Raw genomic sequence first — 144,179 nt, 5'->3', positions numbered from 1 at the left:
AGGTACCATTTGTAGTCACGTTGTAGTGACGGTGTAGTCGCGTTGTAGTGATGGTGTCAGGTTGTTGTGGCGTTGTTGACGCGTTTTAGTTGTGGTGTTGTCGAGTACTGACGGTGTTGTCGTGATGGGTTGTCGTGTTGTTGTGGCTTTGTAGTGAAGGTGTAGTCGCGTTGTAGTCGCGCTGTTGTGGCATTGTAGTCGCATTGTAGTGACAATGTTGTCACATTGTAGTGACGTAATCGCGTTGTAGCATTTTTGTGACAGTGTAGTCATGTTTTAGTGACAGTGTAGTGATGATGTTGTCGCGTTGTAGTGATTTTGTAGTCGCGTTGTTGTGGTAGTGTAGTCATGTTGTTGTGATGGTGTAGTTGCATCATTAGTCACGTTGTTTTGGCATTGTAGTCAAGTTGTTGTGACGGTGTAGTCACGTCGTTGTCGCGTTGTGACGGTGTAGTCGCGTCGTTGACGTGTTGTAGTGATGTTGTAGTCGTGCTGTTGTGGCGTTGTAGTCGCATTGTAGTGACAATGTTGTCACATTGCAGTGACGTAATCACATTGTAGCATTTTAGTGACAGTGTAGTGATGATGTTGTCGCGTTGTAGTGATTTTGTAGTCGCGTTGTTGTGGCATTGTAGTGACGTTGTTGTGATGGTGTTGTTGCGTCATTAGTCGCGTTGTTTTTGCTTTGTAGTCAAGTTGTTGTGACCGTGTAGTCACGTTGTTGTCGCGTTGTGATGGTGTAGTCGCGTCGTTGACACATTGTAGTGATGTTGTAGTCGCGTTGTTGTGGCGTTGTAGTCAAGTTGTTGTGACGGTGTAGTTGCGCCGTTGTCGCGTTGTTGTCGACGTAGTCGCGTTGTAGTCGTGTTGTCGTGGTGTAGTCTCGCCGTTATCGTGTTGTAGTGGGGGGTAGTGACGGTGTAGTGGCGTTGGAGTGGCGGCGTAGTTGCGTTGTCGCTTTGTAGTCGCGTTGTTGTGATGGCGTAATCATGTTGTTGTCGTGTTGTAGTGACCGTGTAGTCGCGTTGTAGTGATGGTGTCGTCCATGTTGTAGTGGCGGTGCAGTCCGCATTGCAGTGACGGTGTTGTCGGGTTGTAGTGACTGTGTTGTCGCGGTATAGTGACGGTGTAGTCGCATTGTTGTCACATTGTAGTCGTTTTGTTGTCATGTTGTTGTCACGTTGTGATATTGTAGTCATGTTGTAATGATGTAGCCAATTAGCAATTTAGCATTTACTGATTTAGCTAGTTATATTTTCCACTACTAACAAATTTCAGTTGAGATTCCATGATAATTTTGAGTTAAATATATGAATTAGCTTACTCAAATTAGGAACAATTTACATGTATGAGTACAAAATAAAAATCTGACAGTTCTGCTTACTTAAAGCTTTGTAAGGTAATAACACATTACCCCCATTTTTGAAGATTTTTCCAACTTATTCGGGTTTACAGTGAACCAAAGAAACTCAAAAGCCTTTGGGTCAGCACTATAGCAAAGCCTCCAAAGAGACGCTTTTAGTGACGGTCACATCTGAATGCGCTGAACAAACTCCCCCGAGAGCCCCGAGTCCCTCTGATGTACTATAGATCACACAGAGATGGACACAGAGTGCTCCAAACACAAAGACATGCATTATCATCATTCATAATTCATCTGCTCATACATATTTACAGTAATAAATGGACGGCCAACAAATGCACTTTATAAGATAAATTAATTCTGCTGATTAATTAATGTTGTGGTAGGAGGCTAGTTTCAGTCAAACTGCATTTTTACATTTTCTGAAGAAAATTTGTGTTGCATATGCAACATCCACCGCCGTAATGCGTAGGTGTTTGCTAATGTTTTAAAAGCATATCTGATTTAAACTGTATGTATAAAAATGGCATTCAAGTTAACTGTCACAGTTATGTACTGTTTTTTTTGTGTGTTTTGCTTCACATAAGTTCTGTCTTCTGTATTGGTTTAGCCATTTGTGTTGGTTTCTTCCAGTTCCTGTTTGTCCTTATTTGGTTATGTTTCTGTTCTAATTAGCTCATTATTTGTTAACTTCCATCAACAACAACAACTAACAACTAACTTAGCCATTCATCCCACGATCCTTTTGTTCCCAATAAATACGAGCAAAATGTGTTGCAATGAGTGCACAGAGTGAAGTTTAACTGGTTCCTCTAGGTCCGTCCTGAAGCACATAGACATCGTGCTCAGGATCAAAGCTCTGTAACTCTCGTTTGTAGCATAATTGCAAACAGGCCTGATAATTAAGTTAATCGCCGCTCTGCATTGCCGTATTCACCTCACTTGAACTCAATTGCTAACAGGATAATGTACAACCTCAGGCCGACATTGATGAAAATAAGAAACAAATGCTGCGCTTGTGAAAATCCATCATTTGTCTCCTGTCTTCACTCATCTGTTGGCCTTGAGTTCCTCCCCAGCTACATCTCATGCAGTTACACTGCTATTCTCCAGCAGAAACGGAGACATCTGCTTGTTCAGGGGGTCTGAAGGATTTTGACATGATGGATAGAGCAAAAGAAAGAGGAAATGTATGTCCTGCTAATGCTAGCAGCTGTTGGACACATGCAGTAGATGCTCATATGCCTCATCAAAATGGACTTTCTTTTTGTTTTTTCTTCTTGAATATCCCATTTAACTCTAAGAAAGCAAAACAAGCGGTGCACACTGTTATATGTAGGCTTTACAAGAGCATTTAACCATTTTAATGAGTTTTCCAGAGGTGTTCAGTCTCACAGCAGAATGAATGAAGTGTGAGTGACCATCACGTTTCCATATGATGTGTCCTCATCCGCGTGACTGCACCTTCCCCGTCTTCCAAACGTGGCCAAACCACAGTTTTCAACAACATATTGAAGTTCAACAGCCATGCTTTGCGCATGGACTTTCTTTTAGAGTACACGAATAAGTTTAATGGATAAAAGATGCCGCATCAAAGCGGAGGCATTTGGGAAACGCTTCCAAACCGTGTCTTCGAGGCTCAACGCTCATTTGTTTGCACGTTAATGTGATATGTGAAAAAATTAGTGCATTACCTTTTATTGCTCCGCTCTCGGTTTAATATGCACCAGCTGCTTTGTATGAAATTCTTATTAAGAGAAACAGGATTAATGATAATCTTTATCTGTGCGCCGCCAGGGATTTTCAATAGTATCTCTCTGCTAAACAAAACAGACAGATTATGAGAGCTCAGACGGAGATGTGTTATGAGACACGACAAAGTGGCTCTGACTACTGTCTGTTTTCATCTCGGGCTTGATGCAGATGTGTTTTTGAAGAGCTCTTCATCGCCCTTGACCTTTGACCCTCTCAGAATCAGCCTTCGTGTTCAGCTGGTCATTTCATTGATAAAGAAAAATAAGTCTGTTTTAACATCTCGGACCTAATGGCTGAATTTCCTGCTTTGTGTTATTGGGAATAGTCAGTGTGCATTTTAATATTTATTCTGCTTTTTATGTGTAATTTTATATGTATATTTAACTCATTATGCATAGACTGTTTTAAAAATGAGTCAATAGTTAATAATCGTTTACATATAGAGAGAGAGAGAGAATTCTAAGTATGAACTGATGGGTTAAACTGACTCACAGAAATGAATTAAATGAGTTAAAATTTCCATTCTAGTGCATATTTAATTAGCCAAAAAATGTATAGATTAAATAGATTAATTTATATTATTTATATATTTAAAATAGCTATGAATAATATAATACAATAACAATATGATAATATTATTAATTATAAAAAAATTAAATTACTCGTATGTAATTTATAGATTTAACAAATTAATATAAATTAATATAATTTAATTTATAAAATAAAAATAAACAACTAAATTATACGGATAGATCAATTTAATTTTTAAAATATTATAATATTTGTTTTTCTTATTTATTTATTTATTTATACATATTCATACATTTTATATTATTCATTTTCACATGAATTATTCAGTATGAGTTTTGAAATGATTAATTGAATCGGATGGTTTGAACAGAATCACTGAAATGAATTAAATGAGTCTAAATTCCCATTATAGCACGTTTGATTACAAAAAAAAAGATAGACTAGATTAAATAGATTATTTTATATTATTTATATTTATAAAATATGTATAAATAATACAGTACAATAACAATATAATAATATTATTAATAATACAATAATTATATTATTTATAAAATTAAAAATAAACTAAATTATACAGATAAATGGATAGACAGATAAAATATTTAATAAATTTATATTTATTAATTTATTCATTTTAATTAGTTTTTTGAGTGATAACATGCATGAATTGTTCTAAGTTTTGAAATGATTCACTGAATCAGATGGTTTGAACTGAATCATGGAAATGAATTAAATTAGTCAAAATTCCTGTGCTAATGCATATTTGATTAGACATAGATTAGATTAAACAAATTATTTTATATTAATTACATTTATAAAATAGTTATGAATAATATAATACAATAACAATATAATAATATTATTAATTATAAAAAATTAAATAGATTAATATGTAATATATAGATTTAACAAATTATCTATAGACAAATTGTTTTGAATTAATTATATTTATGATTTAGCTAAAACAAATAGAACACAATAATAACAAAAAATTATATTATTTATAAAATAATTAAAAATAACAACTAAATTATACAGATAAATACATGGATAGATTTTTCTTATTTATTTATTTAATTCATTTTCATCTGTTTTTTTGAGTGATAACACGCATGAATTGTTCAGTATTGAAATGTTTTGAAATGATTCATTGAATCGGATGGTTTGAACTGAATCACGCAAATGAATTAAATGAATCAAAATTCTTATAGCGCATATTTGATTAGACAGAAAACAGTGCAAGATGAAGTAAAAACACTGTAATGCATTTCTTCAATTTTCCCAAAGGACAATTGCTTAATTAATGCAAAATCATAAATCCACAGCTTAACTCTCACCTATCAGCTTAATGACCTGAGGCTGGTGAACATCCACGTGCACACATGTGCACATTTTGCGAGGGCCATTAGATGCCATGCACCATAAGCAAAAAGATGATGGCATATCATTACCCACAATACCTTTTCTAACCCTCATCCGAGAGAGGAGCGAGCCGGGGGAGATGGATGCTCCGTCGAATGGGTCCTGACAGGACGGGGCAGGACTGATTTGGTATGCAGAGGGTCTCTCACCTTGAGGGGCAAGGTATTTGCTCTTGGAGTCGGCGTTAAGAGCGGGATGAACGTACGGCATCTCCAAACAGCAGACAGGTGCTGCGTGCTCATGAATTTAACACCACGCCACCTGAGAAAGCCTATCATATCATTTCCTCCTGCGGTAATTAGTGTGGAATGTTAGTTTTTCCAACACGAATTAGCAGTCAGTGTTGATTTGTGTTATGACAGGACAGGAAGTGGCTCGTCTTCATAATAATACGTAGCAGAGATTGGAATGAGGCGGATGATTATACACGCAACTTTATTGGCTGTGACCTTTTAACCTTCATAATAAAAATGGCCTCCGGTGGTAGAGCTCGAAATTAACTGATAATGCTCATAATGAACCAAAAGCACAACAAAATTATAGAGGAAAGCTTTATCTAAATGGGCCAATTTGACAGAAGGACATACTAAAATACTCAAAGTCACTACTGAATTTAAAAAGTAAGTCCACAGCAATGGAAATTTTGTACAGAAACAATACATTTTTATTGACAAACAACTAGCATGACCAGTATAGTCTGACTGACCAAAAATTACTCCTTTAATGATTTGGTTAAACAGATTTAAATGAATAATAATAAATAATATCTTTATAAATCTTTAAATGAATTGTTCAGAAAAAGCCTTGGATGGATTAAAAAAAAACCTCACAAATCTTTTAGTAAATCAGTCAAAAGGCCTCACAAAACTTATAACAAGTTGATCAAAAAAAAACTTTAAACAAATTCATCAAAAAGATTTACATATATTTTATCAGTCTAAAAGATTTACAAGTCGTCTAATGAATCTGTCAAAGACTCACAAATCTTATAATGAATTTATCAAAAAATATAAAAAATATTTCTATGAATTGGTCAGAAGGACCAATAAGATGTGTTTATGAGTTGATCTAAAAGATTCACAAATCTTATAATGAATTTATTAAAAAAGATTCATCAATCTTTTAATGAATCTGTCAAAAAGATTCACAAATCTTCTAATGAATCTGTCAAAAAGTTTCACAAATCTTGTAATGAATTTATTAAAAAGATTCATTGATCTTTTAATGCATCTGTCAAAAAGATTCACAAATCTTATGAATTTATTAAAAAGATTTATAGACCTTTTAATGAATCTGTCAAAAAGATTCACAAATCTTATAAAGAATTTATTAAAAAGATTCATGGATCTTTTAATGAATCTGTCAAAAAGATTCACAAATCTTCTGATGAATCGGGAAGATTCGCAAATTTTCTAATGAATCTGTCAAAAAGATTCACAACTCCTATAATGAATTTGTCAAAAAGATTCACAAATCTTATAATTAATTTATTAAAAAGATTCATAGACCTTTTAATGAATCTGTCAAAAAGATTCACAAATCTTCTGATGAATTGGTCAAGAAGATTCACAAATCTTCTAATGAATCTGTCAAAAATATTCACAAATCCTATAATGAATCTGTCAAAAAGATTCAAAAATCTTATAATGAATTTAAATTCAAATCTTACAACAAACTGATCTAAAAGACTCAGATCTTTTAATGAATCTGTTAAAAGCTTCACAAATCTTATACTGAATCAGTCAAAAAGACTCACATGAGTTCAGTGAAGTATAATGAACAAATTTTCTTTTGAATCAGTCTAAAAGATTCACAGATCCTATAATGAATTCTTTGAAATGGCTCATAAATTATTTAATGAATCATTCAAAAAGCTTTTAATGAACTGGTCAAAAAGGCATTAATGAAAAGATTCACAAATTGTATAATGAATCGTTCAAGAAGACTCACATAATGTATTCATTGAAAAGACCCACATATCTCTTAATAAATCAAAGTGCATCAAAAATCATTTAATGAATCAGTCAGAATTAAATTACAAATCTTTAAATGAATTGGTCAAAAAGACTCACAAATGTGTTAATTAATCAGTCCAAAATTATTTTGAATCTTCAATTAAATTGCTCAACAGATTCACAAATCTTATAATGAATCTGCCAAAAATACAGATTTTTCCATGAATCTGTCAAAAAGATTCACAAATCTTATTTTGAATCAGCCTAAAAGACTCACAAATCCTCAAAGGCTCATAGATCTTTTAATGAATCATTCACAAAGCTTTACAAATCTTCTACTGAATCGATCAAAAGGATTCACAAAACCTATAATGAACTGATCAAAAAGATTTAATGAACTGCTTTTAAGGAACTCGTTAAAAAGGCTCAAGAAATGTATTAATGAACAGATTCACATGTATAAAGAATCGTACAAGAAGACTCTTATAACAAATTGATCAAAAAGACTCACATAATGAATTCACTGAAAAGACACAGTCAAAAAGCTTCACAAATCAGTCAGAATTAATCACAACTCTATAAATGAATCAGAATGAATTACAAATGTGTTAATGAATCTTCACTTAAACTGGTCAAAACGATTCAAAAATCTATGAATGAATCAGTCAGAAAGACTCAAATCTTCTATTGATCTGATTCAACAGAATACTTGTGACTCTTTTTGACCATTCTGTTGGCGTAGAACCAGAATCATTAAGTGGAATTGGAACAAGAATCATTTAATTCCTAACGATTCTCATCCGTAAGCACTAGTCTAGCATCCTAAACCTCTGAGCCGTGGGCTACCGTCGGCGTGGCGTATCTAAATGAGAATGCGCTCATGTATATTACATGAGGTTTGTCGTCTTCAAATAGAGCCCTGCAGACAGGCTTTACTAGGTGTTGTTCGGCCGCACCCCTGGTGTCTCTAATCTCTGTGATTAAAGTTGACTTAGATCATCGCCTTCGGCCCTGCATGGCTGCCGCGCATAATCATCTGTTTTCATCTTTTTGCGACAGGCATGGCATGACCATCGAGAGGATTCTTCAGGGCTCCTGGCCGGTCTCAGTCAGCGGGGAGCGCTGGCTTTCTTGTGTACCAGATGCATTAGCATAGCTGTGGCTCTCGGCTCTCATACCGAGCAACAGTGGCGAGACACGGTTTGAACCGGCTTCCTTTTAACTGGAAGTGTGAATTGGAAATGCATTGGATTACAGGACGCTGAACTGGACAACAAAAGTTTTGCATCAAAGCAAATAATTACACCATTCATTTGAACTAATTAGGCCTATTTATTCCCTGAAAGTTTAATATAGTCAAAAGAGACATAGAAAATAAATTAAATTGAATTCAGTTCTAAACGCCATACAATCCCGGTTATAAAACCCATCCGTCACGCCGCTATAGGATTCGCTCTTCAGCATCTCAAGCGATGCTTCATCTCCTGCCTCTTAGAGAGATGTGAAGTAAAATCAAACAGTGATTCTAGAGGAAGTACACACAGCCAGCAGTGTTTTGATACGTGTCAGCGTGTCGACCTGAAGCACAGCTGGTGGTGAAGCACACGGTGAGATTGCGGCTCTGGGCTAAAAATAGAAAGGAGCTTTTCATTTCTACATGCACTACATATGTGCAGTTTCCCATGGTGAGATGGAGAATGAGGTCAGAAGTGAAATAATGCAGACACCAACTTTAAAAGGAATCAAGACTTAACATCTCAAACACACTGACAATCAAGTCTCAATGGAGACTGACACTGTATTCATATGGCAACCATCGTTTTTAAAGGAACAGTTCACCCAAAAATGATGATTTGCTGTTAGTATATTCACCCTCAGGCTTTTCTTCAGTAGAACAGCAAAGAAGATTTTTAGCTGAAACTGTGCTCCTTGGTGATTCATAAAATGCAAGTCAATGGCTACAGGCACTTTAAGAGCCAAAAAAGCAACACGTAATTAATACCTGAGGCTCCTGAAGATATAGAGATGTCTTATAAAGCGAAACGATCAGTCTGTGCAAGAAACTCAACATTATTTACAACATTATTAGTTGCAATCCAGAGCCTAAGGCAAAAGTTCAGCAGTGATGTCCGGTTCATGAATTAATCATTTTTGTGAACTGATTCTTTTTAGAGAATTATTTGAATCAGTTCACCAGATTTGAACGGAACCATGGATGTAAAGTGACTTTTTTTCTTTAGCGGAACAGTAAAGAATATATTTAGCTCAAACCATGGTCCTTGGTGATTCATACACTGCAAGTCAATGGCTACCGGCACTTTGAGAGTCAATAAAGCACACACAGGAAACACAAAATTAATCCGCATGTCTTCTGATGATACACTGAGATCTTGCAAGAAACTGAACATTATTTGCATCATTATTATCAGTCTGTGCAAGAAACTGAACATTACAACCCAGAGCCTCAGCCAAAATAGTCTGGAGTTGTGTCCGTTTCACAAATGAATCACTATTTTGAACCGATTCATTTTAGAGAACTAACTGAATCAGTTCACCAGATTCAAACTTATCCATGGATGTAAGTGACTTTTTTCTTTGGTGGAACAGTGAAGAAAATATTTAGTTCAAACTGTGGTCCTAGGTGATTTATACAATGCAAGTCAATGGCTACCGGCACTTTAAGAGTCAAAAAAGCACATACAGGCAACACAAAATTAATACCCGTGGCTCCTGACGATATATTAAGGTCTTATGAAGTGAAACGATCAGTTTGTGCAAGAAACTGAACATTATTTGCATCATTATTACCTGTAATCCAGAGCCTCAAACAAATGGTCCGGAGTGATGAACAAATCATTCTTTTGAACCAATTGTTTTTAGAGAACTAGTTCATCAGATCTGAACTGATTGCACCAATGAGCTGACAGGTATTTTCTTGATTCTTAAAGTGACGGTAGCCATTGACTTGCATTTTATGAATCACTTGCATTTTTTTGCATTGACTTGCATTTTATGAAGCATTTTATGATTAATGAATCAGGAGCATGGTTTCAGCTAAAAATATTTCTTACTGTTCTACTAAAGAAAACAAAAATCATTTACATCATGGATGACCTGAAGGTGCATAAATTATAAGCAAATCTTTATTTTTAGGCTGAACTGTCTCTTTAAGATTCTGAGCACTTCAGCCAATTTAAAACTTTAGATGTCAGTGTTTTCTCCTCATCAGTCAGCCTGATCCTGGATTGCTAAAGCTCAGATGGCCAATATAAGCAGCTTAAATGGCTTTCTCACTTGAGCTCCACAAACAAAATGCTGGATGCTGATTGGCTCCTCTCTGTCTAAGTGGGCGGGGCTTGTATCTATCAAAGAGAGGAGTGTCAGGGGAAATTCTTTCAATGCTCATCACCTTAAACGCCAGCAATATACTCTCATTTAGGGAAGAAAATGAAGTCATCACCGTGTTTCTCCTTGACTTTGTGTGTCTGTGTATGTTTTTTCTTTCTTTCTCGGGGGCAGGATAGCACTTTCACAGACTTCACGGATGCGATGCAGTTGCCAAGGCAACGTCGCCAGGCAGCCGAGTGTGAGAGAAAGTGAAGAAGACTGACTTTACTCTTACACTGAAACACTTATATTCTTATGAGGGTTATTTGAAGACGTCGCTTCGCTTCATCTGCTCAAAGTATTCAATGAACCCTCTGTGTGGAGAGACTAGATTTTAAATTTTTATTTTGGTGGTTGCTAAAGTGTTCTGAGTGGCTGTTAACTTTTAACAAGTTTCTGCGCAGTTGCTAGGATATTCAGGAAAGTTTACTGTACATTTAAATAAGGTTGCTAGGGTGTTCTGGGTGGTTTGTAGCATGTTGCTATGCTGTTGCTAAACTGTTTTTGGGTTTTAGTGGGTTGCTAGGGTGTTCTGGATGGTTTTTAGTGTGTTGCTATGCTGTTGCTAGGGTGTTCTAGTTTTTAGTGTGTTGCTATGCTGTTGCTAAACTGTTCTTGGTTTTTAGTGGGTTGCTATGCGGTTGCTAGGTTGTTCTGGGTGGTCTTGCAGTGTGTTGCTATGCTGTTGCTAGGGTGTTCTGTTTTTTACTGTGTTGCTATGCTGTTGCTAGGGTGTTCTGGTTTTTAGTGTGTTGCTATGCTGTTGCTAAGCTGCTCTTGGTTTTTAGTGTGTTGCTACGTGGTTGCTAGGATATTATGGGTGGTCTGTACAGTGTTGCTATGCAGTTTTTAAGGTGGCATGTTGCTATACTGTTACTAGGATGTTGTGGGAAATTTTTGGTCTGTTGCTATGTGGTTGCTAAGGTGTTCTAGTTGTTTTTAGGGTGTTGCTATGTCGTTGCTAGGATGTTCCGGGTGATATGTAGGGTGTTTCATGCAATTCCAAGGTGTTTTAAGTGTTTTTTGTGGTGTTGGTATGCGGTCACTATGGAGTTCTGGGTGGTTTTAGTTTTTAGTGTGTTGCTATGCTGTTGCTAAGCTGTTCTTGGTTTTTAGTGTGTTTCTATGTGGTTGCTAGGGTGTTCTGGGTGGTTTTGGTTTTTAGTGTGTTGCTATGCTGTTGCTAAGCTGTACTTGGTTTTTAGGGTGTTGCTATGCGGTTGCTATGGTGTTCTGGGTCATTTTTTGGTGTGTTGCTATGTGGTTGCTAGGATGTTCTGGGTGATCTGTTGGGTGTTTTATGCAATTATAAGGAGTTTTAAGTGTTTTTTAATGTGTTGCTATCCGGTTGCTAGGGTATTCTGTATGGTTTTGGTTTTAAGTGTTGCTATGCTGTTGCTAAGCTGTTGTTCTTGGTTTTTAGTTTGTTACCATGCGGTTGCTAGGGTGTTCTAGGTGATTTGTAGGGTGTTTTATGCAATTTTAAGGTATTTTAAGTGTTTTTTAATGTGTTGCTATGCAGTTGCTAGGGTACTCTGTGTGGTTTTGGTTTTAAGTGTTGCTATGCTGTTGCTAAGCTGTTGTTTTTGGTTTTTAGTTTGTTTTAGTTTGTTTGTAGTTGCTAGGGTGTTCTGGTTGGTTTTGGCTTTTAGTAGCTGTGTCTCATTTCGAAGGATGCGCCCTCCGGAGGTCGTATCCTTTGGAGGTCGCATCCTCTGTAGGATGCGTATGCGGAGTGTCCTCAAGCCTAGAAATAAATGAGATGGCCTTCGTAGGACGGACGGAAAAGGAAAAAGAAAGTATCACGTTGCTATGACAACACACTAACAGTCTACACTGGACTCCACAATGTTTGTCACGCTGCGGCCGCCTAGTTGCTCTCTAACACTAAATAAATAAAGGCAAATTATTTCTAAACTTGGAAAGTAATTTGAAAAGAAAGTGTTTTTTACTTGTTTTATTTTATTGCATATTTGAGGAGCTGCAGCATAAGTACAACTGACATCTGTTCCAGAAAAAAAGGAGAAGAAAAAAGGAGGACAGAAATGTATTAGTTTTACTTTTTATATTTTTACATCTGCCAGCATCGCGATTTATTTTTAAAGTACGAGGACGCAAAGAATTTTGGGTTATCTGTAGCAGCGAAGGATGCATGTATCCTCCGAATTCCTGTGAAAGAAGGACGCGAAGGTCGCATTTGGAGTGTCCTACTTGCTTTTCTGAAATGAGACAGCCTCTATGACGTATGTAGCCTTCGAATGCAGCCTCCGGAGGGTGCATCCTTCGTAATGAGACACAGCTAGTGTGTTGCTGTGCTGTTGCTAAGCTGTTCTTGGTTTTTATTGTGTTGCTACATTGTTGCTAGGGTATTCTGGGTGGTCTGTAGTTTGTTGCTATGCAGTTTTTAAGGTGTTCTAAGTGTTTTTAATGTGTTGCCATGTGGTTGCTAAGTTGTTCTGGTTGGTTTTCAATGTGTTGCTATATGGTTGCTAGGGTATTGTGCGAGATTTTTAACGTGTTGCTAAGTGTTAAGTTATTCTGGTTGGTTTTAGTGTGTTGCTACGGTGTTCTGGGTGGTATGTAGGATCTTGCTATGCATTTAAGGTGTTCTAAGTGCTTTTAGTGCATTGCTATGTGGTTGCTAGGGTGTTGTGGGTGGTTTTGGTTTTATAGTGTGTTGCTATGTGGTTGCTAGGTTGTTGTGGGAGGTTTTTAGTCAGTTGCTATGTGGTTGCTAAGATGTTCTAAGTGTTTCGGTTTTAAATGTGCTTCTTTGTGATTGCTAATCTGTTCTACTTGGTTTTTAGTGTGTTACTATGTGTTTGTTAAATAGCTCTGGTTGGTTTTTAGTGTGTTGCTAAGTTGATCGGATGGTTTAGGTTTTTCTGGTTGGGTTTTAGTGAGTTGCTATGCGGCTGCTAGGGTGTTCTCCACCTGTTTTAAAGTACACAAGTCTGATGCATAGAAAAGTTCTACAACCTACCAGGTTACAAACCAGACTTAGCATTAGAGGTTTGTTCAAATCACTACCCTAAGTATGAGCCCAAGTAATAGTGTTGCTTGCCTTAGCAAACAAAGCTAACCACAACCTGTCTTTTGTTCTTAGGATGGTGCCACTGCAGTGCCATGTGAATTACACACTAGCAGCAGTTAATTGCAGTGTAGCGTCTGATTCCATCAATGGCTTTTGGAAACATTGGTATTAATGTTCAGTCCACGTTTGACATCCTGCGCTAGGCACTCAAAATGACAGGTCGCGAGCGAGTCGACTCCCAACGTGTAATCAGCTGCGCATCTCCGCAGAGCTTCGTAGCGTCTCTTCACATTAGCTCGCAGCGGCGAGCGTCTCAAGAGCCAATTGGAAAAGTGTCAAGAGTCAACATTCATATCACAGCCTTTGCTCTCTGAGGGAAAATACACTCAGTGGAGAGCGTCACAAGGCTTCATTGAGTCTGAGTTGGCGCTAGCACCAGATCTGCCATGAGCTTTAGCACTCTACTTACGGCTAATCTGTTCCTGGCTGTGACTTTTTCCTGGAAGCAGGTGAAATTGCACACTGGCTGAGAACGAGGCACTATGGGAGTTTTTCACACAACTTTGTTCACAATAGTTGGCTTCTCCAGTCGTCTGCCAATAAATTAACAAGTATATGGTAAACTTGGCACACTTTCTAGCCATTATATAAAGGGAATGCCAAGAATACCCTTCACTAAGCTCTGCCTCCCTTGGTTAAAGCTGAGACAAGCTACATAGAACATCCTATAAATCTTAAGAATGTCCATAAACAGCAAGATATTGAGTAAAATGTTGTTCTTATGTGAGTTGAATGTATATAAAGCATTTTATTTGCCATTTTTCCATCACATTTGGCGAATTGGTCGCTAATTCGATACAATCTTATTTGTACGGTTTCGTATGATCAGCTTACGCCCCACTTAATGTTAGGTTTAGGAATGGACCTTCTTGCTTATGTTTATTGAATCATTCATTCAACTGATTCATTTAAAAGTGCCAATTCATTCAGCAACAAAACTAGTGAGTGGCTATCTAAATGAGTGAGTCGCTGAATTATTCACTTAACTGATTTGTTCAAAAATGCTATGTATATACATAAATATTGAAGTAGTTTGAGAGCATAAAGAGACTCAATTCATTTGCAGCACTTAATGGGAGGGGGCAGTTCTTTTGGCGCAATTTGCTTGTTTCAGCTCTCTGATTGGTGGAAATTCTTTTGCAGAATCATGGGTAATGTAGTTTTTCACCAGGAACCCCAATGCTGAACTATTTAAACTGTAAGTTCAAATGATGAGGGTTGATGAGAGATATCATATAGAGGAAATGAATGGGATTTTTAACTTACAGAACCCTACTGTTGGATTCTATTAAAAAGAGAAAACAGTTGCTACGGTTTGATTGGTCCTTAATGATTTTAGGGTGTTAGCTAGTGACTCCAGGTCAGCTGCAGACAGCTAAGCACAAGGATGCATGTTTTTTGGCTTCAATGAGATGCGGTGCTGCCAAGCATATGTTCAACACCAGCGGCCTCACACTTGAAACACAGGCACACGCTGGCACGCATCAGACTGGAAGAGTTGGCAACATCAACAAACAGCTAGCAGCAATTGTTATTCAAGGAGTTTCCAAGGAAACACACTGGCAACGTCTTTCCTTTGTCGGCATCTGGAGATGCGAAACCTGCCCGTGGCTGTCATTAGCAGCATCTGAAGAGATTTCTCTGCAGGTTTTCATTTACACACCTTGTATGAAAATGATTTTTCCACTCTTTCTGCTAGTATATAGCATGTGACAGTGGAAATGTAGAGATTTCGCTATAGAGCGGTAGATATATTTGGTCACACCTCAGTAAAACACTAATCATAGTCTTCTGCTCAGCTACACCGACGTCTCAGCATCTCGGTTCTATGCTACGGCAGTGATATGAGGCGACATGTTTGTTTTTTTATCCTTGTCTCCCTCTGTAAGTGTGCTGACTCTGAATGCTATACTTTTTTTAGTGCAGGATGTTCTGCTCCAGTTCCCAGAACAAATCAAAAGCTCTTTGTGAATGTAGGAGGTTGTAGCTGAATATATACTTCTCTTGAGTCCCTTGTATATGGTTTTTAAGAGTCTATTATTTTAATGCTGAACATTTTTTTGCTGAAAAAGTCAAAAAATGGAAACCGAAATGAAAGTGGACTACAGACTGCCTGGTTTCTTGTTCTTCTTCTATAAGGCAAATATTTGTGGACTGGACCAGAGCTTCACTGTATATTTGACTCTCAGAAAAGCAAAGACCCTAAAATATGAACGAAATGCATGACACAAGCAAAGCTGGATTGAAATATCGAAGCCACAATCCAATAAACTGCATGCTGGAAAGCTGCTGTCATGCACAAATTAAATAAATAGGGCTCACGAACATATATAGACTAATTATATTTCATTTTAAATATGTAGATGATATTATTGTACATATATAGCCTACAAATTAAAAATATTTACTTAGCAACAAAACAAGTGGCAATCTCTATGAGTGGATCATTGAATCATTGATTAACTTGATTCATTCAAAAGCGCTGATTTATTTAGCAATGAAACTAGTGACTATCATTGTGAATGGGTCATTGAATCATTCATTCAATTGATTTGTTTAAAGTTACTGATTCATTTAACAAAAAAAAAAAAGAGGCTTCATCTTTCTGCCTGGGTCATTGAATAATTCATTCAAGTGATTCATTTAAATGCGCTGATTCATTTACCAACAATCTTTCAGAGTGGATCATTTAATCATTCATTCAGTTTATTCATTCAAAAGCGCTTATTCATTTAACAACAAAACCAGTAATTATCTTTATGAGTGAGTCACTGAATCATTCATTCAGTTGATTTGTTGAAAGGCACTGATTCATTTAGCAACAAAACAAGTAGCTTTATTTTTCTGACTGGGTCATTGAATCATTCATTCAGTTGATTTGTTCAAAAACACTTTATGAGCCTGTCACTGAATCATTCATTCAAACTGATTCATTCAAAAACACTGATTCATTCAGCAATGAAACAATTGACTATTTTTATGAAAGGGGCACTGAATCATTCATTCAGTTGATTCATTCAAAAGTGCCGATTCATTTACCAACAATATAAGCGATTATCTTTATGAGTGGATCATTGAATCATTCATTCAGCTGATTCATGCAAAAGCACTGATTCCTTTTGCAACAAAGCAAATGACTATCTTTATGAGAGAATCATTGAATAATTTATTCAGTTGATTTGTTCAAATGCGCTAATTCATTTAGCAACAAAACAAGTAGCTTTATTTTTCTGACTTGGTCATTGAATCATTCAAAAACACTTTATGAGCCTGTCACAGAATCATTCATTCAAAAACGCAGATTCATTTAGCAATGAAACAAGTGACTATTTTTATAAATGGGTCATTGAATCATCCACTCAATTGATTTGTTCAAAAACGAGTCCTTATGAAGTAAGTGATTATCTTTATGAGTGAGTCAATTGATCAACTGATTTGTTCAAAACACTGAATCATTCAGCATAGAATCACTGTGTGTTGCCTGGTGTGGCAGCGATTCTCCTGTGACTCCGTTTGGAACATTTTTTTGTTTGAGGCAGTAATGCAAAACAAAAATGCAAATCGCAACATGCAACCTATGAGCAAAACCTGAATCTTGCTGTAAGTCTATATAAGACTGGAGTCATCTCTGTGAACTGACTGATTTAATTTGCATCAAAAAACGTGAAAATCAAGGCAAACGCAACAGAAAATGGTCCAGCCATTTAGCCATACTAGCGCAATGTGAAGACTTGGACAAGGATTTTGTACTAGAGGTCAAAGTTGAACAACACTGGTATCTTGGGACACTGAAGACCTTTCCAGGTCTAATCGAAATGTCAGTAACTTCATCCTTTGCCAACTCAACCCTTTCTTAGCCTTTCGCTGTACCCTTGCCATCTGCATTGATTTTCACTGCATTTTATTTTTGTCTTTCACAGCCCATCTGTAACCCCACCCACGACTCATCCTGCAAACAAATCATACGGAAAAATACGAAATTATATTCTGCATAAAAAAGAAGGTCATCAAGAATTTATTGCCTTTAAAAAAAAATATTTTTATGATAATTAAGCCCATTTATTACTTTAATGTGCTAAATGATGCAATTTACAATTTAAATGATATTAAATAGTTTTAAATGAGAATTAGAGTGCTTATTTATACTTTGAAAAAAAAAGTCATAAAATAGGCTGCATTTGCAAAATTTAATCATCTTTTGATTTAGAGTTGAAATGTGACTTGGACAGGTTTTTTAAAATTCCTAATGCATTCATTTATTGATTTTTTCTCTACCTCTCTCTCTAAAGGACAGGCTCTCTTAGCCAAACTATTCCCTATTTCTTTCCTTTTAATGCTTCATTCTCTATATTCAGTCCTGAGGCGGAGGCGAACAGTCCATTGAGTTTCATCACTGTAAATGGCACCTGAAGTATTTATCTGCTCTCACTCTTAGTGCTGCATTGAGCACCTTTTACATGGATATGGAGCCTGACCTGGCAGAGATGTGCTGGAAAAACCCATCCATATCCGTATGTGCTGCAACACTAGTCTCATGTAATGCTGTGCTGGTCATTTCATTTTTAGTAGAATAAATGCATCCTTTTCGGGTTTTTTTGCATGTTGCCTTGTTCTCAGGAGTATGAGTGCAAGCAGTGTCGACACAGATTGTGAATAGAACAACAGAGACGCCACAAAAGGACGTTCTTGACTTGTAATTAAACCCGAAATTACAAATGCAGCTGCAAAAGAACAGTCACATGAGGTTGATTGCCAATTAGCAGAACCTGTCAGCTTGAAAGAATATCTTGACAATTAGCGCAGTGATATGTGCATTTACAAAGCAAACATTAGACAAATAACAACGCACTGAAGACAGACTGTGACACCGCAGGTGCATCGGTCTCACAACTGCAAAATTATTTGTTAATTATGCATAGACGTCTTCGTGAAATCATGCTAGTTATGTGTAACAAAATGTAAATGCATTGCTATAAGCGTAACCTAAGGGTCCACCATCTGGTTGCAAAAAACATTTTTCACGATTGATGGCTATTCAATCCTATTGTACTTTTTAAGGCTTGTATGTACACACACGTGTATACATGTATATGCAAACACACACACACACACGTGTGTATAAGCCTCAAAAAGTACAATTGGATTAAATCAGCACCACTGAAGCTGAACTCAAACTCAACAGAAACTGTACACCATAAAAGTTTTTTTTTTTTTTCTTTTTGTACAAAAAAGCAGCACCTGGGCCACAAAGTGAAGTAACATGGCCAACTGATGCATATTTCCTACATCTGGTGTGGTTTACATTTTAGGACATGAAAAGAATGCAAAGAGTACAAGTATTTGAACTGATGGCAGCAGTAAAGAGTTAAATAACTCCCATATAAAACAACAAAAACGTTTTTTTTTAACATTACCGTTCAAAAATGTGTGATTTTTACTGTGACTTTATCTCACAATTCTTACTTTTTTCTCACAATTCTGAGTTTATATCTCATAATACAGATGTTTAGTTTGTTGTATTTTTGAAATTTGCAATTCTGAGAAGAAAATGTGAAATATAAAAAAATTAAGAGTTGTGATATAAAAAGATTTTTTTTTTTTTTTATTCTGTGCAGAAAAAAGAAATTGTAAAATTGTGTGAAAAAACCTCCAAACTCAGAAAAAAAGGCAGATTTTTGTTTTATTTAACCTCAGAATTATAAGAAAAAATTTCAGAATTGACAGATTTACACTTGAAATTATGAGAAAAAGTCAGAATTATGAGATTTAAACTCGGAAATATTAAAAAAAGTCAGAATTGTGAGATTTAAACTCGGAATTATGAGTAAAAAGTCGGAATTGTGAGATTTAAACTCGGAATTATGAGTAAAAAGTCGGAATTGTGAGATTTAAACTCTGAATTATGAGAAAAAAGTCAGGATTGTGAGATTTAAACTCGGAATTATGAGAAATAAAAGTCTGAATTATATTATAACTCTAAATTATTAGAAAAAAAGTCAGAATTATGAGTTTTAAGATCAGAATTATGAGAAAAAAGTCAAAATTATGAGTAAAAAGTGAGTATTGTGAGATTTAAACTCGGAATTCTAAGAAAAAAGTCGGAATTGTGAGATTTAAACTCGGAATTGTGAGTAACAAGTGAGTATTGTGAGATTTAAACTTGGAATTATTAGGGGAAAAGTCAGATTTGCAAGATTCTTCGATGCATTGAAAGTTCAAAAGAACAGCATTCATTTCATATAGAAAGTAATGCTTTTGTAACATTAATTTTTATAAAATTCTATTAAAACAAATCTTACTGAACATATAGTCTATATATATATGCATTAACTGTTATGCACACAAGGACAAAATCCAACTATGGCGCCTGACAATTGGTTTGCAAAGATTACAGATTTCAACCTCCTTCATTTCTATAAGAACAGGAGTCTTTTCTGCATGAGGAATGGTGCAATATCCCACCGCAGAAATTTCACAACCGCTCTGACAGGATTTCATGAAAAACCGAAGCCGTTCTAAAGGCAAAACCCGCTTTATATTCAGCACGATAAGCATATGAAGGCTGAACGGAGTTCTTTATCATAAGGCGCTCTATCATAACCTCCTGTAACGTTATTGTCAAGTGCTGTCGAGGGATAGAGGAACACAATAAAGGCGTACGAGGCTTTGAGCTGCTAAAGCCGCGGCGTTCGAATCCCCAGCCGAATGCACCGCAATGTCGCCTGACTTGTTGCTGGTTATTTACCCTCTTAGAAATGAAAACAGTCCGGAGAGATTCGAATCAAGCTGGAATGGAGGAAAGCGGTGCATATGAGCTGTCAGTCAGGCGTCGAGCGGCTCTGGACGGGCCTCGTCGCTTCACGCTGAGGCGAATGCTAATGGACCGCACACATGTTCGTGTTTTCCTCAGCGGGCTGCTCTTAAAGACAAACTCGCAGCGAGAACATTAGACGCCTGACAGAAACAGACAGCTTTCCTGCAATTACATTTTCACTATTGCTTTGTGCACTTCATGTTTCTCCTCTCTCACATTTATTTCTCTGCTTGTGTTCGTAATAGCATGCTGCCGTACTGCTTTTGCTATTTCTGCAGTGTGTAGTATGTACGCTATGAATAGTATGTGAATATACTGTACGTCAAAATGTGCCGTGCAAAGTCAAAAAACAGATTATGGGAACACGTTATCCATGAAAATATTTTTTTTTACTTTTACTAGCAATTTCTGAGCATTACTGTATCATAATGTTAATTTAGTATCATTGACATATTATAATAGCTTTTAGTATTATTTTGAATTAGTTTTTATAACATTTGTTACAATTTTTTTAGTTTGTTTTAGTTCATTTTAGTTTAGTAATTTTATTGCATTATGTTTAATCTTTTTTTTTCCAATACAGGACATCATATCATTATTTATTTATTTATTTATTTATTCAGTTTAATTTATTTAAACTAGAAAATGAGAAAAGGTTCTCATGGCAACTAGCAGAAATAAAATTAGTTTTTTATTTTATTTTATTTTATTTTATTTTATTTTATTTCAGTTAATATTTTATTTCAGTTAATGTTTTATTTTATTTAAAGTATCTTTTTGAATGGTTTAAGATATAGTTAACTATACCAACCCACTGTTCACAGAATGTGCATATTTTGGATGTATGTATAGAAATAACTTAACTATAATAGTTTTTATTAATATTTTGAATTAGTTTGCAATTTTAGATTTTACTTCTTTTTTTTTTTAGTTAAAGTTTTAGTATTTTTACAGTTTTTGTTCATCATTTTCATAATTCATAATTTTTATGTATTTATTTATGTATAGAAATAACTTAAGTATAATAGTTTTTATTATTATTTTAAATTAGTTTGCATTTTTAGTTTTTACTACTACTTTTTTCATAATTTTTTTCCAATACAGGATATCTATATAATGTTTATTTATTTAATTTAATAAACTTTTTATTACTTTTATTTATTTATTTAAGCTAAATGAAAAGAAATAAAAGAAATAATCTCATGGCAACTAGCTTTTAATTATTAATTTATTAATAACTAATTAATAACTATAATAATTAGTTTTTTTATTTGTTTTTATTTTTATATTCTGTTTTTATTTTAATTTAATTTATAAATATAATAAATATACTATTTAATTTATATTAATTTATATTAAAATGTAAGTCATTTTGTTGTCTGGTTTTGTCATTTCTATTTGTTTTATTTATTTATTTATTTATTTATTTTTACAGATTCAAGTGAATTTATAGTGTAGATACATTTTTATTTTTCAAATTGTATTTATTTTGGCACATCAAGTTAAACTAAATGCAAATGAGAAATGTTGCCTTGACCACTAGCTGAAATAAAATACTTTTTTTTTTTTTTTTAATATTTAATTTTATTTCTGGATTTTTTTTTAAATGGTTTTAGCTTTAGTAACTATAATAACCCTGCTGTTCACATAACACGAATATGCTATATCTATATAATTATATATGTGCTTGGAAATTACTCCAGATGTACAGTATATAATGTGTACTGTATCCCATTATGCAATACATACTTGACGTGTTTTTGTCACCTCATTTGACAGGGCTGCTAAAAAGTAAGACATTTGTACACAAAATTGGATGCAAAATAACCACATTTATTTCCAAGTTGATCATTTAAAGTAAATACACGATGAGAAGCGCATTCTGCCATTTGAAACATTTAAAAACTGTAGCTTATATCATTCAGTGGACATGGAAGGTCAGGTTGAGCTCACTGCATTGTGGGATACAGCAAAAGTAGTAAACATCCATCTGTGAATCTGACAGTCCATCCATCGTCATGTCTCTTTCATGTTTGCTCATAAAACACACGCACATTTCTGTCGGATGGATGTAGGACATTTCCTCTGACAGCGCTGCCCTTTTCTGAGCAGTTTTCTGCGGTTCAGGTAATGCCGTCATACAGGTCAGGACTACAGGAACCACGACGCACTCTGCCGTCGGCTAACGAGGAACAACCACCGTCACCGTGATCATCGTCAGATGTTTGTCAGAGACGACAAGCCTCATGTTCCCAAATCAGCCCTCAGGATGGAAGAGCAGGACATTTCATCTTATTACAGCAAATGAAAGCAGACTAAATTGTCTTTTCCTTTTGGCAGCAAAAATATAGAAAACAAAACTTTGTAAATAACTATAAAAATATTAATTTGACTATTAGCTGACAATTTTAATCCAACTCGTACGGTTCTTCAATGGTTCTGTATAGCAAAAAGCTTTTTTTTTTTTTACTTGACTACATAAAAATAAATAATTAAATTTGAAGAAATTAATAATTAATTGTTAATGCTAAATTAATATAACAGTAATTGCAATTGTCTCTAACAATAAAAATGCAAATCTCTAATATTTCATTATATTTAATATAATTTTTTTTTTTGCATAAATAGTATATTTTGCATAAATAATATTGAATGCTTAATGTATATATTTAGCATTTAAACAGTAACATCTTAAAAATAAATTTAGTGTCTACAAAAATGCAGTTGTCTCTAATAATAAAAATGCAAATCTAAGTTTTAATTTGGCATAAATTGTATATATGCAAATATTTTATTTTAAGTTTTTAAATGGTATATTTTGCATAAATAATAAAGTAATTTAAATGTAATAAATATTCAATATTCAATTAAATATTCAATTATTCAATTACTATTAAAATATACTTATATACTTAAATCTCTATATGTAAAGATATAAATTTTGGCAATTTAAGAATTTTATATATATGTATATATATATATATATATTTGCATTTTTTTAAATCTTTAATTTTAAATTGCATTTAATTCAGCACTAAATGTCTTGACTTTTGGAAGTATGATCAAATAATCAATCAATTAAATAAAAGAATTTAAATGAATTTTAAATTAATGGAAAATTAAATTCCAACATTCTATTATTCTAAATTATTTAATATTCTATAGTAGTATTCTAAATCATTTTTCTAAATTAACTAAATGAATTAATATATAATGTATAAAATTATATAATAATAAAATTAATTATTATTAATTAATATATTAAAATAATCAAATGATTTTTAAATAATTTTCCACATAAATAAATAAATATAAATAATTTTATACTAGTATAATAAATATAATTTGCCCTCTCAACAACTGTTGTTTAACAGTTCAAAGTTGTAAATAAAACAACGATTATTGGAGTGTTTTTTTTTATGTTTTACAAGAAAATATTATTTTATTTTTTCAGAATTTCTTTATTTTTTCGACTTTCTTTTTCTGAGCATTTTTGTGAAAACTGTTTCTACAATTATTTATCTATGTATGTAGTGTGTACTAAATCATTTTTTCACTAGTTTATTAATATTTTTTAAAATAATAATTTCAATAATATTTATTAGATGCATTCCTAAGTGTCTGGTAATACAGAAAGCTTGAAAAGAAGCAGTTTACAGCCAAAGCATATTTGTACAGAATACAAAATATTGATTTTACTGACTGAAAGTCTGCGTATGTGTTGCCAGTCGTTGAGTTTACAGTTTGCAATTTCTCTTTCCTCCAGCTAAAGAGCTCAACCTTCAGCCGTCTCGATACCGAAAGACAGAAGGTAGAGGAGGAGCGGCGATTGACTTGACGCTGATTTCATTTCAGGGTTAATGGGCCCAAAACCGTGTCTGTCTCAGATCAGAGAGTGTAAAGCAGCCAGACTAAATCTGACCTGACAGCGTTCTCCTCTGTACTGTCATTCAGTTCGGAGCGGCTAACCACGTCTGCTTCTGCCTTAAGACAAAGGAGTCTGCTGGGTAAAGCAGACGGGCCCACCTACATCCATGAAATGACACCGTCAAACTTCACCCGGACAGCTCACATGTTTATTATGTGCTACCGGTTGTAGATTAACTAATGCTGATGTTCAGTCCTGTAGCTCGAACAGTAGAGTACTGTAATAGCAACGCCAGGGTTAATGGGTTCAATTCCCAGCATGGACTGATAAGCTGTATTGAATAACAAATGCAAATGTAAATCTCACACTCACACATACTTGCCAAGATACGGCATCAAATCAACAGCATATTCTGCACTTTTGTAGCATTTTTGTAGCATTGTACACTTACAATGTCAGGCAAGGTTTATTGTAGCAATTTGTTTTTTCACTTTAATATTTTCCATTGGCTGTTTCTCATCCTTAAGATGCTCTTATTCCAATGGCTACTACCCAAGATTCAAAAATACATTTAGAATAACTAAAAATAAAACAATATGGCATTTTTCTTTTTGGCAGTGAAAATACAAGAAAAAGAAGAAGAAGAGCTATAGAAGAAGAACTATAAAATTAGCTGACAATTTTAATCCAACTCTTATAACCTAGAACTGCACAGCTACTGCACAGAAATACCCTAGCAACATCCTAGTAACCACCCAACTCATATAGTAACTATATAACAACACCATGACAACCACCCACCGATAACCTGGAACAACCAGATGCAGTTGTGGGTGGTAGTTTCAGGTTGTTACCCTTGCCATTCATTGCGGTTGTTGGTATATTGTGGGTGGTTGTCGGGGTGTTATATAGTTGCTAAGGTGAGTTGGGTGGTTGCTAGGGTGTTTCTATTCAGTTGCTGTGCATTTGTGAGTGGTTGTTCCAGGTTGCTTCCCTTGCCATTTCTTGCGGTTGCTAGTAAATTGTGGGTGGTTGTCAGGGTGTTGTTATATAGCTGCTAAGGTGAGTTGGGTGGTTGCTAGGGTGTTGCTATACAGTTGCTGTGCAGTTGTGGGTGGTTGTTTCAGGTTGTTGCCCTTGCCATTTCTTGTGGTTGCTGGTGTATTATGGGTGGTTGTCAGGGTGTTGTTATATAGTTGCTAAGGTGAATTGGGTGGTTGCTAGGGTCTTGCTATGTAAGTTGCTAGGGTGTTGCTATGCAGTTGTGGGTGATTGTTTCAGGTTGTTGTCATTGTCATTCCTTGCAGTTGCTAATGTTTTGTGGGTGGTTGTCAGGGTGTTGTTATATAGTTGCTAAGGTGAGTTGGGTGGTTGCTAGGGTGTTTCTATTCAGTTGCTGTGCATTTGTGAGTCGTTGTTCCAGGTTGCTTCCCTTGCCATTCCTTGCAGTTGCTAGTAAATTATGGGTGGTTGTCAGGGTGTTGTTATATTGTTGCTAAGGTGAGTTGGGTGGTTGCTAGAGCATTGTTATACAGTTGCTGTGCAGTTGTGGGTGGTTGTTTCAGGTTGTTGCCCTTGCCATTTCTTGTGGTTGCTGGTGTATTATGGGTGGTTGTCAGGGTGTTGTTATATAGTTGCTAAGGTGAATTGGGTGGTTGCTAGGGTCTTGCTATGTAAGTTGCTAGGGTGTTGCTATGCAGTTGTGGGTAATTGTTTCAGGTTGTTGTCATTGTCATTCCTTGCGGTTGCTAATGTTTTGTGAGTGGTTGTTAGGGTGTTGTTATTTTGTTGTTAAGGTGAGTTGAGTGGTTGCTAGGGCATTGTTATACAGTTGCTGTGCAGTTGTGGGTGGTTGTTTCAGGTTGTTGCCCTTGCCATTTCTTGTGGTTGCTGGTGTATTATGGGTGGTTGTCAGGGTGTTGTTATATAGTTGCTAAGGTGAATTGGGTGGTTGCTAGGGTGTTGCTATGCCGTTGCTGCGCAGTTGCGGGTGACTCTTTCAAGTTGTTGCCATTCCTTGCGGTTGCTAGTGTATTGTGAGTGGTTGTCAGAGTGTTGTTATATAGTTGCTAGGTGAGTTGAGTGGTTGCTAGGGTGTTGCTATGTAAGAAAATCCTCTTAATAGTTTAAGCATGTTGCTACAGTGTTCTAGGTGGTTTCCAAGATCTTGTTACACAGTTGCTATGCGGCTGTGAGTGGTTGCTAAGGCATTTCAAAGCGGTTGTTAGAATGTTCTAGGTGGATGCCATGGAATTCCACTGCAGCCAGTGTGTTGTGGGTGGTTTTTACATGGTTGCTAAGGTAAGTGGGTGGTTGCTAGGTGATTGCCATGGCATTCCTTTGTAGTTTCTAGTGTGATCTGGATGGCTTCTGTACGTTTGCATGCAAATATATGTGATAATGCATGTATGCCATAAAACACTGGTTTACCTGGTATCATTTAGTTCAATGATACAGCTAAACCAGAGATACAGGACATGAAAAACACAAATCTATTTTTTTCATTTGAGACAATCGAACTCCACCAGTCTGCACCAAAACGAGCTTCCCTGTGTGAACTGTGAACAGAATGCACAATGACACTGCAGTGCCTTTACTGAGATTAAGAACTTTCCGTTATGATTTGAAGGGGGAAAATGGAAAGAACCGAGACAGAGCAGGACACAGGACAATTAGCGAGGGATTAATGAAACGGGTCCTACAGCACACTGAAACTCAAGCCTGTTTGGTGGAATTCTGTGAGTCATATAACCTTTAGGCGAGTGAAGGATGGTCAAAAATAGATACGGGCATGTAGAGTACGATGCATACTGAGCAGTCTGATGTGTGTCCTCCATATACAGTAGAAGCAACATCTGACTGCCCTTCTGATAATGAAACGCCCACTTAAAGGGACAGTTCATCTATTGTTATGTCATCATTTACTCTTCCATTCCCATTTACTCTGAAAAGCACCATTAAAGCATTATAAAATTAGTTATCAGTAAATAATGGCTTGAATATCATCCTGTGCTTCACACAAAGAGATAGTGGTGACAGAATATTGATTCCATGCTGAACTTTTGCTTCAAACCTCTGTTAGATGAGAAGGAACTTTGTGCACTTTGGACTGATTGCAGGCTCTTTAATGTTGCATGAAATGCACTCGCTCAAAAGGCTTCCACCTGGAAGATGCGCTGCCATCAGACTGTGCCAAAGTCTTCACTCTGGAGTAGTTTTTGAGATCGACCTTCGGTGAATTGACTGGCATCGACAAGCTGACTGTTAGTAGATGTGCCAACGGGCTGTGACAGCTCTGTATAAATCAACCAATAACACCGAATCGCATGCACCTCAGGTAACTACTGACATTGGAAAAGAATATGAGTGTACTATTTTTGCAATATGCAGTATTGGTGTGCAAAAGTTCTGTGTGCATCAAAATTACGGATTGACTACTACACTGCAATAGTAAATGTGAAAAAAAGTTTAGAATTTTAGGAGTTTTAGAATGTTGGAATTTAAATATTTAAACTAAATTTTAAATGTTTAAAGTAAATTTAAATTTGTTATTTGAATGATTTGATTATTTGATCAGACTGCCAAAAGTAAAGACATTTTGTATAAATTAATTAATTAACTTAAAATTAATTAAAATATTCATTAGATTTATTTAGAATATTTAGAATTTTTTTCAGTTAAATGTAAATTTCTATTCTGAGTGACTATTTGATCAGACTGCAAATAATGAAGACATTTTATGCTAAATTACATGCAACTTAAAATTAGAGATTATTTTTTGTGCAATGCCATATTTATTTCTGAGTTGTTACTATCTGATTTAAACAGTCAATATTGTGTTTTAAATAAATTTAAAACAAATAAAAATGTACATTTTTAAATTCCAAAATTCTAATTATTCTAAACAATTCTGCTTACATGTAATTTGATTTTGTTTTGACTGAGGTGTGATATGAAGGTTTTCAGCCTCCTTAGCCTTTCATTTATGATTATAAATATAATGGTTTAATTCTTCTTGATTCAGAGCTATAAACCTGTACTGTATCAGAACAGGATTTAATATAAAGGAGTGTCAGAAACATGTATGCATGAAAATTATGGATAGACTAGTACACTGCAATAGTAAATATTAAAAAAAAGTTTAGAATTTTAGGAGTTACAAGCTTTAGAATGTTGGAATTTAAATATTTAAATTAAATTGTAAACATTTAAAGTAAATTAAAATGTCTTATTTTAATATTTTGATTATTATAAATTAATAAATCAGCTTAAAATTAATTAGAATATTCATTAGTTTTATTTAGATTTTTTTTTTTTTTTGCTAAATTTAAAGCAACTCAAAATGACAGATAAAAGTTTAAAAATGCAACCCCAAAAAAACCTTACTATTTTAAAATAAATGCTGTTCTTTTGAACCTTTTAATGATCAAAAAATCTTGACAAAAAAGTAGCACAGGTTCCAAAAAAATATTAAGCAGCAGAGCTGTTTTCAGCATTGATAATGAAGTTGTTTCATTCCAGCCGTGTTCCAGATTTTCTGTCACTCAGGAGAGATTACTACAGACCTGTGGCCTTTTCCTGCAGGGATGGACTGAATAGGTGTGATATTGTCACACTTTTGCAGTTCAGAGTTATTAGTCTCATCCTGTAAAGCCAAAGGTTTCAAAAGAAGATCCACAGACCCCTAGGGGCCCACGAAAGTACTGCAGGGAGACTGTGGACTGATAAAACTTATTATTTTTAAGATTATTAAAAAAAATAATAATAATATATTTTTTTAATAATTTAAAATTCAAAATAATAAAAAAAATAACATAATATATATTTTAGAAAAGCTATTATTTTATTATTTTGATTCATATTAAATTTTAAAATTCTAATTTTAGTATATAAATTATAATACAGTTACTTTGTTTTATATCTGGACTTCTGGGTTCGTCATGTTGAGGAATCTCAGGCCGAGGTTGACAACCGCTGCTGTTAAGGAACACTGGCGTTGTTAAACCGTGCCGTATTGTCGGGATGCAAATTGGCCGTGAGGCTGCGAACGCAGGAGGGATTGTGTGTTAATTGAATGTGTAATCCATTTGCTGCTTCAGACTGCAGAAATAAAGCTATCTGGCACAACTCCTGCCTCTCAGAGAGACAGATTACAGCCGAGACTCAGGGAGAAAAGGTCGACTGTCAGAGGAGCAGCAGACGCCGGAGAGCAGAGAGAGAGAAAGTGAAGCTGAAAAGAAAACTGTTCCCATATTCTTACAATAATCAATTTAGTATAGCATAATATGCTTGGAATGACACGGTGCATTATATACACAATGCCCATGTTACAACTTTATATAAAACAGCTCTGAATCAGTATGCTGACTGACTGGTACTAAAAATATAAAAGAAGATCTATAAGCCATATATGTGACCCTGGACCACAAAACCAGTCTTAAGTCGCTGGGGTATATTTGTAGCAATAGTCAAAAATACATTGCATGGGTCAAAATTATACATTTTTCTTTTATGCCAAAAATCTTTAGGATATTAATTAAAGATCATGTTCCATGAAGATATTTTGTAAATTTTCTACTGTAAATATATCAAAACTTAATTTTTGTTTAGTAATATGCATTGCTAAAAATTTATTTGGACAACTTTAAGGCGATTTTCTCAGTAGTTAGAATTTTTTTGCAACCTCAGATTCCAGATTTTGTGTCTCGATATATGAATATTGTCGTATCCTAACAAACCATACATCAATAAAAAGCTTATTTATTCAGATTTTAGATGATGTATAGATCTCAATTTAAAAAAAAAATGGCCCTTATGACTGGTTTTGTGGTCCAGGGTCACATATGGCATATATGTGCAATAAATTAATAAATATGGTGTCTGCAAAAAAAAACAACAACATTATAATCTCTAATATTTCATTTTAAGTTGCATTATATTTAGCAGAAATTGCAGAAATAATTACTCAAAATAAGAAACGAAAATATTTAAAATAATTATTTAAATTATTGTAAAAAAAATTGTAAAAAGACATTTAAATACTTTAATTCCAACATTTAATTCAAACACCCTTGCACTTTATATATATATGTATATATATATATATATATATATATAAATTATTATTATTTTTTGATCACACTTTTAATTTCACAAGTGTGCTCAAATAATCACTAAAATCTGAAATTTAATTAATTTAAAATGAAAAAAAAAATTGAATGTTTAAATTCCAACATTCTAAATATTGTAACATTCTCTCAATTTCACACACACACACACACACACACACGTTTGTTTTTGGGGACTTTCCATAGACTTCCATAGTTTTTATACTGACCAAACAATATTTTGTATCCCCTAACCCAACCCTAACCCTAAACCTACCCCTTACAGAAAACCTGTTTGCATTGTTACATTTTCAGATAAACATAATTTACTATTTTTAATCATTTTTTTCCCTGGCCTGCGGTCTACACATAAGTATACACACCAACACACACACACACACATGCATACATATATAAATTTGTTATAGAAAATTTGTTCACTTACAGTATCAGGACAGGATTTAATATGAAGGAAACACACTTAAATGGTTCCAGAGACTGATTTACATAAAGCACATGCTGCTTTTGATGTCTTATTCTGCCATCTAGTGTCTCTGGAAAGACTTTCAAATGCTTGTAGAAAAGTGAAACACGCCACATATAAACAGAGCCACACAGATTCAGCCGGACACGTCAGTCACGGACGAAAGCGTTCATTGTGATAAAATATAGATGAATGTCTCTCCCTGAAGTCGTCCATGAAGGATTTCCGCAGCCTGTGGTGTATACTGCGTGTGTGGCCTTGGTCCTGTGTGTTTCCACAGAAGGCCTTTCAGATGTGTGTGGGGATAAATAGTTTTGTGTTCGTGAATTATTCAGCTAAGGTTCGACGAGGCATAGAAATGACTTTCACCCTACTGTATTCAGCATTGTCTGCTATTGAGGGTGATATATATACACTACACACACACACACACACACACACACACACATACACAGACTAAAGCAACAGTCTTTTACCATATGTGACCCTGGACCACACGGGTATATTTGTAGCTAACAATACATTGTTTGGGTCAAAATGATCGATTTTTCTTTTGTGCCAAAAATCATTAGGATATTAAATAAAGATCATGTTCCATCAAGATATTTTGTAAATTTCCTAACGTAAATATATCAAAACTTAATTTTCGTTTAGTAATATGCATTGCTAAGAACTTCACTTGGACAACTTTAAAGGCGATTTTCTCAATAATTTGATTTTTTTTGCACCCACAGATTACAGATTTTCAAATAGTTGTATCTCACCAAATATTGTTTTAACAAACCACACATCAATGGAAAGTTTATTTATTCAGCTTTCAGATGATGTATAAATCTCAGTTTTAAAAAAAATTGACCCTTATGACTGGTTTTGTGGTCCAGGGTCACATATAAGCACTTTTAACTATCATCATCAATTTTCAGTATTATATATGCCTGTTAATAGTCATATCTGCACAAAAAAAAAGTTAAAATTTATATTTTATTTATTGTGTTATTATACCAGTGTTATTTTAGTATTATTGAGATGCTATTATAGTTTTTATTAATAATTTGCATTAATTTTTTTTTTTAATATTGATAATTTTTAAGATCAATTTTAATTGTACCTAAAGTTCCAGTAATTTTGTTGTGTGTTCTTGTTATTTTCAGTAGATTATAGTTTTTTATAATTTTTTATTGAAATATTAGTTAAAATAATACGTGTGTGTGTGCTTCAATTTTTTTTTTATTATTTGTCCAATAAGACACATTTTCTAAATGCAGTTTAACTAGATGTCTATTAAGTATGTAATGGATAGTTTTTTTTATTTATTTAAATTGTAGTTCAAATGAGAAAAAGCTGAAATAATAGCTAAAATAACTACATTTTTGTTTTAAAAAAATGTTTATTTAAATTTTATTTCCATTAATGTTCTTTTTATGTATATATGCTTCATTTTTTTATATATATATATATATATATATATATATATAACAACACTATCTGTCTATCAAGTATGTAATAGATATTTATTTATTTTTATTTTATTTTAGTTAAAGCGAGATAAAAAGCTATTTTTTAAACAAATGTTTATTTAAGTTTTATTTCCATTAATGTTCATTTTATGTATATATGCTTCCATTTTTTTATTTTAATATATATAGGCATTTTCAAAACCCATATTTAAATGAAATTTAACTAGATGTCTGCAATGGATGTATATAAGTATGTATTTCATACACTGTCAACATAGATGACCTGAAATCTAACATACATGACCTAACAGCCATGCAATTTTGTATTTCACCATTGCATACAACTTTAATAAAAGTGTAGTTCTACAGCTGACCGCTTGATGTCGCTGTTGTCTAGACAAGCATCTTTATAACCACGTTACATAAACGGTTTTCACACACATCTGTCCACTATAAACTATTAATGAAGAGTACTTTCGAAAATTACACTGCTTAATTAAAAACTGTTGTTGTAATTTACATAAAATGCTCTTTTAATAAACTTAACAAGAAGTTCTATTGATTGCTACACTGTGTATAGTAACCAATCCCAACAGTGCCAATAGTGCAAACCCGGTTACATTACTACAAGTGCCAATAGGTCTGTAAATCTTCAGTATTTGGACAGAGGTATATGTAAAAGGTCTATCAGCTCATGATGAGGTAAAGCATTTATGACTGAGGCGGTTTGTTACACAGTAAACCTGCTGCTCCTCCTATGAACGCTTCAATCATATCAACACACACAGACGTCTCACGCTGATTACTAGTTACAACCTGGAGAGCTTCAAGTCATTTTAGGACAGTATCCAGAACTTCTGAGACACTGAAGAAGATTCAAAGAGGGCGCAATGCGATTAGTCGATGTGGAGTTAGAGGAACACGTGGACACGTCGTCCCAGGACAGCAGGACGTCCACAAACAGCCCAAAATATCTGTCACACTCTATTGAGGAAATATTGAAAAAACCTGCATGTTCGAGCGTCCCATCTGAGAGAACGGACAAGAAACTTAAAACATCTGAATGCACACAGAGCAAGATAAAGACGGACGCTCCCACAAGCAGTCCATACACAGGTGTGTCCTTATTATTTGTCTCTTTTAAGTTTGTTTAATAGGATTTATAGTTTGTGTATTGATCGGGTTAAGAAAAATATATGATTTCTTTTCTTGTTTCTTGTGCTATTATATTGAATGCATTTCTGACGCTACAGCTCGTCGGTCCGGTCGCAGACGGGTACGGACCACGTTCACTGTGAGCCAGCTGGAAGAGCTAGAAAGAGTTTTTCAGGAAACACACTATCCTGACGTTCACACCAGAGACCAGCTCGCCTGTCGAACGCAGCTGTCTGAGGGAAGAGTACAGGTACTGAACTATACGTGTGCTAAAAACACAATACTTTAAGTATGAACTGACACTGAACATGAATTTAAATCACCTATTAGCTTTTTGGATTTGTGACATGATTAATGAATTTATTATATATATATCATTTATGTAATCCTGGACCACAAAACCAGTCTTAAGTAGCACGGGTATATTTGTAGCAAAAGCCAAAAATACACTGTATGGGTCAAAATAATCAATTTTTCTTTTATGCCAAAAATCATTAGGACATTAAAGGTCATGTTCCTTGAAGATATTTTGTACATTTCCTACCGTAAATATATCAAAACTTAATTTTTGATTAGTAATGCGGATTGCTTAGGACTTCATTTGGACAACTTTATGGCGATTTTCTCTATATTTTGATTTTTTTGCACCCTCAGATTCCAGATTTTCAAATTAATTTAAAAGAATTTACCCTTGCGACTGGTTTTGTGGTCCAGTGTCACATATATCACTATATATATCAAAATCAGAGCTGGGTGGTAAGTGATTACATGTAATCCGCATTACATAATCAGATTTTAAAAAAAAATAAATACTTGTAATTAGATTAAACTATATATAATAATATATTATATATAATAATATATAAGTATATTTACTGATTACGTGATTAGATATTATTTATATTAAAATGTAAATATATATTACATAAATTTTAAAATAAATATTTGAATAATAAATTTTGAATTTGCATGTTCAAATAGAATTTTTTTGTGTTTTATGTTGCATTTTTATGATTTAATTAATCTTTTAATTAGTCTTTCTTTAAACTCATGCAGTACTGAAATTCCTTTGCAAACCCCAGTTTGGGGAACCTTAATGTTGTTAATTACAAATAATTTAATATATTTTCTTTTTTTTTTTTTTTTTTTTTTTGTATTTTTATGTCAATATGGTAAAAGATTATCCTATTTAAGGCAATGTGATAAATGAGTTTGGTAAAAAGTAATCAAAAAGTAGTCTGTTTAGATGACCTAAAATGTGTAATGTAATGGATTACGTCAGTAAATACAATTTTTCTCATTTGTAATTTGGAATCAGTAACAAACTATAATTTGTAAATAATCTACCCAGCTCTGATCATAATATATTTTTTAATTTGTAAATGTTTTAATATATTAATTTTATATATATATATATATATATGGTAGTAACTGATTACATATAATCTGGATTACATAATCAGATTCCAAAATAATTAAGTACTTAGTAATCAAGTAATTAGATTAAAGTACATTTTAAAGTACTCGTAATCAGACCACAGTTACTTTTTTACTGATTACATTATATTATATAAATTTTAAAATAAATATCTGGAAAATTATTTTTGTGTGTGTGTGTGTGTGTGTGTTTTAGTGTTTTATTTTGATTGATGTTATTCTAAAATGATTTATTTTTTAATTTAATTTAATGTTACATTTTTAGGATTTAATTAATTATTAGCTTTTCTCACTGCAGTACTGCAGTTCCTTTACAAATCCCAGTTTGGGAAACCTCAATGCACTTAATGTTGTAAATTACAAAGAAGTGACTATATTTTCTTACTCTTTATATTTTTATATAAATATGGTACAAGATTATCCAATTAAATCAATGTAATATATGAGTTAGGTCAAAAGTAATCCAAAAGTAATTAAAAAGTAGTACACATTTTAGACTGTTTAGATGGATTACGTCACTAAATACAGTTTTTCTCATGTAATTTGAAATCAGTAACAGACTACAATTTGTAAGTAATCTACCCAGCTCTGATCATAATAATATATCTTTTTATATTTTAATTCATTTTATATTTATGTAGTTAAACACTGCATATAAAATGTATCTAATTCGTATATACTTTGAGAGATAATGATGAATACTGTACTTAATATTGACTATTTAAAATAATATATAATATTTATATAATATACATCTTGTTTCTGATATATATAATATTATAATATATTAGAATATTATATATCATATATTTTTGTGTAATATATATATTGGCAATAGCCAAAAATACATATTGATTTTTGTTTTATGCCAAAAATCATTAGGATATTAAGTAAAAATCATGTTCCATGAAAATATTTTGTAAATTTCCTACCGTAAATATATCAAAACATAATTTTTTGCATTGCTAAGAACTTCATTTGGACAACTTTCAAGCTGATTTTCTCAATATTTAGATTTTTTTGCACCTTTTTTTCCTGTTTATTTATTTATAAAGTTTGCAAATGTTTTATATAATATTTTTGTCTCGTTTGTTTAGATCTGGTTCCAGAACCGCAGGGCGAAGTGGAGGCGCAGTGAAGCCAAAGCAGCACACAGACCGCTGACAGATGCAAAACACACTAACCACCTCCTGACACCTGTCCTCTACGTTCCGGTAAATACTTTCACTCCCCTCCATCACAATCACTCCATCTTGTGCTGAAACCTTGAGCCGAATGACTGTGCTAATGCTCCCAAAACACGGTAAAGAAAAAGCACAAGTTATAATCTAATCTAATGTAATATAATATAATCAATATTTAATATTTGTACATTTATACCCACCCTACATATGTACATCATAACAGCACGGATCTATTTCTACTTCCGTTTCATCGCAAAATGATTTAGCAAGTGGCTGAAATGTAAATGTCCTGTTTCTGATTGGCTGTTTTCAATTCCAGTACCTGAGTTTTCATCAGAAGCTCTTGCTGCCGGAGTCGTTCTGTCCTCCGATTGGTCGTCCTGAACATGCCACTCTTCAGCACCATTCATACTTCTGACCTTGTTGGTTTCGGGCTACTACAAAAGAGACATTTTCAGTTTCAGTGCAATGAAGATCAAGGATCTATTCTGGAATAAAAAGACATGTCATGTCTTTTGTAATATTAAGTGTTAACTTTTCTGCACTGGTGTATATAAACATGACTGTGTCGTGTGTTTTTGTATTTAAAAGCCTTTTTTATTTTAAAACAGAAATGATACGTGAAGTGATGAACGTGTGGCAAGCTGTAAATCAATTTCCTTATCTAATCACAATAAAACCCTGATAAAACCACTAAGTGAATAAAATCATTTGTGACACGGCACTCACCGACCGAACTGATGGATTCCCAGAATCCACTTGATGACATATCATTTCCAGTCTGTATTTGCATCTTGAGAAAAGAGCAAGAGAAAATCCAGGCTCACACAGATCTATTTTCTGACAAACATGACATCTGCAATTCAGTTTCACATCTAAATCTGTGAAATCGTGGCTTATGCGTGTGTTTAGGGTTAATTAAACAACCTAAATATGTATTTAACTAATCGTATTCTATTAAGCCGTATCGTGATGTTATCAACTCCTTCAAGAAATGAACTTGTAAACTTGAATGAATGAATATGGTGCCATAAATGAATTTTGTTGTCGAAATTTCTAATTATCACTGAATTGGTTTACTGGCTCTTAAGTCATAAAGTTCAGCCTTATCTTAATTTGACTGAGTTCACAGGCGGGTCAGGACGGTTAAAGAGGGCAAACGCAAGGGTGACTGCATGTTGAATACTGAAGGAAAACAAATGACAGATAACAGCAAAAATCAAACCCTGGCCTGATATTGCACTTTAATTTAATTTAACACTGTTTTAAAAGAATATCACTTGGATTCTAAGCTAATTTGTATTGTGTATATCAACTCTTTTTTTTAAAACATAAATCCAAAACGTCACAGAACAGTGAACTTGGGCACAAACATGCCTCATAAAATGCTAAAATAAACAAAACTTGTTATTGGACTTTGGCATGGATGTCATTTGTGTGTCATCATTTATGACACGTTGATTCAAAGTGACTTTGCACTAAAAGGTGAACACAAAATCTGAGCTGGAATATTTTCTTACAGTTTACACATGTATTTTATAGGCCTACATTGTGTGGGAGTTTCTGGGAGTTTGATTGTAAAGATGACTTTTATCAGTAAATCAACACTTCTTTGAACTAGCATACTGATCTAACCATACTAGGTAGAAAGAGGAGAGAATTTAGCAAAAGGTTCTGCTAAAAAATGATTCATTGATTCTTTTACCTCATTTCGTAAATTACACGATGGCATAGATGAGTTTTAAATAGTTTTAATAGGGGTATTTATTGACTTTTAATGAGTGTCAGTTAATTTTCAGCAATGATCCAGCACATTCAAGTCCACGGTCCACGTGCTTCAAAAGAGTCGATTCGTGAACGGATCAAACGATTTATTAAAAAGATTTCTTATATATTAGAATCTCCTAACGTACTTTTTGGAGAATTGAAATATTACTTACAATTTAAAATTTAGTTTGCAGAAAAATGACGTTATGTTGCTTCTTGCTTCAGTGAGTCAGTTGTTGATTCAAAATATTCAGTACGATTCGTGAACGAATCATCTGATCGTTCATGGTTGTTTGCACCGGATCAAACAATTTATTAAAAAGACTTCTAATACATTCGTATTTTATTTTGAGAATCTCCAGAGTACCTTTTTAAGAATTGAAAAATTACTTACAATTTAAAATTTTGTTTGCAGAAACTGATGTTATGTTGCTTCTTGTTTCAGTGAGTCAGTTGTCAGTCAGTTTTTGATTCAAAAGATTCAGTACGAATCGTGAACGAATCATCTAATCGTTACTGGTTCTTTGAACTGGATCGAACTATTTATCAAAAATATTTCTCATACACTGGTATTTTGTTTTAAGAATCTTCTAAAGTATTTTTTAAGAATGGAAAAATTACTTAAAATGTAGTTTGCAGAAACTGATGTTATGTTCCTTCTTGCTTCAGTGAGTCAGTTGTTGATTCAAAAGATTCAGCACGATTCAAAAGATTCGCAAGCGAATCATCTAATCGTTCATACTGTTTTTTCGAACCGGATCAAACAATTTATTAAAAATATTTCTCATACACTGGTATTTTATTTTAAGAATCTTCCAAAGTATTTTTTTAAGAATCGAAAAATTACTTACAGTTTTAAATTTAGTTTGCAGAAACTGATGTTATGCTGCTTCTTGCTTCAGTGAATCAGTTGTTGTCAGTCAGTTGTTGATTCTAAAGATTCAGTACGATTCGTAAACGAATCATCTAATCGTTACTGGTTCTTTGAACCGGATCGAACTATTTATTAAAAAGATTTCTCATATATTATTATTTTATTTTGAGAATCCCCTAAAGTATTTTTTAAGAATGGAAAAATATTACTTAATTACTTAAAATGTAGTTTGCAGAAACTGATGTTCCTTCAGTGAGTCAGTTGTTGATTCAAAAGATTCAGCACGATTCGCAAGCGAATCATCTAATCGTTCATAGTGTTTTTTGGAACCGGATCAAACAATTTATTAAAAAGATTTCTCATATATTAGTATTTTATTTCGAGAATCTCCTAAAGTACTTTTTTTAAGAACTGCTCACAATTTAAAATTTAGTTTTAAGAAATGTTTCTCATTAGATGTTGGATAAATCTAGCATTTATATTTGATTTAATTATTATAAACAATATGGAAAAAAATATCTAAAAGTAAAAAGCACAGCAAATTATGCAACTATTTAATATGTACAATATATTTTTTATTGTTTATTCAATTTTCTGGGATTTCAAAACAATCATTGAAAGATCCGACTCGAAAGAATGATTCATTTGCGAATCGGAAATCAAATTTGGCGGGAAATGGCGGAAGTTCGCAAAACAGCTGTTTAACCAGAGACTGACTTATTATTAAAGCGGCTTTAGTTCAACTCTATTTTTGTTAATGTGTAATAAAATCCTCACGTTAACGAGGGGAAAAAATAGTCACAATAATAGCCCTAGAAATACTGATTCGTGTGCTTCGTGTTGTGGCGCGTTCACGACTCTTCTCTGCACCTTCACACACTCGTGTTTGTTTTACTGCTGTGGCCTTGCCTTGACATCATTACTCTTCCAAATGTTCAACTTTTCACCTTCGTGTTTATCTGTGTTTACAGCCTCTAAGCAATGAAGTTAAGTCTTATTATCTCGCTCTTATCAGCGCAACCCTTCTGACTACGGCAGAAAATCCGGTTTTTAATTGGTCAATAGATGGGGATTAATCAATATTTGCTGACTCATATGCAAATGTTGGATCAGGGATTTCTGTGGAACGAAAAACGCGAACATAGTGAACAGTGACGTAAGTAGACCTAAATACGACAAGGATATACATGAATGTGAATAATATAACTAATATGCAGTCTTGTATTGCAATATTATCAATATTAGTAGACTTCTGCCCTCTTGTGGTATTTTTAGCGAATTGCTCCTCAAACAGACTGAAATATGTATTGTTTACATCAAACCAAAAAACCTATTGTTGATTGTAACTGTATAACGTAATTTTTTAATCTTAACTTTAAAGTTCACATCAGTTAATATGACAAATGAAGTCAGAAATAATGACTAAATAGCAAACAAAGGCTGAACTCATGAATATTAATGACGCAATGTGGCGTCTAGTGGAAGCGCAGCTTATGAATATTAATTACGTTGCGTGACTGGGCGCTCCCGGAAGGTTACTAAGCAACGTCGGCCGGACTCGATTCATATGCAGGAGCACGGGGCTGCAGCAAGATGCGCTGACGTCACAGCAGGAGGAGAGCCGAAGTGAGTTGGGCCACTTTTCTCCATCCTAGTGATGATGGCGTCCCGACACCCATGATCAAGCAGAAAAAGAAGAGGAAGAAAGAAAGAAAGAGAGAAAGGATCGCGATGATTTCATCTTCGGATTTCAATTCATTCGTCTTTTGTTGTTAATATGTCCGGATCATTGACTTTGTATTGGAGGTTCGGGTGAGGTGTAGGTGCCTCCATCCATCCGTTCATCTATCCGTCCATCCAGCGCAGTGGAGGGGACGGGCCGGGCCGATGGCTGCTGGGGGAGGTGGAGGTGGATGCGGGGAGTCGGTGGATCATTACCGGGCGGAGGTGGAGCGGCTGACCCGCGAACTCGCGGAGGCGAACCGGGAGAAGGTCCGGGCGGCGGAGTGCGGGCTGGCGGTGCTGGAGGAGAACCAGACCCTCAAACAGCAGTATGCGGAGCTCGAGGCCGAGCAGGAGACCCTCAGACAGGAGCTGGAGCAACTGCAGGAGGTACAGGTCATTCTCCTCTTATTATCTTCTTTTGAAACAATAGGCCTATTGTGGGTTTATGCTATAGAGAATAACAAAGCAGAAAACAACTGAACAACAAAGTAGAATAGAGTGCTGCCAAAAATCTAGTCGTGTCATGCTGTTGTGGGATAGAATATTATGTTATGTTGTTATGTAATGAAAAAGAATAGAAAACAATACAATATTAATAAATATGGTAATGTCATGTTGTGTTATGTTATGTTAGGTGATATTATGGAATAGAGCATTGCCAACCAATGTTATAATATGTTGTGTTATGTTATGGAAAAGAATAGAAAACAATAGAATAGAATATCTAAAAAAAAAAAAACATCTGGTTAAGTTATTATTGAATAGAGTAGAACAAAATAGAACAGGGATGACATGCAGAAAATAATAGAAATTATAGACATGAATAGAATAGAATAGAATATTGCCAAAATATGGTTATTGAATAGAATAGAACAAAATAGAACAGGGATGACATGCAGAAAATAATAGAAATTATAGACATGAATAGAATAGAATAGAATAGAATAGAATAGAATAGAATAGAATATTGTCAAAAATATTGTTATTATTGAATAGAGTATAACAAAACAGAACAGGAATGATATACAGAAAATAACAAAATGAATAGAATAGAATAGAATAGAATAGAATAGAATGTTGTCAAAAATATGGTTGTTATTACTGAATAGAGTAGAACAAAATAGAACAGGGATGACATACAGAAAGAATAGATATGTACAGAATAGAATAGAATATTGCCAAAAATATGGTTATTGAACAGAATAGAACAAAATAGAACAGGGATGACATACAGAAAATAATAGAAATTATAGACATGAATAGAATAGAATAGAATATTGTCAAAAATATTGTTATTATTGAATAGAGTAGAACAAAACAGAACAGGAATGATATACAGAAAATAACAAAATGAATAGAATAGAATAGAATAGAATGTTGTCAAAAATATGGTTGTTATTACTGAATAGAGTAGAACAAAATAGAACAGGGATGACATACAGAAAATAATAAAAAGTTTAGATATGAATAGAACTGAATAGAACGGAATAGAATATCGTCAGAAATATTGTTATTATTGAATAGAGTAGAACAAAATAGAACAGGGATGACATATAGAAAATAACAGAAAGGATAGATATGGACAGAACAGAATAGAATAGAATATTGTCAAAAATATGGTTATTGAGTAGAGTAGAACAAAATAGAACAGGGATAACGTACAGAAAATAACAGAAAGTATAGACATGAATAGAATAGAATATTTTCAAAAAATATTGCTATTATTGAATAGAGTATAACAAAACAGAACAGGAATGATATGCAGAAAATAATAAAATTCATAGAATAGAATAGAATATTGTCAGAAATATGGTTATTAATAAACAGAGTTGAACAAAATAAAACAGGGATAACATACAGAAAATAATAGAAAGTATAGAATAGAATAGAATATTGCCAAAAATATGGTTATTAATGAATAGAGTAGAACAAAAATAGAACAGGGATGACATACAGAAAATAATAGAAAGTATAGATACAAATAAAATAGAATAGAACAGAATGGAATATTGTCAAAAAATATGGTGGTTATTGAATAGAGTAGAATAAAACAGAAGAGAGGTTACATTCAGAAAATGATGGAAAAGTGAATAGAAAATAATAGAACAGAATAGAATATAACTGATTGTAGTAAAAAATGGCATTCACAAAAATATAAACTACATTATAACTACATTAGTAAAATAAACTCTACTTGTAATTGATACATAAGCAAAATAAACATGCAAAAGCAAAGCAAGTATAACATCCTGTAAATATATAGAAATATTTTAAGATTTGAAACAGTGGCACATGCAATAACCCACTGCTTGCCAAATCCATCTTAAGATTTTAAGACCGTGCTACTGAAACAGCATTCGTGGTGTACTGGAGAGTGTAACAGCAGAAATAAAGCAGCCGGTGCCAGTAATTTTGTTTTAATAGCCTTGTGCAACATTAAGTATCATACAGAAAAGGCGGTAACGTCTGCAGTGGAGTCTGTGCCCTGGCCTGAATGATGTATGCTGTTTTGTGTCTGATTCTGCCTCATGAACTCAAGCCTATTTGTTTGCAACATTTGTTTACTTGTTTGCAACATTATTTAGTTCTAATTATCCACTTTTCCTGAAATCCTCAGCAGCTATTTTAAAAGATATGAGTAAGCAAGAATAGTTTTGCTGCATGTTTGCGTTACAGAAGAGTCGCAGAGTAAATGATGTTCTTGAATGATAAGTTTCATTGCATCCTCGTCTATATTCCCACAGCCTGAGTTTATTCATAGCTTCATTAGTAGAGCCGGCGTACTCTTGCTGACTGCAGTGGACTGCGCTGAAGGTTAGCACAGGGCGACGGCTGCCAGCAAACAAGCTAACGGATAATAAGATTGACAGTCACATAGAAACACGCCTGCTTTAGGAGTCCTTCCTATGCACTTGAAGACAAAGACTGTCATTGAAACCCACCCCAAAATCCAAAGCGAACCAGCTGAACCAGTTGATTTACGTCTGGCTTGATTTATGATTATATTTTAAAGAATCATATTATAATCTTAGCTTTTCTTGTGTTGGAGGTGATCTAGATGAAAATGAGAATATTTGATTGAAAATGAGAATAGTAGGCTTTGCTAATATGCACAGTGCATCTTTAATTGCTGCTTTGGTTCTCCATTAAATCTCAATGAACTGTATTGATTGTTGACTAACAGACCAGAGCTCTGTGCTAGAAACTGACCACAAATTTGTCATTTAGTGACATTCTCTTTGGTGTCATCTGTACGATAATGTGAGGACTGGAATGAAAGCCATTGATATTGCATGATACCGCACATCATAATCATAAAAATAACTATTAGGTAAAATATTGCATTTTTATTCCGGCCAAACTACATTTTACTGGTTCTTTTTGGTGTGCTTTGAAATTTAGAATCAGTATCTCTGTCTTTATCCACTGTATTGGATGGAATGTTTTTGTTCTAGAACTGCTTTATCTGCAAACAGATATGTGTGCTTGAAGGTGTGTTTGAAGGTATCTCAGAAGCTAGTCTGTCTGCGATGCCTTAAAATATTTTTTAATTGTCATTATTGAATAATACTGACATCATTTCTTTTAACATGCATTCTAAAATAAAATAGAACATAATAGATTATTGTCAAAAAAATATGGTTATTATTGAACAGAGTAGAAAAAAAGGACAAGGAAAACATACAGAAAATAAAAGAAAGCATAGAATAGAATAGAACATTGTCAAAATATGGTTATTATTGAATCAAGTAGAACCAAACCGAACAGGGATGACATGCAGAAAATAATAGAAAGAATAGAATAGAATAGAACAGAACAGAATAGAATAGAATAGAACAGAATAGAATAGAATAGAATATTGTTGAAAATATGGCTATTCTTAAATAAAGTAGAACCAAATAGAACAGGGAAAATTATAAAAAGTATATATACAAATTAGAAAAGAATAGAATATTGTCAAAAACATGGTTATTAAATAGAGTAGAACAAAATAGAACAGCGATAACATACAGAAAATAATAGAAATGATAGACATGAATAGTATAGAATAGAAAATGGTCAAAAAATATATTATTGAATAGAGTATAACAAAACAGAACAGGAATGGTATACAGAAAATAATAAAATGTATAGAATAGGATAGAATAGAATAGAATAGAATAGAATGTGGTCAAAAATATGGTTATTACTGAATAGAGTAGAACAAAATAGAACATGGATGACATACAGAAAATAATAGAAAGTTTAGACATGAATAGAATAGAATAGAATAGAATAGAATAGAATAGAATAGAATATTGTCAAAATATGGTTGTTATTACTGAATAGAGTAGAACAAAATAGAACAGGGATGACATACAGAAAATAATAGAAAGTTTAGACACAAATAGAGTAGAATAGAATAGAATAGAATAGAATATTTTCAAAATATGGTTGTTGTTGAATAGAGGAGAACAAAAAAGAACAGAGATGACATACAGAAAATAATAGAAAGTATCAATAGGAATAGAATAGAATAGAATAATAGAATAGAATAGAATATTGTCAAAACTATGGTTATTATTAAATAGAGGCGAACAAAATAGAACAGGGATGACATACAGAAAATAATAGAAAGTATAGAATAGAATAGAATAGAATAGAACAGAATAGAATAGAATAGAATGTTGTCAAAAATATGGTTATTACTGAATAGAGTAGAACAAAATAGAACATGGATGACACAGAAAATAATAGAAAGTTTAGACACAAATAGAGTAGAATAGAATAGAATAGAATAGAATAGAATAGAATAGAATAGAATATTTTCAAAATATGGTTGTTGTTGAATAGAGGAGAACAAAAAAGAACAGAGATGACATACAGAAAATAATAGAAAGTATCAATACGAATAGAATAGAATAGAATAGAATAATATAGAAGAATAGAATAGAATAGAATATTGTCAAAACTATGGTTATTATTATTATTAAATAGAGGAGAACAAAATAGAACAGGGATGACATACAGAAAATAATAGAAGGTATAGAATAGAATAGAATAGAATAGAATAGAATAGAACAGAATATAACAGAATATTGTCAAAAATATGGTTATTATTAAATAGAGGAGAACAAAATAGAACAGGGATGACATACAGAAAATAATAGAAAGTATCGATACGAATAGAATAGAATAGAATAATATAGAATAATAGAATAGAATATTGTCAAAACTATGGTTATTATTAAATAGAGGAGAACAAAATAGAACAGGGATGACATACAGAAAATAATAGAAAGTATAGAATAGAATAGAATGGAATAGAATAATAGAATAGAATAGAATAGAATAGAATAGAACAGAATATTGTCAAAATATGGTTATTATTAAATAGAGGAGAACAAAATAGAACAGGGATGACATACAGAAAATAATAGAAAGTATAGATACGAATAGAATGGAATAGAATAATAGAATAGAATAGAATAGAATAGAATAGAATAGAATAGAACAGAATATTGTCAAAAATATGGTTATTATTAAATAGAGGAGAACAAAATAGAACAGGAATGACATACTTGATGACATCATTGAAGAATGACATAATTTCTTGTAATATGCATTTTATTGGTAATATTCTGTATTTCCCGGTGTCTGCAATAGTAATGGTAATCTGAGACATACCAGATGAAGAAGGCATCTGCTGATATATTATTCATAAATGTCTATTTCTGACATTTAAAACTCCCCATTGGCCTGCTAAGATTGGCTGCTACTTTAACCTGATACTAGAAAAGAGCAATAATATGCTTAAAAAAAAACAAAAAAAACATTTTTTTTTCTTTTTGCAAAAACATGTTTCCCAGAGTCTTTTGTGTTTCCTTGGCGAACCCACAAACCCGTGAGCTCAGAAGCTTCCAGGAGCCTCATGTGACCTCCCCAAGAATTCCCATTACAAACGGCCATTCATACTCCTGTTAGTGCACAATTGAAGCATTTCCCTTCATAGTGAGCAGGAGTTCATTCAAAAGCTGCTTTATGGTTGTTTACTTGGATTCCACTGAGCGCATGAATCATTCAGAGCGAATCTCCCAATCACGTTTCCCACAGTCTTTCATAATGAACAAGAAGAGCTGACAGTTCATTGGCCGACGCTGGTTTACCTCCATTTGCAATATTGGCAGAATATATCAGTGTCTGTTGTGGCTTGTAAGCTGCCAATCAAAGCGTAACGTCAACAGTTGTTCCTTTAATATCACAAATACAAGCAAAGCACACTCAGATGTCATCTCGTCTGGTGTAACATCTCTGATATACAGCCAATCCTCAGTATTACTTGTGAGAGTGTTTTTACTCCGACTGAGAGTCTTCTGAAGGCTTTAAGGATTGAGTCTGTCTCTGAACGATAACGCCTAGGGATATTTGAGGCTGTGCCTTTTTCTACTGGAAAAAAGGAGAGTTTTTCAGCAAATCTGAGAAATAGTGGGTTCTTGTGATCCTCTTGTGCATTTGGAGGAGTATATAATTAGTTTGATTGCTGTGATGGCTTATTATTATGGCCAGTTATACATTAACTGTAAAATGTTTACTTCATCGCTGTTAATAAGATGTTAGGACCCATAGAAATGCATTTTTGCATTTTTGAAGTGGTTTCCAGATGAGAAATATGCTCAATTTCTGACTGGGGTTGGTGTTTCCGGCGGTGCATCGTGTGGCTGGTAATGAAAAATGCAGAGGTGCATTAGCTGCAGCAGTTCAGGGCTAAAAGCATCAGACGGCGGAGCAGCTTGTGTCATATGCAAATATGCTTTAATGCAGCTCAGTGTGTGCAGATTTTCCTTGTGTGGATGAGGTTTCAGAATATGCATCCAAAATAACCTGGGCAAACCATGATGGCTATGTAGGTTTGAAGTGATGAAACAATAGATATACTGTTGAGAATGAAGATAAAAGGCACCTTGTGACCTTTAAAACAAAGACTTGCGCTTTATCTTTTGAAATAATCCAATGACGGAACTTTTTTGAGTTCATGCCAAGTTCCTGAAGCGCTCGGGCCGGAGCTTGGAGACATTGAGTTTTGAATTATGGATAGGACAGATCCAGGCACTTAGGGGGAGACATGTGAACGTCAGGTTGTATAATACACACAGAGAAACATTCGCTGCATAATTCACGTGATCAGTTATGTCATGCACTTGGCTTCGTTAAAACACCCAGGTCAGATTTAACAAAAAAAATAAAAATAAATAAAATAATATAAATAAATTAATTAATAGAAAAAAAGCTTAATGAATGTGCATTAAAAATTAAGCCTGTTTTAGGGCCATTAATATTATTTTCATGAGCATTAATCACATTTAAACTTTTTAGACATAGTCCAGTCATTTTACATTTAATTTGTTTGGTAAATTCCCTATATTTTCACAGGTGTCATTACTATGATGCAATGTAAAAAAAAATACTAATAAATAAAATAAAAATAAATAAATAATAATAATAATAAACAAAAAAGTATTAAAAAAATAAAAATATATTATTTAAATATTATAGCTGTACTTTATATAATCACATTTAAGCTCTCCATTTTGTATTTTTTTATGCAAAAAATATAAACAATATATTTAAATTCTATATCTTTATTACAAATTAAATATATCTGTAATAGATATTCAGTGTACATTTCTTATAATTGTTTTTTTTACTTGTCAAATACTGTATAAAAATATGCTTCATTTTCTTGTATCAATATATTTGCTTTGTTTTGTTTAATTTTTTTTTTTTGATGAATTATTCCCTAACGTGGCATGTTTTGTTATGCATAACTGCGTATTTTATTGGCTCTATCAGATTCAGATATGATATATTAACCGTTGTTGATCATATCCAGAAATTTGATATATATACCAGTGACTCTCAAGCACACTTTCACAAACTCAGACAGGGGCAAAGCTGTCATTAGCTGATTAATGATGATTATTTGATATTATGCAACACAAAAACACCATGTCAGACACGGAGGCGTTGTTTTCACCAGCTCTGTCTCTCACAAACACTGTACAACATTCCTCTAACAGACACGTATCTCCTCATGTTCCTGTTGCGGCATCGTCTGATCTGATTCCTGTACAGAAATAAACTGACTTTGAGCTGCTTTGGCGCTGTGTTGCTGCAGAGCGGGTCACATATAAAGGTTCACTGCGGCCCGCGGGCCTTCGTATCGATCCGTGTGTCTGTGTGGAGCTCTCTCCAGAAAATTATAAGGCTCAGCTTACCGCCTACCTCTCACAGCGCCAGCAGACATCTGAAAAACCCACTGACAGACACAGACACAGACACAGACAGACGGACAGATAGATAGATAGATAGATAGATAGATAGATAGATGGGAAGTGTGTTGTGGGAGTGAGATCTGTCTGAGGGGAGTGAATGTGAAGAGAGAAAGAGCCAGACAGACAGACAGACAGATTGAGCACTGCTGTGCTTTAGCTTTGTCTTTGTGAAGAAAGAGAATCTCCTGGGTGATTTTCACAGTCTGTCTTTGTGTGTTTTTGTGTTTGGTTCTTATGCAGTCAGTCGGACACATTTGTTCACTTCGCGAAACATTCTTTTGGAATGTCTGGAAATGTCATCAAACAAAAATTAGAGGGAATATGATGACATCATACTTAAGAACAAACATTTAAATTTATTTAAATGTAACTATGATTCATCATTGTTACATTTGAATTATAGATCTGTTGAAGTTCACTTGATACAATTCATTAATTTGGTATGTCTGGAAACGTCAGAGATTAGAAACAAATATGATAAGGATTTAAATATAATGAATATACAAACTACATATCCAAGTGTATTTATATAAATATTTATATTTAGGTTCTGTAGGAGTTCTTTGTCACATATCTGCTTCATTGTCACATACTTGTCTATTAACCACTAGGTGAATGTTTATTTTATCCTAATTTGGTGTAGTACCAAGGTGAAGCACAATGATTACGCAGGGCTAAATCTCTCCAGTCTGCTTCCTGTCATGTGATATACAATGTTGTTTGAATCTGATAGTCCCTATAAGTGTGTAATAGTGCTGTCAAATGATTACTTGCAATTCATCACATCCAAAATTAACGTTTTTGTTTGCGTAATATATATGTGTGCACTGTGTATTTATCATGTATATATAAATACACACACATACAATATATAGTTTGAAATTTTTTACATGTATTTACATGTATATATTTATATTCATATAATTTATATTACATATAAATATATTTAATATATAAACACAACATATTTTTCTTAAATATATACATTCATGTGTGTTTTTATATATACATAATAAATATACACATATTATGTAAACAAAAATGTTTATTTTGGATGCGATTATCACGATTAATCGTTTGACAGCATTAGTGTGTAATGCAAAGTGATATTTTAGTTTTAATATTTTGAATTAGCTTATATTTTTATGTTTTCAGTTTTATATTTGTGTGTTTGCCATTTTATGTTTCTATTTTGCTTCAACTTTTAATATTTACAGTATAGTAATCTAATATTTATATGTTTATCTTTGTTTCATTTAGGGCTATTATAACACTTATTTTCATAATCAAGTAATCTGTCAATTATTCTGACGATTAATTGAATAATTATATATATATATATATATATATATATAAATAAAAATTTTTTAAGGAAACAACAACCTTTAAAATGACTTTTTAATACATATAAACAGCAATGAGGCAATAATATTTGGTTCAAATAAAGTACCAAAAGCAAGTAATCTGGTTTTATTGAACAAAACTACATAATGTATTATAAACAGCAGAACTACCGTACATTACGCATTATAACAAATGCCTGCAGAGGGCGATTGTTTTTACACTTTATGGCGCGATCTAATCCTTGTTTAATATTGACTAAACAACATTTAATTAAAATATCCACTCAGTCTTTAATATTTGGCCATTTATTTATGACAGAAATGCTACAGCCACTGTCATTACTTGAATATGAAGACATCAAAATGTAAACTCACAGTGAGTGTTAGAGCTTTTATTTTGAAATCGCGATGAACAGTTAGCATATTGACAAGCTGTGGCATATGTTTGTACATGATTTACCTTACAAATCTGATGAAATGGCACTCGTTGCGTGCCCAGATGAACATTATAACAAACCCGATGTCACAACAATATGCAGAGATGGATTTTGAGATTAAATAACAACTGTTTGTGTGGAGTAACGTTAGCATTTACTGTGAATGGAGCCGCTCTGAGACGCACGTAAGTTACGTAACCTACACGCATTCACGCATGTTTGTGAATTCACAATAGTATTATGCTTTATTATGATTTTCTAAATGGGTTTAATATATCATGCAGCCTTAGAAATATCTAATAATGCCTAAAAATGCGCCACTTCCAGTATTTTGCCGGTTGCTCGACATGCCCGAATTGAATTGGAATCGTGACTGCTTTCATTACTTTCAAATTAATTATTTAAGTTAATACTACGGTGCTGATTAGTGCTTTCGATGCTTTAATATTAACTAAATATTATTGCACATGCAATGTTAAATATTATCCACAAACTGTTGTTGGCAGAAGAGAATCTTACAACAGAATATGTAAACAATAACTGGATGACATTCAATTTTTTTTCTAAGGAAAAAAAAAACATGCTGTGATGTAATGCATGTTATTATCTAACAAATGCTTTTGGTTTCTGGTCTCGGCCCAGCTAAAATGTTCAACCTTTCAACCCTCAACAATCAACAACCATCTATCTAATTTGTGCTTATTCCAAATCACAAGGCCTCAATCAAGTTGCAATCAAGTTACTGATTTGTGGAATAAATAAAGCGTGATAAGAGTCCTGTGATAAAGGCCCAGTGCGTCACTGATTATATCACAGGGAAGAGTCACACCATGTTACTGAAATATAGCCTCACGAGACACCTGAGGACGTCTTAAGGCATGCCTGCTCGGCATAATCTATATTTTGTCTTTTCTGTCCTTGTCTCAATCACATATGGTGAGGCTTCCCATAATTCACTGCTGCAAAGCATTTAACATCACATCTGTGCAGTTCAAGTCATTTCTAACTAGGTTTTAACTAACTAGGGCAGTTGCTACATTGTCACAGACAGGTACTAGTTAGGGTTAGGGTTTCTTAAATATAACTTTCTGGTAACACTTTACAAATAGATTCATTTGTTAACATTAGTTAACTACATTACTTAACATGAACTTACAATGAACAACAATTTATCTTTTTCTTTTATTATTTCAGTTCATTTATTTTTATATTTTATAATATTGTATTTTTTTTTTTTTTACATTTTTATTAGTTTTTTAATGAAAGTTTTAAACTTTTAGGTATTTTATTTATTTATTTTATTAGTTTGTTTATTTACATTTTGTTTAATTTTCATTTATTTATTTTTAGTTATTTTAGTACTTTGACTTAAATGAAAATAAGATAGCTTAAGACCAGCTTAATTTTTGATTATACATTTAGTTTTAGTTATTTTCATGAATTAATTATTATTTATTTATTAGTTAATTTGGTTTAGTTTAATTTTCGTTTATTTATTTAATTTTAGTTATTTTAGTATTTCGACTTACATGAAAGTGAGATAGCTGAACTATTTTAAAATTTTTATTAGTTTTTTTTAAATTCAAGTTTTAGTCAGTTTACTTTTTGTTTAGTTATTTAGTTTTAGTTATTTTAGTGCTTCGACTTAAATGAAAATGAGTTTTTCAATTAAAGTTTTTGTCAGCTTCATTTTCATTGATTTATTTAGTTCTAGTTATTTTATTTATTTATATTTATACTTATATTTATTTATGCATTTATTTAGTTTTAGTTTAATTTTCATTTATTTATTTAGTTTTAGTTATTTTAGTACTTAGACTTAAATGAAAAATTAGATATTAATATTTATTTATTTCTTCATTTAGTTTTAGTTTAATTTTCTTTTCTTTTTTTTTTTATTTTAGTACTTTATTTTCGAAATATTTTATTTTATTTTGTTTTATCTTATGCCAGTTAATGTTTATTTCAAATAATGACATTTTTTAAAATATTTTTATTATTATTTAATGATAATGACCATGATCTATTAGCATGAATTAATGCATTGTTATCTCACATGAATGAACAATTATATTTTCTTATTATTATTTAATTTGTTGCTATTAAACATTAATAAGTAAAGTATAAAAAGATAAATAATATATTACTCATTGGTAATTAATGTTAGATAATGCAATAGTAAATGAGACCATATTATAAAGTGTCCCAGATTTTATAATATGTTCGATGTTTTCATAACTACATTATGTTAAGCAAGTTTTACCCCATTTTATTTTATTTATTTTAAATAACTAGCTTAATTTAACATCCTTTGCCATGTCCTGGACTCAACACCTCAGTAAATTGTCCAGTAGTAAGAGGTCTACATGTAATGATTGTTTTCAAAGGAAAATTTGGTCCCAAAGGTTAGATTTTTATTAAAATGATTTGCGCAATAGTAATAGTGAGTTCACTAAATGCTCCAAGAGTTCAACCACAACTCTCAACCACAAATCTCACCCGAGTGTAAAAACCACCGAGTTTTCCCAGCACAGCAGGCCTGACTGACCATGAGGGAGAGTTTGATTAAATTTCCAGCTAATGGAAAACCCCAGTGGCGTCTGTTCGAAAGGCCCCGTCGCTCTCCATCCATGCGGGGAGAACACACGTCCCTCCGAGCGCATAATAAGACTCATTGGGCTCTCTCTCCATTACGCCGACTGACCGTGACGTTAAATGGACATTCAGCAAATACAACGGTCGTTCTGCCTCCTGTCGTGCTATTGAACGCTGTTATCAGTTCTGTCCCATGATGCACTGCTCCGTAAGTCTGTTATTTCTCCTGTCATCCCTCATACCTGGAGCGTTGAGCTCCTGTACGCCTCCTAATTGATTTTTCACACTATGAGCTTCTGCTTCTCTCGGCTGAGCGCTGCATTGATTTTCTCAGTGTCTTATGTGAGATCACCGCTGTCGTTTATTCCTCTCACGCCTTCAGGATCATGGGCAATATTGCCTGAACTTCACCTCACATCACGAGGCCACCGAATCGGTGACTCTTGCAGTTCACATCTTCACTTTTGAACTAAACTATAAACTAAACTTTAGCTAAAACTAAAATTAAAAAACTATAAATGTTGTTAATTGTTAACTGAAATAAAATAAAATAATTTGAGTTAGAGCTGATTAATACTAAATGCAACTAAAATTAAAAACATAAATATTTTTGTTGCTTGAAATAAAAGAAACATTAAGTAAAATCATAAAAAAAAACTAAATAATTTTAACTATTTGCCAAGGCAGCATTTCTTATTTTAATTTAGTTTAACTTGGAGTATTAAAATAACAATAACTAAAACTAAAATAAAAAATAATGGGAAAAATAACATAAAGTGACAAAAATATTACTAAATTATTAAATAACTAAAATTAAAATTAAAACTTAAAAAAATAAAATAAAAACTGAATCAAAATATTAATAAAACCTATAATAGTACTTGTAAAAAAAAATATATATATATAATTAAAAAATGACAGAAGCCCATTACAAATTACTAAAATTTGAATTAAAATGAAAACTGAAAGTTTAAAAATTAACGCAAATTCACAATATAAATATATAATAAATATATTAAATATTAAAAATATAAAAATATAAAAATATAAATATTTTTGTTACTTGAAATAAAATAAACATTAATTGAAATCAAATAAAATACGAATAACATTTTTATTATTATTTCAACTATTTGCCAAGGCAACATTAATAAAATAAAATTTAAATTAAATAAATAAAATTAAAAATTAAAGCGAATTCAAAAAATAAAAATATAATAAATATATAAAATATAAAAGATAAATATATACATATTTTTGTTACTTGAAATAAAATAAACATTAATTAAAATTTTATATTAATTAATTTTTTACATTAATTAATGTTTATATATATATATATATAAACTCTACTACTTGTCTACTAAGTGACCAACAAACAAAATAATTACAAAATTATTAATTAACTTTAACTGAAATTAAAATGAAAACTGAAAAAAATAATATAATTATTATAATAATTTTTAATAAACCCTGTAATAGTACTATATATATATATATATATATATATATATAAATGACAAGCACATTACAAAATTACTAAATATAAAAATATACTAAATATAAAAGTATATAACAATATAAAATACTAAAATGACATTGATTAAACATAGACAATGCTAGTATTTCTGCTTTCAGATCACAAGTTTAATAGACTTTTAAGAAGGTACATTTTTAAATTTGAAAGACAATATTTAAATGTTTTAAATAAAAAAAAAGACAATATTTAATAAAATAATGAAGTTTTTCAAACTTGTTTGTCAATTAATATTCCACTTTTAGATTGAAAATTGTTGCCATTGCATTCCTTCCCATTATTTTACAACTGAAAAACTCCTTATTACAAGGATTTCTAGGAAATGTTAGCTAGGAAATGCACTGTAATTTGGGATGCACTGATTCTGATCTCACATACTATATACTATGTTTAAGGTACAAACTGTGATGCATCCTGCATGTTTCCTCCATGTATTTAATGCACAAACCTACTGCTTAATTTACAATTCATTCCTCTCTGTCATCCTCAGGCTTTCAGCCAGGCGTACACCACCCAAAGGAAGGTGGCTGAAGACGGGGAGACCAACGAGGAGACGCTGTTGCAGGAGTCGGCCACTAAGGAAGCGTACTACATGGGTCGCCTGCTGGAGCAGCAGGCCGAGCTGAAGAGCAGCAGATCGCATGCGTCCTGCACGGAGGCCGAGAACGAGAGACTCGGCAGCATCCTACAGGAGCTGAGAGAGGTCAGAAACTCTGCAGAAATCGATTATAGGCTTAAAAGCGTGACCGGTTTTGACAGCTCTGCCCTTTTTTCTCTGTGTCTCTCAGAGTAATGAGATGTTGGAGTTGCAGAGAAGCCGCATGAGAGAGGAGATCAGGGAGTATAAATTCAGAGAGGCCAGATTACTGCAAGACTACACCGAACTGGAGGAGGAGAACATCTCGCTGCAGAAACTGGTGTCCACGCTCAAGCAGAACCAGGTAAACACGCTTACAATTACGCTATTCACACCGACATGCTTCTGGTAAGCAATCTAGCACAGTTCTGCGCATTTCGACTAAAGAAAAGGAGGGAAAAAATGTCTTTGCACTGGCCTTTCTGGTTTCAGACCAAAAAAACAATAACGTAAGTTGAGAATGTGGTCACCAAACATAAAATTAGTTGATATAAAACTAGCTAGATTTTATTTTATGCAATGATGCAATGCAACAAAATGTTACTACTTCTAACAACTTAATTTTCCCTATCCATCTCAAATAAATTATATTTTTATATTGTTATATGATAAAGTATTATTATTAAATTTATAAACATCACGTGAATCGATAACCATAAATCTTATATATATTTGTGCATAAACTTTATGTATATATTTGTTTGAATTGATATTTAAATAACTTTTGACCATTTGTTTACTACAGTATAATTACTATAATAATTATTATATTATAATTTTATTTATTTTCATATACATTTAGAAACTTATATTTATAAGTATTAATATATGTTATTTTAGAACTTCTGTCCAATGATTTTATATTTTATTTATTTTTATATAAATACATAAACTTATAAGTATTTATATATTGTTTATTTTTTTTTTTTTTATATATTATACTTATTTTTATCTTTTGACAAACTGATTATTATATATTTTATTTATTTTTATATAAATGTATAAACTTATATTTATAAGTATTTATATATTGTTTATTTTAGGTTTTTTTTTTTTATTTTTAGATTATATTATACTTATTTTTAAATTGATATTTAAATAATTTCTGACCAATTAATTACCATGAATTTTATTCATTTCATAAACATTTATAAACTTATATTTATAAGTATTTATATATAGTTTATTTTTAGATATTTTTATTTTTAGATTATATTATACTTATTTTAAATCGATATATAAATAACATCTAAGCAAATGATTATTACATATTTTATTTATTTGTAAATGTATAAACTTATAAACTTATAAATATATATATATTTATTTTTTTTTTTTAGATTGTAGTGACCAATTGATTACTAGGCATTTTATTTATTTTATATAAATGTATGAACTTATATTTATAAGCGTTACATTTTTTGTTTTACATTATATTTTTATTTAAAATGATATTTAAATGTCTTCTGACCAATTAATTACTATAAACTTAATTTATTCTTATACTTACATTTTTTTATTGTTATATTATACTTATGTTTAAATTTATATTTAAATAATTTCTGACCACAATAAATTCACTATATTACTTAAAATGTTACAATATATTCTCAAACTAGGTGCAAAACAAAGATCTTTATGCATATTTGTTTGTGGCAGGTTATGTAGAAACAGTCTCAGATATTTCCAGAAATGACTCTCCGTTCTTTCAGGTGGAATATGAAGGCTTGAAGCACGAAATCAAAGTTCTGGAGGAGGAAACAGCCTTGCTCAACAGCCAATTAGAAGATGCGCTGCGCCTGAAGGACATCTCTGAGAGCCAGTTAGAAGAGGCTTTGGATTCTCTGAAAAGCGAGCGAGAACAAAAGTATGCGTTGCGTAAAGAATTAGCACATCATCTGACCGTGTGCGACGGGGGTTTCAGCTCAGGCTGTGCCCATCTGATCGCCCTGACCTCAGCGCCACCTAGTGGTAGCGCCACCCCGACGGCCGCCACATCGCCCAGCAGCGAGGACGGTAGCAAATGCAACGGGCATCTGCTTCAGGGCGCGACGGGTTCAGTTCTAAGCCGACTGAACGGAGACTTCAGGCCAGGATTGAGAAAGAGTGAAATCTTGACCCCTGACCTCTTTAGTGAGCTCAATGGACCGGAAATCCTGAAACTGAGACAACAGCTTCAGCAGGTCAGTGTGAAGGGGCGGGGCTTATGGTATGTTTGACCACACCCATATAATGAATATTTAAACAGCATACACGTATATAAACATATCTATCAGCATGCATTCATTTTTATACAGCATTAGTTGTTTTTTCTTGTAATTTCCCATATTTCAAAGCTTTTTAAACTCATCTTTAATGCTCAAGATCCTAAATAGTAGAATAGAAACGACTGCTGCATTGGTTTAGGCGTTGTTCTGTTTACAACGGGATGCTGCAGTGTCGTGGGATGAAATATGAGACCACCATACACGCTAATGGGCCATGCTACTGGCTTATTTATATCCTTCCTGACACAAGAGATCACTGTTTCTAGTGCAAGTTCATTTGAGTCATATGCATATGAACTATGCATCCATGTTAAGCATTAAATATGCATTAACGGTGCAAAATGCTGCTTGTAAATTCATTTTAGTAGAAACATATGAGACAGAGCTAATTAAATCAAGCCGATCTCTATTAAGTCTCCATAGCAATAAAATACTCCTTTACATGCGTTGGATTAGGACAAGGCATTACTAGCGAAACCATTCGGCTATTTGGAGTGCAAGAAAACATCCAAAATGCACATATATATTTTAGTTACAGTGCATAGCCAGAAATCTATATGCAATGTATATTGAGAGGGAGTGATAAAAAGAGAAATCCAGTATTAATGTGCTGTGATTAATCAACTGAGGAAAGTATGATGATACAGTTGAAGCCAAAAGTTTACGTGCACCTTGCAGAATCTGCAAAATGTTAATTATTTCACCAAAATAAGAGGGATTATAGAATATGCAAATTATTTTTTATTTAGTACTGACCTGAAAATAATATTTCGCATAAAATATGTTTACATATAGTCCACAAGAGAAAATAATAGTTGATTCGTAATACTGTGTTGTTACCTGAATGATCCACAGCTGTGTTTTTTTGTTTAGTGATAGTTGTTCATGAGTCCCTTGTTTGTCCTGAACAGTTAAACTGCCTGCTGTTCTTCAGAAAAATCCTTCAGGTCCCACAAATTCTTTGGTTTTTCAGCATTTCTGTATTTTGAACCCTTTCCCACAATGACTGTGTGATTATAAGATTCATCTTTTCACACTGAGGACAACTGAGGGACTCATATGCAATTATTACAGAAGGTTCAAACACTCACTGATGCTTCAGAATGAAACACAATGCATTAAGAGCCGGGGATGAAAACTTTTGGAATTTGAATATCAGGGTCAATTTCACTTATTTTGTCTTCTGGGAAGCATGTAAGTATCTTCTGTAGCTTCTAAAGGGCAGTACTAAATGAAAAAATATGATCTTTAGGCAAATAAGAAAAATGTACACATCTTCATTCTGTTCAAAAGTTTTCACCCCCCGGCTCTTAATGCGTCGTGTTTCCTTCTGAAGCATCAGTGAGCGTTTGAGCCTTCTGTAATAGTTGCATATGAGTCCCTCAGTTGTCCTCCATGTGAAAAGATGCACCTCAAAGGGTACAAAAACGCAAAAATGCTGAAAAAACAAAGAATTTGTGGGACCTTAAGGATTTTTCTGAAGAACAGCAGGCAGTTCAACTGTTCAGGAACAACTAATCACTAAACAAAAAAACACAGCTGTGGATTATTCTGATAACAACACAGTGTTAAAAATCATGTGTATGTAAACTTTTGAACGCGGTCATTCAACTACTATTTTCTCTTATTGACTATATGTAAATGTCTTTTATGTGGAATATCTTATTCAAGTCAGTACTAAATAAAAAATAACATGCATTTTGTATGATTCCTCTTATTTTGGTAAAAAATTAACATTTTGCAGATTCTGCAAGGTGTATGTGAACTTTGGTTAACCAGCATCATCAGCTAGATTTCAGCCAGCATGTGAACTTGTTGGCTTGTTTATGTGCCGCAGGTGGAACGTGAAAAAGCGTCTTTGCTCAACAGCTTGCAGGAATCACAAGCTTTGCTCCGTCACACACAGGGGGCGCTGACGGAGCAGCACGACAAGAACATTCGCTTGGGCGAACGCTTCCGAAAACTTCGCCGCCAGCGCAGCAGCAAGGAAAACAAGGAGGAAGAGGAGGACGAAGAAGAGGAGGCAACATGCATCCCTGGTGTCCAGGAGGGCCCGAGTCTGGAATTGCTGCAATGTAAATACAGGGTGGCTGTGACGGAGGTCGTCGGACTGAAGGCGGAGCTTAAGGAGGTGAAGGATAGATATAATGAGTGCGTGGAGGCAAGAGTGCGGGCGGAGGAGCAGGGCAAGGTGCAGATGCAAGGGCTGGAGACGCAAGTGGCGCAACTGGAGCGCAGCTGCAGGGAAAGCCGAGAGAAGGCGGTGAATCTGGAGCGCCAGCTGCGGGCAGCCAATAACACGGCTTTGGAGACGCAGGGAATCCTGGGAAATGCTCAAGACGAGCTGGCGACATTTAGTGAGGAGTTAGCGCAACTTTACCACCACGTCTGCCTGTGCAACAATGAGACACCCAACCGCGTTACGCTGGACTATTACCGGCAGGGCCGGACCCCGACGCGCATGCCCAAGGGGCAGGACGACCACCGCGTGCTGTTGACCCCACGGCTCGCACGCCGCTTAGCGGCGATTAACGCCGCGACATCCGCCGAGTCCCGCAGCCCGTCGGACTCACCATCCAAAGAACCTCTCACTGCTGAGCAGAGCCCGGTCCGTACGCCGCTGGGTTCGCCTGTTGTTAGTGCCTCTTCATCGTCGTCCTCGTCATCCCCAGCACCCGAGTCGGCCACGTGCTCCGACCTCCGCCGCGAACCCACCAACATCCACCACCTCAACGCCATTATCCGCGACCAGATCAAGCACTTGCAGAAAGCGGTGGACCGCTCACTCCAGCTGTCCCGCCAGAGAGCGGCCGCCAGTGAACTCGCCCCGCTGATGGACAAGGACAAGGAGGCCTGCATGGAGGAGATTCTCAAGCTCAAGTCTCTCCTGAGCACAAAGAGGGAGCAGATCGCAACCTTGCGCCTTGTGCTCAAAGCCAACAAGCAGGTAGGCTAATCAGCTCAATTTATTACCCAGCATCCTATTGATTGGCATGAGGCCTGAGAGAATTGAACTGTGGGAGTCTTTACATTGACTGAGACTCACTGACTTCTCATTAATGTTACTCTGTAGATACGTTTCTTGGTAAAACTGTTACGTTTCCACATCTTTCACCTACAGTAGCCTTGAGTAGTAAGATTATCAACCTAAAGGCATAGTTTACCCAAAAATGAAAATTCTGTCATTAATTACTCACCCTCATGTCGTTCCAAACCCATAAGACCTTAGTTCATCTTAGAAACACCCGTTAAGATATTTTTGATCAATCAGAGAGCGGACCATCCATAGACATCAAGGGTCCTACCACATTCAAGTTCCAGAAAGGTCAGAACATTGTTAAAGGAGAAGTCCACTTCCAGAACAAAAATTGACAGATAATAGACTCACCCCTTGTCATCCAAGATGTTCATGTCCTTCTTTCTTCAGCTGTGAAAAATTATGTTTTTTGAGGGAAACATTTCAGCATTTTTCTCCATAAAATGGACTGATATGGTGCCCCGAGTTTGAACTTCCAAAATGCGGTTTAAATGCGGCTTCAAACGATCCCAAATGTGGTTGTAAACGATCCCAGCTGAGGAAAAAGGGTCTTATCTAGCGAAACGATCAGTTATTTTCATTAAAAAAATACAATTTAAATACTTTTTAATCTCAAATGCTAATCTTATGTTGCTCTTCGTGAATTCTGTATATTATGGTTCAAGACAGTTAGGGTATGTTGAAAAACTCCAATCGTATTTTCTCCCTCAACTTAAAAAAAATCATTTTAAAAGCACCCTACATCACTGCAGATGTACCGACCCAGTCTTTGCAAAGTGAACATGCAAAGAAGATCAAACACTCTTAACGAAAAAGGTAAAACATCGATACAGGATGATTTTGAAGTTGAGGGAGAACGTGAGATGGGAGTTTGTCGACATACCCTAACTGTCACAAACCAGAAAGTCCAGTCCAGGCAGAGTGAGACAAGACAAGCGTTTGACATTAAAAAGTATATAAATTGTATTATTTTTATTAAAATAACTGATCGTTTCGCTAGATAAGACTCTTCTTTCTCGGCTGGGATCGGTCATGAATGCATTGAACCTGCAGTTATAAATGCATAAATAATGTTTTGATATTTTAGACATAAAATGGTCAATACTGATATTTAAAATTACGTAAATAATAAAAAAGATACTTTAAATGTGTAATTAAAACCGCCAGTAGGTGTCAGTAAGTCACAGTTAATAAGTGAGTCATTGCGACTGAACCAAATCATTTTAACGGAATCATTCAGTAACAAAACACCATGATGTTGCTCAGTGACGCAAAACAGTGCTGTGGCTGTGTTGGCGAAATAAAGCAAAAACAGTGTCTAAAACGTAAGTCACTTAATTCTTGTCTATTGAACTGTTGTGATCGACCGATATTGATTTTTTTTTTTATAACCGATACCGATAATTTGCATAACTATGTCCCCGATAACCGATATGCAGAACCGATATTTATTTACTGTCATAAAGTAAATCAGTGACTAAGTGAAGTAAGTCCATACTTCACTTTGGTTGTTCCTCCTTTCAGTCATCTTAAAAAGTGTTGAAAATTAGCAGTCTTTCATGTTAAATTTAAACTTCATATTACTAATTACAGCAAAGCAAGAAAGTAGGCTATGCTTTACCTTTGCACGCCGTTGTTGTTGGGTCTCCCCTCAGGCGCGCTTCTCAAAACACCCACAAGATGGCGGCGTTTATCGGTGAACCCGATATTACAAAACCGATAACCAATTATGGTAAAATGCTTAAATATCGGGAAAAAATATCGGGAAATCGATATATCGGTCGATCTCTAGTAAAAAATAAATATCACATTTGTAATGATCGCAATTTTTTGAAGGAAACTATATGAAGTGAAATAAATCTATACATTTTATGTCCACATGTCTTGAATTTGGGCATATTCTGACGTCTCATTAATGTTGCTCTGTAACTTCAGTGTTACGTTTTCGCATGATTTGCTATCTTTTCCTTACAGTAGTCTTGCATACAAAGATTTTTTACTCAGCGTAAAGTCTAATCCATTTTGCTACTTATTCTAGTCAAGAAATGTCCTCTTGGACAAATATAGACCGTCTGATTGGACTGTTAAATGACCTTTTTTTTTTTACACCTCTGTACCACAAATGATCTGTGTCTCCCTAAAAGGTCAACCATTTTGTGGTTTGATTAATTCATGACATGCAATGTTGCTTTTTAAGTCTACTTACTTTGTGAACACAAGTGCTTTAAACCAAACTGAGTAACTAATCTGGCAAATATTGGCAAATCTAGCATTTAGTTCTTTCTAAAAGCTCCGGTACCTTGTAAACATGGCATTTGAGGCGGTGCAGTGCACCTCGACAGAGGCGTTTGATATATAGGCAGTAAAATGAAACGCTGATGAAAAGGGACTGTTCTATCCGACACATGATTTCTTTCTCCTTGTTGGCCACTGTGTGATACAAAGCATGTTGTATGACCCTTCCAGGCCAGAGATGATTAATGGACGTTACAATTTATAGATCCCACACCTGAGGGAAATTGCTGTGCTCTGTGGGCCGCAAAGTAATTACTACATCCATTATTATGTGCAAACACACACAAGAGGAGTTCTTAGTTACTGCAACGACAACAGTTCATTGAAAGAAGTCAGATTCAAGAATTGGGCCTTTAAACAGCAATTATTTGGTAAATATGTCCCATATATCAAAATGCATGATATTGTGCAGGTCTGCTATTATAATCCATGTGTAACAGTGGTTTTGAGTTAGAAAAATCTAATTGAATTCTGTTCAGAAAACACCTTAATTGGTTGCAATGAGTCAGTGGTTTCTTATATGCTCTGTATTACATCAGCAGTGCTTAATTAACTTATTGTTGGCAGAACTAGTTGTTTATTGGACGTAATGTTGGTTGTAATGCTCACAGACGGCTGAGGTGGCTCTGGCCAATCTGAAGAGTAAATACGAGAACGAGAAGACCATGGTGACGGAGACCATGATGAAGCTGAGGAACGAGCTAAAGGCCTTGAAAGAGGATGCGGCCACCTTCTCTTCACTAAGAGCCATGTTTGCCACACGGTGAGAGTCAATCATTATTTCATTAATGATTAATAAATCATTATTTTAGGAGAAAGTGTACAGTACAAAGTGCAAAAATAGCATTTTGTTGCACTACGCAGCTACTCGTTGAAAAAAGTTGCTTGTTACGGGAAAAGCTGTAGTGTTTTTCAGTTATCAAGCTGCTGAAATTGTATTTAAGTTAGTTCTCCAACATTGCTTTACAACGTTAACTGGTGCAGGATGCTGACAGCATCATATACGAGCTTGGAGACTGCAGCAGACGCAATATCTGACAAGATGAGCATTTTTTTTCATCTGTGATTTGGTTTATTTTTGCTGTTGAGAGCAAAACCAGGTGGACAGATGACTGAATAATGAGTCAACCTGAGTTTTCACAGCACACAATAGTTTATGCTTACTAATTAGAGATGCATAATGTGGAAAAATCTAAAATATATATATGTATATTGTATATAATAATATTTTTTACAACTAAATAAAAATATTTAACAAAATAAGAAAAATTAAAAAAAAAAAAAAAAAATCACTACTACTAAATAAAAATTTAATCAAGAAAAATCCCTACTGTAATATTTCACTTTACAATAAAAAAACAAGTATTATAGAAAAAAAAAATATTATTTTTATTTTACAGTACAACAGTTCAAATGTTAAACCATGTGAAAACTCTTATTTTAGCTGAAAACTACATGGAAATATCTTTTTTTTAATATACATCAATATGATGTATATTATTATATTAATAATAACAACAACAACAACTATTAAATAAAAATATCAAACATAATAAATATTCCTACTGTAATATGTCACTGTAAAACTGCCAACAATTATTTTAAAATAAATAAAGTAATATTGTTTCCTGTAAAATATATTTTTTATTTAGAAAAATAATTTTGTAGTACAACTGTATATTTTAATTTTTTGTCAGTATAATAATGTAATAATAATACTTCTTACTAAATAAACAAAATAAAGATATTTAACAACAGAGGAAAAATCCTACTGACACTGTAAAATAACAAAATTATTACTACTACTAATTAAAAATTTAAACAAGAAATATTCTTATTGTAATATTTCACTGTACAATAAAAAAATAATAATTATAAAGATATTTTTATTTTACAGTACACCAGTTCAAATGTTAAACAATGTGAAAGTGTTTTTTTTAGCTGAAAACCACATGGAAAAATATTTTTATTGTTATTATTATTATTATTATTTTTATTATTATTACTTGGACCTTTTTGTTATACAACAATATGACTATAAAATAATATTAATAACAACAACAACAACTATTCAATAAAAATATCAAACATAAGAAACAATTATTATTTCTTCTAATAAATGAAGTAATATTTCACTGTAAAATAAAAATAAAAAATATTTTAGAAAAAAATTCTATTATTATTATTATATTTTTTACTAAATAAACCAAATAAAAATATATTATAAATAAGCTTTCCACTGATGTATGGTTTGCTAGGACAGGACAATATTTGGTTGAGATGCAGCTATTTTAAAAATCGTGGAATCTGGGGGTGCAAAAAAATCTAAATATTGAGAAAATCACCTTTAAAGTTGTCCATATGAAGTTCTTAGCAATGCATATTAAGTTTTGATATATTTAGAGTAGGAAATTTACAAAAATATCTTCATGATCTTTACTTAATATCCTAATGATTTATGGCATAAAAGAAAAATCAATCATTTTAACCCATACAGTGTATTTTTGGCTATTGCTACAAATATACCCGTGCTACTTAAGACTAGTTTTGTGGTCCAGGGTCACATTTCTCCTTTCTCTCCGATCAGGTGTGATGAGTATGTGTCTCAGCTGGACGAGATGCAGAGACAACTCGCTGCGGCGGAGGACGAGAAAAAGACCCTCAACTCTCTCCTCCGCATGGCCATCCAGCAAAAACTCGCCCTCACGCAGAAACTAGAAGACCTGGAGTTTGACCAAGAGCAGTCACACCGGACCCGCGTGGGAAAACCGTCCCGGCTGAGGAGCAGCACGCCCAAAGTAAGTGGAACGCCAATCCCGCCCCTCCCCGACACCCCTTTGACAATTACCGAGGTCCTTACGGCGGCAGCCGCCATCACCTCGCCCACAACACCCACCTTTACACCCATCCAGCCGTCCGCCCCCAACAGCCCGCCCTCTTTGGAGGCCCCGTCATCTCCCGCATCATCCTCATCGTCCTCCTGGACGCCCCCAACCACCCCCTACCGCCATTGGACGATGGGCGTCCGGGCATATGTCGTCGAACCGCACACTTACGCCAACCTACCTACTCATACCTCCATCCTGGCCCGTCGCTATGCAAGCGAGTCGCACTACTCCCCAGGCTCCGCCCCTTCCTCGCCCTACCGCTCGCCCCTATTGGCCAGTCGCCGCTCCCTGTGGAGCTCAATCCAGTCCCGCCCCCTTCCCAGCCACTTTCTGCGCTCTACGTCCCGCTACATGCCCCCTTCGTCCAACTACAGCCCTTTGTATCCCAGAAACTACGGCTCCCAGCATCCCCGCTATTGACGGGTGCCGCAGAGAGGAGGACACACACTGGTTTCTGTGCTTGAATGTTTGGGTTTTCGTTTTTTACTCAGGGATTTAATGGAGCACAAGTGGCCCGGCCTTCTTCAAAAGAGACTGTTGATCAGTTCTCAGGACACTGTGTTCTCTGTCCCGATCTCTGAGCGCACGTGGACTGTTCGAGTACACAAATGAGGGGACTTTAAGACAGATTCAACAGGATGTTAACGTTTGTCGGATTTGTTGGTGTGTTTCAGGGTGAATGTGTGATTCTGTCAATTAAGAGAGTCAATTAAGATTTTATGTAAAATGCCGATTGCAGTATCTGAGAAAGATGGCTATGTTTGGAATAGCATACTAGTGTAGTAAATAATGCACATTGCTGTTGTTTTCTGATAGTTTAGTCATCCTCAGGCCATCTAACATGTAGATGAGTTTGTTTCTTCATCAGATTTGAAGAAATGTAGCATCACTTGCTCAGCAATGGATCCTCTTCAGTGAATGGGTGCCGTCAGAATGAAAGGCCAAACGGCTGATAAAAACATCACAATAATCCACAACTAATCAATACCACTCCAGTCCATCAATTATGTTTATATGAAACAAATCCATCACTGAGATGTTTTAACTTTAAACTGTTGCTTCTGGCCATAATACGAGTCCACAATCTATAATAATGCTTCCTAATCGTATTTTGGTCAGAAGCAAAAGTTTGAAGTGAAAACATCTCAATGATGGATTTGTTTCTTACAACAGGATTCATACAGATACTGTAAAATAAAATTCCAGGACTTTCAAGGACTTTTCAAGCACTACTTTTTTATATTCAAGGACTTCAATCAAAGATCTCACTTATGGTTTTATGTTTTTTAGTGTTTAAGAAAAAAAACTTTCAAAAAAAAGATTTGTGAAACCACTCAGTCCTGATCTGAATCAAATGATTTGCCATTCGCACTCCTAGGTTCCAATCTAAATCAAATGATTCATGATCCACACTCTGACGTCCCAATCTGAATCAAATGATTTGTGATTCGCGCTCATAGGTTCCAGTCTAAATCAAATGATTCACGGTCCATGCTCCGAAGTCCTGATCTAAATCAAATGATTCACAAACCATGATTTCGCAGTTCTCTGAGTGTGGTTCGCGGAATGATTCAAGAACCCGCTCTGAAGTTCCGATCTAAATTAAAAGATTTGTGATTCGCAACTTGAGGTTCTGATCTAAATCAACTGATTCGCAATACGGAAAGTTTTGTCAAAGTCAAATGATTTGTTAATCCACTCCGAAGTCCCGATCTGAATCAAATGATTCGTGATTCATGCTCCTAGGTTCCAATCCAAAGCAAAAGATTTGCGAGCATGCTCTAAAGTTCTGATCACAATCAAATGATTCATGATCCATGCACCGAAGTCGTGAATAATAATTCACAAACCATAATTTCAGACCAGGACTCGGAACACGGTTCATGAATCGCGAATCTCTGAAGTTTCGTGATACGCGACTTGAGGTTCCGATCTAAATCAGTTGATTTGTGATACGCAAAGTTTAGATCTAAGTCAAATGATTCACGAACCTCTCTGGAGTCCTGATATGAATCAAATGATTTGCGCACCTAGGTTTCAATCTAAAGCAAAAGATTTGCGAACCCGCTCCAAAAAATTTTTTTGAAATAAATCTAACTAAATGATTCATGATCCACGCTCCAAAGTCCAAATCTAAATAATGATTTGCGAACCATCATTTCAGACCAGGAGCGAATCGCGAATCAATCAGTTTGTGGAATGATTCATCAATGATTCAATTATGAAATGAATCAAATGATTCATGATATGCAAAGTTCTGATCTAAGTCAAATGATTTGTAAACTCACTCCGAAGTCCCAATCTGAATCAAATAATTTGTGATACTAGATTTGAAGCCCGATCTTAATCAAATGATTCAAGAAAAACAATCTGATTAGAGTGCTTCGAAACAATAAATCATGTTGCAAAGCAGTGTTTTTTAAAAGCTTTTAAAATCATTACAAGCAATGGCAAATTTAAAAAAATAAATAGCTCTTTTAATTTGATCTGGTTTGTGCTTGTGAAATGAAAAGAAGTCACGAGTTTGAATCAGTTGAAGCGGTTCCAGCATAAATGACTCACTCAAATGATTTGGCTCATCTGTTCCTCTTTTTGCATCTTTAGCCATGTTTACACAACACTGTCAGTACTACTACTGGTTTAGCTCGATAGTTTTATGACTTTATGATTAACTGAAATAGGCAAAAAAAAAGAAAAAACATTCACTGCAGAGGATCCATTATTGAGCAGTGTAATGCTGGATTTCTCCAAATCTGATGAAGTCACCTACATCTTGGACGGCCTGAGGGTGAGAAAATTGTCAGCAAATGGTCAGCAAATTTTAATTTTGGGGTCAACTATTCCTTTTAATCTTATGAAAGCTGGCAAATGTAGCAGGCCATCTGTGTTTTCTGTTACATACTGTGTACAGTGTGCATACTGCAGTGTGCTGTTCCAAACATAGCCATAGTCACAGTGCCATCCAGTGGATAAACAGTATAACAGAAAAGGGCGCAGCCCATGTAATGGTGAATGTGCAAAAATTGTTGAGTCACGTTTATAGAAATACAAGACACCATTTTAATTTGCAGTAAAGATCAGAATGGATCATTAATGTTTCGAGAGCTTACAGAAATGCGATAGTGACGCTGCACTGAATGTATGTTAATGATGAAATGATGCAAACGACTAAATTCTCAGGGAATATCATTCATTGTCAGCTGTCTGGAGGTGGCCAATAACATTGCAACATTTTTTTTACAGCACATATGATCTGCAGTGCTCACGTCCTGTCCAGTCAGTGTTCATTTTTTTCTCATTTTATCAGTTGCATTGATGTTTTCGTTTGTTTTTACCCCTACACATTCACGTTTTGGCAAAACACCATACTACAAAACTCACAGCCAAATAACAAGCTGCCAAATAGCGCAGGAAGTGTCAAAACGCACTTAGAGAGGGACGTGCATGGGCCCAAACATCTGTTAAACGTCTTTTCTGTCCAAATATCGCTGTGTTTCATGAGAGGTGCCTGTGTCTTCCCGTTAAACGTCTTGTGTGCTGCACCACTGGCTTTCTAGAGCCATATCAGAGCCACACGAACACATCACACAGCTCTTGAAGCATTTGACAGGTATCAATCCCTCAACCCAAGCCTGCCATGATTTCCCCGCATGCCGTTTTTTAACTGCTGGTTTTTGCTAAATACATTTTCAAATATTTATTTTTTAAAAAAAATGGGTCTTTCTGCAATTGCTAAGATTTTTCCTATATAAAACAAAATAGTTTTAATAGTATTTAATTCTAGTGTAAAAATATAAGTCATTATATGTAATAAATAAAAAATATAATATTTACACTATATTTTATATATTTTTACACTAGAACTTTATATATGTGTGTGTGGTTTTTTTTTTCATTAATTTTTTTATTTCAATTTTAGTTATTGTTATTTTAATATTTTACTTAATGTTTATTTTATTTTAAGTAACAAAAATCATTGTTATTTTTTGTTTCATTTTTTAATTATATAAATTTTTTTGCTATTTTTGATTTTTTTTCTTGAGTATCAGTAAATTATGAGTAAAAAAATGAAAAAATAAGTTAAATAATTCTAATGGAAATGTCATATATATAAACATTATAAATAGTTATAATAAAAAAGTTCTTTATATTTTTTTTTATTTTAATTCATGTTTATTTTATTTCAAGTAACTAAAATATTTGTTTTTAATTTTGTTTCATTGTTTTTATTAATTAGCTCTAATAACTTGTATATGAATTTGTTTTTACTATTTTGGATTTGTTTCTTGAGTTTCAAATTATGAGTTTAAAATAATGAAAAAATAAATAATTGAAATAATTCTAATGGAAAGTTACCGCTATTGTAGAAAGACCCCATTCTGATCCCAATTCAGTGTTTAATTCATTATTGCTCTCACAGGCCTCAGTATTGCATGAAATTGAGTGTAAATTTTAGTTTAGCGCTCTGTTTGTGACTTGTAGATCTAATATTACAACTATAAGTAGGTGGTGAGCTTTAAAAATATAAAAAAGCATCTTTGTTCTATTCTTGCTGGATTTCCTGCACTGAAGTCAAATCTGGGACTGATCGATTGTTTTGGTTCATACAGAGGGCTTTATGTAATTATCTGCGATCAGATGAAGCAATTTTAGGGCTGTTGTTTTCAAATCAGGACAGAAACCATGTGAGACCTCCTCTCTGTTGCACCCGCGCACCGGAGGCCAGAAGCACACAAACACGTTTGCACATGATCATCACCGCTCCAAAATCTAAAAAGCCAGTGTCTCGCCATCTCATTCAGACCCACGTCCAATTTGAGGGAACCTGTCAAATGCTTCTTGCTTCCTGCATCGCTTTCTCTTTGCTTTTCTCTCATTCATGACGTGTTGCGCTCCGACCGTCTGCACTAGCTGGAGTCGTAGATGAATGTGTTTTCTACTGTGTGTTACTGTAAACAGCCACTTTGTGCAAATGCAAAACACTTTTTGAGGGCAGACTGTTATTCATGTCCCTGTCTGCTGTCATATGCATGTGTATACAGTACACGGCCTGCAGGAAAACACTGTATGTGTCTGTTGTGAACTGGACCGTAATGTTGTATATTCTTCATATATACTGTAAATAACAGGTATAAATGCACTGATTGAGTCTGCGTCCTCATTATATCAGGAGATGGAAAATGGAATTGTTTTTATATCAATGGTAAAAGCATCAAGCAACAGTAAATCTTAATATTTTAAAGGAACCTTCTAGAAAATGCACCCACATGAGGAGTGTTTTGGAACATGGTAGCTGGTTTCTAGCTGGTTCATGCTGGTCCAAACTGGTTTAGGTGGTTGACATGTAAGAATACCAGCTCACTGGGAGCTGACAGGACTGGCAAAAAACCAGGATAGAAACCGGTTTGACATTAATGGTGCTAAAGCCAGTATGTTGCAATAGTGAGGTAAGTAAAAGCTGTGTCCCAATTCGCATATTTTGTGTCTTGAATTATAATACTAGAAAAACAACTAGATGAGTAAGGTTTAAGAACTTTGAATCGGCTTGAGAAAACCTAGGCTGTTGTAAAAGTATGAAAGTTGATGTTGCTATCATGATTTAGCACATTGCTTACATGATTTAACATGTTGTTAGCATGTTTTAGCATGATTAGCTTGTTGCTTGCATTTTTATAGGCTGATTACAATGTTGTTAGCATGTTGCTAGCATGATTAGCATGTTTCTTACATCTTTCTAGCATGATTAACATGTTACTAACATGTTTCTAACATTATTAGCTTGTTACTAGCTTTTTTGCTAGCATGTTGCTAGCATGATTAGCATGTTTCTAACATGTTTCTAGCATGATTAACATGTTACTAACATGTTTCTAACATTATTAGCTTGTTACTAGCTTTTTTGCTAGCATGTTGTTAGCATGATTAGCATATTGCTAGCATGATTAGCCAGTTACTAACATGATTAGCAAGTCATTAGCATGTTTCTAGCATGATTAGCAAGTTACTAGCGTATTGCTAGCATGTTTCTAACATGCTTAACAAGTTAGTAGCATGTTACTAGCATAATTGGCAAGTTACTAGCAGTTGTTACCAGGATTACCAAGTCACTAGCATGTTTCTAGCATAATTAGCATGTTAATAGCATGCTGCTAGCATTATAGCATATTACTAGCATGCAATTAACATCATGCTCTTATGTTTCTAACCTTAGCCTGATTAGCCAGTTACTAGCATGTTGCTAATATGATTAACATGTTTTGTTAGCAAGTTAGCATATATTACAGTTGTTAGCATTATTGCAGTAATTACTAGCAGTTGTTAGCTAATTATGCTCGTAACGTGTTAACTTGCAAGCATGTTACTAGCATGATTAGCAAGTTACCAGCAGTTGTTAGCATAAATAGCAAGTTACTAGCATGTTGCTAGCATGTTACTAGTATGATCAGCATGTTATTAGCATGCTTTTAGTATGATTAGCATTTTAATGTCATGTTGCTAACATGATTAGCAAGTTACTAGAATGCTGCTAGTGTGTTTCTCACATAATTAGCATGTTATTAGCATGTTTCTAGCATAATTAGCATGTTATTAGCTTGTTGTTAGCATGATTAGCATGTTATTGTCATGTTGCTAACATGACTAGCAAGTTATTAGCATGTTGCTAGCAAGTTATTATGTTACTAGCATGATTATCAAGTTACTACCAATTGTTAACAAAATTAGCAAGTTACTAGCATGTTGCTAGTGTGTTTCTAGAATAATTAGCATGTTGCTCGCATGATCAGCAAGTTACTAGCAGTTGTTAGCATAAATAGCAAGTTACTAGCATGTTGCTAGCATGTTACTAGTATGATTAGCATTTTAATGTCATGTTGCTAACATGATTAGCACGTTATTAGCATGTTGTTAGCAAGTTAGCATGTTACTAGGAGTTGTTAGCAATTTAGCAAGTTACTAGCATGTTGCTAGTGTGTTTCTAGAATAATTAGCTTGTTATTAGCATGTTGTTAGCATGATTAGCATGTCAATAGCATGTTGGTAACATGATTAGCAAGTTACTACCATGTTGCTAGCATGATTAACATATTTAAACCAGCTAAAACCAGCCTAGGCTGGTTGTCTAGTCTTAGCTGGTTTAAGCTGAAAATAGCTGGTTTAACTTTGGCTGGTCTTTTAGCAGGTCTCCCAGCCTGACCAGCTAAAAAGTGGCCAAAACCACTTTAAACCAGCCTGGGAGACCGAAAGCAGCCATTCAGCTTAGGCTGGTTTTAACTGTTTTTGTCAGTATGGAGTTGTTAGACTTTGCTATAGCAATAAATGTCTTCGATGCACCATAGCTCTCTTTGTATAAAAGTTTTCACCCCCTCAATGATGCTGAAGTGCCGATGCTGAAAATTCAGCTTTGCATCACATGAATAAATTACTTTTGAATCTATATGAAAATAGAAAACAGTTTTAATAAATTACAATAATATTTTGCTATTTTACTGTATTTTTAATAAAATTAATGCAGCCTTGGTTACTATAAAATACTTACATATACACTTTTTTGTGTAGTAATGCATTTAGATGATAATGCTTACACATAAACGCAAACAACAAGAGTTTGCAGCGTCCAGGTAAAATGATACACCCCAGTACTAGTATATTGTCTTTTTACATACTCAAAAGTAGGCACAAATTGGGACACAGCCTGTTTATTGTCTGTGCTGCTCTTGTTCCGCTGCTCTCTTCTGCCCTCTAGCTGTGGGAGAACTAATCTGTCAGTCTCTTCTAGATAGTCAGCAGCCTCCTCCTGCCTCAGTGCCACAGCGCCACCAAGAACTAAACACAATGGACCCTGTTAACCTACAGGTAACCAAGTATGGAGTTGCTTTTTGTTCAGTATAACCTATTTTTAAAGACATTAATATGTTTCTTCAGCAAGGATGAATTAAATTGAGCAAAAGACTATTTGCAAACTATCTGATACTTTACTAGCTGTATCTGTATCTTTTCTCCTTTTATCTCAGTTTGTTTTTCAGCAGGTTAATCCAGCAGCAGATGGACAGTAATGGCGATTCTCCAGGATTCAACAACAGCAAAAGGAGTCTGATTACTTTTCCCTCTTAACTGCCCAGGTCTCTGTACCCTGAAGCTTTTCCCCCTTGATTCCTGCCTCCCCTAGCTTAGATCTGAGGCCTGCTTGGAGCTTAAACACCACAGGAGTGCCTCACGCCCGCGACCTTACACACCGTGAACGTGTTCACTGGCCGCTGTGAGATAGAGACACACTACGTTGACGGCAGAGAGACACAAACCAAAGTATAACACAGGTCCTGAATGCCTACCCGATCACATGATGCTCTGACATCATGGTCATGTGATCACTTGTACATTTGTATCCTTGTCCAGCAGCTTTTTGCCTATGACACTTTTGTACACGCTTACTTGAAAGTGTTCATGTTTCACAGTTTTGTCAGCTGAATGTGATGATGGACAATCACTGACGGATGTTAGAGAATGTGGACGCTTGAATATTAAGGGAATGAGGACGGAGAAGTTTTTAATGAATATTAAACCGTGCAAATACTGATGCTAGCACTGTTACGATGGAATAATCAAAATGCTCCAATAGTTAATGGTAAATTATGATGTTAAATTAAAACTTTAAAGACCAAATACGAATGTTCTAGGTTAAAAACAAGTAAAGATCTATAGACAACATCATGCTGACACTTACTATAGAAAATAACTTAAACTACTGTATGTGTGTGTATATATATATATATATATATAAAATAAATATGAAGCTAAAGGGTTATTCAAAAATTATAAATAATAATTTTAATAATAATAGTTTTAAGATTTAAAACGTATTTAAAAGTAATATTTTGAAATATTTAGCATTAAAATAGAGATAATAATTATAATTATATTACAAAATCACACACACTGGACCTTGATTAACTTTAAAGTTAATTGTGTTCTATAAAATTTACACAAAAATATGAACTGATCTAATAAAATTTTACATAAAAGTAAATATCATGTAACAATAAATATACTTGATTATAGTATTTAATTTTAGTGTAAAATGTAGTATTTTTTAAATGAAATTTTGTAGTATTTAAAATAATTAGAATTATATCTTTATTTTAAAGTTAAATATTTTAAAATATTAAGTTTAAATGAGTTAAGTTAAAAATATTAAAACATGTAAAAGAAAGTAAAAATTAAAAGTGAATATTTATTATTTTTTAATGACTATTTAGCATTTATATATATAGCGTTTATATATATAAATGTACTTAAAATGTATTTAAAAGTAATATTTTTTCAATTTTTATTTTTAAAATAGAGGTAAATAGTGTTCTATAAAATTGACACAAAAATATGAACTGATCTAATAAAATTTTACATTAATAATTAATTAATTAAACGTTAAATTAATATATATCAATTAACAATAATTATACTTTATTGTAGTATTTAATTTTAGTTTAAAATTAAGAATTCTTTAAAATGTGATATTGTAGTATTTATAATAATTATAATTATGATCTCTATTTTACAGCTAAATATTTAAAAATATTACTTTTAAATACATTTTTTATTTAAAAATTAAAAAGTAAAAACTTTGAATAACTCTTTAATATTTTTATTTAATTTTGTCATTTAATTTAATTGAAACATTTTATTGCAACTTATTTGAATAATGATTTTTATTGTCATTGAATAATTTTTATTTGAATAATTATGTATATATATATATATATATATGTATATATATTTTTTATTTTTTTTAATTAATTTTAATTTTGTATTTTACTTTGATTTTAACCTCATTACTATAAATGCAATTTCTGGTTGTTTTTACAAACTGAAGGATGAGTTGAAATTATTCTCTGTAATAATCAACAGCATATTACATGTGTTGCCTAATAGCGTTAAACTAGTATTTAAACTAGAACATTCAGGCTAAACTTACCAAAGCCTTTAAAATCCTGAAACTGAGTTACTGAAAACTGGACTTGGAAGATGCAGTAAGCTTATGTATCCTATTTTAAGCCTTACTCTTCAAAAACATATTCATTCAATGCCATAAACTACCTCTGTGTACATTCGTTTCAGATTATCACGGTTCGTCGGATGGGAATGTTGCATGCGTGATTTTGTTCTCGAGATACCGTCACTGTTTAATTGTCTCTTTCTATTTGCACTGCTGTTGAAGTGTGTAATCATAGTCTTCTGCAACCCAGCGGCCATTTGAGCTGCAAGCACAAACACAAACACACAAACACACACATCCAGAGCATTCCAGCACTGTCAGACTGACTGTTAACCAAGACTAATGCTGCAGATGGATCACTAAAATGTCTTAACCTGCTGTTTCACTCACACTGGATCTCCAGACGGATTGTCCAAAGATCTGGACAATCCCATCATGCACTCAGACAGTCAAACTTCCAACCTTATGAAGCCATTTAAAAGTATTAACCATGCAGCGTATTGTTTTTATTTTTATTTCTATGCATTTTTGACCCTATGTATGACACAGTAGTCTCAATCTCATATATTTACCTAACTAAATAATAATAATAATAAAAAATAAAATACAAACAAAAACCAACATTTATAATCAACTACGTAGCTGATTAGAGTCTTCCTGGCAAATAGCAATACAGCTTTACTGCACTTCACTATTACATCACTGTAACATTTTCCTGTTTAATGAATATATAAATAAATGGATTTATTATAACTCTAGAAGGTGCTGTATTACAAATGTTCGTGTAAATAAATAACAGAAAAGCCAAATATATGTTGTAGGATCTCCTGTTATTTTTAGGCAGGTCTTATATTGTGAATGTATTCATTAATCTGATGCTTCAATGAAGAGCTGTAAACAGGAACAACCTCAGGTGAGTAGTAATGGGAAGTCTGTTCATTTCCGCGAATCGGTTCTTTCAGACGATTCATTTCAGTGAACCGATTCATGATCGCTTTCGCTTACTCTCTGTGTAGGTACTTATTTTGAGTAATTAATTAGTGACCGTTAAAAAGTATGTTTAATAATACTGCAAACGTGTGAATATGAATGTGTTTTAAATGTACATTCGTGATGTTTTCATAGTCATGTGACCTACCTGCGTCAGTTGCGTCGCTTCACTGTCATTGGCTGCGTCAGTAAACAACAACGGTCACTGATGTGTATGTTTCTTATAATCAAATAGTGTTAAAAAAACTTATTCATCTAGTTGAGACACTGAGTCAAAATTATGGAAAACATTAAGTCGAAAATTAGCGATTAGCTTAATGTTTTCAATTAGCTCAATGGCTTGTTTACATTGTGTGAGCCAGTGTTGCCAAGTCCGCGGTTTTCCCGCGGAATTAGGCTACTTTAATACTGTTGCCGCGGATCAATATTTATCCCCTGGAATGCTAATTTTACTAATTAATTTGAAACCCCGCCAAAAACGTGTAGTTTATCCCAAGGGCGTCGCTAGGGCTAATCATTCGGGGCTCGAGCCCCGAAAGTTTTTTGTATGGCCAAATTAAAACTTGGTCATTAAACTTAAATGAAGGCATAAATACATTAGCCACTTCATGAGCATTTCACTGTTTTTACTATTTGAGTAAAACAAGCGTCAAATATATACACAGAAATGTAAAGGTATTCACGGCAAGTCGGCAACCCGTCAAAATAAAAGTTCGGTTTAACTTTATTCATCATTCAGTATAATGTACGTGCCTATTACTACTACTACTATTAATTAATAAAAATGAATAATTTTTTTTCACACAATATTTCTTCCATGTTTTACATTTTAATAGTAAATCCCCTTTATATGCCAAAAATAAAATATAATTTTCATTAAAAGATCAATTAAATCTATATTTTATACCTTCATCTGATAACCAGAAAAATACACAATACAGAATTCCATAAGGCTATTGTAAAAATAAATAAAAGCTGTTTTTCATGCATTCAATTAAACAGACATGCTGAAACATATTTGGTAACAATAAAACGTAAAGTCAGAAAAAATAAAACATTTCACAGGGTCCTAAACATGTAATTTTCTTAACTTTTGATAAATTGATGGTAAATTGTATAAGATTCATGGTTTTAATTAATTACACATGATTAATTACATTTTGATTAATAAAATTAAATTTAATCATTAAAAAGAAGACCAGAAAAATGAAAACAGAAAACAGAATTTGAAAAAAACAAAAATTTTTGTTTAGGGCCCTATTTTTGCATGCAACTAATTATTTGTTAAAGTTATAATACATTTTCAAATGTATTATTTTATTTGTCTAAAATATTTTTGTAATGTTATAATTCTGTTATAATACTTTGATATGTTTGCTATTTGCAGTAATTACTATTTACTATTGTTAATAGTGTGACAAGGTCTGTAACCCCCGGTTTAATGTCCCCGGACCCACCTAGAAGGATCCAGGTTCAACCACTTGTGTCTAACAAAATCTTATGTGAGCATGATGTGAGCTCCCACCAACTACCACTAGCCCCTGATGTTTTGGCAGTAGCCCCGGATGTTTTAAAATCCTGGAAACGTCCCTGGTTTATCCCCCCCTCCTAACATGATTGGGCTAGTTTTGAGTACCAGCTGGGCGTGTTAACTGTGAAAATCTGGCAACCCTGTATGTAACGTACCTGTCCATGTAGTTTTTTTTTTTTAATGAAACATTTAGTTGTTTCTGGCCGCCTGTTCAGTAATTATGGTAAATATAGTAAATGGTAATTTAATTAATCTATCCACCTTTTCTCTTTAAGGCGGAAGTAAGCCTATGGTGAAACTTCCGGTTCATAACGAAAAGAATAACAATGCGCAGTAGACAGTGAAACTGTTTGTACTACAAACCGGTGTGCTCATAATTAAGATATTACATTCAAATGATACGGTTTGTAATATCAAGCAGCAAAATGAGCGCGCGGATGAGACCGGAAGCCAGATCCGTAAAATTTACAAATGGCCGCGCCCGCTCTTACGGAAAGAAAAAGGTAAACAAAAGGTAATTTTGCATACGGGCAGTCTTTAGCCGCTACTTTCCTTCAGATATTTGAAGGGTGGAGTCGTGCAAACACAACACCAGACGTTAAACAACTCAACGCAAGAGTGATAATTAACGTTACGCGTCTGAATCTTGAGGATCTGCTGAGATGTTTGAGAAGTTGAGGAGGAGCGTAAGGAGCGCCTATGATCTGGAGGAGTTCAGACGAACCGCCTTCAGGAGAAGATCTGGATCCAGTGGAGAGAAGAAGAAGGTCAGACGGGGGTCAGTTCCTGGTGAGACATCTTTACTGTCGTTCTTTGTATCACATGTATGGGGTTATTGTGGGTTCACAAGGCCTGTGGTTTGGCATTTCCTTCACTGTGAGTTCGTGTGAGTGTGAGTATTGTCTATGAAGACGAGTCAGAAATCAGCGTGATTAAATGTCAGTTTCCTGGTTTTGCTTTAGGTTTTCCATCAGCAAATCTGTTTATCTGCCATTTTTATGAACATGTTTAGCCTTTTTAAAAATATCTATTATGTTACGAGACCCTGGCCCACAAAACCAGGGCTATTTTTTAAAACTGAGATTTATACATTATCTGAAAGATGAATAAATAAGCTTTCCATTGATGTATGGTTTGTTAGGACAACATTTGTCTGCGATAGAGCTATTTGAAAATAGTTGGAAAATCTGAGGGTGCAAAAAAAATAAATATATCTAAATATTGAGAAAATCACCTTTAAAGTCGTCCAAATGAAGTTCTTAGTAATGCATATTATTAATCAATAAATGATTGAATTTTTGATATATTTATAGTAGGAAATTTGCAAAATATCTTCATTGAACATGAGCTTTTCTTAATATGAAAGAATATGAAAGTATATTAAAAATAAGCTTACTTTATTTGAGCGAATTGCCAAGGAAACGTTTATCGTTTTCCTTTAGCTTGTACTAAAATAGCCAAAACTGAAAAAGAAAGAAAGAAAAAAAACTGTATAGACAATAAATAAAATAAAATAAAATAAAAAATATATATATAAAAATTAAAAAAATACAAAAACACAAAAAATTCTAAAACAAACAAAAATTTAACAGCTTAAAATAAAAATATAAAAAATAATAAAAACTAATTAAATCTATAAATAAAAACCTTAGTTGTATCTCAATTCAACTAAAATAGCACTGATGTAATGTTGTACACACATTTAATCTGTCTGTGTATTCATTTATGTATTTATTTACTTACCGTATGTAAACGCGGTGATCCAGTAATAACAGAAATAAAATAAAAGTAATGAAAGTAAAGTTCATTGGATGAAAAATGTCGGAATATTTTTTTCTAGCTTTCAGTGCAAAATCTGCAAATTCATCAAATGAAGACGAATCAGAAATCATTGTGATTAAATGTCATCTTCCTGTTGTTGTTAATTTTTTTTTTTTTTTTTTTTTTTTAATTTCCCATCAGCAAAAACACATTTTTGTTACCAGCAATAAAATTTAAATTATAAATATATATTATATATAAATATTTATAAATAAATAACATATAAAGTTAAAAAAAAAAAACTTGATGCACTAAAATAACTAAAACTGAAATAAAAATGTATATTGAAATATTTTTAAAAATAGACAAATTGATAAAAATGAAAAAAAAAAAAAATGTTTTAATAAGAACTATAGGCTAACAGTATCACAGTGATACTGTTTGTTTGTTTATTTATTTACTTTACATTTTATTTATTTGTTTGTAGTCCAGGACTTTTAATATAAAAAAGGACTACAAAATGCATGTAAATTCATTTGATGTAGGAGTATTTTCTAGCTTTCAGTCTGCAGATTCATCAGGGATTTAATGTTTACGTTATTTCTGTCTGGATTAGCTAATTTAGAGAATGTTGTGACAGTTTGTCTAAATTTTGCTGCTAAAAGCAAGATGGGCCTACATTAGTTTATTTGGTGTCTGCTTCTTGATAATATCAGTACGGTTTTCTACCAGCAGAGGCCAGTATAAACACACTTGTATACAGTTATATTGGACTCCTCTACAAGCAAAACAACAGCTCTTGTAGTCCTGACAGCAGTTTTATTATTTGACACATTATCCCATAAAACAACACGTGATTTCTGAAGATAATTGAACGGGTAGTTCAAATACAGCAGAATCTCAAATGACATGTCAATATGAGGAACTAACCCGTCTGCTTCACACTTTATCATCTCCGGAAATCTTATTTCATAACAACAAATGCTTGAAAAATCAAAGTCTATATAGTGCAGTGATAGATGTAGTTATAAATTATAGTTCAGTTAGTAAAGCTGATCAAAATGACTATTGAGAGACTCCAAATGACAGCAGTTTCTTGCACAATAAATGTCACAAACAAGCATTCATGCAGAAAAAAGGGAAATGCAGTGAGCAGATAGAGCAGGGAATGCAGTGGTTGGAGGCGTCATGTGCACTGTCAGTTTACATGATTTAGGAGAGCAGTGTTTGACCGGAGATCAGGTCAGTTTGCGTGCAGTTGTTTATATGTTTGTCATTTGTCATGTTTATGCTTTTCAGTTCAAGAATTTCATCTGCAAATGCTTTTTACTTCAGAATCGCTAAATTCCAGCCTCAGCCCAATCAGAGGTACAAGTACTTACATAGAAACCTTGACGTAGTAGCCGGAAAGAAATGCTCATTTTAAAGAAATACGTCAGATGGATTTAGAGGCTTTTGCATCTGAACTCTTCATATAGATATATATGCATATATATTTATTATTCTATAGGGTTATGGTTACATTTTACATTTGTAGAATATTCATTTACTTATTTAAAATACAGTTAATATTTCTATTGTAATTTAACTGAATTTTTTTAATCTTATTTTTTATTTATCTATTTATTCATTTATTTAAAAGAATTATTTAATTTTTATATTTTTATAATATTTATATTTTTTATAGTTTATATTTATTGATTTTTTTTTATGTCTTATTTTTATTTATTTTATTTATTATTTTATTAAAAATAATTAATATTTATTTTTTATATTTTTAAAAATATTTTGTATAATATTTATCATTTTTATATTATTTTATATTTATAGATTATGTCTTATTTTTTATTTATTTTATTTATTCATTTATTTAAAATTATTAATATTTAATTTTAGTAATTTTAGTAATTTCTTATTTTTTTTTTTTATTTTATTTTTTTTTTTTATGCTTGTAAAAATGTCATTTGGTGTGTGATTTAAAAATCTTAGTCATGAAAATTATATTCATTTCCTATGTTTGCTCATCTCCGAAAAGCAAAAACCTATGTAATTTGATATTTTTATTTGTTTTGTATTTGTAAGCGCTAGTCATGTGCTTTCTTAGTTTCTCATGACACTGAGAGCTTGTGGACGCAGCACTTCTCCTTATGAGGGTCTGTCATTAAAAGCGTCACAGTGAGTGATTCTTTGTCATGGATTCAGTTTGTGAGGAACTGAGAAAATAGACTGAGGAAGCTCAGGCTCACTAGCTTATTTCTTAAGGGATTGTCAACCACAGTCAAATGTGCCTTCTTTGTTTCTGCATGCTTTGCTTTTTATTTACTAAGTGTCAATTGGAATACACCGCTAATGATAAAATAGTAAGACCTTAGATAGCATCTTTTCAGAAAAAGGGACGACTTGGAGAAGTTATCAAAGTCTTGACAACAACAACAACAACAACAAAACATTTTCTTAAATTATTTTCCAGGAAAGACAATAAAGTTGATTTAATGCACACTGGTCTTAGAGAGGGGCATGTTGTCACACTATATGTGAATTCTGTTGTTTATTGCAGTGTTGTTATTGTTAACTAAAACTAATTAAAATAAATTACAAATATTATATGAACATTTCAATTTAATAAACTGAAATAAAGCTAAATATAAATATAAAAAAATCCCCAAAAACAACTAAAAAGGACAAAAAACATGTAAAATTTAATTAAAACTTTAATAATAGTTTTTAGTCATTAAAATAAAATGAAATGTACATATTAGATATCAAAATTTTACTTAACCTGAAATATAACTTAAAGCGAAATAGTTATTTAATTCCGCTTTTTATTTCAGCATTTTTAATGTTAATGAAAAAAAGTTTTTGTAACGAATTAACATAAATAAATAAATAATATAAAAAAAAAATATATATATATATATATATATAAAACAAAAAATAATATATATATATACATACATACATGCTTTCATTTTAGGGATAAGGTTTGTTTGTTGATTTATTTTTATTTAAAATATAATTATTTATTTTTATACATAGGGTTATGATTATATTTTATATTTATAGAAGCTTTCAAAAACGTATTTGGTTATTTATTTATTTAAAATCTAATTCTAAAATCTAATCTAATTCTAATCTAAATTTTATTTTTTTTATAGGGTTAGGTTTATATTTCACATTTTATTTTATAGTGTTTATATCTTATTTTATTTTATTTTTTTTTGTTTATGCTTTTCAGTTAATTAATTTCACCTACAAATGCTTATATATAAAATTAATATTTGTTTTCGATGTATATACATATATTTGTTTATTTAAAATATAATTATATTAATATTTAAGTAAAAAAATATTTGTATAATATTTTATATTTATTGTTTTTATGTCTTATTTTTTATTTGTTTATTAAAATAATTAATGTTTATTTTTATTTATTATTTTTAGAATATTTATATTTTTACAATACAATTTAAACTTAATACTTAAATACTTAATATAAAACTTAATAATTACATTTAAATTTAAAATGTTTTTTTTTTTTAAATAAAAGCTCATTTAAAATATAAATGATAACTAAAACATATTTATACTAGATATGACATATCTAGATATGACAAGTTACTAGCATATTTTACAGACTATATGTATTTCTTTTATTTGAAAATGTAAAACAACATTTTATGACACAATAAAGAAAATCAAAACAATCATTACTCGTAGTAATCATGATTTTTTTTTTTTGAGAAAAAAAAAAATCTGCAGCAGTGTGTTTTTATAAATCTGTAACCGCACAGTGTTGTTGAAGAGGATGTGTGTTCAAGTTCACAATAGAGGAAGCAGCGATTTTCACTAAATGCATCCTTCAGATGTCGCTTTTAGTTCAAAATTCGAAATGTTACATTTTTAAAATAATTTCAAAATTTTAAACCGTACTCCACACATCTCATTACATAAAATGAAACCTAACAGACTGTGCTTAAAAACATCCTGAATCACTCGATCAACTTAACTGGTTTGGCTTTGCAGAAGTGTGTGTTGTGTGAACTTCTGTTCTTTCTGTGTTTGTGGACAGGTGATGTTACGGACGACAGTTTACTGAATAACAGGAGCTCAGTGTTGAGAAGGTCAGCGGTTTACACCATCTCCCCAATGCCTCCTCCGCCGGGTACGTCAGCATCCAAAACACACTTTACTGTAGGCAGGAGTGAGACTTTCTTCACTTTAACCAGTTACAAACAACCTACAAACCGCATATTTAAAACCACTCCGAACACCTGGGTATAATAGCGGGCGTTTTCTCATTACAGTGTATAAGTCTTCAAATTCAAAGGTCTTGGAGGTTTTCTGAACAAAATCTAAAGTAGTGTGGTTTGGTTTGACTGTAAAGCAGCTGTAGGAGCACAGGAAGTGATGTTTGAGATAATGTAGGTTGTTTAACATGAGCTCAGTGCCGTGGGCTTTACCCACAAACTCAACCTCCTGTTAAAAAAAATAAAAAAATACTAGTATGTCTGTAGTTATAAGTGAAATGGCACCGGATGACAGTGGTGTGACATGCTTTACATTTAAAACTGTTTTAAAGAACACTTTCAACATTTAATCATGTCTAAATACAATCATTTTTATTGACAGACAGCATGAAAGATTCATGTTTTTAAAACTTACAAATGTAAGAATCAATTAAAATGTGTAAAAGTCTAAAAAAATTCATTAAGAATCACAAACAATAAATAAATGTAAATAATACAAATAATTACAATTTAATTAAAATATTTTTTTAAAATAAATATTTAAAAATTATTTCAGTATTATCATGTATAGCTAATCACAACAATAAATAAATAAATGTAAAAATCAAATGAAATGTCTAAACGTTTATTAAAATGTACGTATACAAGGTTTTATGTAGATTTCACACCATATTTAACAAAAGAACTAAAATGAGAAAAATATAGAAAGAAGGGAAAATATTAAAATAGTTTAAATTATTAAATTTAAAATTATTTTAAAAAATTAAATGATTGATTTTAGAATTATTTATTTTAAAATGATTACAAATGAGCAAATTATTTAAATTATTAAACATCTAAACATTTTATTTTTTTAATTCTATGTATTGTACTGAAAAAATACCAATTAAAAAAAATAATTACCATTTAATTAAAATAAAATGAATTAAGAAAGAATCACAACAATAAATAAATGTAAAAATCCAATGAAATGTCTAATAGTTTATTAAAATGTATGTATACGAGGTTTTATGTAGGTTTCACACCATATTTAACAAACAATCTACAGTAAAATGAGAAAAAGATAGATATAAAGAAGGGAAAATATGAAAATTATGTAATTATTTAAATGGTTAAATTTAAAATTATTAAAAAAAAACAAATGATTGATTTTAGAAGTGTTATTTATTTTTTTAAAAATTTAAAAATTAGCAAATTATTTAAATTATTAAAGGTTTTTTTTTTTTTTAAAAAAAAAGGTTTTTTTGAGTAATTCTATGTATTGTACTGAAAAAACACCATAAAAAGTTTTATGTAGGTTTATGTAGGTTTCACACCATATTTAACAAACGATGTACAGTAAAATGAGAAAAAGATAGATATAAAGAAGGGAAAATATGAAAATGATTAAATTATTAAAATAGTTAAAAATTAAACATTATTGTTAACATTTTAATTATTGACTTTACAATTATTATTAATTTTAAAATAATTAAAAACGAGTACATTATTTAAATTATTAAACATTATTCAAAATAAGTCAATAAAATGAAGGAAAATGATTTATTTATTTCTTATATTATATTTTATTAAAATGATTAAATTTATAATTTTAAAAATGATCACATTTAAATATGTGGGTTTGATTACTGTTTAAAAAAAGTATCATTGAAAATAATAATAACACATTATTTAAAAAAATCTTTTTAAAAATTGTAAAATAATAAAATTATTGATTTTAAAATACTTTGAGTTACTGCACTACACTGCCCCCTGCTGTTTGTATTGAGAAGAAAACATACTTCCTACTCACAGATGATCACCAATAAAACATTATGAAGCATCTTTTGTGTCTTTATTTTCCACTATAGTTCTTCCGAAACCTAAATTCCAGTGTCCAGTGAAGATTCCGGCTGGAAACATCATGGACGAGGAGCAGATGATGACAAATACAACCCGAGGAAGAACAACGGTGATCTCAAAATGCCACAGAAACACCGACAGAAGGTGTGTGCGGATTTACAATATTAGACAGTTACACAATACACAATAAACAACAGTGAAGTCATCAGTATGCATGTATGTATTAGGTATGCATTACCAATCTTAATCTTCTGTATTTATTTATTTTTTCAAGTAATTTCTTATATATGGGTATTTAAAAACCACCATTAAAAAATTTAATTAACAAAAATTAATAAATAATTAACATTTAGTTAAAAAAATAAATCAATAAAAATATTACAATTACGTAAATTTATTAACAATTATAAAGTATTATGTATTTTATTATATTACTTAAATGATCGATTTTACAATTATTATTTATTTTAAAATTATTACAAATTTGTAAACTTGCCACATGTCCTATGTGAGCGGTAAGCAGTCAGATCCGCAGTTTACTCTTTTAAGACAATAAAATGGATGAAAATGTACTTTTTATTTATTTTACTTTATTTTTGGAGTAATTACTTGTATGTATTGTATTGAAAAAACACACTTTAAAAAATAAATAAAATTATTAAAAAAAAAAGTAATTAACATTTAATTTAAATAAAAATTATTAAATCAAATGAATGGTCATGCAAACAATATTTATATTTATATTTATATTTATATTTATAAAAATATTTATTTATTTATACTTATTTCTTTTTTGAGTAATTCTATTGTATTGCACTGAAAAACCACAGTTGTTTAAAAAAAAAAAATAACAAAAATAAAAATAATTACCATTTAATTAAAAATAATTAAATTAAGAAAGAATTTAAATTAATTATTTGAAAATTATTGCAGTGTTATCATGTATAGGTAATCACAACAATAAATAAATAAATAAATGGTCACGCAAACAATATTTATATTTATAAAAATATATATAAAAAAAAACGTATTTATTTACATTTGTTTAGTAATTCTGTGTATTGTACTGAAAAAACAATTTTTTTAACAATAAAATTAACAAAAAATAAAAATAATTACCATTTAATTCAAATAAAAAATAATTAAATTAAGAAAGAATTTAAATTAATTATTTAAATTATTGCAATATTATCATGTATAGGTAATCACGATAAATAAATAAATACATAAATAATTGTTATAATAATTAATATGTACATGTATTAATAAATATTAATTTATTAATAAATAATAATAAATATATTATTTATTAATAAATAAATAAATAAATAATAATACAAGTTATAATAATTTGTTTTTTACTTTTTAAGTTAAGTTAAATAAAACGGATTATTGGAGTGCTTTTTACAACAAAATACTATTACAGTCTTTCTACTTCAGAATTTTATGTTTAATTTAATGTTAGTTGCCATTTCTTTGTAAATGTTTGTGAAATGTACTCAATGTCAAATCCAGCAGCATATTCTCTGGTGTTTAAGATGATGAGAAACGTAGTTTAAATTCAGCTGTGGACCGCTACTGTACGTTCACACTTCATAAATAGGACGGTGAAGGGAAATTCACCCCCTCATTTCTCTCTGTAACCTTCTGCTCCGCCTTTTGAGACTTTCACTTCCTGTTGAAGTGTCGCTCTAGACACGGTATTTGTCATCTAATACTTTCTCTTCCAGCGTCAACAAAGCTTCATCAGACCGCTCTCCACCTGAGCGTCTCGCCGAAGCCCCCCTGAGCCCTAAACGGTCTGACGACTTTCAGACGTCCTTGCGGGACTCCGCCTGGCACGTCTGGTCGGGCTGGTGGTCAGAAGAGGTCAAAGGTCACGCTGGCTTTGAAGAGCAAGAGACGGACGCTGAAAATCTCCAGGCTTCTTCAGAAAGCAGCAGGTGTGAAAGTGCTGCACAGGACCACGAAGACGAGACTCAGGAGAACGTCCTAAATGAAGAGAAGCAGAACATGGACAAAGATGAAGACAAACAAGTGAGACGTCACCCGCAGCACTATTACTAGTATTTATACTTTGTGTTAGTTATTTGATTAAAGGCCGAACCCTGTTTATTAACATCTTATGGTACGAGCATGAATTATAAGCAATCAGCAATTTTCAAGATAATATGGGTGAAAATGTATTATCTTATATATATATATATATATATATATATATATAAGGTGTTATTTTGCAATATCAATACATTATTTAAATATTTACTTTAAAAATTATTAAATTATTATTTTTTATAAAAAAATATTCAAATGCTGATTTAAAAAAATATATATATATTTTTTTAATTATACAAATTGCATTTTTCTTAATTGCAAAAGGTGTTATTTAACGATATCAATACATTATTTAAATAATTACTTTAAAAATTATTATAGTTATTAAAATTTAAATTTTTTATTTAAAAAATATTTACATGCTGATTTAAAAAAATACGTATTTTTTTAATTATACAAATTGCATTTTTCTTAATAATTGCAAAAGGTGTTATTTAGCGATACTAATACATTATTTAAATAATTACTTTAAAACTTATTACAGTTATTATTACCTTTTGATTGAAAAAATATTTAAATGCTGATTTTTAAAAATGTATATATTTTACTTTTTTTCATTTTTTAAATTATTTTTAATTATATTATTTAAATTGTTGATTTTAATTTTATCAAATGACTTACAATTATTCAAATAATTCATTTTAAAATTATATTATTATATTCAGATTAAAATATAAAATTATATTCAGTTTAAAATTCATAAATTGTTTTAATTATTAAACATCTACCTGTTAGATATAGATTACTAAATTATTTAAAGTATTAAATATGTTATCTGTATGATAAAAGATTATAAAATGTGTGAAAATTTACTTATTATTATTTTTTTAGTAATATAACATGTATTTGCCTTAATTATTGTAAAATATTTTAATTAATGCTTTATTTAAATTATTATTTCATTTATTATTTGTATTAACTGCATTATTTAAATGATTTATTTTTTATTAACAACAAATGGTACAGGCATGAATCGTAAGCCATCAAATGCTGTTGTTATTATTATTATTATCATTATTTTAATACCAATTTGCATTGTATTAATTATTAAACATATTACATAAAATTATACGTTTAATTTTTTTACTGAAATAAAATGATTGAAATTATAATTTAAGAAATATTCCAAATTAATAAATTATTATAATCATTGAAAATGTGAAATGATTTAAAATAATTGTTTGTTAAGGCTTTAAATAAAAGTTTCTGCTAAATTAATAAACGTAAATGTAACGTGAACTGTACAGTCCCTTGAAAAAGAGATGCAAGCTGTATCTAGAAACCAAAATATCAAAGTGATTTGGGATGTGGAGTCTTTTGACTGGAAACATTATGTTGGGACCCACAAAACGGCATCGTGACATCAAGTTTAACATGTCATGTTCTTTGAGAAGTGTAATAAACTTGTTAAATGCTACCTAAAATGTTATTGCACTTGCTAATGTGAGAATTAAGCTGCACAACAGTCAATCAGATATTTTTATCAGAAGTGGCCCCATCTACCCGACCACATGACCCTGTTGTTTTTCCACTCAGTGTAGTTTTACTCTGAATGTCAGTGGCTTTCCAGCATCAGACATTAGCTAAGGTACATTACCACAGAGATGTGTCATGCTTTCAGATTTAATAAGGGAGAGGAAATAACACGCTGTTGTCAACAGGAGCAGATCAAAGAACTCAAACTCTACAAGATCGCCAACGAGCTCCTGCAGACGGAGAGGGCGTATGTGACCCGGCTGCATTTGCTGGACCAGGTCAGTCCACGAAATTCACTCACGTTCAGCTCCTTAAAATCTGTCTCCCCTTTTACACGGGTCTTTATTGGCATTCATGGTTCCATAAAGAGCCTTGAACATCCATGAAACCATTTTAAAATGTTAAAAATTATTATTCACATTATTCACACTTTTGATAATGTTCTCACATTAATAATGTTGCAGCTATTAAAACAAATATTTAAAATTATTTAATTATTCATTTTTTAAGTATTAAATGACTTGCATTATTCATTTTACAGTTATTAAAAATAATATATATCTTGTAAAAATGTATAATTAAAAAAATAAGTAAATTATTAAATTTTTATAAATTATTTTACAAATATTAAAAATAATATATTTAAAAAAAAAACTAAATTAATAAATAAATTATTAATTTAAAAAAAAATCAGCTATGGTTCCATGACGAACGTTTAATATCCATGGAACCTTTTTAAAGGTATTAAAATTTATTTAATTATTTAATTTTTTTTTTCATTAATAAATTGACTAAATTATTAAATTTAAAATTAGCATTTTAAAAATTATTAATAAATATTTGCTTAAGTTATTCATTTTAAATTAATTTTAAATGTATGATTATGATTTAAAAATTAAATAATGATCAGTAAAACCTTTATATTACATAAATATTACATTAACTAAATTACTATTTTTAAAATTGTTAAATTATTTAAATGATTAAGTGGTTAATATTAACTTGGACAATTTGTATTTAAGTTTTTTTTTTTTTAACTTATTCTTTTTCAAATGATTTTTAAATTTATAATTTCAAAATTTAATTATGATCACATGTGGCTTTTAAATTTATAAAGTTGCTAAAACATGTAAATATGTAATTATTTAAATGATTAATTTTAAAATTATAAAATTAATTAAATTACTTATTTTAAATGTATTTTGAATTTTGCGCAAAAGGTTCTTTGTAATGGAAAAAGGTTCTTTAGATTAATTAATTAAAACATTTATTTACACACACACACACACACACACACACACACACACACACATATATAAATATATATATAATATATATATATATATATATATATTTTTTTTTTTTTTTTTTTTTTAATCACCGAAAGGTCTTTTGGGGCACCAAAAGTAATTCTTCTATGGCATTGCTGCGAAAACCCTCTTGTTTCTGCAGGTGTTCTGCGCTAAACTCACAGAGGAGGCTGGGAAGGGGACGTTTCCTGTGGATGTGGTGAAGGGCATCTTCTCCAATGTGGGATCCATTTACACCTTTCACAGCCAGTTCCTCCTGCCGGATCTGGAGACGCGGATGAGCCAGTGGTGAGCACTGATTCATCTTCACGCTTCTTCTCAGATCTCACACCTGCTCACGTCTCCGTCCTCCTGCAGGGACTCCACGCCCCGCATCGGGGACATCTTAGCACAGCTCGCGCCCTTCCTCAGAATGTATGCAGAGTACGTGAAGAACTTCGACAGCGCCATGGACCTGCTCAAACAGTGGACGGAGCGATCGGCACAGTTCAGCGCCATCATTCAGGACGTACAGGTGTGTGTGTGTGTGTGTGTGTGTGCTTTTACCTAAAAAGTTCTAAAAAGTTACCTTTGTTCTGATTTTCCAGTTAAATTGCTAAAAATATATAATAATAATACAAAATAGTTTGTCCAGTTAAATAGGTAAAAATATATAAAAACTAATATAAAATAAATGTGTTATTGTACAGTTAAATAAGAATAAATATATATAAAAAAATAAAATTGTTTGGTCTGCTCTTTCAGTTAAATAGCTAAAAATATATAAAAATAACAAAATCATTTTGGCCTGATTTTTTTTTTTTCTGGATAAATAGCAAAAAAATAAAATAAATATATAATAATAATAATAATAATAACATTAATAATGATAATTTGGTATTATTTTTTTTAGTTAAATAGCTAAATATATTTTTAAAAAATAACCAAATAATTCTGTTAAATAGAAATTAAAAATATATAAAAATTACAAAATAATGTGTTCTAATTTTTCAGTTAAATAGGTACAAATATATAATTATAATATCAAATAGTTTGGTCTGATTGTCCAGTTTAATAGCTAAAAATATATAAAAATAACAAAATAATTTGGTCTGTGTTTTCAATTAAATAGATAAAAATATATAAAAATAATCTAAAATAAATTGGTGCTATTTTCCAGTTAAATAGCTAAAAATATATTTTAAAAAAATAATAATTTGGTCTGATTGTCCAGTTAATTAGCTAAAATATATAAAAATAACAAAATAATTTGGCCTAATTTTTCCGGTTAAATGGTTAGAAAATGTATAAAAATAACAAGATAATTTGTTATGACTTTCTCAGTTAAATAGCTAAATGTGTATATATAAAAAAACAAAATATTCTTTTTTTCAATTGAATAGCTAAAAATATATAAAAATAATCTAAAATAAATTGGTGTTATTTTCCAGTTAAACAGCTAAAAATATATTTTAAAAATAAAATTATTTGGTCTAATTGTCCAGTTAAATAGCTAAAAAATATATATATAAAAATAACAAAATAATTTGGCCTAATTTTTCCGGTTAAATGGCTAGAAAATATATAAAAATAACAAACTAATTTTGTCTGTTTTTTCAATTTAAAAAGATAAAAATATATAAATATAATCTAAAATAAATTGGTGTTTTTTTCTAGTTAAATAGCTAAAAATATATTTTAAAAATAAAATAATTTGGTCTGATTGTCCAGTTAAATAACTAAAAATAACAAAATAGTTTTGTCTGTTTTTTTTCCAATTAAATAGCTAAAAAAAATATTTCAAAAATAAAATAATCTGGCCTAATTTTTCCAATTAAATGGCTAGAAAATATATAAAAATAACAAGATAATTTGGTATGATTTTTTTTCAGTTAAATGGGTGTGTGTATATATATATCTATATATATATATATATATATATATATATATATAATAAGCATAATAATTTGGTCAGATTTTTCTGGTTAAATGGCTAAAAAATATATAAAAATAACAAAATAATTTGGTATGATTTTTTTTCAGTTAAATAGCTAAATATATATATATATATATATATAAAAAATAATAATAATAATAATTTGGTCAGATGTTTCCTTTAAATAGTTACAAATATATAAAAATAACAAAATAGTTTGGTCTGATTTTTCAGTTAAATAGCTACAAATATATACAAATAATATTAAACAATTTACAATTTATACACACATTTTCTTTTGGAATATGTGAACAAATTTTCTTTGTGAAAATCCAAGGTGTCATGCAACATTTCTCAAAAGGTGCAGTCTACAATATATAAGCACAATCCTGTATAATACTGAATACTGTATCCCACAATGCGGTAGCATGACCTTTAAAAGTTAAAAATCAATGTTAGTGCTTTTAATAGTGTTTAATAGGTTGTGATGATGTTGTTGGTTTAGAGTCAGGAGGTGTGTGGGAATCTGACTCTGCAGCATCACATGCTGGAGCCGGTGCAGCGGGTTCCTCGCTACGAGATGCTGCTCAAAGACTACCTGAAGAAACTGCCGGAGGATGACCCGGACCGCAGCCAGGCCGAGAGTAAGGGATACACGCGTTTGCTTATGGTTTTCTTTTGACGTTTTTTATGTTTTAAGCACAGTAAACTTCTACTGCGCATTTGTGTGAGGAACAGAACGTGAGTGTTGGTGATAAAATGAAAGTGTTGTTTAGTTCCCAAATATTTTCAGTTCCATAACCGGATGAGTCAGCCGAGATATCACTTCTCCTTCTCATTTCCAGAGTCTCTAAACATCATCTCAATGGCTGCTACACACTCCAACACGGCCATCCGCAAGATGGTGAGACGCACTTTCACTTGACCTGCTAGTTGCACGGATTAGTCAGACCAAGATGGGCTGTTTCCTGACTGCGTTTATGATTTTCATATGCAACCGTGGTCATAAATGTATTTTAATTGCAACTATTTAAGTTTTTATGACTATTTGTTTTTATGATTATTTGTAAAAATGTAGCACTTTCAGATTAGGAATCAGTCCTAGATCCATTTTAAAGTTTTTATCCAAAGCAAACTTCATGCACTTTTTAATTGCTCGTTTATGGCTTGAGACAGACAACTAACCAATCTGCTGCTTCTTCTAAACCAAAACGTAGTCAGTATCTCCTACAGCTTTAAAGCTACAACCACCAAACTCAGGTCAGACCTTCAGACTGGTCTAAAGTTAGCTGCTGTATCTTTTCTAACTGATCCGGCTTACGGTTTTCAAAAACAGACTATAAAAACCACAAAAAAATACCTTTCATTAAGGGGGTGAAAACTTTTGTACAAAGAGAGCTATGGTGCATCGAAGATGTTTATTGTTATAGCAAAGTCTAACAACTCCATACTGACAAACAGCTTAAACCAACCTAAGCTGAATGGCTGCTTTCAGTCTCCCAGGCTGGTTTAAAGTGGTTTTGGCCACTTTTTAGCTGGTCAGGCTGGGAGATCTGCTAAAAGACCAGCCAAAGTTAAACCAGCTATTTTCAGCTTAAACCAGCTAAGACTAGACTGGTTTTAGCTGTTTTTTATTAAATCAATTGGTTTTAGCTGGTTTATACATGTTAAACATGCTAGCAACATGCTAATAACACACTAATTATGCTAGAAACACATTAGCAACATGCGTACTAATTATGCTAGTAACTTGCTAATCATACTAGCAACATGCTAGTAATATGCAAATAATGCTAGAAACATATTAGCAACTCGTTAACATGCTAGCAATATGCCAAACATGTTAACAACAAGCTAGTAACATGTTAATCATGCTAGCAACATGCTGGTAACTTGCTAATCATATTAGCAACATGCTAGTAACTTACTAATCATGCTAGAAACATGCTAGCAACATGTTAAGCATGCTAACATGTTAACAACAATCTATTAACATGTTAATCATGTTAGAAACATGTTATCAACATGTTACTAATTAGCTAACCATGTTAGAGACATTCTAGTATCATGCCACTAACTTGCTAACCATGTTATCAGCATGCTAGTAACTTGCTAATCATTCTAGCAACATGCTAGTATTAGGTTAATCAGGTTAGAAACATGCTAATAACATGTAATATGTTAATCATGCTAGTAACATGCTACTAACTAGCTAACCATGTTACAGACATGCTAGCAAATTGTAACTTGCTAGTAACTTGCTAATCATGTTAGCAACGTGCTAGTAACTTGCTAATCATACTAGCAACATGCTAGTAACATGTTAATCATGTTAACATGTTACCAACAATCTATTAACATGTTAATCATGTATAAAACATGATAGCAAAATGTTAGTAACTTTGCTAATCATGCCAGAAACATGCTAACAACATGTTAAGCATGCTAACATGTTAACAACAATCTATTAACATGTTAATCATGTTAGAAACATGTTATCAACATGCTAATAATGGTAGTAACATGCTAATCATGCTAGTATCATGCCACTAACTAGTTAACCATGTTATCAACATGCTAGTAACTTGCTAATCATTCTAGCAACATGCTAGTAATAGGCCAATCAGGTTAGAAACATGCTAACAACATGCTAGTAATATGCTTTTCATGCTAGTAACATGCTACTAACTTGCTAATCATGTTATTAACATATTAGTAACTTGTTAATCATTCTAGCAACATGTTAGTAACATACTAATCATGTTAGAAACATAACAAAATGCTAATCATGCTAACAGCATGCTAGTAATAGGCTAAGCAGGTTAGAAACATGTTATCAACATGCTAATAATGCTAGTAACTTGCTAATAATGGTAACAACATGCTAGTAACTTGCTAATCATTCTAGCAACATGCTAGTAATAGGCAAATCAGGTTAGAAACATGCTAACAACATGCTAGTAATATGTTAATCATGTTAGTGACATGCTACTAATTAGCTAACCATGTTAGAAACATAACATGCTAATCATGCTACCATCATGTTAGTAATAGGCTGATCAGGTTAAAAACATGCTAACAGCATGTTAGTAATATGCTAATCATGCTAGTAACATGTTACTAATTAGCTAACCATGTTAGAGACATTCTAGCAACATGCTACTAACTTGCTAATTATGTTATCAACATGTTAGTAACTTGCTAATCATTCTAGCAACATGCTAGTAATAGGTTATATCAGGTTAGAAACATGTTAATGACATGCTAATCATGTTAACAACATGCTAGTAATATGTTAATCATGTTAGAAACATACTAGCAACATGCTAATCATGTTAGAATCATGCTAGTAACATGCTAATCATGCTAACAACATTGTAATCAGCCTACAAAAATGCAAGCAACAAGCTAATCATGCTAAAACATGCTAACAACATGTTAAATCATGTAAGCAACATCCACTTTCATACTTTTACTACAGCTTCAAACTTTCAGGCTTCTTCAGTTTACCATGAAAACAGTCATAGAAGCTGCACTGCATTAAAGTCTTCATTGGTTTTAAATGCAAACGTTCTCCGCATGTTTCCCAGGAGAACCTGAAGAAGCTCATGGAGATCTATGAGATGCTGGGAGGTGAGGAGGACATTGTTAACCCGTCCAACGAGCTCATTAAAGAAGGACAAATCCTAAAGCTGGCCGCCAGAAACACCTCTTCCATGGAGAGATACCTGTTCCTGGTAAGTTGCTTCTTACTCTCTTTTTGGCTTGTTTTTCATCTAAACTTTCTTAAATCAAGATATATTTTATGTCATTTTGCTTCTCAAGTAAGTGTATCGTAATTTAAAAATATATATTTTTAGATATTTTGTTAAACCATAGTTAAAACCATGCCGTCCTTCTCTTTTCACAGTTCAACAACATGTTGCTGTACTGTGTGCCCAAGTTCAGTCTGGTGGGCCAGCGGTTCACTGTGCGCACGCGGGTGGGCGTTCAGGGCATGAAGGTGCTCGAGACGTCCAATGAAGACTATCCACACACTTTCCAGGTGTCGGGTAAAGAGCGAACGCTGGAGCTGCAGGCCAGGTGAGGGCAAAAGCGTGCGAATATAGAGAACAACACGTCTGTTTGAGCTCATAATGACTAGCTTTTTGTTGTTTACAGTTCAGAGCAAGACAAAGAGGACTGGATCAAGGTATCAGGGTTGTTCAGTTGCTTAAAACTACTTAAAATCTGAATTATATGAATATAAGAATGAGAACTGGTTTCTGCCATGGAATAAAAAAATAAAAAGGTAATTGCCACTTTATATCTCTCAATTCAGACAAGAAATGTGCGACTTGTAAGAGAAGAAATCACAGTTACCTATTTTTGCTATTACATGGCGGAAATGCATGACTTTCTATCTCATAATTCTGACTTTTTTTCTCAGAATGGCAAATTTGTATCTCATATTTCTTTTTATATATCACATTTCTGAGCTTATATTAGAACTGTGAGGGAGGAAAAAAGTCGAATTATAAAGAAACGTCCAAACGAGTTTAAAAAGTGTTTATTACATGGCAGAAACAAGCTTTGACTTTTGATTCCACAATTTTATATGAGTTTATATCTCAAATTTAGACTTTTTTCTCACAGTTGTGATTTTATATTTTAAAGTTCAAGACCAAAGGAGTCTCTTCTGCTCACCAAGCCTGCATTATTTGATCCAAAGTACAACAAAAATAATATATATATATTTTTAAAATATTTTTACTATTTAAAATAACTGCTTTCTATTTGAATGTATTTTAAAATGTAATTTATTCCTGTGATCAAAGCAGATTTTTAGCATCATTACTCCAGTCTTCAGTGTCACATGATCCTTCAGAAATCATTCTAATATGCTGATTTGTTGCTCAAAAAAACATTATTTTTTCAGGTTTATTTGATGAATTTAAATGAACAGCATTTATCTGAAATAAAATATTTTGTAACTTTAAAAATCACTTTTGATCCATTTCAAGCATCCTTGTATAAAAGTATACATTTCTATAATTTCTTGACCTATATATATATATATATATATATATATATTTATATATATATTTATATTATATATATATATATATATATATATATATATATATATTATATATATATATATATATATATATATATATATATATATATATATATATATATATATATACACACACACACACACACACACACACACACATTTCTGAAGGATCGTGTGATTCTGAAGACTGGAGTTATGATGGTGAAAATTTAGCTTTGATCACAGGAATAAATTACATTTTAAAATATATTCAAAGAGAAAACAGATATTTAAAATAGTAAAAATATTTTAAAATTTTAATGTTTTGCTGTACTTTGGATCAAACAAATGCAGGCTGCATTAAAAATCTTTTGACTGCTAGTGTATACTGTAAATGTTTAGGAAAAACATGGTCTGAATTGTGAGACATAAACTAAAATTGCAAGAAATAAGTCAGAAGCTTACATCTGAAAGTTTCAGTGTGGGTCGTTTTCTTTCTAGGCATTTCAGGAGACCATTGCAGTCTTTCAGCAGAAGAACGAAACATTCAAATCAGCCTCTAAAGAAGTGGCGGATGAGGTTTCTGTAAGTAGAAAGAGCAATTTGGTCATGCATAAAGGCAACTGTGGCAGGGTTCAGGGGGGAAATTTTCATTTGAGACACTTCTCTTATCTCTGCTCACGTTTTTAGAAAGAGGAGTTGGGGAAGAGAGCCCCGCGCTGGATTCGGGACAATGAAGTTACCATGTGCATGAAATGCAAGGAGCCCTTCAATCCTCTGACCCGCAGGAGACATCACTGCAGGGCATGTGGATATGTGAGTTTGCATGCATATGCTTATCTGGAAATCTAAATGAGGACTTCCTGTTGACTTCAGAGTTAAATTGATTATTATACGTCAGCCATAACTCGAAACTGTTTGTTAGGTTGTGTGTTATAAATGTTCGGACTACAAGGCGCCGCTGAGGTACGATGGCAACAAATTAAACAAGGTGTGTAAGGACTGTTACTTCATTCTGACTGGACGAGTGGACGCTGAGGAACCAGTCAGTGGGAAGAAAAGAGGAATTCTTGAGGTATGTCCTATTGATGTTTTGGGGTTTTTTTTGTCTGCATGAACTGTTTTTGAAATAATCATGTTTTTTTCTCACCTTGACCTTTACCAGATTGAAGCAGCTCAGGTGTCAGGAAACAGTTTCTTGTGTGGCTTCCTGCAGTATAGTACAGACCGAACTAAACCGTGTCAGAGGGTCTGGTGTGTGATTCCACAGCATGACGCGCTGGTTCTTTACCTGTATGGCGCTCCACAGGTGAGAGACGCAGTCTACTAGAGCCTCAGCCTTTAATGATGCAAGTTAAACCTAATGAGAAACCCTAAAAAGTACTTCTAAATACTCCTAAAAAACACATTTTGTGTAACTTGCTTCACATTATGTTGGCTTGACAAAGCTGTGCCCTAGCAACCACTTAGAATATGTTAGTAATCACTTAGCAACACCCTAGCAACCATTCCAAGCAATGTAGTAAGCGCCTAAAAATGCCCTAGCAACCACTCTGAACACTGCTTAGCAACATTCTAGCTACCATCAACCTGGTTAGACTCTAAAACCCAAGAAACTACTCTGAACACCTTGGTAACTCCCCAGCAACCACTTTCAACACCTTCGCAACCACTTAGCAATCCCCTAGTGACTGCTCAGAACACGCATTTCAGAACCACTTAGCAATGTCCTTGCTACTGTCTAAAATGCTAAAAAAACCCACTTTGAATACCTTAGCAATGCCCTAGCAACCATTCAGAAAACCTAGCTACAATCTAAAAGCCTAGAAACTACTCTGAAATTTAAAGCAACATCCTAGTAACCACTCAGAACAACACAGCAACATCTGCATTCCCTCTGAAACTTAGAAAGAACTTTGAACACAGAAGCAACCCCTTAAAACACCTTAGCAACATCCTTTTAACCAGTAGAAAACCTAGCAACTCTAACTCAATGTCAACCACTCTGTACAACTTACCAACCACTTAGCAATTCCATAGTAACCATTCAGAACAGTTTTAAGAACTGCCTAGCAATGCCTTGGGTACCACCAGACACCCTAGCAACCACTCAGAACAGCAACATCCTATCTACCGCTTAAACCCTAGAAACCGCTCTGAACACCTTAGCAACATCCTAGCTACCATATAACCCCTAGAAATCCCTGGGAACACCTTAGCAACATCCTAGTTACTGCATAAACCCTAGAAACCCCTCTGAACACCTTCACAACATCCTAGTTACCTCCTCTGAACACCTTAGCAACATCCTAGCTACCATGTAAACCTTAGAAATCCCTGGGAACACCTTAGCAACATCCTAGTTACCACATAAACCCTAGAAACCCCTCTGAACACCTTCACAGCATCCTAGTTACCTCCTCTGAACACCTTAGCAACATCCTAGCTACCATGTAAACCTTAGAAATCCCTGGGAACACCTTAGCAACATCCTAGTTACCACATAAACCCTAGAAACCCCTCTGAATACCTTAGCAACATCCTAGTTACCTGCTCTGAACACCTTAGCAACATCCTAGCTACAATGTAAACCATAGAAATCCCTGGGAACACCTTAGCAACATCCTAGTTGCCACATAAACCCTAGAAACCCCTCTGAACACCTTCGCAACATCCTGGTTACCTGCTATAAGCTCCTTGGCAACATTCTAGCTACCACGTAAACCTTAAAAATCCCTGGGAACACCTTAGCAACATCCTAGCTACCATGTAAACCCTAGAAACCCCTTGGAACACCTTAGCAACATCCTAGCTACCTCCTCTGAACATCTTAGCAACATCCCAGCTACCATGTAAACCTTAGAAATCCCTGGGAACACCTTAGCAACATCCTAGCTACCATATAAACTCTAGAAACCACTCTGAACACCTTAGCAACATCCTAGCTACCTGCTCTGAACACCTTAGCAACATCTTAGCTACCATATAAACTCTAGAAACCACTCTGAACACCTTAGCAACATCCTAGCTACCTGCTCTGAACACCTTAGCAACATCTTAGCTACCATATAAACTCTAGAAACCACTCTGAACACCTTAGCAACATCCTAGCTACCTGCTCTGAACACCTTAGCAACATCTTAGCTACCATATAAACTCTAGAAACCACTCTGAACACCTTAGCAACATCCTAGCTACCTGTTTTGAACACCTTAGCAACATCCTAGCTACCATATAAACTCTAGAAACCACTCTGAACACCTTAGCAACATCCTAGCTACCTGCTTTGAACACCTTAGCAACATCTTAGCTACCATATAAACTCTAGAAACCACTCTGAACACCTTAGCAACATCCTAGCTACCTGCTCTGAACACCTTAGCAACATCCTAGCTACCATATAAACTCTAGAAACCACTCTGAACACCTTAGCAACATCCTAGTTGCCACATAAACCCTAGAAACCCCTCTGAACACCTTCGCAACATCCTGGTTACCTGCTATAAACTCCTTGGCAACATTGTAGCTACCACGTAAACCTTAAAAATCCCTGGGAACACCTTAGCAACATCCTAGCTACCATGTAAACCCTAGAAACCCCTTGGAACACCTTAGCAACATCCTAGCTACCTCCTCTGAACATCTTAGCAACATCCCAGCTACCATGTAAACCCTAGAAACCCCTTGGAACACCTTAGCAACATCCTAGCTACCTCCTCTGAACATCTTAGCAACATCCTAGCTACCTCCTCTGAACATCTTAGCAACATCCCAGCTACCATGTAAACCTTAGAAATCCCTGGGAACACCTTAGCAACATCCTAGCTACCTCCTCTGAACATCTTAGCAACATCCCAGCTACCATGTAAACCCTAGAAACCCCTTGGAACACCTTAGCAACATCCTAGCTACCTCCTCTGAACATCTTAGCAACATCCCAGCTACCATGTAAACCCTAGAAACCCCTTGGAACACCTTAGCAACATCCTAGTTACCTCCTCTGAACACCTTAGCAACATCCTAGCTACCATGTAAACCTTAGAAATCCCTGGGAACACCTTAGCAACATCCTAGTTACCACATAAACCCTAGAAACCCCTCTGAACACCTTCACAGCATCCTAGTTACCTCCTCTGAACACCTTAGCAACATCCTAGCTACCATGTAAACCTTAGAAATCCCTGGGAACACCTTAGCAACATCCTAGTTACCACATAAACCCTAGAAACCCCTCTGAATACCTTAGCAACATCCTAGTTACCTGCTCTGAACACCTTAGCAACATCCTAGCTACCATGTAAACCATAGAAATCCCTGGGAACACCTTAGCAACATCCTAGTTGCCACATAAACCCTAGAAACCCCTCTGAACACCTTCGCAACATCCTGGTTACCTGCTATAAGCTCCTTGGCAACATTCTAGCTACCACGTAAACCTTAAAAATCCCTGGGAACACCTTAGCAACATCCTAGCTACCATGTAAACCCTAGAAACCCCTTGGAACACCTTAGCAACATCCTAGCTACCTCCTCTGAACATCTTAGCAACATCCCAGCTACCATGTAAACCTTAGAAATCCCTGGGAACACCTTAGCAACATCCTAGCTACCATATAAACTCTAGAAACCACTCTGAACACCTTAGCAACATCCTAGCTACCTGCTCTGAACACCTTAGCAACATCCTAGCTACCATATAAACTCTAGAAACCACTCTGAACACCTTAGCAACATCCTAGCTACCTGCTCTGAACACCTTAGCAACATCTTAGCTACCAAATAAACTCTAGAAACCACTCTGAACACCTTAGCAACATCCTAGCTACCTGCTCTGAACACCTTAGCAACATCCTAGCTACCATATAAACCCTAACCCTAACACTAACCCTAAACCCCTTAGAGTACCTTAGCAATGCTTTAGAAACCACTCAGAACACCTTAGTAGTCACTTAACAACATGCTTGAATGAGTCGTTTTGTCTGGGATTTTGTTCTCAGGATGTCAAAGCCCAGTGTACCATTCCGCTCCTGGGTTACCAGGTTGAGGACGTCCAAAAGTCTGTTGATCATCCTCCCACCAGCTTCCGTCTGTGCCAGTCTAAATCTGTCCACTTCTTCACTGCCGACACGGAGGAAGTGAAACTGCGCTGGCTGAAAGTGATACGCAAAGCCGTGATCGGGGAGATCCCAGAATGCCAGACACCAGTCGACGGTGACCTTGCCAACGGTTGCCAGGAAGGCGTGCCAGATAGCACCTGAGGAAAAAAACAGTTTTCTACCCTTTGTTACGTGTATAATTTATAAAATCCAAACAGATTAGAATGTGTTGTTACAGAAACACTTACAGACTTGTTTGGGAGTGTATAAATAGACTGTGTCGACAGTTGATCATTTTAATGCACTATGGTTGTAATGTCAACCTCAATCAGACCGGTTAAAAAGATTCAGTGTGTGATTATTTAAATGATTATATTGTCTTCGTTTACTTGTTTGCAGATCAAACTCATTAAAGCTAGTCCAAATTATGCTTTGTAATTTGTTAGACTTTCTCATTGTAACGTCAAATTTTATGTATATTTTAATTTTAATATATTTTAATGTTCATATGCTGTGTCATTGTCACTGTCTCTATTTTCTCTAATTCATGCACTTTATTGCTTTTTGTAAACCAGGATGTTGACATTAAAATTAATTAATAAAACTTCAACTCCTTCGCCTTGATCCTTAGATCTCTCTATCCACCTTATTCTTCAACACGGAAGTAAGTCTATAATATAATATATTAAAGTAATATGGTAAGACACACCAATTTGCAATATCAAGCAGCAAAACACCGGAAGCCAGCCTCATAAAATTTACGAATGGCCACACCCGCTCTTAAGGGAAAAATAAGGTGGGTACCATGTGAAACCCTAAAAACCAGTTCGGACACGTAAACAACAGCCTAGCAACAACTCAAAACACCTTAGCAACTACGCAACTCCACAGCAACAGCAAAAGTTGCATCAACAAAGATATAAAAAAAAAAACTGAAAACTTTGCAGATTCTTCATGCAAACATAAAGTTGTAAATATTTAAACATATGATATACACCTTTTTCTTCAACGCGGAAGTAAGCTTATAGGAAAGACTTCCGGTTCATAATCGGCTGTAAATAAGGAGAAGAATAATCCTGTAAACCGTAAAACTGTTTGCATTACAACAGTGTGTTCATAATTAATATAATACATGAAAATAATATGGTAAGACACACCAATTTGCAATATCAAGCAGCAAAACGAATTGTTTTGTGTACAGAAAAAAAAAAAAAATAGCTGGACGCATGAGACCGGAAGCCAAACCCATAAAATTTAAAAATGGCCGCGCCCACTCTTACCTTAAAAAAAAGGTGGCTAGCACATTGAGAAAATGTTTATGTGATTCAGGGAATCATTCGGTGTGAATGTCTGTCTTAAATGTGTACTTAACATTTCTCAGGGCTTAAACGGAGGCAGCGGGACGAATATGGTCGCTTTCCAAAACTACTGTCCTCTACACTGGTAGGTAACGTTAAATACAATGAAGCGGAAATTAAATTCACATTAGGAATGAATTGGCTTCAAGCTGTGTCCTCATGAAGGAGAAAAACTGGAATTACTGCATTGAACAAAGACTTACCTCAACTCTGCTAACAGTTATTCTCTCTTACATGTTCAGTGGTGCAGAAGTAATCGGCAAAATCTCCAAAACACTAAGACTTAAGGTATAGTTCAACTCAAAAAATACCATTATGTCATTTTTTTACTGGTCTTCATGTAATTGTAAATTTGTATGAATTTCTTTTATTTATTTGGAACACAACAGATTTGTTTTTGAAATGAATAGAATTGCAAATTGAGATGAATAACACACTGACACTGTTTATTTACAAAGCATTTTAATATAAAGTAATTAAATATATATTTTTAAAAAATCATTTCATGTTGACATGGGACAATCGGTAATCTATATAATAATTGCTCCAGCTGATTAAATATAAAAGATTACAGTAAATTATTGGAATCAACATAATTTACATTTTATTTTATTTTGTAATAATATTTGTAAAAACTTGTACATCCCAGTGGTCACCATGTTGACAGTGCATATGCCTTTAATCTTAAAAACTCACCTTATTATCATTAGACACTTTCAATTACTATAAATTACTATTTAAATTAACAAAGCATGACAAAAATGCAAATAGGGCACTTGCGAATTTGTCCATCAAATCATACGTAAAATTACTTGGCGCTCAGTCTTAAAACTTAGGCAGATACTATACGCAAAACTATCCGAATACCAGCATTTTTGCTATTTGTAGCTTTATTATGGGCATTTAAAATGACCCAGTTCTTACAACAAATAAAAATGTGTTGTATTACAGTGCAAGTCAATATTAAGTCTGCAAGAAGTATTAAAGACGACACAATGCATGATGTACATGCATTAAATAACAATATAATTTAGGTCTATAAAAAGCTTTTTAGTAAAATTCCAAATTATAAAAATACAGCAAGTGAATCCACTTTTTACAATAAAAACACTTCATGAAGTAGATGTAATGTTTGTCTTCAAGCTGAACGTTTCTCCACACCCTGTTTAATGCCTAGCACCAAGTGTAGGAACCAGTTGAACTGCACCGTCCAACCCTTGTCCCGGCAGATTTCGATTTGGTCCAAGAAGTGTTGTTTGGCCTCTTCCTCAGAGCGTCCGACCGTTAGCGCTTCCCGTATGTACTCGATGTCCTCCTTGCTGGTCAGCTGAGGCATGCCGGTCATCAGCATCATGGAGAACAGGATGATCAGCAGGTTGGTGTGATGTCTCAGAGCCAAGTAGGCCTTCAGGCAAACGTTCTGCATTTATGAGGGAGATTAAGTTTAGTCACAGCGGAGGACTCTAGTTTAGTGCTAGCAGATCAAATAGTAAGAACGCACCTGAAACTGGAGGAAATGAGGGCTGCTTTTTTTGCCTGTTGTGCCCATCACATAAAGGAAATCGGGAGTCAGCACAAAGGGAACTCGCTCCTTGCTGATCCCCAAGAAACTCTTGTAGTTTCCAAGTATGTGTCCGAAATCAATGTGGAATAGATTACCTAGTTGAAATCACATGTATTTTATTATTGTTCCTTGAACTGATTAGCTAATGAAACATTTACTTTTCAATACAAGCTCAAACATCAGCATTTACAGAACAATTATTTATTTTATGAAGCAGATATCAAGGGTGCACAATTTTGTTTTTGTTTTTTTTGTTTAGCTTTATTTTTTAAAATTTGATTTAATTAAGTATTTAATAATTTAAACTAAAATTAAAACACTTGTATTTTTATTATATCTACATGATTTTAGATCTAGTAGTTTTGTGCTTTTGCAATAAAAAAAAATATATATATAGCTTTCATTTTTTAGATTTAATTTCATTTTTTAAGATTTAATTTAATTAAATATATAGTCATTTAATTCAAAATTAAAACACTTCTGTTTTTAGTTATTTTAGATCTAGTAGATTTTGTGCTTTAGCCATTTTATTTAAATATGTTTTATTTAGCTTTACTTTTTAATTAGATTTATTTGATTTTGAAATATTTAATTTAATAAAATATTTAACAATTTAATTCAAAATTAAATTAACACATTTTTGTTATATTACATATATGATTTTAGATCAAGTAGATTTTGTGCTTTTGCCATTTAAAAAAAATATTTAGCTTTAATTTTAAAATTAGATTTATTCGATTTTTAAAAATGTAATTTACTTAAATATATTTTTTTTTTCTTTTTTCCAAAAATAACAAAACCGATTCACTTTCTTTGTAAATACCTTACCGTAAAAAAACTGAGTTTACCTTGTACAGAACCTAGAATATTCCTTAAAACAGCAGTATTTTAGCATCAAGGTTCTTGTAATAACAATAATTACCTGTCTCTGTGATCATTATGTTGTCATTATGACGATCACCGATGCCCAGGACGTAAGTTGCCACGCAGTACCCTCCACAGGAGAACACAAAGCGTTCAACAGCCTGCTGGTGCTGAAGAGGTGAATTGGAATGGAAAAAATGCACAAAAATGACATATCACCAATGCCTGACCTTTTTTACATTTGCATCAGGCAAACACAGACATGCAAACAAGCAAAAGACACATAAACCCAAGCCCCATATCAGAAACTGAACTTGACCAAAACCCACAGACGATGATACAAAAGTCAAAAAAGACTGTTTAAAAATAGCATACTGGATTGTGTAGGTTCTGTGTTTGGTCTCCACAAAGGCAAACGCCCTCAAACAAAGACTCAAATGCACCAGGAAGTGAGAGGTTTCCTTCCTCTTTAGAACATTCAGCTGTATGAATGGAAAAACATACCTTATCCTCATTCACACACTTTTCACGAAGCCACTGGCTGAGGATCTCGTCTTTAAAAGCTCCGGTGTTCCCGACAGTACTTTGTTGAATGTTAGCAATAGTAGTGGCATCCTTCACTATTTCAATCATTCCTAGAAGAGGAGAATCAGAAATTCAACATGTTATGCATTTACTTTTAAATTGCTGATGCTTAAAAAATAGATCAACCACTATTACCTATTTTATTTCCAGTGGAAATACATCCATATGGTAGCAAGGAAAGATCCAAGGACTCCAGCTCCCAGATCGACTCCATTATCAGTAAAATCTGAGAGAACAAATTGGCTATTGGAAATACAGCACTGATAATGTTGTTCATAACTGCTAGCATGCATTTAAATGATCATACCTGTAATATCAGCATGTCCTGCCGAAGATCATCCCCATCTTTAAAGATGATCCCAATTGTGTCACTTGACAAGGTGGTCGGATCGGCTCGTTTGAACTGCAGCCACAAGGGTTTCTTCTTGGATGCCATCACTTTGCATTGTTCAATCTACAATTAGTAATACAGTGCACACAGTGGAGGTCAATGGCGTCAAATAGTACAACCGGAACTTAGTAAAACTACAAGCACTGTAGACGTACCACAAGAGCCCCTGCCCGTAGGCCTGGATCGTAAGGCACTCTAAAGCTGTCCGGCAACCCTGACGACTGTAGACCTTCCAGTTTCTGACGAAGCTGAAAAACAACTACAGTGTTCCCAAATTAGATAGGCACCGCACTGGTCTATTTCCAAACGCTAGAGAAAAAATACTGGCTGTAGTCGTCACCTTGTGCTGAGACGTCATACTTTTCAGCAGACATTTGCTTAATCTCACGAGTGACCTTTTGCAAGGCCTCGGTCATCTCCACCTGCTTCCTGAAGTCTTGCAGCATGGCTTCACCACAGCCACGGAGGTAAGCTTCAAGTATTACGGCATATCTCTGCTGATAGTGCATGGACTGAGCAATTTCGCTACGCAGGAACCAGAACAAGAAATGGCCGATCCGCTTGCTCTGTGAAGAAGTCACAAGAGTTAAGACGTAAACACTTTAAAAACATAAAAATCTGACTGTAGGCGGATGAGGTTCTGACTTACTCTAAGCGCACGTTTGAGAAGAAACCTGGCGAGCGCACTGTCATGGAACGGTTCAAATTTGACAGCCTACAAAATAAGCATCAAAAAAAGATTAAGTGAAAGGATGTCTAAACTCGGTCCTGGAGGGGCACTGTCCTGCAGAGTTTAGGCTCCAATTCCAATTAGACACACCTGAACCAGCTAATCAAGCTCTTACTAGGCCAGGGGTGTCCAATTCTGCTCCTGGAGGGGCGCTGTCATGCAGAGGTTAGCTCCAACCCCAATTAAACACACGAGAATCAGCTAATCAAGGTCTTACTAGGCATACTAGAAACATCCAGACAGGTGTGTTGAGGCAAGTTAAAGCTAAACTCTGTGAGGCACATGGCCTTTCAGGATAGAGTTTGGACACCCCTCTACTAGGCATACTAAAAACTTACTGGCAGGTGTGTTGAGGCAAGTTGAAGCTAAATTCTGCGGGACACTGGCCCTCCAAGACCGAGTTTGGGCACCCTTGATTAAGAGTCTTTGAGTTGCACAGAAATATCACATTACATGGTGCAGTTCATTTTATGTAAATGTTTACTTTGCATGCTAATTTTAATAGCTAGCTAGGGTTTCTTTGTTAATGCTGAGTTATGTCATGTCTGAGCAGTTATGCAAAACCAACCACAGTGTGTTGTGAATTCCCCAGCCTCACCTGAACAAGCTGTAGGAGGTACCGCAGGACATCATCATCTTCCAGAGTCTCCAACTTCCGGACGGCCATAGTGCGCACATTTTCATCAGAGAAGTGGCAGTCCAGTAGCTGTAAAGCCAAACCCACATCCAGCGAGCTTCGGTCCCATATGGTGCACCTCTCCAAAAGACAGTGCGTTATTGCAACGGCCTCTTGTTTGCCCCACTTGACCGAGGAAAGAAACTTTGGATAGGCTTTGGGATCCTTCATGCACTCTTGCCGGAAGTGCCAGAGCAATTCTTTGTCTTCGGAGCTGAGTGGATGCAAAGGATCTGTTGCAATAATCTGCTCGAACTGTTTGCGCAGATGGTTGGGCATCTCTCTTTGCCCTCGCTCCCCTTCCATTTCCGAATCTGGAGAGTCCTTGCTTTTGGGAAGAGCCACGGGGTAGCAGTACTTATCCAGGAGGATGGCAACAGCCATGGAGCTGTTCTTGTCCGGGTTGGTTGCGGATGTAAGTTTGTCTGCATTAACGCTACTGTTGTCTTCACTCTTCTCAGGCATCTTCCACATGTGCAAGATGAACTCGCCCTGCCTTAGCAGGGAGCGGTGGTCCACCAGTAATAGGTTGACATAGTAGAGCAAGCGGCTCTTGTTTTTGCATTCGTTCTCTTTGGACGTTTGAGTCTGGGCTTTTCCACACAACACCTGCAGGCTAAGTCGGGCACCTTTGGGTAAGTCCTTGATCTTTATGTTGAACTCCAACCAGGTGTTCCAGAGCACCTCGTCTGTGAAGGGTTTGGAGGTTGTCCTTTCTTGAGCCAGCAGCTGTTGTCCGTGGAAAATACTGGCCTCGACAAACACGATCAAATCGGAATTACGTGGCAACACTGGTATGTCAATCCCCAAGATCTTCACCCTGAATTTACGATTGCAGTCCCAAAGGGAGATGGTGAACACCTTCTCGTGGTCTTTTTCAGTGATGGTCAGTTGTTCATGAGTACCTGCGACTCCAGTGCAGTCGTCGACCTGAGACCAGTCCTCTTTTTGGACCACATCTTGTTCTGGGTCTGGAGGATGCTCCAAAACTAGATGGATCTCTTCACCATTTTTCAGACACTGTCTGATCCAGTGAAAATCTTTGATGGCAAAGTTGCCATATAGGTATTCCTCTCTTCCACAAACCCTCAAGACAAAATCTGATTCGCTGACATCTTCCGATATGCCTAAAATTGCTCGCTTTTTAGTGATCTTGGTAAAGAAGCACTGAAGAACCTGGACAGGTGTGTCATCTATAGATACCTTAATAGTTTGGCTTGTTGTGTCCTTGTGTATCACCACCAGGATGTGATTGTTACTTATTTTGCTCAGAAGGTATTCAGGGAGAGGCTTTGTGGTCATCCAGGGATCCATCGAGTAAAGTTTGGGATCTCGATCAGACAGCTCAATTTTTCGAGGGGTCAGTAGCTTTCTTCGCGTGAACTCCAGTTCGTCGTCATGGACGTTGCTGACATCCGTAACATCGTATCCGATTAGATGGTTAAGAAACCGTTGGTACTGAAGCGAATCCTCTGTAGGCTGTGGCCTAACAACCAGGTGAATCTTCCCAACTTCTTTTCTCAATGCTTTCCAGTATCTGATGCAGTCAAGGGTTTGGAATACCTGCTGTTTGTCGTAGATCTCATACCAGTTCCCTTTCTTCTGGTACAGCAGCATGCAGTGGTCCGGAGACCATTTTTGGTAAAATTCAGGGCACAACTTAGTGGTTACCGCTCTGTGCCAAATCTGAACCTTCACCTGCTCTACAGTCCAATTCCCAGTCACGTCCAAGTGCAATGTGTCTGGGTTCTTGCTGTTTTTGTTGGTGGTGGGAAGTACAAACTCTACAGCTATATGATCCGTGGATACAGCTGACGTAGATGTAAATGCTTTCATTTTTCTTCTTCTCCTCTTGTTTTCCTCTCTACGTACTACTGGTGGTTCATCATCACTGGCTTGGTGTTCCATAACCAATGCTAAATTAGTAAAAAAAAAAAAAAAAAAAAAAAAAATTGTTTTTTAACACAAAGAACTGGTCTGCTTATTTTCATGCATATAAAAAAGCCACCATAGACCACCATCACAATATTTTGACAATGAACGAATTTTATTTTAATTATTAACACCACGCCCATCCTGAATAGAGTGTCATCAATAGCGTCATCAGTCGGCCATATTGGCGGCACAGAATGTAAACAATGCTAATAAACTAAACTCCTTATTAATCGGTTGGACTGGGAAAAACACTATAGTACTATAGACTGCCAACGGTTATAACAAATCAATGAGAAGAGTGCAAAAAACTGTCTGAGGAACAAAAGGCGTTTGTGATTGGTCAAACTGAACCAGGATTTCCAGGGCAAGAATCTTGACAACATTCGAGTTTGTTCTTATCATTTCCGGTCAAGGTAGGTAAAATGTAAGGCTAATATTTTTAATTAATTCTGCTCGTATGTATGTGTACCACCTATTAATTTTAATTTGTCAAAATATCGCACACTTTCCTGCTTACTAGGTCTTTCTCTAAAAGATTTAGCAGCTTTCACAAGTTTTTTCATGGTTTAGACAGCATAAATTAGCAGGACAACATATTCGGTAGTACATTAACCTTGCAGTCCATGCTATTGTTTACATCCGAGTATGGCCGATATAGCCACGCATCCGGTTAATTGACCAAATCGTGACATAAGTGCAAACACTATATTTGGCAATGAATTAATAAGTGAATAGTTCATAAATAATCATAATTAAATAAATAAAGCTACAAATATTACAATGCAATGATAAGACCTTAAGTATCTTCCTCAAAAAAAAAAAAAAAAAAAAAAATTGCATGGGACTCCATGGGACCAACACCAGCTGTACAGCGGGTGAACATGTAAAATATGCTTCTGGAGAAATGCACGAGCCAAATATTATCGAGACATTTCCAGATATATTATACAGACATTTTCAGACATATTCTTCTTGTTAGAGGGTTACATTATCTAACAAACCATCTATATGAGTTAACGTTCACTTTATGCAAAGGAAGTCACCAAAGCAGGAAGCACAAATGTGCTAAGTCCTTCAAACAACAACAACAAACTTTAACAAAAAGCAGGGAAGTCCGCACATAACGCAAAGCGAATGTCACTGCAATCTATTTGTTTCCTACATTGACCAGTTTGACTAGCGGAAACTTCTGAACGAAATATTTCCACGTTGTAGAAACACACAGCAAATGCGGAAGTTTCTTAAATAATAAAACACTCTGAAAAGTGTGATATTTACAGTAAAATACAAGTGATATATCTATGGTGCCACGTCAATGTTGCACAAATTAATAAGACAAACTAACTGTAACACTGACAGATCAGAAGTAACGGTTTTGCCGGAAGGTTGGCGTAAAAAGCGGAAAAATAGTAAAACTCACCGTTCAGCAAACGCAGAGCCAATGACCCTGAAAGCGGTCGAGCAAATGCTTATACATGGATGCAGAGAAACTCAGTACAGCCCACGTTAAAATAAAACGCTCTTGTTCCAGTAGCTTCACTCCAAAATAAACGCGATCAGTCACACAAGTGAGTTTCTTCTCCTCTCACCATCTGATCACACGCATGACGGATTCGACTGCTGCTCCTATTGGTCTGACACATTAGGTCACTCTCTACACTGCTCTCTACACTGAAGAATAACGTGTTTTTTTTTTGTTTTTTTTTTTTGTTTTTTAATAATATGCAAATATTTTTTGCACACACAATACGGCTTTTAGATTTGATAACGATACGGATTTAAAATGCAAAATGCAATTTTAATTTTAAATCAGGTGTTTTCCAGTTCATTCAGTCCAGTTTTGAAACAGTTCATATGCTTTGCTCTAATCTTGCATTTTTCATTTTTGTCATGCACTGGCTCATTATTGGGAATGCATTTGCATTAACAACTACACAAGTTCATTTTTTAGATTTTTAATTTTATAATAACATTTCTAAGAGACAAAGGCTATTTTTAATTTTATAAGGGATATTTTTTGTTGTTATTTAGTTGTTTACATGTAAACTGTTGCAAGCAAAGACTTAGATCTAATTAGGTTTTAAGTCTAGCCATGTTAGACATTTAATTTACCGAGTCTCAACATTTCACTATATTATGCAATAAGGCCCTCTAGTGGTGTGTTAGAGGCACACATTTATAATTTGGGTTTAATATATATATATATATATATATATATATATAGTATGCCTTGATAATGAATAATGCCAGGTCTGAGCCAAGCATATGGAGTGTTTCGGAAAACACCTGATTTAAAATTCATCATAATATTTTGCATTTTAAATCGGTATCTTTATAAAATCTAAAAGCCTTATTGTGTATGCAAAAATATTTGCATGTTATAAAAATATACATGTTAATCTTTAGTGTGGACAGCAGTGTAGATAGTGACTTAATGTGTCAGACCAATGGGAGCAGCAGCTGACATACATACACACACAAACACGCATTGAGTGAGCTTTAGTTATGTTTTACATTTATAGCTTTATAGATATAAAGTTGTAAATATCATAGCTTTAAAGATTAACCAAGACTATCCCTTTGAAATGACAGATGACAGTCACTAAAACACAACTATATGTATGTATCTATGTAAGTATGTATGTATATGCATATATATATATATATATATATATATATATGTATGTGTGTGTGTGTGTGTGTGTGTGTGTGTGTGCATATATATATGAAGAGTTCAGATGCAAAACCAGCTAAAATAATGATACTGAGTGAATGTTCTTGACATATATTATACGTCCATCAAATACTTTTACTTCAAACTCGCTAAAATACAAGCCTCAGCCCAATCAGAAGTACTGGTACTTACACAGAAACCTATACATATGAGCCTGATAAAAAATGCATTTTTGAAAGAAAGACGTCAGATGGATTTAGCTGGTTGTGCATCTGAACTCTTCATACATATATATATATATATATATATATATGTGTATGTGACCCTGGACCACAAAACCAGTCTTAAGTCGCTGGGGTATATTTGTAGCAATAGCCAAAAATACATTGTATGGGTCAAAATTATTGATTTTTCTTTTATGGCAAAAATCATTAGGAAATTAAGTAAAGATCATGTTCCATGAAGATATTTTGTAAAATTCCTACTGTAAATATATGAAAACTTAATTTCTGATTAGTCCCATACATTGTTCAGAACATTATTTGAAGAACTTTAAAGGCAATTTTCTAAATATTTTGATTTTTTTGCACCCTCAGATTCTGGTATTTATCCTAACAAACAATACATCAACGGAAAGCTTATTTATTCAGCTTTCATATGATGTATTAATCTCAATTTTGAAAAAATGACCCTTATGACTGGTTTTGTGAACCAGGGTCACATATATATGTGTGTGTGTGTGTGTGTGTGTGTGTGTATGTATGTATGTATGTATGTGTATATATATATATATTTGAAGCCTCTCACAGTCCAATCGCTGTAAATGTTGGCTCAGCAACTATTTAGCCATATAAGCATGACATGACATTGTAAGATTTCGAAATCATTGCATAACACTTCAGAGTCATGCATTTCCTAGCTATTACACCGCATGACAGAATCTCCTAAAACTATTACGATTGTAACCAAATCAAAACAGCAGACTTCTAATTTATTAGGTCAACAGGCATTTATCCTAAATTAGAAAACTTACTATTTAATGGCCCCTTGGCTCCTCCTCTGTCTGTTTCATGTAACTGCAGTCTGTCATCTGTAGAACAGGCCTCACTGACAAAACCTTTCGCACAGCCAATCAGAGAGCTCCTACAGCAGCCCTGTGATTGGCTGGGCTTGGAGCGGTGGGGCCTGTCTTGACGTCATTGTCAGCCCAGCCAGAGATTGGTCAGAGCTTCCCGTTAAAGACACTCACAGTCATGTGTATTTGATGAACCTTGATAAATCATTTTATTGAATAAATTTCACACGAGTTTTGGAAAAACACACACAAACACATTGAGCTTTGGAGTTATATAGCTGTAAACTTTATAGCTTTATATATGTATCAAGATTATCCCATTGAAAGGTCACTAAAACACAACTTAAAATTAAATTATGTAAGATCAGCAAAGTCCAGAGAATGTGATATGAATGTAGTATTTGCAACATATTAAATACATTCGTTTCCCCCCATCATTTGTCTTAAAATGATAAATATATTAACCTTCTACTACCTCAGCACTGGTTTATTAATTAAAATAAACTTTAATTAATTAAAAAAATAATAAAATACAATAAAAAAAAACAACTTTTTTTTTTAAATCTCCTCATTATTATTGAAAAATAAATACATTTGAAATTTGTAAATGAAATGCAAAATAAAGGGTTTAAATAAAAAAAAAACGAAATAAATAAATAAATAAATAAATGTCCACTGGTAATTATATAATATACGGATATATTTAAAAAAAAAAAAAAAAGAAGTTACGCACAACAAGGATTTTCCAATAAAAACAAATGATTATTATAATTTAATTAGTCGTTTAGGACTTTCTGTTTCATCCATTCACTTTCCCGTGAGCGCCACGCCTTGCCCCCTGCAGTGACGTCTAAGTCACCTGATCGCCTGATTGGCCAGTCCACCCTCTTCGGTCCCGCCCACTTTGATTCCGTCATTCACCCTCCCCAGCGACGGGGGTTGGTTGAGAGTCCGCGCGGTTGAGAAGGAACAACAGAGCTGACAGGCAGCAGCGCGACTCCAGTCACGTCAAGGGGAAGATGGAGCAGCACATAGGCGCCGGGGACTTCAACATCTTACTAGCTACTGACTCCTACAAGGTGAGCAGAGAGCCACAGCCCGGCCCAAACCGAGCCGGGCCCGGTGAGTTGATTTATACCGGCGAACCTGTGAGGGAGAGGAATATGAGGGAATATGAAGGTGGTTTCATCCTTCAGGCCGTTAACGGTTGAGTCGGTGTCAGTCAGGTCGGTAGGCCGAGTGTGTGTGAGGAGAAACGACAGGTACATCTTCATCTTTATTCTTCTGAGGAGAATATGTGCGTTTATGTCGGTTATAACGGATTATGAGCAGATGAGAGAGTGAGTTACACCTAAAGGGCGAGAGGCGCGGGTCTTGAGGAGGGATTTCTCTTCTAAAGCAAAACTGAAAGCACTTGGTTTCTCAGGAAATGAATGTACTGCACAGCTAGATCGGATAAAGTTAATCAAGACTCAGTGATTCGCTTATTTAAGCGATGTAATATAACAGTGAGATATGAATTTGACTGATAGCTGTGCAACTAATCTATTACTAGACTTAACCTATTAGTAATAGTCAGCGGTATGTTTCAATTTCTTAAGATGTGAATTTGATAGCTGTACAACTAACCTACTAGACCTAACCTATTAGTAATAGTCACCAGTATGTTTCAAGTTCTCAAGATATGAATTTGATAGCTGTACAACTAACCTACTAGACCTAACCTATTAGTAATAGTCACCGGTATGTTTCAATTTCTCAAGATATGAATTTGATAGCTGTACAACTAACCTACTAGACCTAACCTATTAGTAATAGTCACCGGTATGTTTCAATTTCTCAAGATATGAATTTGATAGCTGTACAACTAACCTACTAGACCTAACCTATTAGTAATAGTCACCGGTATGTTTCAATTTCTCAAGATATGAATTTGATAGCTGTACAACTAACCTACTAGACCTAACCTATTAGTAATAGTCACCGGTATGTTTCAGTTTCTCAAGATATGAATTTGATAGCTGTACAACTAACCTACTAGACCTAACCTATTAGTAATAGTCGGTATGTTTCAATTTCAGATACTTCTGACATGTGCTAATGTAAATTCATTATAAAATACGTGACAAAATTGCATTTAAAATACTCAGGTTAAAAATTCAACACATTTTATGTCATCGTATGAGATATGAATTTGATAGCTGTACAACTAACCTACTAAACCTAACTATTAGTAATAGTCACCGGTATGTTTCAGTTTCTCAAGATATGAATTTGATAGCTGTACAACTAACCTACTAAACCTAACCTATTAGTAATAGTCACCGGTATGTTTCAGTTTCTCAAGATATGAATTTGATAGCTGTACAACTAACCTACTAAACCTAACCTGTTAGTAATAGTCACCGGTATGTTTCAATTTCTCAAGATATGAATTTGATAGCTGTACAGCTAACCTACTAGACCTAACCTGTTAGTAATAGTCACCGGTATGTTTCAATTTCAGATACTTCTGACATGTGCTAATGTAAATTCATTATAAAATACGTGACAAAATTGCATTTAAAATACTCAGGTTAAAAATTCAACACATTTTATGTCATCGTATGAGATATGAATTTGATAGCTGTACAACTAACCTACTAAACCTAACTATTAGTAATAGTCACCGGTATGTTTCAGTTTCTCAAGATATGAATTTGATAGCTGTACAACTAACCTACTAAACCTAACCTATTAGTAATAGTCACCGGTATGTTTCAATTTCTCAAGATATGAATTTGATAGCTGTACAGCTAACCTACTAGACCTAACCTGTTAGTAATAGTCACCGGTATGTTTCAGTTTCTCAAGATATGAATTTGATAGCTGTACAACTAACCTACTAAACCTAACCTATTAGTAATAGTCACCGGTATGTTTCAATTTCTCAAGATATGAATTTGATAGCTGTACAGCTAACCTACTAGACCTAACCTGTTAGTAATAGTCACCGGTATGTTTCAGTTTCTCAAGATATGAATTTGATAGCTGTACAACTAACCTACTAGACCTAACCTATTAGTAATAGTCACCGGTATGTTTCAATTTCTCAAGATATGAATTTGATAGCTGTACAGCTAACCTACTAGACCTAACCTGTTAGTAATAGTCACCGGTATGTTTCAGTTTCTCAAGATATGAATTTGATAGCTGTACAGCTAACCTACTAGACCTAACCTGTTATTAATAGTCACCGGTATGTTTCAATTTCTCAAGATATGAATTTGATAGCTGTACAACTAACCTACTAGACCTAACCTATTAGTAATAGTCACCGGTATGTTTCAATTTCTCAAGATATGAATTTGATAGCTGTACAACTAACCTACTAGACCTAACCTATTAGTAATAGTCACCGGTATGTTTCAATTTCTCAAGATATGAATTTGATAGCTGTACAACTAACCTACTAGACCTAACCTATTAGTAATAGTCACCGGTATGTTTCAATTTCTCAAGATATGAATTTGATAGCTGTACAACTAACCTACTAGACCTAACCTATTAGTAATAGTCACCGGTATGTTTCAATTTCTCAAGATATGAATTTGATAGCTGTACAACTAACCTACTAGACCTCATCTGTGAGTAATAGTCACCAGTATGTTTCAATTTCTCAAGATATGAATTTGATAGCTGTACAGCTAACCTACTAGACCTGACCTATTAGTAATAGTCACCGGTATGTTTCAATTTCAGATACTTCTGACATGTGCTAATGTAAATTCATTATAAAATACGTGACAAAATTGCATTTAAAATACTCAGGTTAAAAATTCAACACATTTTATGTCATCGTATGAGATATGAATTTGATAGCTGTACAACTAACCTACTAAACCTAACTATTAGTAATAGTCACCGGTATGTTTCAGTTTCTCAAGATATGAATTTGATAGCTGTACAACTAACCTACTAAACCTAACCTATTAGTAATAGTCACCGGTATGTTTCAATTTCTCAAGATATGAATTTGATAGCTGTACAGCTAACCTACTAGACCTAACCTGTTAGTAATAGTCACCGGTATGTTTCAATTTCTCAAGATATGAATTTGATAGCTGTACAACTAACCTACTAGGCCTAACCTATTAGTAAAATTCACCGGTATGTTTCAGTTTCTCAAGATATGAATTTGATAGCTGTACAACTAACATACTAGACCTAACCTATTAGTAATAGTCACCAGTATGTTTCAATTTCAGATACTTCTGACATGTTCTAATGTAAATTCATACTAAAACTACATGACAAAATTGCATTTAAAATACTCGAGTTAAAAATTCAACACATTTCATGTCTTCGTATGAGATATGAATTTGATAGCTGTACAACTAACCTACTAGACTTAACCCATTAGTAATAGTCTGATGGTCTAATGGTCAGTTATTTCTGACATGTTCTAATGTGAATTAATTTTAAAATACGTTAAAAAATTTAACACATTTCATGTCATGTGAGATATGAATTTGACTGCTAGCTGTGCAACTAACCTGGTAACGTTACTAGACTTAACCAATTAGTAATAGTCACTGGTATGTTATAAGTTTAGATATTTCTGACATGCATTTAAAATACTCAAGTTTCAAAATTCAGTACATTTCACCTTATTGTATGAGATTGATATATGAATTTGACTGATAGTTGTGCAACTAACCTACTACTAGACCTAACCTATTGGTAATAGTCACCGGTATGTTTTAATTTTAGACATTTCTGACATGTCCTAATGTGAATTAATTCTAAAATACATTACATAATTGCATTTATGAAGCTCAAGTTCTAAAATTCAACACATTGTATGCTATTGTACTGTAAAACAATGAAATGTTATATGAAAAATGTGTATGTACTATCATTTGGACTGCACTGTACTCTCTGCTGTAAAGAACATTACATATAGTATGTACTGTGTGTAGTGCATACATAAGCCCTTATGTGTAATCTAACACTGTTATTATAATAAACTAAAATTAATAATTGGGAAAACAAAATTAGGCTATAGTACATTTTTATTATATGTGTACACACACTAACATGCTTCCTTTAGAAATCGTTTTTTTTTTATAAATAGATTTTTCAAGTTTCTTTGATGAATGGAAAATTCAGAACAACAGCATTTATCTTAAATAAAAATCTTTTGTAACATTGTAAATGTTCTTATCTTTTTTTTTTACTCTATTTAAAGCATCCTTGTTAAATAAAAGTATTAATTTTTATAATTTCTTTCCCTACTGACTCTTTTGAAGTATCGTGTATAATGTTACAAAAGCTTTTCATTTCAGATAAATGCTGATCTTTGGATCTTTCTACTTATTAAATAACCCTGAAAAAAATTACTTAACTGTTTTAAATATTCATAATAATAATAACAATAATAATAAATGTTTCTTGAACAGCAAATCATTATATGAGAATGATTTCTGAGGGATCATGTAACACAAAACACTGGAGTAATGATGCTGAAAATTCACAGGAAATAGAAAACAGTTATTTTAAACAGTAAAATGTTTCCTAAATATTGCTGTATTTTGCATCAAATAAATGGAGGCTTGGTGAGCAGAAGATAATTTCTTAAAAACAGTTCAAAAACTTTTCTCTGTACACATATAAATACAAAAATGACAATAGAGTAGTTTTTGAAGCACAGTATTGTAAAGCGACTTTATATCTTCTTATACCTTCAGTAAGCTGGCTGGGGAAGTGTAATGTTGTAAAACAAAACAAAATGTTGTAAAACAAAATAATATCAGTTTACACATTAACTATTAACTTAAGTAGAAACTAAACTAAATGCTTTTTACATTGTGTTAGAGATGAGAAAATATGCTAACTGTCATATATATAACACACACACATGCACATAGATAGATAGATATACCCACACATGCACAAAACTTGTCTTTTAATATAAGTTACTTAAAGTGCAAGATGTAGCAAGATGCTGTATCATGAGCAAAAGCTTCTGTTGAGTCCTTCGAACATGTGAGTGTTATCATTCGGGTTAGGAAATGATAAAAAAAAAAAAAAAAACAAGTGTCATAACATTTGTATCTTTATTGATCTTAAAATATCAGTTGCATGCAGGTTTTACTCTCCCATCCTTAAGTTGCTGCTCAGGTCTTTGACTTTTCACCCCGACCCAGCGCTCTCTGTCCTTGGATGCAGAATCGTGTCATTGACTGCTGTTGTGTCTGTTACGTTGTGGATATGGTCTCATCTATGTTTAATCAGTGTTTTCTTTCGTTAGTGCTGCTAGAGGACGGGAGTGGATGCCTTTGTCTTTTATCCTCCCACCACGAATGTAATAGGATTCTCGTGTTTTGCATCGAGGCTGATGACACGTTCATTTAGTCTTTTAAGGGACGCCTTATTAGTTAAAGATCCTGCAGAGGTTATTGCAGGGTCAGAGATCACATGTGGAAAATAGCTGGCTGTTCCTTATTTTTTCAGTCAACACTACAGTCTGCTTTCTGTGTTGTTGTTGATTTTCCTAGTCTCTTGTTTTAGGAGTCAGTCCGTGAGCTCCGCTTGTGACCTTGTGATGCTGCTCTTGACGTTTAACGTTCAATGTTTATTCTCCATTCAAGGTTTTGGCCCTGATAGAAACAGGGTGAAACTGTAGAAGCAAGTGACATTTAGGACAAGAGGCGAACGAGAAGGAAGTAAAGATGACACCAGGAATGAGAAAGGGGTGTGGTTAAGATTTCATGGTCAAATGCATAAGGAGTAAAGTGCATGAGTGATCATATATAGTTTTCTAGAAACCACTCCCATGAAGCTTGCTAATGACTGGGTCTGGTAATGGATGACACTTTCAAAATACTTATAAAAAATAAAACAAAGATAATTGTTTAATAAAAAGAGAGAATTGGATTACATTTTTTTACATTTTGGTTAGTTTTTAACAAGAACTTATTTGTTATAATTAAAAAAAACAATAATGAAGTTATTTTATAATGATAGTACATTGAATCTTTGAAAATATCTATAATAAACTATATATCAGTTGCTGCATTCCCCCCAGAAAAATGCAGTGTTAACCTTAACAATTAATTTTAAGATTTAACATTTGTAGATGGTAGGGGCCTAGGAAATCTATTTAATTTTTTCCCAAATTCTGTTTTATCTATTTTTTCCAAATTCCGTTTTTTCCATTTTAATTTTATTTGGACTTTTTTTAATGATTAAAATACATTTTATTAATCAAAAAGCTAGTCTAATTAATAAGAACTATGAAACTTAACATCAATTCACATCAGTTTAACAAAAATTAGATGTTTGTATGAAATGTTTTATTTTTCTCACCTTTTGTTTTATTCTTACCAAATTCTGTTTAAGCTTGTTTAATTATTTAAATGCATAAAACAGCTTAATTGATTTAAAGTTTGTTTTTACAATATTTTCACAATATATAATTTTTTTCTGGTTATTAAATAAAGGCATAATATGTAAATTTAATTTATTTTGTAATCAAATGAAAATGTTATTTTTTTGGCAAACTTACTATTAAAATTAAAACATTAAAGAAATATAGTGTGATTATTCATAATAAAATAAAGTTTTAACAATTTTAATGACCTACTTTTGATTAATTAATCCAAAATTTTGACAAATTACATGACATTTTGCGTTATACAGTAAATTGCGTTTTTATGGCTAGATTCTGCGATTCCGTCCATGTTTTCCAATCATAGGTCCCTAAGATGGTCTATCTCACTTTATGCTAGTCTATAATGTTGTAAAATGTTTAAATAATATCAATTTACAGTTACATTACAGTTACTTTACTGAAAGTAAAATCTGACAGCCATTTAGTGAAAACTAAAACTAAGAATTGAAATTTCACACTGTTCACGACTTGTATATAATTTTATATTACATCAGTTTTTGATTCAGTTGTTCATCGATTGTAAATCTTGAGTAGCGTATTTGCTCACAAGAGTCTTGCACTTCCTCAAATAGTTTTGTTGTACATCACCATTTGTAATGTGATTCATCTCAGAGCTTGATGGTTCATGGCTTTTTTTTTTTGGGGAATCGTTTGAAATCTCTGTGGTGGAGATGAATCAGTAAAGTCCTTGAATGCATGTGCATGTGTAATGTTGATTGACCAATCGATACGTGCATTAGCTTCAGCATCATAATGGACATTCGCTGGGTTTGTGTTAACAATTCCATCTGGTGTTGCATCTTTTCCCTTTTATCTCACTTGTCAACATCACAATCACATGCTTGTGTTGTCCAGGAGATTTCAGGCCTTTATTGACTGGGAACGTCAGATCAGGTCAGAGCTTCTGCACTATGTGGATTGTTCAGTTTTACAACTAGTTTATTGTGGTTCACTTTCATTTCAGTGTGCCACACCTTAAAATAGCTTTTTATACAACCACCGTGGCCATTTCCCTTGATTTGAAGCCGTGGCATTGCGTGTCCTCCATGCACTCAGCCAGTTGTTGCGCATGCCTGGACCGCATGCAGCTGTTCACATGAACAGGCTTTTCCAGAAGTGAGAAGGGGACCTCCTCGGTGGCTGCAGAGAGGGAGAAGCAGCTTGAAATTTGCTCTCGGAGCACAGGGAGCAACCACTGTAGCTGTCAGGCATAGCCATGAGGGTGTAACCTTTCCCAGGCCGTCCCGAACGCAAGAGAGCAGCCAAAAAGTGCCAGGGAAAGGTCAGCATGCACAAAATATCATAAGGGAGCTTAGAAGGTTGTCTAGGGGTTTGATAGCTAGTGTAACTGTAGTCACGTTGCCAGCAGAGGATGTATTTATATCACAGCTGTTTGAAGAGCAAGAGGGCAAACATGATTTTTTTTTTTTTTTTTTCTACTGTTTTTGAAGAAAATGTTGCTTGTGCAAAACTCACCACAGTGATTCTAGAATCTTGTTGGTTGTTGCAAAGATGTTGGATATTTAACAAATAAAAACAGGCTTCATACAGAGTGCTTAAAGTACTTGAATTTGACTTTTTGAAATTTAAAACCTGGAAACTCTTGTAAATAGCAGTATTCCTGAAGAGGTACTTAAAAAGTGCTTGAATTATGGGAAGACAGTGCATCTATGGAATAAGTGTTTAATTTTGTCAATAAGCACATATCTTTTCACGCAATTCAAAAACCATCATAGCATTTAATTGCTTATTTCAGTTAATGTCAGAAAACAATCGAGCTAGGTAAGTAGTAGTACTGACAGTGTCTTGTAAACAGATCAACCGTATCAATTGAGTCATTTATGCTGGAACCGCTCCAGTTGAGACTTTCAAGCGATTCACTAGCAAAAAAACTGATCAAATTAATAGAGCCATTCATTTTCGAATTTCAACATGACTTGTAATGATTTAAAAAAGCATGCAGTGATGGGTGAAATGAAGATTTTTGAAACTCCGAATCAATTAAACCATTGTATCTCAAAATGTATTGAAGCGCTGTAATCGGAGAGCGTATAGCGAATTGCGAATCATTTGTTGCAGATTTGGACTTCAAATCGTGTATCGCAAATAATTTTATTTAGATCGTAATGGGTTCGCGAATCATTTTGCGTATTAAAAATAAAAATGTGTGTACTTTTTAAGCACAAAAGCTTGTGTACCACAGGCTCTGGGATGCACGTGTACAATGCAAGAATTAGTAATGAGTCGTTCTTGAACAATTCTTTCATTTTGAACGAATCTTCAGTGTGACTCGGGAAGAACGAGTCCTCTCGGGGAGTGATTCATTCAGTCGTACAGTTCACCTGTATCGAGCTTTCAGGTTTTTCGAGTCGTTTGTTCATCTTATGGGACTGTCACATGATGAATGAATGACTCAAACCCGAAAACTTGTCAGATAAGAGGTGAGATGAACTAATCATAGACTAAAGACCCAGATAAACAATTAATTAATCTTTTCTGTTTCTTATAGCATTTATAGTTTTGTCTTGTTTGTAGTGTGATCAATGTTTGTGTAAGCAGTAGATGTGTTAGGGAAGTAACACGTAACATTTAAATTATATTTTGCTAAAATGAACGAAATGACTCCAAAAGATTCGTTCATTTTGCTAAACGAGACTCAAAGGTCAGAGTCTGTAAAATGATCCGAACTTCCCATCACTACTACAAATCACGTGTAAGTTCATCGTTTTTTTGTTCTGGAAGTGGACTTCTCCTTTAACCAAAATCCTTCAGATTTAGAACAAATTTGGTGCATTAAAAATTATGAATTGAGAGATAAAACCTCTTGGAGAGAATAATATGACACTAACCAACTAAAGCACTCTTTGAGCCACACAAACTTTCACTTTAAAGACACCACTGCTAAAAATAATAAATAAATGAATGAAAAATTAACTAATGAATTAGCTGGTTATTGGAAAGCTACACTGAAAAAAAATGGTATATAAACAGTTTTCACACAGAAATGGCTAGTAAATTTAAAAATAAATGGTTGCAGATGAGCTGTGTGTCAGTGCTTAATATTTAGTGTCAGTTAGAATAATAATAGTAGTTATGTCTGCCTAATAATGTGTGCAATGTGTTGCTGCTGGTCTTGAATTGCTGGCAGGCCAGCTAGAATCAAAGCCGACAGATGTCTGAATTACAGGAAACTCTGTGGACACAGACGCACCCAGGCTTGTTGACATCCATTGCCGTATTTGCAATCATAACACAGCCGTGCCAGAGTATAAGTCTTGTAGTTTATGAATCATATGTAATATGTTGTTTTTTCTTGCTTGCAGGTCACGCATTACAAACAGTACCCGCCCAATACCAGCAAGGTGTACTCTTATTTCGAGTGCCGGGAGAAGAAGACAGACCCTACCAAGCTCAGAAAAGTCAAATACGACAAAACGGTCTTCTATGGGCTTCAGTACATTCTCCACAGATATTTAAAAGGTACGTTGGACGTGGCTGTCAGCCCTGATTTAGATTGCAAATGGAAAACGCAGCCTCGCTGGTAATTTTGGGTTGTGTTCACGCTCAAGAATGCAGACTGCCCTCCAAACCTAGTCATACAGTCAGTTCGCCCCCTTAAGCTGGACGAAAAATAATAACATTGTTTGTTCCAGTGGGAAAAAAATTACTTTCTCGTGATGGAGCCAGTTTTAAATGACCAAACTTGATGGTTGAGTTATAGGATGAGAAAATAGCGGTTAGAGTTTAAGACGTGTGACTAGCAGTCTAGTTTGAGGTTGTTGTTCTCGCATGCTGCTCAAATGTGCCACATTTATAAAGGAATTTCATCTGTTTTTACATCGAAAAGGATTTCATGGTGCGCCGGGGTGAAGGCTTTAGAAATTGTGTGATGGGATGAAACGAGACAATTGAACATCTGCTCTTTCACCCACAAAAGACAGCTGCCCCACACAGCCTTGGTCGCAGATTCAGCATCTTTGTTAGACTGTTAAATACTCAAGTTGCACTACTTTAATTTCTGTTGTTTATGCTTTAATTTTATGCTTAAATCTCAAACCGTCAGAATTTGTTTTTTTTGCAGATCAAAAAAAAAAAAATCAGTTTTAAGGGTTTAATTACATTTTATTTAATAATAATAATTTGACTTATTTATGTAACACTTTAATTAGAATGTTAAATGGATATTTAATTATGTAAAATAATTATTAAGAATATTTGAAACAAATATTTAAGCAGAATATACAAGTTTTATATTTAATTAATTCCATTTTGTTTTCCCAAGTGTTATTTTCCATGCAAATTCCCTTTCAACAGAATATTAAAATTCTGTTAATATTTCTGGACTCATTTTTAAGGGTTTAATTACTTTTTAATAATTAAGAATCATGTCTAGTTTAATGAATTAAATATATTATATTAAATATATATATATTTTTTTATTTTACCAAGAATATTAAAGAGAGAATATTTAATTGTATAAAATAAATATTTAGAATATTTAAAGAAAATATTTAAACAGAATATATGTTTTATTTTTAATTAATATTTATATTAATTTAATATTAAATGTGTGTGTATATATATATATATATATATATATATATATATAGTTTCCCATTCCCATTTCCCATTTGTAGATCACAGTGCCTGGTAAATTAATACATTACATATGTAATAAAACGCAAGTAGAGCTGCAGTTTTATTTTTGAGGATACTGTGCCTTTAAGACAGTTGGTAAAGCACCGATGGGACAAAGCTGCACTGTGATGGAAGAGTCGCTTAATGCAATAAAGCAAGGGTGTAGGAAAATGTGCTGTTAAACACACACAAGGACACACAACCAATGTCTTTTTATTCCTGTATTGTTCAGCCACTTCCTTGAGGTGTGGGTTACTCTCGTCTCACAGTTGTCCCGTCTCTTTATGCGCTCACAGGACAGGTGGTCACACGAGAGAAGATTCAGGAAGCAAAAGAGGTGTACCGGGAACACTTTCAGGATGATGTGTTCAATGAGAAAGGATGGAATTACATTTTGGAGGTACAGAAACTCAACTCTATGACATTTCAGTTTTGTCCCATCAGGGATGTTCAGTCACGTCTTTCATTTTACGTCACTGCAGAAATACAACGGTCACCTGCCCATCGAGATCAAGGCTGTGCCGGAGGGTAGCGTGATCCCGCGTGGGAATGTGCTGTTCACCGTCGAAAGCACAGATCCGGAGTGCTACTGGCTCACCAACTGGGTAGAGGTGAGGCATGGCCCTAAGCTGATCTTTACAGTATATTTACATCATTTAACACTCATCTAAACTGACTTACTTAACTTTATACTTTACATACGGCTTCATTCCCAAAGGGACAAATATATTTTTTACCAGTGTTGAATGGGTCAGTGCCAATATAAAGAAACAATCTGTCTCTACATTTTATTTTCATTGAAAGGGTACATGCGATTTTAAGGAACATGTAGATTTTTGTGACGTGTTCAATGTTATTGTTGAGTTCAACTGATTTAGACAACATCAAGGTAGCATTACCTATCCATAGATGGATAGCAATAATGTAAATGTGCCTTAAATCACAAGAATGACTTGTGAGAGTATAGGAAAGATTAAAAATAATTCACAAATCAGTAATGTTTTACACTAAATGCCATTGTTGTCCAGCAAAAGTATGTTTAGATGGATAAATAGCTGTCGTGGAGTTACATCATAGCTTGTTTTTGTATCAAAAACATCATGTTTTGTTTTTAATGAATTCCAAATGTTCCCAAATTTGGATTTCCATGCAAATTGTCTTTAAACAAAATATTAAAATTCTGTTAATATTTCTGGATTCAGTTTTATGGGTTTCATAAAATTGTAATAATCAAGAATCATGTCTAGTCGTGTAGACTCATTTTTTTACATTTTAAAATTAATATTAAAACGAGAATATTTAATTATATAAAATAAATATTAAGAATATTTAAACAGAATATACATGTTTTATTTTTAATTAATTCTATTTTGTTTTCCATGCAAATTCCATTTAAACAGAGTATTAAAATTTCATTATTATTTCTGGACTCAGTTTTAATTTTAAATTTATTAAAATTTTAATAATTTTTTTTTAACAATTAAGAATCATGTCTAGTTTAAATAATCAAATAATAATAATTGAATTATTATCATTTTTTTTTTTTTTTTTTTTAACAAGGATATTAAAGAGTTTTCCATGTAAGTTCCATTTAAACTGAATATTAAAATTCTATTAATATTTCTCGACTCAGTTTTAAGGGTTTAATTACGTTTTAATAATTAAGAATGATGTCTAGTTTAATGAAATAAATAATACTTAATTTTTTTTTTACATTTTAACAGAATATATAAACAGAATATACGTTTTATTTTTAATTAATTCTATTTTGTTTTTTTTTCCTAAATTTTGTTTTCCATGCAAAATCCCCTAAACAGAATATAATAATTCTGTTAATATTTCTGAGCTCAGTTTTAATGGTTTAATTACTTTTTTAATAATTAAGAATCATGTCTAGTTTAATGCATTAAATTATAATAATTTAATTTTTTTAAAAACATTTTATGAAGAATATTAAAGAGAAAAAAAATTGTATAAAATAAATATTAAAAATGTTTAAACAGGATATTTAAATAAAATGTACATGCATTATTTTTAGTTAATTCCATTTTGTTTTTTTTTTTTTTTTTTTTTTTTCTTTCAATGCAAATTCCCTTTAAACAGAATATTAAAATTCTGTTAATATTTCTGGACTTTGTTTTAAGGGTTTAATTACTTCATAATAATTAAAATCCATGTCTAGTTTAATGAATTAAATAATAATAATTTAATCGTTTTTTTCGAATATTTTAACATGAATATTAAAGAGAGAATATTTAATTGTATAAAATAAATATTACAAATATTTAAGCCAAATATTAAATTGTATTAGTATTTCTAGACCCAATTTAATCCGTTTAATTTTATTCCCAAAATCAAACATCATGTCTAGTCAAACTAATTAATTTATTATATTTTAATAACATTTTACAGATGCTAAGGCGTCTATTAAAGTTTTATTTTTTTCACAAATTCTGCATTGTCTGTTTTAATTTGCCTGTATTTTGTTTTATGGTTTAATACAAATGAATCATCCAAAATGGTGGAAGTCAAATGAATTATTATGTGTCATATTTGTGCCAATGAAAATGTTGAAATTAGAAAAATACTATGAAATGACTGAGCCAACAGGAATATTTTTTTAAAAAATTAATTCATTTTTTAAATCTGTGAAGATTAATATTCCTGAATCCTTGAAATAGCATTACCATCTCAGCTAATTCGTTGTGTTTTTATATAGAACATACACTTATAAACTAATCATCTTTGGCTAATTTGCTGGTTTGTATTATGCAAAATATGAATCCAGAATATGATTCATGCAGATCCAGAGGAATAATTCATTCATGATAGTCTAAATTCATTTGGCACTGTATATTAGCCCGGAGATCACACAGATGTCATGAATCACTAGTGGAGTAAACAGTGGGGTGCCCGTTTTGGCAGCACGATCCTCCTTTGGTTCATAATTCAGGGGAAATGTATATAATTGCGCTTGCAGTTTACATTTCTCACTGTAATGACTACAGCGCTTTCCATATGACAGATCAGACCATTTCTCTCAGACTTACTGTAACAGACTACGCAGAAAGCAACATGTTGTGCCACACGACTTTCTCATTAGGATTTAGCGTCAACGCTGCTGAGTCATGCTGACAGCCTGACATCCTGCCCCACCTTCACAGTCATCATGATATACTTCACCTGTCACCAAGAGAACAATCACTAGTTTTTCTTTCTCTCTCTGCAGGGTCATTTGTATAGTCAAATCTGCTTTATTTGAGATTTGAGTGCCTGTGCAGATGACTCAGAGGGCTTTGAATGTATGGCAAACGTGTTGTCATGCTTAGCTGGTAAATTTAGACTCTGTGTGTGTGTCCGTATGCCCTTGGCTCTCAGTACACACTGTCACCACATATCTGTTCTCTAGTGATCGCAAACACGCGTCTGCTTCCTTTATGATGACCATGGAAAGGCACGGATGCTTACAAATAACTGAACTGTTTGGAGACTTTTTAGTCTCACGAGGCGACATTTAACTGATAATTCAAAATATTTAGTATAAGCTTCTCTTAAACTTTCTTCCTTTGTGCTTTTGAGGAAGGAGAGAGTCTCTTATTTGCGAAAGTCACATGCTGGCACATTGCATTATAGTTTGGCTTTGCGAGCATGTGACCCGGCGCTCGCACAAGCGACCCTGGCAGTTTGAAGATAATCTCTGATGGCAGGATGCACATCTGAGCACAAGGACAGATTTTGGATCCATGAATCACACTTAATGACATTAAGTTGGACGCTTGCTCACTGAAGACGAAGAAAAACCACAGATCAATGCGAAAAAGCTGTTTGAATCACTTCGCAGCCATCAGTCAGAAGAATTTGGTATTCATCACACTAGCTTGCAGATGTATCATTTCTCAGTCAGTGTTTAAGTCAGTTTAGCTTCCTAACACATGCCAGATTTCAAGTGCCAAATTTGAGTAAAAATCAGTGTTGGCAAGTATATGAAGCGCAAAAGCTGTGGTTTGATTATGTGAATAAATATTCTGACAAGTTGCTGCTAAGTTTAGGTTATTTATAACATGCATTTGAGAATGTGACAGGCAATCTGTTGCCAAGAAAAGAGAAATTTAACGTTTGAAAGCCAGGAAATTAAGACGGCAATAAATATAATAATTTAAATATGTAAATTATATGTAATTCTATTATGTTTTTCATTTAATAATTATTATTATTATTTATTGTAGTAAATTAATCATAGTTATTGTTTTTATTACTAATTTATTAAATACTCATTATTTAATAATAATATATTATTTAAATAATTTATTATAACTTATGTAAATATGTAATTTTACTGTATTTTCTAAAATAAAAATTTTGATTAGTATGAAATAATTATTATTATTTATTATAATAAATTAGAAGTAGTTATTAATGTTATTATTAATCATTTAAGTACTCCTTATTTTATAATAATATATTATGTAAATTATTTATTGTAATTTGTCATTTTACTGTAGATTTTCTAAAATTATTTACAATAATATAATAAAATGTAAATTATTAACCTAAATATTATTTTGTAAATTATTATTAATTTGATCATTATTACTATATTATAATAAATTAAGAAGTTGTTGTTGTTATTACTAATTTGTTAAATACTCTATTTTATAATATATCATTTAAATTATTATAATTTATATATGTATGTACATTATATGTAATGTTACTGTGTTTTTTAAATTATTTACATATAATAATATTATTATTAATTGATAATTATTACTATTATAATAAATTAATAATAGTTATTATTGCTTTTATTACTAATTTATTAATTACTCATTACTTAAATAATTTATTAATATGTATATATGTAAGTTATATGTAATTTTACTGTATTTTCGAAAATAAAATGTATAGTAGTATTTATTATTAATGTAATAATTACAAATATTTATTATAATAGATTACGAATAGTTATCATTATTGGTATTATTACTAATTTGTTAAATACTCATAATGTAATTATAATATGATTTATTATTATTATTATTTATTATAATTTATATTTGTAAATGTATATATAATTTAGGGTATTTTCTAAGATAAATGTGTTTGTGTGTGTATATATATATATAATATTTTCATTTTTTTTATTTATTTTTACATTTTTTTTTTTATTACTATTTAATATAATAAATTAATAATAGTTATCATTATTGCTATTATTACCAATTTGTTAATAAATATTCATTATTATTGAATTCATTATTCATGTTTTGTCCTTAGCTGTTTATATGCCTGTTGTTCACGATCTTAAGTTTCCTCCGTGTGTTTTTTCTTTCTCTGAAATGACTTTTTGATTGTTAGGTTATGCAAGCTATTGACTAATGTTTTAACCAGTAGCCAAACAGCTATTTAGGCATCGGTTTGAGACATTAGAGACTCAATACCCACTCTTCATGATCCAGTCAGTTCCTGATGGACAAAATCAAATCCCATCTCACTGAATATCCTGTTTCACTTAGAAATACATCATGTTATTGAAGTAAAATGGGTTTAAAATGGGTTCAGCTTTAATTGATCTGTCAGTGTCTTCAGTGAGAAATGTATAAGATCAGAATCAAATGAGCAGCTTCCAGAAGTAAACTATAAAACAGCGATTGCATTAAAAAGTCCTAGCCATCATCCAAAAGTGACAAATGCGAGCTCCAAAACAGTGATTGCATTAAAAATCAGTGTCTTGGAATCTCAGAAGAGTTGAATCGGGTCCGTGTGATTGGGACATCAGGAAGTTCTTGTGCCAAAAAAGAGCGCCAGGGCTTATCAGGGTATGTGCGCAGTATGATAATATTGACTTGAGCGGCTGGTCTTCAACAAAGCATTTCTGCCTGGCGTCCTCTTGTATGAGTCCAGCAAACCCTCTGTGCAGTCGCTGTGTTCACTCTGTGACACATTCCCAAGCACTCGGGTCGCATCAGGCTCCAGGTTGGTTTTGGATTCAGGTTCCAGCCGACTTCACTGTTGTTTGTGAGTTAGAAGAAATTCAGATGTGACGATACAGGAGCTATATGATGCATTAGGGGGAAAACCCACAGGAAGTGTTCACTGCTAACAAAACAACACGTTTGTAATCTGAACTGTTGCAATAATTCAAATTTGTCTCTTTAACAGACCATCCTGGTGCAGATCTGGTATCCCATCACCGTCGCGACAAACTCACGAGAACAGAAGAAGATTCTGGCCAAATATCTCATGGAAACGTCAGGAAGCCTGGAAGGACTGGAATATAAACTGCATGACTTTGGCTACAGAGGGGTTTCATCTCAAGAGGTGACATTTATGTGTGGCTACACTTCATTTGAAGTGCTAAAAGCACAGACAGACTGTTTACTGTTACCCAAACCCAACAAATCTGATTTAAGTACATGCTTGGAATGTCCAAGACGAGACTCCATCCAAGTCAGAAGTGTCTCCTTACTTATATACATAACATTCAAACTGAATACCAAGCATTTTATACATACAGTACATATTAAACATCCTCCACCCTGTTATTTTCTAGCTTTCGTTTCTGCACTGGCTCTGTGTTTATACTCCTGTTTCGGTTTCAGACGGCTGGTATCGGAGCATCTGCACACTTGGTAAACTTCAAAGGAACAGACACCGTGGCCGGGATCGGCGTTATTAAGAAGTACTACGGCACCAAAGACCCGGTTCCTGGTTTTTCAGTACCAGCTGCAGAACACAGGTGGAACAACTTGGAGCTAAGAGCTTGATGATAGTAAACTGCATAGCTTAAAAGCAATGTGAACTTGCCTGGAGCGTTTCCTTTTACTAAGTATAAGATGATGTGGCCCCAATGCATTCTGGTTAGTTAGTGCTGCCCTGTACCAGGAGCGTACAACGCCCTGTTACATAATTACCAAAGACTAGTGTTTCTTCACACTCCAGTGATTTATAGTGCAATTTTAATGTTGTAAATTGAAACAGGAATTTTGCACTAGTTTCACCAGTGCTCTTGAAATGTAGTCTTGTGTTGACATACAGTGTTGTGTACAATGCTGCCACCTAGTGGTCGATATCATAACTTGAAACCATTCACTTCAATCACATCTATCTATCTATCTATCTATCTATCTATCTCTCTCTCCCTATATATATATATATATATATATACATTTATATAATATTATATAATATATAAATAAAGCCATGTTATTTAAAATTGTGTCTATATATATATATATATATATATATATATATATATATATACACACACAATTTTAAAAAACATTTAACATTTATTTATATATTATATATTAAATAAAATACAGATTTTTTTATCTGCAGTGGTAACAATAAAATTGCATAATATGAAAAATATTTAATAACAGTAGTAATAATAATATAATGATATAATATAATATAATATAAAAGTCATTTTTCTTAAATAACTTAGAAATTTTACGTAGATATAGATATTTTTATATATTATGTGAATATATAATAATTTAAATGAATAAAAAATTAGTTTTTTTTTATTTAGCAATTTTATATATGGAAGTGTATACACAAAATTGTAATTTTCATTTTTCATTTGATCTGTAATACTAACAGATCAGTGAATTGCCAGAAAATTGCACAATATTAAGAATATTTAAAAATAACAGTAGTAGTAGTAATATAGTAATAATAATAATAATTACCTTTTTTCTTGAATAATTTAGCAATTTTTTAGCAATTTTAAAATGTAGTTTATTTCTGCGATCAAAGCTGAATTTTCAGCATCATTACTCCAGTCTTCAGTGTTACATGATCCTTCAGAAATCAGTCTTTTTTTATATATATATATATATATATGTGTGTATTATTATTATTATTATTATTATTATTTTTTAAATATAATTTACATAAATTAAAAATAATTTTTTATTTTTATTTTTTTTTTTTTTGGTAAAGAAATTGTAGAAATGAATACCTTAATTTAGCAAGGATGCTTTAAATTGATCAAATGTGATAATAAAGTCATTTATAATGTTACGAAAGATTTCTATTTCAGCTAAATGCTGTTCTTCTGAACTTTCTAATCATCAAAGAAACCTAAAAACATTCTACTCCGCTGTTTTCAACATAATAATAATAAATGTTTTTGAGCAGCAAATCAGAATATTAGAATGATTTCTGAAGGATCATGTGACTGGAGTAATGATGCTAAAAAATCAGCTTTGAAATCACAGGAATAAATTTTAGAATATATTCAAATAAAAAGCAGTTATTTTAAAAAGTAAAAATATTTCACAATTTTACTGTTTTTGCAGTGCTTTGAATCAAATAAATGCAGGCCTGGTGAGCAGAAGGGACTTCTTTAAAAAACATTAAACACTTGACTGCTAGTGTGTGTGTGTGTTAAGTCTGTAATGCTAACAGATAAGTGAATTGCTGGAAGTATTAAGAATAGTTAATAATATTAGGAATAATAATTTATAAAAGTAAAAGAAAAATAATAATCATAATATTTTGCGCTAATAGTAGTAATAATGATAATAGAACAGTGTAATAATAATAATAATAATAATAATTTTTTTTCTCAAATAATCTCACTGACTGTGTCTTTGTGTTGCAGCACAATCACTGCCTGGGGAAAGGACCATGAGAAGGATGCTTTCGAACACATCATCAAGCAGTTCCCTTCTGTCCCCGTGTCAATCGTCAGCGACAGCTACGACATCTACAACGCCTGCGAGAAGATCTGGGGAGAGGACTTGAGAAGTCTGATCGAGATGAGGAGCGCAGACGCCCCGCTGGTGGTCCGACCGGATTCAGGAAACCCTCTAGACACAGTGCTAAAGGTACACATTATCAAATAAAAATCATTAATCAATTGATTAATTATGCTTTTAAAGCAATTCATCTGAAATTTTGAATTTGCTTCAAAGTATATGCATAGCGTGTCCATTAAGTCTGTAAAATCTTATTTTCCAGGTCTTAGAAATTTTAGGAAAGAAATTTTTACCGGTTGAGAACTCTAAAGGCTATAAGGTGCTTCCTCCCTACATCAGAGTCATTCAGGGTGACGGTGTGGACATCAATACTTTACAGGAGGTGTGTACTTCATCCAGCCTACATCAGAACCACTAATGTATGCTGTGTGAACTTAAAATCACTGTTGTGTTGTGTTACACAGATTGTGGAGGGCATGAAAGAGCACAGATGGAGCATCGAGAACATCGCGTTTGGCTCAGGAGGAGCTTTGCTGCAGAAACTGACCCGAGATCTGCTCAACTGCTCTTTTAAGTGCAGTTACGTGGTGACGAACGGACTGGGCGTAAGTGTCCGCCAGTGGCAGATTTTCATTTGCTGTCAAGGCAATTACATGCTCATCTTTAATTTAATGATTTGCAATGTACTTAAAATGGGCTGAAAGCACATACAGGTATTTGGAATGATTTTGCATAAGCAAAATTAAGCAATTTTTATAACCGTTATGATTCTTTTCATGATTTTCAAGCACATTCTACCACAAATAAGTCTCAATGGATATTCTCATTTTTAACACGGAAAATAATGCATACTTTAATGCATGTGATACTGTTATTTTGCTAGAAATTGTGCAAAAAGTAATTATTTTGTCATATAAATCTATCTCAGTACATGGTATAGTATTAGTATATAGTCAGAATTTGACATTGCATACAATGTGTATTATTCAGATCAGTAATATTCTTTAATAAGATGTTGTTTATTACAGGTAAACGTCTTCAAAGACCCTGTTGCAGACCCCAATAAAAGGTCAAAAAAGGGTCGGCTTTCCCTTCACCGGAAACCTAATGGAGACTTTGTTACTCTGGAAGAAGGAAAGGGTGATCTGGAGGAATACGGAGAGGTACGTCCTTCAGCTTGATTAGAAATTAATCATGCATTTGGCCTTAAAATCAAATTTAAGGTCATAAAAATGTTAAATAACTTAAATGGTATAACAAAAGTATTAATTATCATTTTAATAGGTCTTAAATTTAGAGGATTAAAAACTGGAATTGTGATAGAGCTTAATGTGATTAATAAACTTGTAGAGTCTAGGATTTAATTAAATGTTTAAACATTCTGCAGTTTCAGAGCATCAGTGTATTTATGCCAAATGATAATTTATTCAAATGTTTGCTTAATGGTGTTTGTATTGCAGTATCTAACAGATGGTTATAAGAGTGGATATTTTGTGTCCCACATTTGAACGAGTAGCTGGAAGAAGTAAAGCATTAACATTTCAAAATAAAAGTCCCAGAGTATTTCAGGCTTGTTTATAAATTAAACGTCCTCTATTAATGCAGAAAATATATATATATTTTTTCTATTATTGATATTCAGGTTCCATAATAAACAGCATCTGACGGTCTAACATAAATTCTTGTGGCTTCTTTGAAATAACATTATTTAACACATTTGATATTTGGATGCTGTTTATTGCCTTTCATTAAACACGTTGTATCAGAAAAATCCAATATCGATTGACCTATAATTCGTATGGATGGATGCACTACCAGTCAAAGGTTTTTGATTTTTTTAATGTTTCTTAAAGAAGTCTTATCTGCTCACCAAGCCTGCATTTTTTTTTTTGTTCCAAAGTACAGCAAAAACAGTAAAATTTTGAAATATTTTTACTATTTAAAACAACTGTTTTTTATTTGAATATATTTTAAAATGTAATTTATTCCTGTGGTTTCAAAGCTGAATTTTTAGCATCATTACTCCAGTCACATGATCCTTCAGAAATCATTCTAATATTCTGATTTGCCACTCAACAAACATTTATGATGTTGAAAACAGCTGAGTAGAATGTTTTCAGGTTTCGTTGGTGAATAGAAAGTTCAGAAGAACAGCATTTATCTGAAATAGAAATATTTTGAAACATTATACATGTCTTTATTATCAATTATGATCAATTAAAAGCATCCTTGCTAAATAAAAGTATGAATTTCTATAATTTTTAGAATTTAAAAAAAATCATACTGATTCCAAGCTTTTGAATGGTATATTGTATAATGTTACAAATCTTTGGATCTTTCTATTCATCAAAGAATTTAAGCAAATCAGCATGTTACAGTGATTTGTGAAGGATCATGTGACTGGAGTAATAATGCTGAAAATTCAGCTCGAAATCACAGAAATAATTTGCATTTTAAAATATATTCCAATAGAAAGCAGTTATTGTATATAGTAAAAATATTTTTAAAAAATTTTACCATTTCTGTTGTACCTTGGATCAAATAAATGCAGGCTTGGTGAGCAAGCTATAAAAGGGAATGTTTTTTTTTTTTTTTTACAAAATATTAAAAACTGTTTAAAAAGTTTTGACTGGAAGTGTATTGGTGCGTAAACCAGTTTAAATACACATGCATACATGCAAGTATTTTAAGCTTTAATTTACCCGGTTTTGCAATTGAATCCATATCTTTTCCTTTTGTCCCCTGGCAGGACTTGCTGCACACTGTGTTCAGGAACGGGAAGATTGTAAAGACGTACACCTTCGATGACGTCAGAGACAATGCCAGGGTGAAGGAGAGTGAACTGGAGGATCTGCTGCTCTGAGAGCGTCTCCCATCAGCCCCCTCTCTCCACCCACACCCACCCGAGAGAGCCTGCGTCCCGACAGACGTGAGGACACACAGTTACCCCACGTTCAGTGTACAGAGCCGTTCTATGTTTCTGTCGACCGACTCCGCTACGCTTCAGTGTCTCTTTCTAACGGCGGACGAGAGCAGTTATCATGCTATTTAAATCATTTAACTGTGTATTTGACCAAGCGTGCTATTGATCACACGTCTTTGCAGGAATGGAGACGTTTTATGTGTGCGTATACCGCAAGAGAAGATTTCGCTTTGCTTGACCGTAGGACTGAAAGGTAATCGTTCAGTGTTTGTCGAATGTGAATGTTGTGTGTAGGGTTTATCACTTTATCCAAGGATCGATCGATTCCTTTATGCAAAGGAGACGGCTGAACTAGAGGGATACTTTCATTCTCTTTCATTGGCCTTGTGTTTATTTCGTCATTTCGGGTTTTATTTGAAAGATATGAAACCTTGAAAGAGCACGTTTAGGTTGCATTTCACCCTAAAATCAAAAGAAAAAATTAGAAACTTAATTTTGCATATAAAATTGCATTATTAAGCTTATTTTAACACCAATTCTCATTACTATACTGTGTCCAGATGTTGCTTTTATTTTTACTGTAATTCTTAACGTTGTCAATGGTAATTCTCATTAATCATGTTAAATGTTCTTACTGTAAAGGATTTTCTTTTAAATTAGCATAAATTATAAATTTAAGGCAATACAGTATATTTAACAAAAATAATTTTTTACAATTTAATGACATTGCATTGTATTAATAATGGGAATTTTTGGCCTTTATTTCATGAAAAATTGTGTATATTAAAAAAAAAATCTATATATAATTTTTACAATTTAATGACATTGCATTATATTAATAATGGCAATTTATAGGCTTTAATTCATAAAAAAAAATTGTCAGGTTTTTCTTTTAAATTAGCATAAATTATAAATTAAAGGCTGTACAGTATAATTAACAAAAAATATTTTGTTTTACAGTTTAATGACATTGCATTGTATTAATAATGGGAATTTTGGCCTTTAATTCATGAAAAATTATGTCAGTATTTTCATTTAAATTAGCATAAATTTTAAATTAAAGGCATTGCCTGACATGCTGTATAAATGCAGTATATTAAAAAATTATATATATAATATAAATATAAATAATTTTAACAATTTAATGGCATTGCATTGTAATAATGGAAATTTATGGGCTTTTTATTTCATGAAAAATTGTCAGGATTTTATTTTAAATTAGCTTAAATTAAAAGCAGTGCAAGACACATGCTGTATAAATACAGTATATGTAAACTAAATTTTTAGATAGATAATTTTTTACAATTTAATGACATTGCATTATATAAATGGTAAGAATTTATGGGATTTATTTTCTGTATTTATTTTCAAAATATAATTTCTTATTTCTTTCTTTTGATTTTTGGGGTGAAATACGCTCTGGACGTGTTTTTGACAGGATTCATCCGAATATAACAGACCCTTTCCTTTCTGCGTAGAACATTATCCTGATTTTGCCAACATGTTAAATGCTTCATCTTGATATACAATGTAAACCTGACATATTTAAGTCAACAAAAAAGTCTTTTTTTAATACTTCTCACTACAGCTCTTTCTTTGAAATCACAATTTATTACACAGCGGGAATCATTTTACAAGAGCTTGGTTTTACTATTTTCCTACTGTTTTAAACTCCAGAATCATTATTTTTTATGACAGACGTAAATATCGCCAGAGGAATATCCATAGTCTGAATAATGTGGCCAAACTGCCTCCTCTCTTGTATATACCGGCGTGCGTGTTTGTTTTGAGAGAGCTGGCTTCCTATTTGTGCAAATAGAGATCTGTTCTTATTTTTGTCTAATGCCCATTTTGTACCAACAGAAAATTCACGTATCTGTTACGTTCTGTAGAAAGACTGATGGCGCTCGGTCAGTCTCCGGCACGTGCGTTGATATGCATATGTGCGAGTGAGTGTGTGTGTACATACTTGTTTGATTGACTATACTTGTTAATTATAATTTCATTGATGTTTTTATGTATATGTTGGGTCTCCCTTTTTCTTTCAAATATATATATATATTTTAAAACTAACATGACCGATGCAGTTTCGACAGCGTACTGCGACAACAACAGTCCATCCTTTTTGCTGAAATGTTATTCTTTCTTTTCCTTTTTTATGGAATAGTGAAAAAGATGAAACCATTCCCTTTTATAGCTGCTGTAAAGACAGTAAACTGTTTCTCAATGCACTAGCCTTCAATCTAGTAATGAATCACTTCATTTTGATGACGAGTTTAAAACTGTGTTAAGGAACATTAGTGTGAAAGTTTAAATAAAAAGCAATATCATACCAATTCGGGTTTGGGTTGTATTTCTCTGGATGCTCAACAACATGGTCATTTGATTTGGAAAATAAGCTTTTACTGGTCATATTTGCTTGCAGCCTTTCATTGCACATGGTGTATAGTGTGCTATTTTCAACTACAAGCATTATGAACTGATAGACATTTGTTTGTAATTTTGTTTAGTTGTGGTTTGTTTGATACCTAAATTAAACTTTTCTGCCCCAGAACAGTTAGCTAAAAGTTTTTAAAATGCTTTAAAACACCAACATCCTTTTGTTATATTTATGTAAATAATCTAGCATATAAGTTTGTAAATATTTTAAAAGAAATATTAAAGTAGTATTAATGCTAAATACATAACTGTAAATACGTATAATAAAATGTATAAAAATATTTACATGAAACACAGTTCTGACTTTTTTTTTCTTGCGATTGCAAGTTTGGTTAGAATCTGGCAATTCTGATTTTTTTCTTAGAATTGTATGATATAAACTCGCAATTACACTATAAAAAATAAAAAACAATTTGTTGAGTCAGCTTAAAATAATTTGTTACCCTGCTGCCTTAAAACTTTAAGTTCAGTCAACTAAAATAAGTTTAGTCAACTTGAAATGTGAAGTTGTACTAAGTAACAATTTAGATATTTGTGTTTGCTAAACTTAACAGATGGGTAGGTAACCCAGTTGCCTTAAAATTTTAAGTTGATTCAACTCAGATATCTAAGTTGTCACTTCTTTCAATTTCAGATTGAATAAACTTTTTTTTTTGAGTTGACTGAACTTAAAATTTTAAGGCAGCCAGGTTACAAATTATTTTAAGTTGACTCAACAAATTGTTTTTTACAACGTTTGAGTTTTAAAGAAATAGTCAGAATTGCGAGATATAAACTCACATTTCTGACTTCGTTTCTGAATTGTGTCATATAAACTCACTATTATGACTTTTAAAGAAATAATGTGAGAATTGCGAGATACAAACTCACATTTCTGACTTTTTCTCAGAATTGCAAGTTTATATCTTGAAATTCTGACTTTATAAGACGCAGTTGCAAGATAAGTCAGAATTGTGAGATATATTGTGCAATAATCTTTTTTTTCCATCAGAATTAGAATTTATAACTCGCAATTGCAAGTTTATATCTCACAATTCTGAGAAAACGTGAGAATTGCAAGTTTGTATCAGAATTGTGAGGGAAAAAGTCACAATTCTAATGAATGAACTCAGAATTCTGAGTAAAATAAACTTGCAATTGTGAGTTTTAAAGAAATAAAGTGAGAATTGCGAGATATAAACTCACATTTCTGACTTTTTCTCGGAATTGCAAGTTTATATCTTGAAATTCTTACTTTATGAGACGCAGTTGTGAAATTAGTCAGAATTGTGAGGTATAAACTTGCAATTCTGAAAACATCTTTTTTTCCATCAGAATTTGACTATAACTCGCAATTGTGAGTTTTTAGCTCACAGTTCTGAGAAGAAGTAAGAATTGCAAGTTTGTATCAGAATTGTGAGGAAAAAAAAAGTCAAAAAATCTAATGAACGAACGCACCATTGACTTTTTTTCAGAATTACATAAAACAAACTCGCAATTGTGAGTTTTAAAGTCAGAATTCTGTGTGAAGGAAAAAATTCAGAATTGTGAGATTAAAAGTTGCAATTACCTTTTTAAAATTTTTATTCAGTGGTGGAAATGGGGTTTCATAGGAAATTGCTCCAGTAGCAAAAAATAAATAAATAAAAAAATCACTCCAGCAGGGAACTGTTGCTATATTAACCATTTTAGTGAATTTTTTGCACTTTATCTGACATTTGTGGGTACTGAAATTATTGAAAATGCTGCTTAAATGTAAAAAAATAAATACATAATTGTGATGACTGTATCTCGTCATGCACTGTTCGATCGCGATACCGAAATCGCTTTCTCTAGCAGTGAACTGTTGCTATAGTTGACGTAACATCCTTTTGCAAATTTTAGCACTTTGTAATATATGGGTGATAAAATGATGTAAAATGCTGCTTAAAAATTGTGTATTGTATGTGACCCTGGATCACAAAACAAGCCGTAAGGGTCATTTTTTCAAAATTGAGATTTATACATCATATGAAAGCTGAATAAATAAGCTTTTCATTGATGTATTGTTTGTAGGATAGGACACTATTTGGTCCAGATACAGCTATTTAAAAATCAGGAATCTGAAATCAAAATATTGAGAAAATCACCTTTAAAGTTCTTAAAATAATGTTCTTAACAATGTATATTGCTAATCAAAAATTAAGTTTTCATACATTTACAGTAGGAATTTTACAAAATATCTTCTTGGAACATGATCTTTACTTAATTTCCTAATGATTTTTGCCATAAAAGAAAAATCAATAATTTTGACCCATACAATGTATTTTTGGCTATTGCTACAAATAAACCCCAGCGACTTAAGACTGGTTTTGTGGTCCAGGGTCACATATATATATATATATATATATATAAAGAAATACCGCCATATTTCGCTATACTAATCTGAAATTACTCATCTGAACTGTTAACATTATATTAATGTCCCTTAGCAAACTTTTTGCACTTTGTTATCTAAACTTTGTGCGTACTAAAATTATAGAAATTGCTGCTTATATGTTTAAATAAATAAATAAATAACTTATAATGACCGTTTTTCGTTATGTACTGTTTGATCATGATACTAAAATCGCGCTCGAGCAGTGAATTGTTGCTATAGTTAACGTAACGTCCTTACACAAACATTTAGGACTTTCTGATATAACTTTTGTGGGTTATGACGTGATCAGTGCGCATTACAAGTAACGCAAGTTACGTAGTAATATTACTTTTTTCAAGTAACTAGTAATGTAACACATGACTTTTGAATTTCTAAGAAATTATCTGAGTTACTTTTTCAAATAAGTAATGCCAGTTACTTCTTTCCCCATTTATTGATTGACAAGTCTCCTATCAGGAATTTGGGAGTGAAAATGATGTTACTGTATTCTAGTCTAAATGTGAACATGCATTCATTCATTTCACTTACAAAAAAATGATTCAGTATTCCTCAAAATGGAGAAAAACAAAATATGACACAACCCTGCAATAAATTAATATGTTAAAACAACAAATCTTTTATGTATTTAATTTAATTTTATCAACCAATGTCTTTGAAATTCAACCATACTAATAAGCTAAAATTACTTTAGATAAACTAACATTTGTGCTTCATTTTTTTTTATGGCTGAAGAGTGATTTC

General features: G+C 33.1%; 5 protein-coding genes and 1 long non-coding RNA gene across 32 annotated transcripts; 4 read left to right on the top strand and 2 right to left on the bottom strand.

The window, feature by feature from the left end:
* The first annotated feature begins 33,011 nt into the window (after nucleotides 1–33,011).
* LOC127164477 (intestine-specific homeobox) lies at nucleotides 33,012–36,690 on the top strand. The gene is made up of 4 exons (XM_051108439.1): nucleotides 33,012–33,356; nucleotides 33,494–33,645; nucleotides 35,930–36,046; nucleotides 36,336–36,690. The coding sequence occupies exons 1-4, from the start codon at nucleotides 33,131–33,133 to the stop codon at nucleotides 36,432–36,434; spliced, it is 594 nt and encodes a 197-aa protein (XP_050964396.1). The 5' UTR covers nucleotides 33,012–33,130; the 3' UTR covers nucleotides 36,435–36,690.
* Nucleotides 36,691–40,241: 3,551 nt separating this feature from the next.
* Nucleotides 40,242–74,924, top strand: LOC127164369 (protein bicaudal D homolog 1). Of its 11 annotated transcripts, none has more exons than XM_051108285.1 (9): nucleotides 40,242–40,769; nucleotides 55,097–55,309; nucleotides 55,395–55,547; nucleotides 56,956–57,426; nucleotides 59,348–60,457; nucleotides 63,454–63,605; nucleotides 65,430–65,640; nucleotides 73,508–73,584; nucleotides 73,743–74,924. In XM_051108285.1, exons 1-8 carry the CDS (start codon nucleotides 40,545–40,547, stop codon nucleotides 73,556–73,558), a joined length of 2,586 nt encoding a protein of 861 aa, XP_050964242.1. In that variant the 5' UTR covers nucleotides 40,242–40,544; the 3' UTR covers nucleotides 73,559–73,584; nucleotides 73,743–74,924. The 11 variants fall into 11 exon arrangements, with proteins under 11 accessions (XP_050964242.1, XP_050964235.1, XP_050964241.1 ...); XM_051108278.1 differs by having other exon boundaries at nucleotides 73,498–73,584; XM_051108284.1 differs by having other exon boundaries at nucleotides 40,242–40,775; nucleotides 73,758–74,924.
* Nucleotides 74,925–78,687: 3,763 nt separating this feature from the next.
* On the top strand, nucleotides 78,688–103,639 carry fgd4b (FYVE, RhoGEF and PH domain containing 4b). 5 transcript variants are annotated; one of them, XM_051108474.1, is made up of 18 exons: nucleotides 78,688–78,745; nucleotides 78,894–79,031; nucleotides 84,073–84,165; nucleotides 86,101–86,236; nucleotides 87,823–88,129; nucleotides 89,869–89,961; nucleotides 91,136–91,281; nucleotides 91,351–91,507; nucleotides 93,414–93,552; nucleotides 93,754–93,812; nucleotides 96,499–96,645; nucleotides 96,819–96,991; nucleotides 97,070–97,100; nucleotides 98,448–98,531; nucleotides 98,637–98,762; nucleotides 98,872–99,021; nucleotides 99,112–99,255; nucleotides 102,944–103,639. In XM_051108474.1, exons 2-18 carry the CDS (start codon nucleotides 78,905–78,907, stop codon nucleotides 103,202–103,204), a joined length of 2,373 nt encoding a protein of 790 aa, XP_050964431.1. In that variant the 5' UTR covers nucleotides 78,688–78,745; nucleotides 78,894–78,904; the 3' UTR covers nucleotides 103,205–103,639. The 5 variants fall into 5 exon arrangements, with proteins under 5 accessions (XP_050964431.1, XP_050964429.1, XP_050964433.1 ...); XM_051108472.1 differs by having other exon boundaries at nucleotides 78,741–78,756; XM_051108476.1 differs by lacking the exons at nucleotides 78,688–78,745; nucleotides 78,894–79,031 and adding an exon at nucleotides 79,048–79,128.
* On the bottom strand, nucleotides 100,210–102,780 carry LOC127164507 (uncharacterized). 13 transcript variants are annotated; one of them, XR_007827665.1, is made up of 3 exons: nucleotides 101,095–102,780; nucleotides 100,539–101,061; nucleotides 100,210–100,405 (listed from the first exon to the last, which is right to left on the bottom strand). It is a non-coding gene; the product is annotated as an uncharacterized LOC127164507 (long non-coding RNA). The 13 variants fall into 13 exon arrangements; XR_007827670.1 differs by having other exon boundaries at nucleotides 100,539–100,978; XR_007827664.1 differs by having other exon boundaries at nucleotides 100,539–101,144; nucleotides 101,178–102,780.
* A 1,206-nt stretch (nucleotides 103,640–104,845) lies between the features above and the next one.
* Nucleotides 104,846–112,763, bottom strand: pik3cg (phosphatidylinositol-4,5-bisphosphate 3-kinase, catalytic subunit gamma). The gene is made up of 11 exons (XM_051108329.1): nucleotides 112,566–112,763; nucleotides 109,133–111,126; nucleotides 108,454–108,519; nucleotides 108,145–108,370; nucleotides 107,960–108,063; nucleotides 107,721–107,867; nucleotides 107,549–107,639; nucleotides 107,333–107,463; nucleotides 106,887–106,998; nucleotides 105,902–106,059; nucleotides 104,846–105,820 (listed from the first exon to the last, which is right to left on the bottom strand). The coding sequence occupies exons 2-11, from the start codon at nucleotides 111,116–111,118 to the stop codon at nucleotides 105,539–105,541; spliced, it is 3,303 nt and encodes a 1,100-aa protein (XP_050964286.1). The 5' UTR covers nucleotides 111,119–111,126; nucleotides 112,566–112,763; the 3' UTR covers nucleotides 104,846–105,538.
* Nucleotides 112,764–115,827: 3,064 nt separating this feature from the next.
* Nucleotides 115,828–140,936, top strand: nampt1 (nicotinamide phosphoribosyltransferase 1). The gene is made up of 11 exons (XM_051107702.1): nucleotides 115,828–115,973; nucleotides 125,653–125,809; nucleotides 127,264–127,367; nucleotides 127,450–127,578; nucleotides 133,130–133,288; nucleotides 133,570–133,706; nucleotides 135,582–135,807; nucleotides 135,941–136,060; nucleotides 136,143–136,283; nucleotides 136,707–136,841; nucleotides 138,428–140,936. The coding sequence occupies exons 1-11, from the start codon at nucleotides 115,914–115,916 to the stop codon at nucleotides 138,539–138,541; spliced, it is 1,482 nt and encodes a 493-aa protein (XP_050963659.1). The 5' UTR covers nucleotides 115,828–115,913; the 3' UTR covers nucleotides 138,542–140,936.
* Nucleotides 140,937–144,179: the final 3,243 nt, after the last annotated feature.

This window comes from Labeo rohita, chromosome 4 (genome assembly GCF_022985175.1).
Source record: "Labeo rohita strain BAU-BD-2019 chromosome 4, IGBB_LRoh.1.0, whole genome shotgun sequence".
In the NCBI taxonomy this organism is placed as follows: Eukaryota; Metazoa; Chordata; class Actinopteri; order Cypriniformes; family Cyprinidae; genus Labeo; species Labeo rohita.
The sequence above is the reverse complement of the archived record's forward strand: the minus strand, read 5'-3'. Positions and strand labels throughout refer to the sequence as shown.

Bases quoted from the DNA above. Each gene is read 5' to 3' on its own strand.
- LOC127164369 (XM_051108274.1), top strand. From the start codon at position 40,545: ATGGCTGCTGGGGGAGGTGGAGGTGGATGCGGGGAGTCGGTGGATCAT. The intron at 55,548-56,955 runs GTAAACACGCTT...CCGTTCTTTCAG, and splicing joins CCACGCTCAAGCAGAACCAG to GTGGAATATGAAGGCTTGAA. The intron at 63,606-65,429 runs GTGAGAGTCAAT...CTCTCCGATCAG, and splicing joins AGAGCCATGTTTGCCACACG to GTGTGATGAGTATGTGTCTC.
- pik3cg (XM_051108329.1), bottom strand. From the start codon at position 111,118: ATGGAACACCAAGCCAGTGATGATGAACCACCAGTAGTACGTAGAGAG. The intron at 108,520-109,132 runs GTGAGGCTGGGG...CTTATTTTGTAG, and splicing joins ACCTCCTACAGCTTGTTCAG to GCTGTCAAATTTGAACCGTT. The intron at 107,640-107,720 runs GTATGATCATTT...TTGTTCTCTCAG, and splicing joins AGGACATGCTGATATTACAG to ATTTTACTGATAATGGAGTC.
- LOC127164477 (XM_051108439.1), top strand. From the start codon at position 33,131: ATGCGATTAGTCGATGTGGAGTTAGAGGAACACGTGGACACGTCGTCC. The intron at 33,646-35,929 runs GTACTGAACTAT...TCGTTTGTTTAG, and splicing joins TGTCTGAGGGAAGAGTACAG to ATCTGGTTCCAGAACCGCAG. The intron at 36,047-36,335 runs GTAAATACTTTC...TTTCAATTCCAG, and splicing joins CACCTGTCCTCTACGTTCCG to TACCTGAGTTTTCATCAGAA.
- nampt1 (XM_051107702.1), top strand. From the start codon at position 115,914: ATGGAGCAGCACATAGGCGCCGGGGACTTCAACATCTTACTAGCTACT. The intron at 133,707-135,581 runs GTGGAACAACTT...TTTGTGTTGCAG, and splicing joins GTACCAGCTGCAGAACACAG to CACAATCACTGCCTGGGGAA. The intron at 135,808-135,940 runs GTACACATTATC...CTTATTTTCCAG, and splicing joins CTCTAGACACAGTGCTAAAG to GTCTTAGAAATTTTAGGAAA.
- fgd4b (XM_051108474.1), top strand. From the start codon at position 78,905: ATGTTTGAGAAGTTGAGGAGGAGCGTAAGGAGCGCCTATGATCTGGAG. The intron at 86,237-87,822 runs GTGTGTGCGGAT...TTTCTCTTCCAG, and splicing joins CACAGAAACACCGACAGAAG to CGTCAACAAAGCTTCATCAG. The intron at 96,992-97,069 runs GTGAGGGCAAAA...TGTTGTTTACAG, and splicing joins ACGCTGGAGCTGCAGGCCAG to TTCAGAGCAAGACAAAGAGG.